At 45.6% G+C, this 144,179-nt stretch overlaps 2 protein-coding genes across 2 annotated transcripts; one reads left to right on the top strand and one right to left on the bottom strand.

The window, feature by feature from the left end:
- Positions 1-68,992: 68,992 nt before the first annotated feature.
- Positions 68,993-115,710, bottom strand: FBXO15 (F-box protein 15; the record flags this gene model as incomplete). The annotated part of the gene is made up of 10 exons (XM_080821371.1): positions 68,993-69,384; positions 74,955-75,079; positions 94,649-94,791; positions 95,791-95,873; positions 97,369-97,495; positions 100,865-101,074; positions 101,638-101,880; positions 105,131-105,235; positions 108,009-108,116; positions 115,583-115,710. The coding sequence occupies 10 exons, from the start codon at positions 115,708-115,710 to the stop codon at positions 69,118-69,120; spliced, it is 1,539 nt and encodes a 512-aa protein (XP_080677497.1). The 3' UTR covers positions 68,993-69,117.
- A 139-nt stretch (positions 115,711-115,849) lies between these two features.
- On the top strand, positions 115,850-122,429 carry TIMM21 (translocase of inner mitochondrial membrane 21). The gene is made up of 6 exons (XM_080821439.1): positions 115,850-116,956; positions 119,525-119,587; positions 119,687-119,784; positions 121,613-121,686; positions 121,771-121,876; positions 121,958-122,429. The coding sequence occupies exons 1-6, from the start codon at positions 116,659-116,661 to the stop codon at positions 122,048-122,050; spliced, it is 732 nt and encodes a 243-aa protein (XP_080677565.1). The 5' UTR covers positions 115,850-116,658; the 3' UTR covers positions 122,051-122,429.
- Positions 122,430-144,179: the final 21,750 nt, after the last annotated feature.

Genomic DNA, 144,179 nt, shown 5'->3' with positions numbered 1-144,179 from the left:
TGCTTCCTCCTCTCTCTCTCGCTGCCTGCCTCTCTGCCTACTTGTGATCTCTGTCTGTCAAATAAATAAATAAATCTTTAAAAAAAAAAAAAAATTAAGTATATTATAAAAATCATTCAAAGGATTCACAAAACCAAAGCATGACAACATACACCTAAAATGTGGGGGCGGGGAGGGGAGTAAAAATTTAGTGCTTTAAGAATGGATTCAAACTTAAGCAACGATCAGTTTAATAGACTGCTATATGCACATGATGTTATATATAAAACTAATCAAAAACCAGTAATAGATATGCAAAAAATTAAAGAAAAAGGAATCCAAGTATATCACTAAAGATAGCCAGCAAACCATGAGAAAAGACACCAAGACAAGAAAGGAACAGAGAACTACAAAATCAATGATAAAACAAGTAAAAAAATGGCAAAACATAGGGTGACAGAATGGATAAAAAACAAGACCCACCTATATGCTGCCTATCAGAGACAATTTTCAGACCTAAACACATATGCAGATTGAAAGTGAAGGGATAGAAAAGCATTAATCATGAAAAATAGAAATAAGAAGAAAGCTGTTAAAATATCAGACAAAATGTACTTTAAAACAAAGACTGTAACAAAAGACAAAGAGGGACATTATGTAATAATAAAGGGAACAATCCAACAAGAAGATATAACATTTGTAAATATTTATGCACCCAACATGGGAGCACCCAAATATATAAAGCAGCTAATAAAAAACATAAAGGAAGTAATCAATAGTAATATAATAATAGTAGGGGATTTTAATATCCCACTTAAATCAATGGATAGATCATCCAAACAGAAAATTAAATAGGAAAGAGTGACTTTTAATAACACATTGGACTAGATGGATCTCACAGATATATTCAGAACATTCCTTCTTAAAACAGCAGAATACACATTCTTCTCAAGTGCATATGGAACATTCTCCAGAATAGATCACATATTAAGCTACAAAGTCTCAACATAAAAAATGCTGAAGTCATACCGTGCATCTTTTCCACCCACAATGCTACAAAACTAGAAACCAACCACAGGAAAAAAATCTGGAAAAAACATAAATACATATAGGTTAAATAAAATGCTACTAAACAATGAATGAGTCAACCAAGAAATGAAAGAGGAAATGAAAAAATCATGGAGACAAATAAAAATAAAGACACAATAGTCCAAAATCTTTGGGATGCAACAAAAGCTGTGCTAAGAGGGAATTTCATAGCAACACTTCCCTACCTCCAAGAAGCAAGAAAAATCTCAAATAACCTAATATGACACCTAAAGGAGATAAAAAAAAAAAAAAACAACAAACAAAACTTAAAACCAGCAGAAAGAAGGAAATAATATAGATTAGAACAGAAATAACTGATATCAAAACTGAAAAACAGGGGCACCTGGGTGGCTCAGTGGGTTAAAAGCTTCTGCCTTCGGCTCAGGTCATGATCTCAGGGTCCTGGGATGGAGCCCCACATTGGACTCTCTGCTCAGCAGGGAACCTGCTTCCTCCTCTCTCTCTCTCTGCCTGCCTCTGCCTACTTGTGATCTCTATCTGTCAAATAAATAAATAAAATCTTTTTTTAAAAAACCTAAAAAACAATAGAACAGATCAATGAAACCAGGAGCTGGTTCTTTGAAAAGATCAACAAAATCAATAAGCTTTTAACTAGATTCATTAAAAGAGAGAGAGGATCCAAATAGACAAAATCAGATGATAGAGGAGAACTAACAAACAACAACACAGAAATACAAAAGATTATAAGGGAACATTATGAAAAATCATATGCCAACAAACTGCACAACCTAGAAGAAATGGATAAACTTCTAGAAACATAACATCCAAAAACTGAATCAGGAAGATATAGAAAGTTTGAGCAGTCTGATTACCAGCAATAAATGTAAGTCAGTAATCAAAAAAATCCCCACCAAACCAAAGCCCAAGATCAGGCATCTTCACAGGTGAATTTTACCAAATATTTAAAGGAAAGAGCCCAGATGTTCATCAACAGATGAATAAATAAAGAAGAGTGGTATATATATAGATATATAGATATATAGATATATCATATATATACACATAAATATGTATGTATATATATAAAATATATATTGTATATACACATATGTATGTATGTATATATAGAATATATAACGAAGTATTACTCAGCCATCAAAAAGAATGAAATCTTGCCATTTGTAATTATATGGATGGAACTAGAGAATATTATGCTAAGTGAAATAAGTCAGAGAAAGAAAATTCCATATGATTTCAATCATAGGTGGAATTTAAGAAACACACGAGACAGATGAACATAGGGGAAGGGATGGAAAAATAAAATAAGATAAAAGCAGAGAGAGAGGCAAACCATGAAGCAAACCATGAGAGACTTTTAACTATAGCAAACAAACAGGGTTGCTGAAGGGGAGGTGGATGGGAGGATGGGGCAATTGGGTGATGGACATTAAGGAGGGCACTTGATGTAATGAGCACTGGGTGTTATATGCTACTGATGAATCACTATATTCTACCCCAGAAACTAATAATATACTATATGTTAACTAAATTGAATTTACATTAAAACTTTAAGAAATAAAACTGATACCTATTCTCAAACTATTCAAAAAAAAAAAAAAATAGAAGAGGAAGGAAAGCTTCCAAATTCATCATATGAAGCCAGCATTACCCTGATACTAAAGCCAGATAAAGGCACTAAAAAAAAAGTTAACTACATGCCAATGTCTCTGATGAGCATAGATGCAAAAATTCTCAACAAAATATTAGAAAACCAAATCCAACAATACATTAAAAAGATCATTCACCATAATCAAGTGGGCTTTGTTCCTAGGATGCAAGAGTGGTCCAATATTCACAAATCAATTGACATGATACACCATAGCAACAGGAGAAAGTATAAAAACTATATGATCACTTTAATAGATGCAGAAAAAGTATTTGACAAAGTACAGCATCCATTCATGATAAAAACCCTCAACAAAGTAGGTCTACAGGGAATGTACCTCAACATAAGGCCTTGTATGAAAAATACACAACTAACATCAAACTCCATGGTGAAAAACTAAGAGCTTTTTCCCAAAGATCAGGAACAACGTAAGGACACCTACACTCACTACTTTCATTCAACATAGTACTGGAAGTCCTAGCCACAGAAATCAGACAAGAAAAAGAAATAAAAGGCATCCAAATTGGTAAGGGAGAAGTAAAACTTTCACTGTTTGCAGATGACATGATACTATAACTCTAAAGGCCACCAAAAAGACTACTGAAACTGGTAAAAGAAATCAGTAAGGTCACAAGATACAAAATCAACATATGGAAATTTGCTGCATTCCTATACCCTAATAATGAAGCAGCAGAAAGATAAAGTAAGAAAACAGCTCCATTTACAATAAAGTAACTAAGAATAAACTTAACCAAGGAGGTAAAAGACTTGTTCTCTGAAAACTAGAAAACACTGATGAGAAAAATTGAAGATGACATAAACAATTGAAAAGATATTCTATGTTCATGGATTGGGAGAACAAATATCTACAGATTTAATGCAATTCCTATTACCAAAGCATTTTTTACAGAACTGGAACAAACAATCCTGAAATTAGTAAAGAACCACAAAAGACTCCAAATAGCCAAAGAAATCTTGAAAAAGAAAAGCAAAGCTGGAAACATCACAATTATGTATTTCAAGATATACTACAAAACTGTATTAATCAAAACAGTATGGTACTGGCACCAAAAAAAAGACACATAGATCAAAAGAACAGAATAGAAAGCTCAGACATAAACCCACAATTATATGGTCAATGGATCTTCAACAAAGGAGGCAAGAATATGCAAAGGAAAAAAGATGGTATCTTCAACAAATGATGTTGGGAAAACTGGACAGCTACATGCGAAAGAATGAGACTGGACCATTTTCTTACACCACACACAAACATAAATCCCAAATGGATGAGAGACCTAAATGTGAGATCTGAAACCATAAAAATTCTAGAAAAGAGCAAAGGCAGTAATTTCTCTGACATCATAGTAGCAACATCTTTGTAGATATGTCTCCTAAGGCAAGGGAAACAAAAGCAAAAAATAAACTATTGGGACTGCATCAAAATAAAAAGCTTATGCACAGCAAAGGAAACAAACTAAAAGACAACCTACTGAATGGGGTAAAATATTTGCAAATGACATTTCCACAAAAGGGCTTGTATTTAAACTATATAACGAATTTATAAAACTCCACATAAAAAAAAACCCAAGTGAAAAAATAATCCAATTTAAAAATGGACAGAAGACATGAGCAGACATTTCTTCAAAGGAGACCTACAGATGGCCACCAGACAATGAAAAGATGCTCAACATCACTCATCATCAGGGAAATGCAAATCAAAACCACAATGAGATATCACCTCATACCTATCAGAACAGTAAAACCAAAAACACAAGAAACAATGTTGGCAAGGATACGGACAAAAAGGAACACTCATGGTCTGCTGGTGAGAATGCAAACTGGTTCTGCCACTTTGGAAAAGAGTATGGAAAAAAATTAAAAGGAGAATTACCATATGATCTAGTAATTCCACTACTGGGTATTTACCCAAAGAATATAAAAACACTAATTTGAAAAGATATATGCACCCTTATGTTTACTGCAGCATAATTTAAAACAGCCAAAGTATGTAAGCAACCCAACTGTCCATCAACTGATCAACTGATGAATGGATAAGAAGATGTGGTGTGTATGTGTGTGTGAGATATATATATATCTCATACACACACTCTATGTGATATATATCACACACACACACACGCACACACACAAACTAAAATTTTATTCAGCTATAAAAAAAGAATGAAATCCTGTCATTTGCAACAACATGGGTGGATCTAGAGGGTATAATGCTAAGTAAGTCAGTCAAAGAAAGACAAATACTTATATGTGGAATTTAAGAAACAAAACAAATTAACAAAGGGGAAAAAAGAAACAAACCAGAAAAACAGATTCTTAATTATAGAGAACAAACTGTTGGTTACCAGAGCGAGGTGGGTGGATGGGAGAGCGGGTGAAACAGGTGAGGAGGATTAAGAGTTCACTTAGGATGAGCCCAGAGTAATGTGGAAGATTACTGAATCACTCTATTGTATACCTGAAACCAATGTATCACTGTACTCTAACTATACTGGAACTAAAATATTTTTTAAAACTTAACGAGTTAAATGACTAGCAAATGGCAGTATCTCACCCTGAACCTGGGTTTGGACTTCCATTCTCTTGAGAGTGCAGTGGAGTTTCTCGGGCTGATGCACTCTACAATGACTACCATTTCAAAGGCTGCCATTTACTCCTGCTGGCAAGGGTTTGGGGCAGCCCGACTCCCATGCACTACTGGTGGGAGTGGTCAGTGGTTCCACCACTTTGGAAAACTATTTGGCAGTTTCTTATAAAGTTAAACACAGGGGCGGCTGAGCGGCTCAGTCAGTTAAGTCTGACGCTTGGTTTCTGCTCAGGTCATGATCTCAGGGTGTGGGACTGAGCCCCAAGTCAGGCTCCACACTCAGCATGGAGTCTGCTTGAGATTCTCTCCTTCTTCCTCTACCCCTCTCCCCGCTCATGCTCTCTCTCTCGAATGAATGAATGAATAAATGAATGAATAAGATCTTTAAAAATAAGTGAATAAAGTTAAACATACACTTACTATACAGTCTCAGCAGTTTCATTTCTTGGCATCCACTTAAAAAAAAGAAAAAAACATATGTCCAAAAAAAGACTCACACATGAATGTTCATAGTGGTTTTACTCATCATAGCCCCAAACATAACAAACCAAATGTCCATCAACATGTGAATGGATTAAAAAAAGTGCATTTCCATACAATGGCATCCCATTCACTGATTTTTTTTTTTAAAGAGTATGTTGTTGAGACAGACAAGAGAGATGAATCTGACAGACAGTGTTAGGCAAAGCCATATGCAAAAGAGTACATCCTCTCTGTTCCATTTATGTGACGGTTTACAGTTACACAAACTGAGCTATTGTGATAAAAATGTAAGTGGTTGCTTCAGGTAGGGAACTGGCTGGAAAGAAACATGAGGGAATTTTCTGGGGTTTTGAAAATATTTTATATTTTGATACGGTAGTTTCAAAATTCCTCAAACGTATACTTTAAAATCTGTATATTTTATTATGTTCAAATTATACTTCTAATAAAAATTGCAGTAACATTTTTATATTTTGAAGGTTTGGTTAATGACCTTTAACTTGCCCACACTTTGATTTAAAATTTAAAAATCTCACACAGAAAACATTTATAAGCTCCAAACAAGTGACCTTATTGGTATTAATAGGCTTTGTTCTCATTCTCCTAACTGCACTTTTTCATTCTGGCCGCTAGACATATAAGTAGGAGAATTTATTAATGTCAAATTTATGGAGAGGCTGAGTCTATATTAATATGGTACATCAATTATTTATAGATCACATACTACATACAATATGGCTATATAAATTCTCTCTCCTTATGAAATGATGCTATTAATCCACTGCCAGACAGTAAAACATGTCATTTCAGCAACAGGACACATTATTTCCTTTAATTTGTATAAAGTTGTGAGTAGACAATCCTGATGCACGCATGGCAAGTAAGAGTGTAATCAACAAAGCGTGAAAAAAAGGTGTTAATGCACATTGACTCTTCTTTCTGCCTTGGGGTAATTAGGCAAAAATGATAATTCGCTTTAATGTCTAGTTATATTTTTTCTTACACTTTCAGTTTCTCAGAACGTGGTCTATATCAATATAATCGATCTTTCCTGACAGCCCATACCTCTCAATCACTACATACGAAGACAGAGATGAATTTGTCTCCCACACATGCTGGATGACTTTGAATCCTGCTCTCACACATGGGCAGTGTTCCTTGACTTGTTAAATGTCAACAAGTATCAGTAGGTGTTAAATTGAATTATCTTTCAAGTATTAGTATTAATGTGATACATTAGCTCTATGTACTTGTGATAACATATTCCTTTCTTTTTTTTTTTAAGATTTTATTTATATATTTGAGAGTGAGAGAGCGGGGGCAGGGGGAGGGGGAGGGGCAGAGGGAGAAACAGACTCCCTGAGTCTGCTGAGCAGGGAGCCTGACACAGGACTTGATCCCAGGACTCTGGGATCACGACTTGAGCCAAAGGCAGACGCTTAACTGACCGAGCCACCCAGGTATCCCAGCATATTCCCCTTTTGATGAGGATTCTATATGCTAAAATTCTATTGAGAATTGTTGTATCTGTTTGGATGTATATTTGGCCTAGAATTTTCCTTTGGTGAAAGTACTTTTATGACCTTGTTTTAGCATCTGAATTATAAGACATCTGAATTTCACCAAACCTCCTCAGGTTATGAGCATAATAATGTTACATTTTCATTAACATCCAGAATTATCAAGCTCTTGGCCCCGATCAATATAATTCCCTCCTTCAAAGTCTTTCACTTATTTCTGGGAATTGTCAGGAAATACCCTGGCATTCTAAAGAGCAAGTCTCTGAGGTCCTCACTCGTGTGTTTAAGAAAATCCACATGAGGATGACCCACACCAGAAGCACTGCTTCCAGAATCTTCTGTGAGAATGCTGCCTGCCCGACACTTGTCCTCCAGCACTCCCCAAACTCCACAGTTGTCCCGGTGCCCCTGACAGAACTGGGGAGAATGTCCTTTCCCGATAAGCTGGTGGCCAGGCCATCCACCTCACAAAGCCCCATGTGATGGCAGTAGTTTATCTTCTATGGGCAACCCCTCTTTCCATTGGGGTCAGATTTTGAGGCAAGGAGGCTCCATAGGACAAACCAAACATGTTTCTGGACCTTTCACACCGTGATCTAGAATTACTAAAGAAGAGAGAGATCTATTCTTTATAGAGGCTCCAGCACACAAGACAGAGAGGTGTTTCAAGGTGGGAGTTCCCCCCGCCCCCCAGCTACCATGGTCTATGGAATTCCATGCAAGAATGTAAGGCCACGGTCTTTCGGTTACCATGATCTTTTGGTCAATATTGAGGGCAGGATCCAGTTCAAGATCTCTTCACGCAAGGATCAAAGTCTATACAGTTAGGACCTTAGCAACAAGGCCCAGTTCGGGAGTCTGCTGGGTAGGCTGGGTCTCTCAGGCTACTTGGCCTGGCTGCCAATGCCCTTCCTGTAGGAGACAAAGTACCCAGGAGCCTGGCGTCATGGGCACCATGCCAGCTCCCGACCTGCGGGCTTCCGGGTAGGGTCTGTCACTAAATGTGCAACATCGTCAACTTGTACAAAGTTTAACATGCCCCTGAAGAGGAAACCCAGCACATGAACCATACATATATGTAGCAAGAAGCTCTGGGTGCTCAGCAGGCAAGCACCTGTCCTCCAGAGGTGCCAGTCTGGGAGCTGCTGGCCAACAGCTCCCTTCTCCCCCTCGCCCTGTTGGCTGTGCGCCGTGGCGGCAGAGACCTGCATGTGCTCCTTGGGGCTCCTGGCTCTGCGGAGCTCAGCCATGGGTCCTGTGGCTCCATTTCCTCCTCTGTCCTCCCAGCCTTGGGATGGTAGCGGAGTCCTGCTGTTGCTAATTTCTGGGATGCCTTACCACCTCCTGGTTCGCTCATAGCCTCTCCATTCCTTAAGTAACAGATTAATCCCACTAATTCCCATCTGTTGTAAATGCTTGAAATGGGGTCTTGTTTGGAAAATGAATTTCTTAAGGTGGCTTCCTGGTTATGACCTCCCCAACTCCTGTTTGCTTAAGTAAAAAATGACATGAACAATTACCAACGTTTTAAAAATGTTTTGAATGATTGCTTTAGTTAGTCATAATTAAATATTTGACTTCAAAAAGCTTTGAATTTAGTGAATTTATCACTAAATTTATCACTGAATTCATTTAGTGAATTTAGTGAATTTATCAAGTCTGTATTCTTATATGTTATGTTTGTATTTTTAAACTTATTTTACACTTTTATTTTACTTGTGTTGCTAATTCATGAATACCTGCATTTTCTATCCTATTAATTTTAAAACATTTTATTTCTTATAATGTCATCTATTTATCAAATTAATTAGCCCATTGATGAGAATAACACTCTCCCTTTTTATTAACTATTATGATCCTTTTTTGTTCCTAATTTTATTTATTCGCCATTTTATAATCTAGTCTCATAAAGTGTTATCAATTTCATTAATATTTCTTAAAATAAATGTATTTGGCTCATCAGTTCTGTTTATTTCTTGTTATGCAAATTCTGCTATTATTTTTTTAACCTGACATTTCTCTTTGTGTTTATTTTTAACAGATGCAAGTATTTGAGGTCACACAGTTTCCTATGTATTGTTTGGTAGCATTCTTTTAGTATCGACATGTGATATTTATATTTGTAGGCTATGTAATGCTCTATTACTATATTTTTGATCTCTTACATGATGGGGCATTGTCTGAAGTTGTTTTTTGTTCCATAGACTTCTGTAGCCTGAAATTTCATCATTATGCATTTCTAATCCTGCTTGACATAATGAACTTTGCCTTTTGTTAATTCATCTTCCTTCTCAAATGTCTAATCTGTTGGGGTCTCTGTGGGATCTTGGGCTGCAGGGCTTGTCTGCAAATGTTCGAGGTCTCCAGGGCTTGGAAACAGCCTCTCTCAACAGGTACAGGGAGGGTCCCTCTGGTCAGGCACTGGTCTCCCCAGTCCTACTTCACCCACCATCGTTTTAGGAACAAGATCAAAAGTCACTCTCATTTGACTTATTTTCTTAAAGTTACTTTCATTTTAATACATCAGTCTTGCCTTTTTCTGGTTCTTATACACACATGCCTTTATGCTTTTTCTTTTCGTTTACTCGGTAATTACGTTCTCCAGGTGGCTGAGGACTGCTCAGACGTGACCCTCCTTGAAACTCCCTTGTTCTCAGGTTGTTTCCAACCAGTGTCCATTGTTACCTTCCTGATTATGTTTTCATTCATTTTCTCATTGAAGTTTTTGTTAACAATGATTCCATTCGGGGTGGTGGTGTGGGCATGGGGTGGGGGTTCTAGCTGTCAACAACGCACACTCCCTTCGTCCTAGAGCGGGCAGGTCAGTGGGGGAAGGCAGAGGACAAACACTCAGCACGTCCGCAAGGGTGAAGGGCCGCAGAGGTGACCCAGGCTGGGAGAGGCACCCACTGCAGGGACGTCGCCGGAGCCGGGGACTGGGCGGCACGTGGTAAAGGCCTGAAGGAAGGAAGGGTTTCTAAGTCAGCCGGACTGTCCGTGGGAATGACGCCGTCTGGCAGCTGAATCCCTTCCAGCCCCGCCCTTTCATTTCTCTTCCGTGGACCATTTGTGCCACGAAGCTAGGATCCGTGTTGGGTCACAGTGCGCCTTCCATGCGGCTGACCCCTCTCTCTGGGCAGCCCCTCTGGCCTCACAGCTTCCAGGCATGAGCATCTCCGGGACGGACAAGCCCCACCGGGGTCCCAGAGCAGCGCGTGTGCACATTTGCAGTTAGTGGCTCTTCGCCGTCCCTATGGACTTCCTTTCCCACGGGAGTCGCAGGCAGCCCGCAGAGGGTACCATGTTCAAGGCAGGGTTGCAAATGTGCCTCTGAGCTCCTGTACGACAGCTCTTCCCTTCTCAGCTGCAAAAATTGGCTACCCTGCGATAGTTAAATTCCACTTCTTGATTTTCCCCTTCTCTTCCTCAACAATGCCGCCAGGAAGCCATTAGATGAGGCCAAGGGAGGCTCACAGCCCCAGGCGGGGGAGGGGCGGGGAGGAGGGAAACTCTAGAGGCTCAGAGTGGTGTGTGGGAGCCTGAGAGGGATGGAGGGCGGGAATGGGGCGCAGCACGGGGTGTTCGGGCCCCATGGGCGGGCAGGGTGCCCGCAGAGGAGGGAGGCCAGCTGGCAGGGTGGGAGCCTGGGCAGGGAGGCAGTGACAGAGAATGGTTACACACAGGGACACTGCCCAGAGAAGTGAGGATATTTAGGAGGATGAAGACAAGCTGCTCATCATCAGAGAAGAGATTCACACGTATGAAAATAAAGGAAACCAGTGTTAGATGCGGACTGGAGGGGTCAGTGCAACTGGAAAGTAGGTAGATAAACAGAAGAGATAGAGAAGCAGTTACACAACAATTTATAATACAAATCCATGTGTGTGTGTGTGTGTGTGTGTTCACATGCACACATCCCTACCTCTGCCCATGAAGAGGGCTTGGGAAGGGTTCTGCCCCGAAAGCAACAAACACACCTTATGGCTCTTGGATCCTAAACACACCATCCTCCCCTAAGGAGAACAAGCACTAGATACAGAAACAGTGGCTGCCTCGGCCGGAGCAGGAAAAGTACAAGATCTGCTGGAACATCCTGCTGTGCCAGAAAGAAAGGACGCGATCAAAGAAGGATGATGGAAGAATATCGGGGCCGACGAGGGCGATGAAAGGGCTCCCTCTGGCCAGATCTGGGACAATGCGGGAATCAAAACAGGTGTCAGTTACAAACTAGAACTTGCTGCATAAATGGGAAATCGTGATTCCATACTGGCCAGTAAAACACACGAATAGGTTGAAGTTTGATGAGAAGGGATTATTTAAATAATGTAACGTATCAAAGGGGAGAAGAGTCGTTCTTCCAGGGAGAAGCTTGGCAGATCATCCCTTCACCAAGTGAGCCGAGTGAACACCATCAGAAACGGGGCACTGCAAATCGTATGCTGCCTCAGAGGACGTGCTGAGAACAGAGCAGCCTTTCAGGGCCGTCCCAGTCGAGGACAGAGAACCTGAATCCCATCATGACAAAATGGCAGGCAATCCCAAATTGAGAAGTACTCGCCCAAATAACTGCCCTGTGACCTTCAAAGGTGTCAAGGGCATAAAAAGCAAAGAGAGTCCGAAGGACCGTTCCAGTCTGAGGAAGCCTAAAGACACAAGACAGACAGGCAACACGTGATTCTGGATGGGACCATTTTCCCACAAAGAGCATTGCTGGGATGACTGGTGACAAGTGAATGGAGCAGTGATAACATAGCGATAATATCGGTATCATTTCCTGATGGTGATGATCGTGTATGTAGGAAATACACCTGAAATATCCAGGAGTCACAGGGCATCGGGCTGGCAACTGCTTCTCCAGCAGGTCAGGAAAATAGAAGGTCTTTGTGCTATATTTCCAACTTCTTTATAAATTCAAGATCATTCCAATTTTAAATTAAAACAAAAAATAAAACAAGAAGACAGTATATTGCTTTTTGAAATGTGCTGGTTATTTCTGAAACACATTTTTTTCTGGCTTTTATTATCTACCCCTTTTTCTCGGCCATCTTCCCAGGATTGTTTGTGTCCCCAATCCTACTGACTGTAAGTACTTCCAAGTGATTCAGTCCTCTTGGAAATTGAGATAAAATTTCTTTTCAATCTAAATCTCTCAGCCCAAGATCTCCTCAAGATTATTTTTTCTCGGAGACAAAAATGAAGAAGATTCCTGACTACCAAAAAGAGTTCCTTATGCTCAGCATAAAACATCCTGCAGATAATCTGTGTCAAGGTTACTGAAAAGTTATTTGAAAAAGAAATTAGAAATTGTCTTTTTCTTATTATACACTTCATGCTAACCCTCTCCTTCATCTGGATAGCAGACACGCTGGGTACAATATTCCACCTGTCACCATGGTTTAATAGAAATCCAGAAAGACACCACAAAAAGCAATGTATCTTATTGGTCATACTGAAGACATTTATGACAGTACAGCTCCGTGTCAAGGTTTACTCCATTAATGCTAAAATAAATGAGTTTGCCTTATTTCTATACATCTGAAAATCCTCTGAAATAAAGGCTTATGTACTTGAGCTGCATCAATAATCTAAAATAATAAAAATAAGGCAGGAAAGACCAGCAGCCCTGAAATTTTTCACTTCATGTAGAGGTTACCTTCTTCTGTGTGTGCTACGGTTGCCCCATACCAGTTGACTATTGTAGGGATGCACATGGACACATTTCACGCTCTCAGCATTCCAACTGGCTGTATTATATACGCACAGTTCACTGCCATATAAAATATGGGATTATTAGAAAAGCAGTCTCAATTAGTATATCATTAACATAGCAAGATTCAGGCTGATGAGTTAATGGTTCATAAATATTTGCCTCTTATTTTAATTCTTCCGTCTCTTCTGGTTACCTGACCCTTGCATGGTCATAGCCAACCATTTTCATGGTGACAGAGTCACTGTTTTTTTCCTGCATGCATCTAAGATACACATTTGTGAAAAGAGGAATTGAAATAAAATAGTTCCTCAGTATTGAACACACACACACACACACACACACACACACACGCCCAAAAGTAAGTAGTGCCCTTCTGAATGTTAAGGACATGAACTGAATAAGTGTTGACAACTTTTGAAGAAAAAATTGACTTATTCCATCTTACATTTTGCATGTCATAAAATAAAATATTCTGAATGCTGAGAAGTGGTTATCAACCTCAGATTACCAATTATCCAAAATTACAATTTAATGCACCAAATGTTTTGAACATAATTAATATGGTCTTTATGTGTACAATAAGATGTGTTGAATACCTACTGGTCCCTGCCAGGAACCATGCTAGGCAGTGGAGAAACAAAGATAAATAAAGTAGGATTCCATCCTAATGACTTCACAGTCTAATAGTAACAGCAAATGAGCCCAGAGATCACAGCAAACGTGCAGAAACTCCCACAGGTCCAGTGAGAGTGCGGAGGAAGGAACATCAGCCCTGCAAATGGGAAGCAACACTGGGACCGTGTCTTGCAGGAGTTTATTTGGCCAAGTGAGAAGGACAGGAAAGGAAAGGGCGACACACAGGCCCAGAGAGGTGCAGGGACAGCAGCCAGTGTCCCCAGGGAACACCTTAACGGTCAAAGAGTGGCTGACAGCGGGGTGTGGGGCAAGGACCGGGCCCTGAGGTTGTCAGAAAAAGCAACCTCCTTCAACCCCTCACTTGCCATGTCAAAGAGCACCAACTTAGGTAGGAAATGCAGTCACTTTAAAAAAAAAAAAAAAGATTTTATTTATTTATTTGAGAGAGAGAGAGAGAGTAGGGAGGAGGGGAGGAGAGGCAGAGGGAGAGAGAGAAAGAAGGAAGCAGACTTCCTGCTGCGCAGGGAGCCAAGGGGCTTGATCCCAGGACCTGGAGGTCATGACTGGAGTAACTGACGGAGCCACTCAGGCACCCCAGTGTGGTCACTTTTAAGATACAAAACTATCCACAGAGTCTCCTGGGTGGGTAAAAACCGCAGCACACGGTCTTAAATTAGCCACAAGGTAAACATTTGCTCAAGGGTGTTTATGAATCCCGCTAACCTGCCGGGCGAGCGCTGGCAAGACACTCCTCTTCCGCCTTCCGCCTTGTTCTCCCCTCTGGCGCACAGGTGGCACTACCCTAGGGGACAACGCTGTGACCTCCCCGTGCCCCTCGATCTAGAAAAGCTGGGGATTAAGGCCCGCATAGGGGCAGGGAATAGGGCCAGGTGTATAGTGGTCTGGATAATCATCCCCTCGGCCAGCCCCGTTGCCCCTGCCGGTAAGTTGCCCTGGACACAACGGTGTAAATGCTACGCGATGGCTTGGCTCTGTTTTTCTGTGTTAACGTGTCTTCTCAGCCCAGAGGACACATTATGGGCCCTCCTCCACCCTCTAACACTTGACACGAAAGACACGTTATAAATCCCACAGCAGTCTGATCTGCCTTGCTCCAAAGCAGTTTATTGTTATTCTCTGAGTAACCAGCCGGCTCGACGAAACACAGAAAACCAGTCAGCAGTTGGGCTTCACGGGTTTAGCTCTTTTTGGCTCCTGCTGTCAAAGACAGCCAGCAGATAACCTAAAAAGAAACTTCACATCACAAAATTTCACCAATTTATTGAATCGGGGGGGAGCATTTAGTAGTAATAGGAATTCCTGGTGTGCCTGGATGGCTCAGTCGTTATATGTCTGCCTTCGGCTCAGGTCATGATCCCAGGGTCCTGGGACCAAGCCCTGCATGGGGCTCCCTGCTCCGCGGGAAGCCTGCTTCTCCCTCTCCCACTCCCCCTGCTTGTGTTCCCTCTCCTGCCGTGTCTCTCTCTGTCAAATAAATAAATAAAATCTTTAAAAAAAAAAAAAGATAGGAATTCTTAAAAGCCCAGAATTTTTACTTTTTTAAGGTCTCAGGAATATCCATTGACGAAACCACACCAGCAATGGGTAACCCAGTGGACACACTAAAAAATTATGAAATAAACCTGTATCTAAACGTTCTATAATTGGCACGTGGTCCCATCTCTTTGCTCTTTCCTGCCAAACTCCTCCAAGGATAACCCTTGTGTGTGGCCCTAGTTCCTGTCCTCCCACGTGACGCTCGAGTCTACCCTCACTTTCACTGTTCTGAGAGTACCGCAAGTTCACCTGTACCTGTCTACTGCGGTCACATCCTGTTTAACCTCTGCTGGAGGGACAGCTTGTACCTTCAAAGGAACCACAAAAATGTGTCCCATTTCCTGTTCTCTTCTTAAGGTATGACCTTGTGACCTTGTCCCAGCCACGTCAAGAGATGGGGTCTATGTCCCCTCCCCGTGAACTGGGAAGACTTTAGTCACTGTCTCCACTACTAGAGCACAGCGAAGTGGCACACCATGCCTTCCAAGGCAAGGTCACAAAGGGCAAAACAGCTCCTGTGATCGCTCTCACTCCCTCCCCCAGGGCTCCTGCCCTCCGAACCAAGCCGCCATGCTGCGAGGAAGTCCAGACTACAGGAGGAGGATGTGATGGGACACTGCCAGCTGACATCCCCGTTGACAGCATTAACCACCAGACATCCTTCCTCAAGGAGCATGTGCTCTCATTTAGGAAGACAAGGAAAAGACATGCACTGGCATGACTGAGCGATGAGCACTGTGGTAGGGGAAGCACCGAGTGCTAAGGGGACACAAGAGAGACTCCGAGCCCAACAAGGCAGGGATGTGTCTGAGGTAGTCAGAGGGGCTTCCAAAAGGAAGTGAGAGAAGTTTCCCAGAGAAAACTGTGTCACTCCAGGGACAGGAATGTCTACACTGAGATCTGAAAGGTAAGTAGTGGTGGGTAAAGGGAGCAGTGGAGGAGAGTGGGGAAGAGGGTAGAAGTGTACCACCTTCACCATCGAACCCACCCATCTTTTCCAGCCTCACTTTCCACTTATTCTCTCCGTGCCTCGTACGGGGCTACAATTACACACAACCAAGTGTGTAGTCATCATATTTGTTCGACAAGCAAACACTGAGTGTCTAAGGGCCTGGGATTACGTGGACAGATATGGTCACTACCGACCGAGTTCATTGTGTGGTGAGGGAGTGTGCTTATTTCACCTAATAATTCACCTTCATTGTTCACCTTTATTGATGAAAGGAAGCAAAGATGACTTTCCAGTACATGGGACCATGATCCAAGGATACAAGAACAGATCTGAAGAACTAAAGTTCAAGTTTGGGAGAAGTTGACTTTGAGATAATCATTTAATTGAAGACATCCAGCTGGCAATTGAAAGTAAAGGTTCAAGGAGAGCAGTCCGTCCTGAAGACGGTGGTACAGCATGGTGATGAGCATCACGGTGGCAGGACAGCAGCGTGGCCGTAGAAGACACTCGTCCACAGTATGGTAGCCGGATGGCCTGGTGGCTAAGCACACAAGTGCCGGCACCAGACGGAACTAAGTTCAAATCCCAGCTCCACCACTGCTCAGCTCTGTGATCTTGCCGGCCTATGCTCTCCCAGCCTCAGCTATGAGATGGGAATGAGCATGAAATCTACCTTACAGAGCTTGTGTGAGAATAAAATAATGATGGGCACTGTTATTAGGGGGACATGTTTTACCATTATGATGGGAAAACTCAAAACCAACTTACTTTTAGCAACATTTGGAAATAATTTGTATCCCTTAAATTTGGGCATTCTTGCTAACAGCTGAAGAGAGTTATATAACCCAACCTGTTCCTTTTGATGTTGGCTGCTGGGAGATTGAGTTAAGTATAACAGTCACGGTAAGCCGCAATGTGGAACATTGGCACAGGTAGTATTTACCTTCCTCTACTTTCCACATCAGTTTCATTTTATATTTTAATGGCTTTCCTCTAATATCTCTTTATACCAAATTGCCTCAAATCCTTTTGTGGAACCAAATGTAATATAAATATAAATAAATAAAATTCACTGAAGGAAAATAACTTTGTGATACAAAAAATGCAAAATGTTTCCACAATGCCTGTTTGAAATAATGTAAACCAAACCGAATCCCTGATTTTAGAAGTGGTGATCCGGCTACCCAGCACAAACGTACTTCTCTAGGCTCGCACGACTGCACACTCACCTGCGAACCCACCTGCCGGCACCTCCTTCTTGGCCCCACTGAGACCCTCCTCATCCCTCTTCTCCATCTACACGCTCTTCTCGGTGATGTCCTGGTCTGTGGCTTTAAGCACCATTTACCCAGCTAGGACTCGCATACTGGAATTGCCAGTCTTCTTCCCTGAGATCCAGATCCTTAACATTTCCCCTTGAGAAGGTAAGAATTGTTTTAAATTCAGTGCAGCTAAAACTCAACTACTGATTGTCACCTTAGGCCACCTCCAACCCCGGCCAGGTCTGCTTCTCCCACAAGCTGACGTCTTTCCCTCTGCACTATTTCCACCTGCTCCAAGCTGCCTCATTGTTCACCAGGACAGCGGCAACGGCATGGTGGCATGGTCAACGCACGAGCCACTACGTGGTTCACAGCATCCTTTGGTTACCGTTTCCCTCACAAACAGAATAACATCTCAACCTGCGACGGTTTCCACCACAAGAAAAGAGTAAAAGCTAAACCTCTTGCTGGGATCTGCAAGGTCCTGTACAAGGAGACATTGCAAGCCCTGACCTCACCCCTCCCACCCTCCTCTTCCTTCTTAGACTCCCACCAGCTCTCCCCTGCTTCCCTCTGTCTCTTTCTCTGCTGGCTCCTTTCTGTCTCTGGACATTCTGGCTGGAATGTTGCCTCCTGGACCAACTTGTTCCCTCCTCTCATCACAGGGATCTCAGCTCAAATGTTACACACTCAGAGAGGCTCCCCCAGCAACCTCCCCCCATTACTGCCTGAGCCATTACCAGACATCTCCAAGTACCCCTTCCTACTGTGGAGAGATCACAAGGTGCCTGTCTATTGCAAAGCGGAAGGTGGGGAAAGGGAGAGGTTCCCTCTCCCGTCCGCCAGGAGCTGGAGCATTCACCCATGACCTCAGTCCACCAGGGAACCTGACCTATGAGGGGCTGCCCACAGCTGAAGGGCCAGAGGTTGAGGGGGGATTTGGGAATCGAGCAGCAGCGTGCTTCTGGCCTCGCAGTGCGGTGCAGACGGGCCAGAGGGGAGGCCCGTGTTCCTGTATCAGGGCCTTGGCGGTGCCTTGCCTCTCCTTACTCCTTACCAAGCCTTCTAGTGGATTCCAGAAGCAGCCTGACACACTTTCAAAATGCCTCTTTTGTTTCAGCTGACCAATTTGTGCTGTCTGCTACTAAGAACTCTGACTGGTTCCTACTTCCCATTATCTAAAATTATGTTATATTATTTTATTATTGTTGTTATTACCTTACTTTTGTATTTTTTACATATTTTCTATCCATCTTCCCCTCTAAAAGTAGAGTCAGGGCAGAAAATTTGTCTTCTTCACCAGTGTGACCCCAATACATTGTAGGTCCTTAATAAATATTTAGGGCCCTTATGAACAGAAGTACTTTGTACTTTATATGTTCCCTTATAACCCCAAATATACTCCTATAGATTTAAATTCTAGAGAAATTTAGATTTAAAAAAAAACTTTTAAATGGATTTTTGAGATCGCAAAGAAACTGATGCCAAGACCAAACGCCGCATAACTCTGATTCATCCGTCTGAATTCAGGCCAGAAGGATCTAAAAGGAACGACAGCTCTGGTAGCTGCAAAGTTATCTAATATCTTACAAGTACCAACCATTCAGGAGCCACATGCACATGTGGCACATGATCAGCCGGGCCTCCAGGACAAGGCTCTGCCTACAGCGCCCTTTCCTGAGACAAAGACCCAAGCCCACCATCACAAGGCTCCTGTGTGCTTTGGTTCCCAGTCACCGCGACGCACTGGGTAGCGTTTGCGGAAGATCAGGACGGGGACTGACGGTGAGCCAACCACATGCCCAGTGAGTGAAGGTGCCAGGGGTTGCACGGCCCCTTCCTCCTGGCTTTTCTAGTCCTTTCCATCTGGGTGCGTATCCAGAAGACCAGGAGGTGTACGACGGTACCTGTTCCTAAAGGTGTTTCAGTGAGAGGAAATAAAGTGTTCCGCCTCCAGTAGACGAACTGGACGTGGGAGTAATAGAGAGAAACTCAATAATGGCGAGAAACTCGAGGCGACCCAACACTTTTACCGGAACTACCGAGAACCAGCTAAGCAGCACAGAGCCAGACACGCAGTCACTATTAATAAAAAGCTACTTGAAGAAATGAATAAAAACACCAGAGCTCATCTACTTCTCCCTACTTTTGGGATCCTTAAGTTACTTTAGGTCACGGTTTCCTCTGAGAGACCCTAAGGAATACTACAGACCCTAGACCTGGCAGGAGCTTGTCTGATGACCCACGTATTTCGCACAATATCAATGCCTCCGTGGTACATGAAGCAAATTCCTGGAGACCCGAGAAGTGCTCAGACCCAGTTCCAGAACCCATAGCCCAGATTTAACTAACATTAAAAGTCTCTGATGGAGGGCACAGCGCAGGAAGGTGGTAGGGAATGATGAGTCTACGATTTAGAAAATGAAGGAGAGAGAATCAGAGCAGCCCTGGGGTCAGGAAATACTGTCTCCTCTCCTGCCTCTGCCCAGCCACCCCACTTCCCCGCACGCCTCTTCTTCCAGAGCTGGTACGAATGATTCCAAGAGCCCTTCCAAACCCCAACCCAATGACGCTTACCGTGCTCACTGAAACTTTCCTCTCTGTCAACCTGTCACCAAGTCGACAAAGTTCTCTAGGAACAAAAAAAATAAATAAATAAAATAAAGTCTCTAACGTTTCTTACCCTTTTAGGAAAAAAAAAATAACATTTCCAAAATAAGGTGTTCCCTTAAATAGATATGTGCCTGTCTCAGCAGATCGCTAGAATTGTCACTTGAGAACAAATGTAAAAGAATCAATCAAGGAGCTGCATAAATATTCCCGGCTCTTGCCTCCCACCCCCTCCAGGAAGCTCCAAAGAGCACTCGTTGTGACAGTGAACCCCAGCGTGCGGCTGCCTGCTCACGTGGGGGCGATAACTGCAGAGCCATCACTGGGCTGCTGGGAGGTCAGCAGTGTCAGCAAGGTCAACAACAAATTCTGGACTCAGAGCATGCTAACCTAGAAACACGGTCTGGGTTCCAACACAGAGCTCGCAGGCGCGTGGGATAAAGCAAAGCCGTGGTTCGGCTGCCCGTGCCGACCAGGTCTCACGAACTCTGTGCCGGGGCCATGAGCGTTAACTTCCACGAGTGCGTTGTCTCACTGCCCCAAGGAGCGACGCCCCAAATGCTACTTTTCACGGATACTAAAATCCTGGACGGAGCACCTCGCTGGCGCAGTTGGTGGCACGTGCGACTCTTGATCCCGAGGTTGGGAGTTCAAGCCCCACATCGCATGTAGACATTAAAAATAAAATCTTTGTAAAAAATTAAAAAATAATAGAAAAACAAAATCACGGAGATTTCCTTACCCATGGAAAATCTGCACCAACAGTTGTAGGCGGCAGGACGTTTCAAACATGGTAAGTGCGAATATACTTTTTAAGAGTCTCTCTTCTCATCTGGACACTTTTAAGGAAACAGAAAGCTGAAACCATTGTTTTAATAGTAAAAAAAAGATTCACTGCAAATTTCCTCATGTCATGGTTTTCTTCTCTATTGGTGGGCATTACTTTCAGACCAAGGGTGTAAGGATTTCATCTCCAGAAGGTTTCCCGCTCAAGCTTGTGGCTCTTCCCCTCCACAGCTCCCGTCTCACTGCAGGGCCAACGAGCAACACAGCTCCCTCTTTCAAGCACTCGGTTTCATTTCTTAGGGACAGGTCCCATGCTGATGGTTACTCACAAAACGACCCTTCATTTCAGGGCTATTAAGGAGTTTCCATTAAAAGAAACAGGCCAAGGCGGGCATCATTTCTCCAGGATGAAGACAGGAATGGTCAGTTGAGGCAGCCACGGAGGAGTCGGTGGGAAGGTAGAGGAGTGACCGTCCTCTGGGGGCTGCCTTTGCAGGGGAAATCACTGTCACACTCAAGGCCAAGGTCAAGGCACCCTGGCCGGGAATGCCCTGCCTCCCAGTCCTATCTCATCCGGGCAAATCAAGCAGGTCCCTCCCTTACCCTGGGAGGCTCTGCGGCTCAGTTAATGGAATGATGAATCCTTTGGACAATGTGGATTTTGTGCCCATGGGGTCAGCCCTGTGCTGGGCACTGGAGACCCAGAAAACAACTAGACACACAGTTCCCGCTGGGTTCCAGTGGACAGAGGTAGATGATAAAGATGGAAGAAAATAAAACACGTGAGCACACCAGCTCACAACCAGCTCAGCAAGGCGAGGGGTCCTTAGAGTGTCACAGGGTTGGGGGTGCACTCCTCTAGACTAGGTGCCCAGGGCCCATCTCCCTGGGTGCTGGTCATAAACCGAGGGGTCTTCAAGCTGAGTAGTAGTCCAATGTACATGCACACAACATTCTCTCTATCCACTCATCTGCTGTGATATTTAGGTTGTTCCCATATCCTAGCTTGTGACTAGTGCTACAGTGAACACAGGAGTGCTAACATCTCCTCAGTGTCCTGATTTCAGTTCCTTGGGAGGAATACCCCGGTGTGGACCTACTGGATCTATGGCAGCTCCGGTCTTAATTTTTTGATGAAACATGACTCCACTCACATGAGGCATCTAAAGCAGAGTTGGAGAGTAGATTGGGAATGGCCAGGGGCTGGGGGCAGTGGGGACTGGGGAGTCCCCGTCAACAGGCCTGAAGTTTCAGTTAAAACTGATGGAAGAGCCTAGAAACCCGCTAACCATCCCAGTGCCTATAGTCAACAATATTGTATTAAAAATCTGTTCAGAAGGCAGATCCCATCTTGTGTTCTTACCAGAATAATGGTATTTCCATTTCCAGAAATGGAAAATTTTAAAAAAGAAAGAAAGAAAGGATTTGACAACTCATTCACATAAAGGTAATGCAAAGCTGTTTACCACTTAGATGCATTTGTATTAATACTAAGAAAGGATTCTCAGTGTGATAGAACCACAGGATTTCAGGCATGGGCTTGTAGCTTCCTGGCCTTCCTCAAAACACCCTATAAAAACATTTCCCTTCTGCCAGCAGAGGCTGTCCCAGCACCGAAACTCACTCGATGAATCATTATCCTTGTTTACATAAAGCCCCCGTTACACCACCTCTAAAAGTTTATTTAACCAAAGCCACCAACAGATTGACTTTTCCTTAAGTAAGTCAGCTAGTCAGCTGGTCAGGAACATGTAATGACCACCTCCTCTGTGACGCCCCAGGCTTGACAAGTACAAATGTGGAACCCACCCAAGTTCATGGGGAAGCAGCACCGTGAGATCAACGCCTGCCGTACCTGCGTTCGGTGAACGAAACACACCTTCCACGCAATGTAAGACATCCAACTACTGTGTTTGTCCTTCTTCTATCAGCAATTGTAAGGAAGCAAAACAAGCGAGAAGGCAGAGGGCTAGGGTCTAGAGGTAATTTATTCAGACTTCCTACTCTCCGAGGATAATAAAAGGTAGTAAATCCTGAACTAAACGCAGTCAGTGGCAGGGAGCCGCTCAGAATTTAATCTACTCCAGATTAGTGACAAATCATACCGGTCTAATTTAAAATACACTGCTTTTCAGTTCTGCATATGTTGAATACATTCAGTTTTCTCCTTTGGCTTCAAACAAAGAATACAATTCCTTCATTTTTTCAATAATACTTCTTAAATTTTCTTCTCCTCCATAGCTGAGAAGGAGCTTTCTTGCCTGAAATACAACTTCTGCACCCATAAAGCAAGTGCATTTATTCGTTAACTACATTGCATGAGAATGTGCATGATTTAAAAACTAGCGACTTTCCATGAATTTAACAAGGGCACTGGAACTTTCCATGAATTTAACAAGAATTTAAAGAGCCATCTGCGTAGATAAAGCTGAGAGATAATTAAATGTAAAGCAAACTAGGGAAGTGGGGGTACACCCTTCCTCCTGGGCTCTCCCTTTATTCCCTCCCAGTTTCTTCAAACTCCCTGACATCTGCGTGGGCCGACGCCATCCTCTGTGACCAAGGGCAGAGGACGCTGAGCAGGGGTACTGGTGCTGCCTCTGTGGGCTCTCCACTCGGATCCCCGGCATCTTGACCGAGCTCTACCCCATGAGATTGAGTTCTCCTCCTGTGGCTACCAGCACAGTTTCAAGTGTAGGTTCTCAGTCCTAATTAATGGAATCGAGTTCACTTCCATTGGATACATATGAGATAAAAGGCCTAGAATCTTCCAGAGGACTTTGTGCCGACAATTAAAACAACTTGTAACTGCTAAGCGCACTTCATGTAGGTGTGTCCATAAGAGACACATGACACACACTTCCATGTGATGCCACATATGGGCCTTGGGAACATTCAGCTCTGACACGTGGGCCTTGGAAGCTCCGTGGCTTTTCCTCCTTTCCCAGGGCCCCCACACCATGCCCTCCAGAGCTGCACATTCGGTGACCCTCCCCCACTCCACAGTATTGACTTCAGCCCCAGTTTATGGCAGTGAGGACAGGGATACCCCATCTACGTCAGAACACCGTGAGGATCTCTAGAGTGCTTGCTTCATATATTAAGTTAATACATAGTAAAATTAGATGGCTCCTCCTTTAGGATATGAGCTTAATCATTCTCAGCAAACCTTTGTTGCCTTTTTTATAAGGTCCCAAAGTAAAGAGCCCTCAGCTTGGTACTGCTGACAGGCAGAGGCTGCACCCAGTAGGGCCCTTCCCACCTGTGAAAGCAGAGGTGCTCAGCCCCAGAGCAAGTGGCAAGATTACTCTCCCCGGATTACTGCTCATTTGTCACAGCTGTAAGGAATGGCCCTGACGACAGACCCCTGAGGGCAAGGATTTGGTAGGAAGGTGTGAACCACGAGCTCACCCTGGGATCATCTTAAACATCTCCTGCATTCAAAAGCACACACTCAGGAAACAACGTGAGGTGATAAATGAATACCTATGAGGAGATTTCTCATGGAAACTGGACAACTATATTTCTGAGATGCTCTGACTCTAATCCTTCTTAAAGACAGGAAGGTGATGAGATGATTTATTCAAATAACTTCCCGTGGTGATACATATAAACCATTTCAAAGATGAGCTTTCTACTTGTTCAGTGCCCTACAGAAAAGATTCCGTCTGCTTTTCTGACGAGCTTCCTAACATTTAACAACCCACCCTGGTTCTACTTTTAGTAGTGAGAGCAGCACTGTGATGGTCGTGGTGGTCGTCGTGCTGGTGGTAGCAGTAAAAGTAATAGTAGTAGAAGTTCCGCTTTCAATTTGCAGGAGTTTCTGAACTTTTTGAAGGTCATAGACCTTGCTAAGGGTCTTTTGAAAGCCATGGATGTCCTCCTTAGCATGGTGGATAGGTGTACACACATATTTTGATTAAATAAGTACAAATAAAAATTCATAACCTGATTATAAAATATACAGAATAATTATTATGGGTTGAAATAAGAGGTCAAAATTCAGCAGTTGAAACCCTAACCCCCATTCCCTAAGAATGTGACCTTTTTTGGACACAGGGTCTTCACAGAGATAAGCAAGTTAAAATGAGGTTGTTAGAATGAACCCTAATCCAATATGACTAATATCTTTATGGAAAAGGCAAATTTGGACACAGGGACATATGTAGAGGAAAGACGATGGGAAGAGTCAGAGGGAGAAGATGGCTGTCCACAAGTTAAGGAGAGGGGTTTGGAAGAGAACCTTCCTTCACCACCTCAGAAGGAACCACCCACCAGAACCTTGATTTTGGACATCCAGCCTCCAGAACTGTGAGACAATAAAATTCTGTAGTGTAAGCTGCCCGGCCAACAGTACTTTGATAGGGTCGGCTTAGCAAACCAATACTATAATTTTGTGAGATTCCTTCCTGTTGAGATGTGTACCTCTAGTTCATTTCACTGCTGTCTGAACATACCAGAATTTATTTGTCCAATTGGTTGCCGGTGAGGTGTTTCCAGGGTTCTACAGTGTTGAGTGATGCTGCTGTAGACATACCGATACACGCCTCTCTGTGCAAGCAGGAGGATTCTCTGGGATGCCCAGAACTAGAATTGCTGCATCAACAGATGCATGTTTCTTCCACACAGGTTGTTTGGAAACTGTACACACCAACTTACACACCTATCACTAGTGTGGAAAGGGATTCTTCTGCTCCTCCAACGTACCAAAACTGGATATCATCATTCATTTTTACCTGTCTGCTGGGCATGAAATTGTATCCCACTGCAAAGGCAGGTAGATGGGGTCACTGACTGGTTTCCATTTACTATTACCAGCATCATTATTTATATCTTGGATTAACTGATTTTTTCAACTTGTAAAAAACCATAAACTATGATTTGACATTAATATCTTATGCCTCAAGTTTATGACATGAGAAATGTTCCCAAGTAGAGAACTTGTTAGCAGCCTTTCCAACATTGTTCACTCCCAGTGACCCCCCCAAAATCTTTGTGTCCATGTAGAAGTCTAAGTTCAGAGTGATCTCAGTGACAAGATGCACACAAGAGCCAGAGACCCTGTGGAAACTAGCGCTGTGCTGGTCTTTCTAGGTCCATGTAGCGAGCATTGATTCACCTTTATGGATGTAATTTTTGGTTCTTGTCCAGGGGAGTCCTCATTAATGGTAAAATATCATCTTCTGGCCATTAGAAATCTCATCATATTTTTGGGAAACTGTCATTCTTTGGGTATATTCATCTCATAACAACCTCTTGAGGTAAGAAGGAAGATTGCTCTCAGATCCATAAGGGAAGAAAGCACACAGACAGGATTTAATTTCCCAAGCATCAACCTACAGGTCAGTGGTAATATTTAAAATAAAGACTGATTGTCCGACGCCCCATCGCTGCCCCATCCATTAAATGATGCCAGTTCCCTTGACAAGCATTAGCCTTCAGCTCTTGATCAGAAGAAGCGGAGCGGTATACACTTCATCTAGTCTTCTTGACATGAGCTTAAACTGGTAGAATCAATATTTTAAAGCTGAAAGAAGCTTTAGAAATCACCTTCATCCAATCTCTCCCATCTTAAATATTTCAAAGACAAAACAGAAAATGGCATTCTTAAAACCACACACCTATTTAGCTATAAGACAAAAGAAAGAATCCTGGGGGCATCTGGGTGGCTCAGTCGGTTAGGCATCTGCCTTTGGCTCAGGTCATGATCCTGGAGTCCTAGGATCTGAGCCCGGCATCCGCCTCGCTGCTCAGTGGAGAGTCTGCTTCTCCCTTCCCTCTGCCTCTCCCCCAACTCATGTTCTCTCACTCTCTCTCACTCTCCCTCAAATAAATAAATAAATAAAATTTTAAAAAAAGAAGAAGAAGAAGAAGAAGAATCCTGGATCTTCAGCGTCCCAGAACTGGGCTCCCTCCGCAGGACACCCATACAATTCCCACTGTGTGCTGGGTTGCCCAACATTTCACAGTTAGCACCTGTAAAAGAATACGTTGTTTCTCTGGACTGGTCTGCAGACCTGAATAAATTGCAATTAATGATGGAAACTGGACATTCCAGGATTCCTCTCCAGTCAAGAAATACTACGTGACCAAAGAATTTTTCTTCCGTTTGAGCAAAGAAATCTGAGTTTGTATTACCGATATGAATAAAACAATGTGAAAATCACAAAGCTCCGAAAAAAATATGAATATGGTGATGCCATGCCAGTTGCATATCAAAACTAAGATTCACATAGAGAAGAAAAGGAAATATCATTTACTGGACACTTTCTAGGTGGGCGCCTACTGGTCACTTCGTTTTACTTCTCATAAGGTCTCTTCTTTTTCCTATCAAATTTTTATTTAAATTCTAGCTAGTTAACACACAGTACAATGTTGGTTTCAGGAGTAGAATTCAGGGACTCGTCACTTCCATACAACACCCATGCTCCTCACAAGCACCCTCCATAATGCCCTTCACCTGTTTATCCCATCCCCCGCCCACCTCCCCCCCATCAACCCTCAGTTTGTTCTCATGAGTCTCTTGTGGTTTGTTTCCCTCTCTCTCCCCTCCGCCCTTCCCATAAGTTCATCTGTTTTATTCTTAAGTTCCATATATGAGTGAGATCATATGACAACTGTCTTTTTCTGACTGGCTTATTTCGCTTAGCATAATACTGTCTAGTTCCGTTCATGTCATTGCAAATGGTAAGATTTCATTTTTTGATGGCCGCGTAAAATACACACACACGCACACACACGCACGCACACACACACACACACACACACCCCAGATCTTCTTTATCCATTCATCCTCAATGAACATTTAGGCTCTTCCCAGAGTTTGGCTATTGTTGATAATGTTGCTATAACCATTGGGATACAGGCATCCCTTCAAATCTGTATTTTTGTATCCTTTGGACAAATATCATAAGGTCATATTAATATCCCCAGCTAGCATGTTAAGTAATGGTGGCTAAGTACATAACGAGGTTGTGATTCAAACCCTATTATAATGCCTTATACATGCAACTATAATTCAGTGTAGTAAGCATTTTTGTTTTTTGTTTTTGATGATGAAGTAAAAATTCAGTGTAAGTACGAAAGAGACAAAAAGTATACAGATATATATAGATGTATAATAATCTATATTATTATATAGTATATTGTATTTATAATAATCTATATTATATGTTATCTATATTATTATAGATTATCATATAATAATCTACATTATACATCCATAAATGTATAATAATCACACCACCTCCAGAAAACTGCTTTTAAAATTCAAGTGGAATTGATCGGCTACACTGGAGGGAAACTGAGACCCCAGGCCTGGAAGCGAAGACTTCTCGGACCTCCCAGCCAAGCCCAACCTCCAGAGAAACAGAGCACTGTGAGGGGAACCCAGGAGCAGAGGAATCCCAACCCAGCCACCAGCGAAGCCTCATCAAGCTACAGAGTTGTGAGAAATAACAGATTCTTGCTGTTTTACAACAAAAAATAACTAGGATTTCATCCTGAGAGATCATCTCTGCATGTAGGAAGCTATGTTTATATGCATATCCCAAACCTATTTCGTACTCTGCCTTTGTCACTCAGACACGCTTTCCATCTTCACGAGCAGTAACACTCTTCTGGGATGTGGGTCTCACTGGCTACCCAGCATCTCCTTGCGTGGCTCTGCGGTTTGTGTGATGATTCCCGTACTGCTGAGCAAGCGGCCGGCCTCTCCGTTGTCACGAGCGGACACGACATCCGGAGTGCGCGGGCCTGTACACAAATCTGCGCCCAAATCGTCCACGGTCACTGGATGAATTCTGGATGTGGAATTAGGGCCTCCAAGGATTCCGTGTGTTCCCATGGTTCTGGTCAAACTGTCTTGAACGAAACTCATCCCAATTCCACAGGTCCCGGCTGTGAAAGACGACAGTCACGTCTGTGCCCACAGCCTCACACCGCCAGGCACTCTGTGTATGACTCACTTCCAATGCGGTAGGTGAAACGCGGCCGGTCTCTCGTTGCGTTAATTCGTCTTTCATTAATAGAGGGTCAGACCTTTCTTCGCGAGTGTGAGATGCCCAGCCCAGCACGCTCAGCTGCCCCAGCCGCGTGATAATGTCAAACACAATGGCTGACATGCAAGGGTAAACGGACAAGGCTACCAGGAAAAGTGCATGATGGAAAGAATATTTTTAATACATGAATGACAGGAATAATTGTGTAGTAGGGCCTAACGAGTCATAATCAATTTTTCTGACAGAAGAATTTCACAATCCATTGATTTAAAATCACATGGATGGATGAGGACATTTTTAGAGCATTTGTACCTGTCACTTATACTTGTTACCTATCTTTATATAGAAAACTGTAAATCACTTCTTGGGCAAGCCATTAATTGAGAAAATACATTTCAACCTGATAAAGCTTCTAAAACCATTATTTTCTACTATAAACTTTCAGCAGTAGGAATTAATTCTCAAACTCCTCTTCTACACAAGTTGATTTTTTTTTAAAGATTTTTTTAATTTATTAGACAGAGATGGCAAGTAGGCAGAGAGGCAGGCAGAGAGAGAGAGAGGGAAGCAGACTCCCTGCTGAGCAGAGAGTCCGATGCGGGGCTTGATCCCAGGACCCTGGGATCATGACCGAGCCAAAGGCAGAGGCTTTAACCCACTGAGCCACCCAGGAGGCCCCACAAGCTGATTTTTAATTAAATAAAATACTACCAGCCTTCAGCAGTCATAGGTGAAAAGTTCGATGTGAAACATTACTCTTGGCACTAAAGATAAGCAAATATAATCAAATAAAAAGCAGATCTGAACAAACATCCTTTATAACATAACACACTACACAAACAGAACTTTTCAAAATTACATCATTGAAAATTTTCTTTAGCGTCACTTGTTTGAAATATAATAAATAGAGAATAAAAAATGAAAAAAATCTAAATACTTAAATTTGACTTAAAGTTGAGAATGCCACAAATAAAACTTCAGAGTTACGCTGCATTTTCACATTATTATTAAAAAGAAAAGCCACTGAGGTTTTGCCAGCCTCACTCCTATCTTTCTTTTCCTTCCCAGACACCCTCCCCCGTCCACTAGATATTGCCACGGGTCCCCTTTCTCCCCTCCGTTCATTGCATGCATACTGTGTGCTCATAACTGGGCTGAGCTCCCAGTGGACGTCAGCTTTTACAGGTGTCTACTGGTCACAAGAACCGGAGCCGAGCAGTAGCAGCGTCAGCTGACAAACGGGAAATTCAAACTTAAACAGGTTAAGACGCTTGCCGTAGTCCCAGAAATGTCCTCTCCCTGGGAATATTCTCTTAGTGTCCTCAGCGCGTTCCAAGCCCACACTGATGCCAGAGAGCTCCCACATCTGGATCTCTAGCCCCAAATTTCCTGCGTGCCGGAACTATCCAGCAGCCTCTCCACCCACATCGCCGCCCCATGTCCCCCGGGCAGCACTGGCCGCACGACACATGGGACCCGCAGCCGTGGTCTTTCTTCCTGAGCCGCTGCTCACTCTACGTGCCCTGGTGCTGGGAGCAGTACCGGCCCTCAGCCGCCCCTCTGGAGCCCCCCAGTCCCCTGACCACCCAGCTCGCCTCCTACACACTCGAGCCTACCGTCACTGCTGCACATGGGCCTCCCGCCAGGCCCCCAGCAAGACCTTGAAGATCAAACACCAGAAAAGACTCTGCCACTCACTCCCGTTCCAGTGGGAAGACGGGAGAGTCCAGTGACATTTAAACAGAAGTCATTATCATCCTACAAAACGGCAGAATGTGACAGGGCAGAATATGCACAGAGATCGGCTTGGGCGTGCCGGGGCTAGGTGGCCACGGAGGCAGGCACGGAGAGGTGGGGAACGCCGGACCACATGGAACAGCAGGCGCAGGGGGGAAGGGCAGAGAGGAAGACGATGCACACTACAGGACGAGGGGTCTAAAGAAACAAGGAAGCAGAAGCCGGATTTTAAAACTCTATCTACTCCACTTCCAACTGTCTCCCAAATCCACTGTCCCTCGCAGTCTGGAGTATGGCCACAGCCTGCCAGCTTGGTTCTCCCCTTCCATTCTCCCCTTCAGTCACCTCAACACGGAGGAAGGAGTGAAACCCGCACATCCGATCCCGCCCGTCCCTGCTCGGAGCCTGTGGAAACCACCCCCCCCCCTCGCCCCCAGCTCAGGGGTGAGCTCCGGCCTGGCCGCCGGGCCAGCCACGCACCGCACACCAGCCCGTCCCTCCCTGGGGGGCCCTCCTCGCCCTTGCGGTTTTCCCTGGGATCCCCGCACCGTTGTCCTGTCCTTCCCTCCTCGTCCTCCCCGGCAGGAGCGCTTCTCCCTAGTTACCTGGGACTGGGCGGGCATCATTCCAGAAAAGAATACGCCTAGAAGCCCAGCCGGTCAACCGTGCTTGATGCCAAGAAGCCAGAGATCCTCCTTGGACCCGTCAGGGGGCTGAAGAGGAGCCCGCGGCGGGCTTCGGCCCGCCCCAGCCACGCTCTTGCCGGTGCAGCGAGGAGGGCCCCAGCCCCGGCCCCGGCCCCAGCCCCAGCCCCGCCTCGCCCCCCAGCCACGGAAACCACAGACGTTAAGTCCTTCTCCATCACAAAACAGCGGAGTGTAACGCAGGAGCTTTTAAATGGACAAGGACTTAAAACCTGCTGTCATTGCCTGCCTAGGAAACCGTGTGTCGTAAGCGAATTTGAGGCCCCGGCGTCCACTTTGGAAGCCCAGCGACCCCGCAGGCGAGCCAGTCCACCAGGTCATCCTGTCCCTGGACAACCGTCGTGGACACACGCCACTTCCAGGCCCTCCTCCGCCTTACTCAGGAGGGAGAAAGAGCGGAAGGGGGTCCTCACCCAGCCCACCGCATTTCAGGAATTCCAAGAACAGAAGTCCCGTGGCTCTCCCATGAGTCCTAAGAGCCGAAAGAATGAGCATAGGTTGGGGGTGGAGGAGACGCAGCAGGTGCTCCAGCGGAGCCGCTGCAGACCTGCTCCCGAGGAAGAGGGCAGGAGGGGTCCTCGGCCCTCCACGCGGCTCCCTGGCCACCACGCAGACCCACAGACCCCCTCCGGGTGCTGCTGGCCACAAGGCACTCGGTCTCCCATGGTGCCCGGAGTTTGCAGCATCTCCTTCCCTCCTTCTCCCATCCCCGGGGGCAGTACAGGAAGGCGGGGCTTTACCATCTCCCGCTCATGGAGAACAAGCCACCACCAGCGGCTTCCACCAGCATCATCTGGAATCTCGAGGACAGGAGTCCTTGCGGGCTGACCTTGGTCTCCTCTTTGAGGCTGGGGGTCACCAGGTATGAGAACAGGTCCTCCTGCCCCTGGTCACAGGACGGATGCCCCAAACAGCACTGGAAAAGGCAGGTTTTGTTGGGAGGATAAGGGCAATTTCAACAGAAAAGTCCAGCATAGAGGGGATGCTGGTTCTCATACACGAAGGCCACTGAATGGAGGCTTCTTTGGAACACGCGCGCTCACACATGCGCAGCTGACTCGCCTGCCCACAGGTGTTTGCACAAATGCTTAAAGCCCCCCACTACCTGTGTCCCAGGGAGACATCCCACCCTGGGACTCTTCCCAAGTCCCGTGATATTGAGTGCTCAGGCCCCAGCCCCAGAGGCTGCTGTTCCGGGCCTGTCTCTGCCACCTGCTAGGTGAGCCGGAAGGGGATAGAAGGTGGTCTCCAGTCCCACAGGCAACTCTAGTGCAGCTGCTTCTGCACGGGAGCCCCTATTCTGTGTTCTCACCAGCGAACCGTTTCCGAAGACCCTTCCCTGGCTAACCCCCAGCGTCAGCACGAGGAGGGAGAGCACTGCCTAACTGGTGTGGCGTGGGTTCTAGCCCAGCCTCACAGCCCCCCTGCTGTGCCAGGTCCTGCAAGGTCCCCAAACGGCTCTCCTGGCCACTGATGTCTAGAGGCTGCTTCATTACAGGAGAGGATCGAGGCTCAGGTCAGGTCTTTCTATGGAGGAGAGGGTCTGGGATTGGGGGAGCAGAATGCCCACGTCGCTGGTCCTGTCTGTCAGACACTGTACTTTGTATACAGGCGTGAGAGCACATACTGACCTAAGCGAGACTGCAATTGCTTAGTGACTAATTATAACTGTAGGGGGCAGAGGGAGAGGAAGGTTCCAGGAGGCCGATGCTGGCCTTTGGTGTCAGATCACCTGAGGGTCACACACACTCTGTCATTATCAGCCCTGCAACCTTCACTGTCTCATTTGTAAAAGTTGGGAGAGCGGTACCTCCCTTCCAGGGGTGCTGTGAGGACGGACCTCGCGATGGGAGCGCATCTATCTACCCAGCACCTGGCGCAGTCCCCGGGGCCTTCTGTTCTTTCCTGCTACGCCTTACGATTGGGTCAATAAGAAAGAGAATTCTAAAAGTCACTTGGTCATTCCAAAAAACAAGTTGTTATAAAAAAAAAAAAATCCTCAAAAAGAACGGAGGGGCAGTTTTAACTCCCATATAATTTAAAGCGGACTGGAAAGGAACAAAAGGCGTAGGCACATTTTTTCAAAAGCATCAAATATGCCAGCAATGGGAAAAAACACTGAAGCATCTCTAGATCGTACACTCTCAGAAAGCTCTCAATTGTTCCAATAACTCACTTCTACAGAGAGATCGAGTTACCGTTGAAGGAGATGATATCCTGTTAATGTCTTATTAATAACAATTACATCCTTCAGGACCTGATACAGAAGACAATTCAACTGGCTCAAAAGATACAACTTGAACTGTATCATTTGATTGGAAGGCTTCTGGTCATAAAATGTCCATAATTACTGTTATTCTCTTCATTATTGGGACCCAGAATTACAGTGCTGACATCCCTTTAGTGACGAAAGCACTTTTCACAGCCAAACATTTGAGCTGTGGCTGGTGAGTCTCTTTTGATGGGAGCTCTGCTGGATGCAGCTGCAGTGTTTCTGAGTCAAGCTATGTTCCTATGTTCTCATTCCGGCTGGAACATTTCAGCCTCTGCTGTTTTGATTGCAATATTGTCCAGCAGGCTGGGCTTATGATCGATTCACGTTATTAAGATGACTAACACTCTTTCAGACGGCAGTTGAAGTCCACAGCAGGAGCAGCTGAGACAGTGACTTGACTGCAGATCCAGGCGGAGAGGCGGTTACATACTTTGTCCGATAGTTCAGCACTATCTAAATGGGATGCACTTAACATCATATTGGCCACTGTGGTTTCTTGAGGACCCTGTAAGTGGCCAGAAAGAAGAGTCCTAAGAGTGGTGTTCCCAGGGGGAGCATGATGAATACCAAGACACACACAATCAGTCACTGCTGCGATAAGCATCCTGGGGTCCCGGGAGGAAGTCAGAGGTAGGACTTTTGTAAAAACACATCAGAGATGCCTGGATAGCCCATCCCTTCTTTAAGACACCACCTGCATTCTGTGTTAGGGGGTGGCACCAAGAGATACCCAGCATTGTGCCAGAGTGGGCACCTGGCCCAGGGTGAGCCAGCAGGATTTTATTTTTACCTGGAGAGTTGGAATTGAAAGTTAAAAAGCATCCGTCTGGAGTGGGTCCTGCCAGGCATTGACCACATAAGCTCACATAAAGGTGGGGGCACGTCTTGCACTCAAAAGCCACTTGCTTATTGATGTTATGTGCAGACAAAAGCTAAAAGCCCACAGGGAAACCAGTCTACAAAAACAGCATAAAGCAGATGTACATGAGAAATGAACTTCTGGGGGAGAGAGGGCACAGAACACTTACCAGTACCACCCAGGCCTCTTGCCTACAACTGGGAGCTATAAGACTCTATCACCACCATAGGTCTTCACCTACCTCCAAACCAGGAGACCTGAGAAGCCTAAGTACCAAATCCAAGGGCCACCATTGCCCATCCCACAAGCAGCACAGGGATGGGGCTGACGGGCACTGGGGGCAGGGAAGGGACCTCTCCTACCATGACTCTAAAAGGACCTTCACAAATCCCTCTGGCATTTGTAAATCCCTTCATGAACTAAGACCTGAATCACAAATCATTTTTTTAAGTTGGATCTTCTTGCTCTATCTTAAAATATAATTCTTTCTCCAACTTGCTTATTCTACATAATGTAAAAATATGAAACTGGAATCAGAACATGTGGGCTCAACTCCAGGCTTTATTACTTCCTGTCTGTGTATGGTGGGAAATTCTTTAATCTCCCTGAATCTATCTTTCCTCCTTTAACAAATAAAGATGATAGTGGTATCTGTCAACTATTTCTATTTTGCCTCCTTTACAAAGCTTCTCTAATTGCCCAAGAAGGAATTCGTTGGGATGGAACCTGGTTTATATCTCTTCAACAACAATGGACATTGTGACAGCTAACTTTATGTGTCACCTAGACTGAGCCATGAGGCACAAAGACACTTGGTCAAACATGATTCTGGGTGTGTCTGTGGGGCTATTTCTGGAAAAGATGCACATTAAAATCAGATTGTCTTCCATGTGGGTGGGCCTCGTCCAATCAGTTGAAGTTCTGAAAGAACAAAAAGATGGACTCTCTCTGGAGGAAGAGAGAACGCCTCCTGCCTGCATGCCTTCAAACTGAGACACTGGCTTTTTTCCTGCCTTCAGACTCAAACTGAAACATCAGCTATTTCTGAGTCTTAAGCCTGTCGAACTCCGACTAGAACTACATCATCAGCTCTTGTGGGTCTCCAGTTTGCTGACAGCAGATCTTGGGATATCTCAGCCTTTGTAATCATGTGAGTCAATTTCCTTCTATATATATGTGCATCTTATTGGTTCTGTTTCTCTGGAGAACCCTAACTAACATAGACATATTATATAACGATTCTCTGCGTATATTGATTTTCTCCACCATACTTTGAGACCTTCCGTTGCACAACACATAGTACAACACAGGCAGAGAATAAGTGCTCAATAAATGAGTGAAAAGAATGTCTGCCTTTCAGACCAGCTTTCGTGACTGTTGAGAGGCATAAATAAAATGTGTGAGTACTCAAAAATGGCACAACTCCATACAGAAATTAGATATTTCTCCATAGTCATCCCCAAACGCAATCTTACTAGAGAAAATCAAGTCAAACTAGGACTCAAGTGTTTCTAACCTCTCTGTTTTCCATGAACCGTGATTAACTCTAAATGGACTCAAGGATTGCCTATTGTGTGTGTGGTACATTCTTGGTCCTGAGGACAAATGATGTAGACAGATCCCTGGGCTTCTATTCTAGTGGAGGTGGGGGCAAACTTTAAACAAGTAAATGCATAAACAAGCAAGATGACCCCACTAATGATGAAAACGGAGAGGAAAACCAAGCAGGGTCATCCCGGGCCAGGGACTACATTAAATGGCACCACCTTCCCCACTAGGAGATCTCCCCACTTCTGTGTTTTTCCAGCACCTTCTTCGCTCACTTTCAGTCTCTCCCACCTCAGGAAGGAGCTGTAAACAAACTCTGGATTTATTCAGTTAATTCTCTTAACACAGAATTTTGATCACATCATTTTCTTGTTTAAAAAGCTGTCTTTTCCCACTTCCTACAAAGTAATATCCAAATGACTCACTGGTGCCCAAGGCCTCTGTTCTCAACCCCTCCCCAATTTCCCATCTTGTTAATCCATGGATGTGCCTGCTACTTCCCAGGTCACGGGCATGCTGTGCTCCACCTCCACCCCTGCCTTCATTCACTCCACCCCCATGAGAAGTCCCCTCTTCAAGTCCTCTGACCTTCACGTGTGCACAGAATCCACCCATCACACGGAGAAAGGGTCAGGGCACATGATACCTGCTTAATAAATATTAGTTCCTTCTCTTCTAGCTGGAAGAAAATGCTTGCTCCTCCAAGTCTTACAGCACTTGGTCCAAAACTCCCGTCTGGTGCTGATCTGGCTCTGCCTCATGTTATCATTCTTTAGGAACATGTCACATCTTCCATCTGGGTTATTATTTCCTTAGGAGAACAAAGTGTCTCAGTCAACTACATTTTTCCTATAGTCCAGTACAAAACAGTATTCAATAACTGTTTGCCAAGGAGGGGAGTTTGGTGAATAAACAAATGGCCCACCAAGTAAAAAAGGAAGAATCCCAAATTTGCCATAGTTTCTACTTGAACCACTAGTGTTACATTCACAATAAGTCTCATATGGATACATTCATCATTCCATATGGCCTTGGGTGATACGTAGTCATCGCAGAAGTTCAGAAAGTGAGAGTAATTTCTTTTTACCAAGGGTGACCATTTTGGTGACAATTCAGAAAATCATGTGCTAGGCATAATTATGAACCATTTCCAACAATTAAAAAAATAAAATAAGTAGTTTTTAAATTTTCTTTTACACAAAATTCTAAGGTTTTCAGTCTAGTGACTCTGCTACATAATCATGGTGACTCTTCCTGGCAGCAGGACACCCACAGACGGGCCCTTGCAGTAGTATCAGGGCCTGGAAATACTGTTGGGACATGTAGCACAGTGGATGGTGGCACGATCAGGAGGCTGTCTTACACCATCCAGCCCCAGGTGAGCCACAGATGACTGCAGCCACATGCAGAGCCCTTGGTGAGACCAGAAAATGGCTCAGTCCTCTGACTGCCGTCCCACAGAATCATGAGCAAGTAAAACAGCTGCTGTAAGGCACAAACTTCCAGGTGTTCTGTTACATAGCATAACTGATGTGCTGTCTGTCACTAGAGGAATAAATAAGAAACACCTGGGAAAACACATACTGTGGATCATGACAGTCCAGTTAAAAGCAACAAACTGGGCATATATTCAGCAGTAGGAAGAGATGACCAAAATAAGTAGAGAGAATAAAGGTAAGAAAGCGAGTGAGATTTATAGAATTAATAGCACTAAACTATCATCATATACCTGACAAGGATATACGTATACCTAAGGCTAATCAACACGCATGAGTGTGTGCGGCAGAGGCAACAGGAGTGACCACTGGTATCAAAGGTTAATGCTGCACAGTTCACCACAGGGTAACGTGTGCTCGTTACCACAGGGTAATGTGTGCACGACTGCTCAGTAGACTTGAAGCAGAGGGCCCTGCCGAGACCACAACGAGTCAGCCACAATCTGAGGTATTTGGTGAATCTAAGTCTCTGCAACTAACTAAAAGCAGCATTTTTCTTAGAGATTCCCAATGCAGACTCCTTTGCAAGTGTCTTTAGGCTTTCAATTTACATTAAGCAAGTTAAATACTAGTGGTGAAATATGTTTATAGTTTGTACAAGAAAGATGACACAGAAATGTACCTGATACTCAAAGAACAGACTGACCAGATATCAAAAGACTGGCAAGGGGCGACTGGGTGGCGAAGTCTAAGCTTCTGACTCTTGGTTTTGGCTCAGACTGTGATCTCAGGGTCGTGGGATCAAGCCCGGGGTCAGACTCCACAATGAGTGCAGAGTCTGTTTAAGACTCTCTCTCTCCTTCTTCCTCTGCCCCTCCCCTCTGCACTCCCTCTGTCTCTCTAAAATAAATAAATCTTAAAAAAAAAAAAAGTCTTTAAAAAGACTGGCAAATGAAAGTACATACTTATGCTTTAAATTAAAATATTTAGAAGATGCATGCCAACATTTCCTTATGATTCCCCCATTGAACCGATTTTATTCAATTAAGGATCCAAATATTGGGTTACTTCAGATTGCGGGCTGCTTCTGTGGGTGACAATATACTGCTCAGACTTGTTTCTGTCACGGGAGCAGCCTACAACGTGGAGAAATGGGTATCCCAACTCTCGGTCATCCTGAGGTGGGAAAAGGAGGTTGACCCTAGAAGGGTACCAGGCAGGACCCGACCCTTCTCTCTGGAGGCTAAAGACTCTGGGATCAGGGACAGAGCCTTCAGAGCTACTCCCCAGGGAAGGCACTGGGGCGATCACCGCAGGGAGCCGGGGAGGCAAGGCGGAGACTGGAGCCCCTCCAGAGCAGCCCCCCCTGGAAGGGAGGATCAGGACACAGGGATGCTGGGTCTAAGAAGGCTCTTCATTCACTTCCAGGTTTCTTTTCAGACTCTAGAGGCCCTTCCTTTTGCTCACAGCGTCAGTGGAGCTGGCCGGCCGCGCAGGAACCAGGCCAGGAGCTCCGAGAAGCGAGCTGGCCCAGGAAATCCAGAGCTGGAGCGGGGGCCTTGTGTGGCCCAGGACCCACTGAGGGCAGAAACTGGGTCCTGGGTCCAGATGTTGGAATCCCAACCCCCAAAGGCGATGGCGGTGAGGAGGTAGGGCCTTTGGGAGGGGACTGGTCCTGTGGATGGGGCCCTCCTGATAGGGTTAGTAGTAGCCTTATAGAAGGGATGCCATGCAGCTCCCTAGCGCCTTCCCCTGGTGAGGACAGGAGAAGTGGGACCAGCTGGGGACCCTCACTGGACCAGGCTGGCCCCTGCTCTTGGACTTCCAGTCCCCAGAACTGAAACAGTCACCTTCCACAGCCCTGATGGACTGAGACGCTGGGCCATGTGCCTGGTGAATGTGAGCCCATCGGGGGCGGGGCAAGCTTCGGAGGCAAACAGAGTGAGCACCCAGGGACCCCTGCCTGCTGGAAAAGAAAGGGAAGAAGAGCACAGAGAGCAGAAAAAGGACCCGGGGTGTGTGTGGCTGTTCCTGGGCTTCAGGTTACACGGGCGACTGAGGGGCAACACAGACAGCTTAATGACACTAGAAGAAGTTTTAGGACTCTAAGCTCCCAGATGGAGCACCCATACCCCACAGGGGTGCTTGGGAAGCACCAGGGTCAGTGAGGAGGCAGGAGTGAAGGACGAAGCACAGACCAGACTGTTTACCGTGCTTTGCCCAGGAAGGACCGGGCCAGGGAGGGTAGGCGAGTTTAGGATTGGGTAGTTTGAATAATGCTAGCCCAGGCTCTGGGCTAGCAGGGTGGTCTCCAGTCGTCTGGATCCTGGTCCTGGGGGTGGTGGGTGTAGAGGAAATACTGGCTGGGGTGTGCAAGGTCAGAGAGGGCTGCTGTAGGAACCAGGAGCCCCGGGAGGGGTGGTTTCTCCACAGCTGGCGAGGGCCCCACCACGGTCAAGGCACCGTCAACTCCAGAAAACAAAAACATGACTACGACGGCGTGGAAGTCTACCAAATGTGTTCTCAGAGTTTACTCTCATGCTTGTCTGGGTGTGTGTGGGTTTTCCTTTCACTAGCTGATATGACATGATATGCAAACATATTTCTTAATACTTAAAAAAATGTTCATTCTCAAAAATAAAAGCAAAAAAAAAAAAAAAAAACAAACCCGTTTCCTGCTTTGTGTATGTCATGTCTTCAGGGATGTCCCCCGTTGTAAGTCTCTAAATGTCACCCTGTCACTACCCTATTTAAATCTCTCCTGTGGCACCCCGGAAGTGGATTTTTTTTTTCAGAAGACACACCCCCGCCTTCTAGCACCAGCCCCAGAGCAGATACCCAGCTCCCGCCTTGAGACTAAGAAGGCCAAACCATTCATGCTTTATCTACACATGACAGTGTTAAAAAACCTTCACATTATCACTTAGTGTGTGCCCGTAAGCATTCGCATGCACGATTCTATTTCATCCTTCCAACAATATCCTCATTTTACCCACTAGCAAGTTGAACTTTATAGCTTAAGTGACTTGGCCCACGTCACGCATTTAGGAAGCAGTGGAGGAGGAAGTGAGGAGAACCTGTGGCTTTCAGGTTCCTCTGCACCTTTGCACCTTACGGTTCCTCTCATGGGTGTCCTTCCCCACCTGCCACGGACAGTCCCCTCCGCCCAGTGAAATTCTGACAGGTCTCCTCCCGACTCTACCCCGTGACCTCCCTTTCCTTAGAGCATTTTCTTTAGAGAACTTGTCATTGTAAATTCTTCGTCTGCCCCTCGGAGACGTAAATCTTCTCCCAGCCACAGTCCAGGAACGCCTTTCTCAAAGACCTGGGAGCCAGCTCTTTGACATGTGACCTCCAGGGAGACAGGCCCTGGTCTCAGTCTCCAGGGGAGGCCTGGAGCCTACCTTCTAGTAAATGCCGGTTAGCAAGAGAGGATGGCCCGACTGCCTTGATCACTTTCCCCCACAACCTTCCACCACTTAAAAGCCCGCAGTCTCTCTGCTCCGCAGCAAGTCTCCACGCCTAGAGCCCCCGCCAGTAGAGGCAGGAGCCCTCCTTGTCATGGTCTCTCCGCTCGAGCTCTTCTCCCGCCACACACAGACCACGTGCTTCTGTGAGCACATCCCCGTCCATCCGGGCCCCCCCAGAGGCCAGGGTTTTGTCTTGCTCATCTTGGTATTTCTATCCTCTCTTTTCCAGGCCTCTGAGGTTGAGCACAGAGCACGGAAAGTGCTAAGTATTGGTGGAAATACCAAATGAATGAAGCAAACAAGTCTTTAAATGATGACTGATTTTCAATCAGGAGGCATGCAAAATAAGAGAAAAGCATGCATTTTATGTGTATTACACCAGCAGTTTCCAAATTCCGGGATGAGGTTCCTTTCAGCTTCCTAAGGCTCTGTTATCCAGATTTTCCCAATTCTGCTCACCATCTGCATTCCAGCCCGTGTCACTGCGGTGCACAGCCAAGCCATGATCCACAGACACAACTCATTGTGATATGTGTAACACAGACAAGTAACAACTGTATTAGTCGGACATTTATGACCGACCAGGTGCTTCCCATCTCATTTAAGGAAGAATCTACTGTCATTCTACAGAAAACATTTTACAACGGACAAAAGTGAGACTCAGAGAATTAAATCACATGCACAAAGTTACTACAAAGTTACTCAGGGAAGGGGAGGCCGAGCGGAGACACCAAAATCTACGCTTTGACTTTCCGCCAGCTTGCCTGCCTCCACGCCGAAGGTCACTCACAAGGAAAACCAAACCTGACCAAACCTGGAGAACTTCTGGTGATCTCTCCTGAATGTGACCAAGAGCCCTCAACTTTAAACTTATCTGATCTCTGTCACAATTTCTTCTCCATTCTGTCCGATTTTTTTTCTGTGTGATTTTTTTTATTATTTTTATTAAGATATAATGTATTATTAGCCCCAGGGGCACAGGTCTGTGAATCATCAGGCTTACACATTTCACAGCACTCACCACAGCACATACCCTCCCCAATGTCCATAACCCAACCACCCTATCCCTACATTCTGTCCTATTTAGATCACTGTACCGAGACCTCAAATAAACAGGTATCTTGAAAAAAATTAATTAAAAAAAAAAAAAACCTTTTCTAAAAACTTAGGGAGAAAATGTTTGGTGAGAAAACCACAGAAGCTTTTCAGTTTTATCACATTGCCTTTCTCTTACTTCTATACCCCCTTCTCTTCTCCAAAGGCATCAATGTGTTCTCTATCGCACACGTGCATGCACGGACACATGCTCACGCACTTGCACACAGAGCTCTCCCTCCTCCTTGTCATCACTGTCTGTCTTTTCTTTCTTTAGCTCAGTAGATGTCTCCATATTTTCACTTTCTTGTCTCCCAGGAAGAAATGAGAAGCTCTGCTCCAAACAATGATAGGTGGACCCCTCTCAACACCCCCACACAAACAGCAGTCCTAATAATGTCTCCTACAATTCGCAGGTGCTCCTTACAGAGCGTGGAGGCACCAGGCAGGTGTGTGATGTGGTCGCACAAATGCAGCACCACCCCCACCGTGCCTGGAGCCTGGGGGACCCCCAGGAGTCCCCACTTCCTCCTGCACCCGACCAGGCCCAGGCAGACCCGCTGCGGCATCCACATCACACAGCAGAGACAGCACCTACACGTCCAGCACAGACAGTAGGAACACAGCGCCTTCGGCTTCCGTTTTACTATAACTGAGAAAGCGAAGCAGAAGTTTAAAAGTGCACCCCTCCACTCGTCCATCACAGAAACGCACACAGCTCATCTGAACAGGAAGCCGACGGCCCAACACTGGGTAGGTAGTCAGTAGGTCACAAAAGCCTTAGTTCCCCCTTTGCCTCGCCTTTAGGCCTCACACCCATTCAGATCTCCTAGGGTCCCTGCGGAAGAGCAAAGGAGCCGCTGGAGAGCAGGACCTCCCACAGGCACTTTCCCCACGTGAGGGCGGGACAGGGATTCACACCCGCACAGCAGGGTTGTCTCCACTCGGTAGGCGATGGACCCGGGATGCAGGAAGCGAAGGGTGGGGTCCCGATCGCATCCAGGGACCTGACAAGGTTATGATTTGACCCTGGATTTGTTGAACTCCACAGTGTTCCTGCTTTCTACTTTGTCCTCCGCATTTTGCGTGTTTATTAAGCGCAATTTCTCAACGACATGCAGATTTTTAAAGTGACTTATTTCAACATAGGCAACAGACAGAGGTAAAATGCAAAGGCCGGGGGGTCGGGTGAAGATGGTTTCCTTTGAGGTCCAGAGTTCCTCAGTTTGGACCCTCAGTTGTAATCTTTCCCTTCGCAGGCCCTCTTCTGTCCCTGCTTCCAGCTGACCACCCCCTCCACACCTGGCCCCAGCAGAAGCCCATGATCTTCCTCACGCCTGCCATCTTGCAGAGCTTGGCAGCCAAAAGCAAATGATGGTGATTCTCCATTTTGCATGGCTACTAATAAAATATATGACCAAAATTATAAAGCCAAATCCTCTCACTTACAAAATGTCTTTTATCTTCTCCAGAGCACCTGCCCATTAGAGACATCATTGCATTTGTTCTTTCCAGGTTCTTTGGGGCCTTGTGATGGACACCAAGCAAAACCATGGTCAGAACCAAAAGGACAAGTCAAAGAATAAAATGGGGACATGGGATACGAGGCTATAAATGCAAAGTCCCAGAGTGCCCTTCACTATCCATGACATCTATTTGCTTTTCAAATATTAAATAGCAATTATCTCCTCGACCTACATAAAGTAAAAGAGTGCAAAGTACTTGCCAAGCTTGGTCAAACAGGCCACAGTGTGTTCAGAAATAAAAACCACTAACACGCTACTCATTGAACCAAGTCAGACTACGGTGGTAGACTCATAACGGATTTGCATTCATTTATTCATTAAGTAAATTACATTTTTATTGGGTATTGATTGCGTGCCAGGCGCTGAGGTTTATCAGTGCTCTAGGAGGAAACATCCTCTGTGCTTCCACTCGTCCGCATCACCCTCCATCCAAGAGGACTGAACCTCCCAGCTGTACCCAGAAATAGATGTGGTGAATACCTCTCCCTGGGGGCACTGAACACCCCGCTTCCAGGATCAGCTTGTGCTGATGGGATTTTCTGTGCAGTGGGATTTTCTGGTGACTAAGAAAAGAATCTTCTGGAGCTTTAGAAAGCCAGTAGCGGATATTATTCTAGGTGTGTTCTGATCTTTTTGCCTAAATTTCCATCTTTCTGCTGCAAGGTGGCACAGTCCTATTCTCAGGTCTCTTTTGTGAGAGTCCAGAGCTGATGCTAATGACCTTGAAGTATATTCTGACAAGAGAGCAGCAGGGAGTGAGCCATGGTGCAGGGTTCACAACAGGCCCACTTGATTTGCCCATCACCTAAAACAACTTTGCAAATTGGTACATAATCACGATCAGCCCCAGGGTGACTCAAGGGCCATAATTGTCTTAATGAGGTTTTGTAGTTCCTCCCAGTCAAATCTGGATGTGACAGCACACAGCTCTAAGGGTGAGAACTAAGGACTTGGCTGTGCAGTACTGGTCCCTGCTCACAGCAGAGGCTGCTTCTTGCTTTGCATCGGTTCTGAAGCTACAGACAGTAGCTCTCTTCCAAGCAAGGAAAAAGTGATTAATAACTAGCGTAGTGCGCACTAATTCAATGTATGAAGAAGAGATGACAAAGCAACCAATGGGAATGTTTGCAATCACATTGTTCTCTTCTTGGTCTGATAAATGTGTATCTTAAAACTCGAATCACAGACACTTTCTCCATTCAGGTTTTACAGTTATACCTCATTTTACCGCCCTTCACTTCCTTACGCTTTACAGATACTGCACTTTTCTTTAGAAACTGAAGGTTTGTGGCCGCCCCGCATCGAGCAAGTCAGTCAGTGCCATGTTCCTAACAGCATTTGCTCACGTCACGTCTCCGGGTCACAGTTTGGTAATTCTAACAATATTCCAAATGCGTTTGTTAGTATTATCTTGGTAAGGGCGCTCTGTGATCACTGACCTCTCATGTTGCTATTGGAATTGTCTGGGGGCACCATGAACCACACCCACGCAAGATGGACGACATAATGAATCTTGGGTGCGTTCTAACTGCTCTGTCAACCCCGCGTTCCCCCGTCCGTCTCCCTCTGCTCAGGTCTCCCTATCCCCTAAGACACAATAATATTGAAATTAGGACAATCAATAGCTCTCAAACGGCCGCTGAGTGTTCAGGTGAAAGGAAGAGTCACACATCTCTCACTTCAAACCAAAGCTAGAAATGAGTAAGCTTAGTGAGGAAAGCATGTCAGACGCTGAGACAGGCTGAAAACAAGGCCTCTTGCGCCAAAAGTAGTCAAGGTGTGAATGCGAAAGCAAAGTTCTTGAAGGAAATTAAAAGTGCTCCTCCAGTAAACAAAGGAATGAGAAAGCAAAACAGCCTTATTGCTGAGAGGGAGAAAGTTGATAGAAGATCAAACCAGCCACGACAGTCCCTTAAGCCAAAGCCTAACCCAGAGAGAGGCTCTCACTCTCTTCAATTCTGTGAAGGCTGAGAGTGAGGAAGCCACTAGAGAAGAGTTGGAAGCTAGCAGAGGTTCGTTCCTGAGGCTTAAAAAACTGTCTCCGTAACATAAAAAAGTACAAGGTAAAGCAGCAAGTTCTCCAGAAGCTCCAGCTGGGATCATTACAGAAGTGGCCGCAGTAAACCACAGATTTTCAATGTCGATGAAACCCCTTCTGTTAGAAGAAGCCACCTCGGACTTTCCTAGCCGAAGAGGAGAAGTCAACGCTGCGCTTCAAACGTCAAAGGACAGGCTGACTTGTTAGGGATTAATGCAGCTGTGACTTTAACCTGAAGCCAAAGTTCATTTACCAGTCCAAAAAATCCTAGGGCCCTTAATTAGGCTAGATCAACTCTGCCTATGCTCTTTGAAAGGGAAAACAAAGCGGGGATGATGGCACATTTGCTTAAAATATGTTTTACTGCATATTTTTAAGCCCACTGTTGAGCACTGCTCAGAAAAAAAAAAGATTCCTTTCAAAAATTTTACTGCTCACTGACAATGCACCTGGTTACCTAAGGGCTCTGATGGAGATAGAACAAGATTGATACTGTTTCCATGCCTGCTAACACAACATCCATTTGGGAGCCCATTGATCAAAACAGTGATTCCTCTGATGGATCTGGGCGAAGTAAACGGAAAAAATTTCTGGAAAGGATTCACCAGTCTCGATGCCATTAAGAACATTTGCGATTGGGGCATCTGGGTGGCTCAGTTGGTTAAGCATCTGACTCTTGGATTTGGCTCAGGTCACGATCTTAGGATCATGAGATCAAGCCTCATGTCAGGCTCCTCGCTGAGCATGGAGCCTGCTTAAGAGTCTCTCTCTCCCTCTGCCCCTTCCCCCCACCCCTCCACCCCCGCCAACTCTCATGCTTTTTATCTCTCTCTTTAAAAAAAAAAAAAATTGTGATTCATGGGAAGAGGTCAAAAATCAACATCAATAGGAGTTTGGAAGAAGTTAATTTCAACCCTTCTGGATGACCTTGAGGGGTTCAAGACTTGAGTGGAGGAAGTAACTGCAGATGTGGTAGAAGGAGCAAGAGAACTAGAATTAGAAGCAGAGCCTGAGGATGAGACTGAATTGCTACAAACTCATGATAAAACTTGAGCGGGTGAGGAATTAATTCATTTGGATGAGCAAAAACATGATTTCTTGAGATGGAATCTACTTCCGGTGAAGATGCTGTGAAGACTGCGGAAATGAAAACAAGGGATTTAGAATACCCCTTAAACGTCACTGTAAGGCCGGGGCAGGGTTTGCGAGGACTGACTCCAGTTCTGGAAGAAGGACCACGAATGCCATCGAAGAGTATCACATGCTACAGAGAAATTGTTCGTGAAAGGAAGCGCTGATTAAAGCAGCAAACTTATTTGTTATTTTAAGAAATTGCCACCGTCACACAACCTTCGTTAACCCCCACCCTGGTCAGTCAGCAGCCGTCAACACTGAGGCAAGACCCTCCACCAGAAAAAACATTACATCACAACCTGCTGAAAACTCCGATGATGGCTGGTAATTTTTAGCAATAAAGTATTTTTTTTTAATTAAGGTGGGTACATTGTTTTTTTTTTTCAAGACATAATGTTATTGCACACTTACTATAGTGTAAACATAACTTTTATATGCACTCGAAAGCCAAAAAATTCATTTGACTCATTTTATCATGATGCTCAACTTATTAAGGTGGTCTGGAACTGAGCCGCAACATCTTCGAGATGTGCCTGTGTATTTGAGGGTTCATTTCGGCTCACAATCCTTTGTTCAGATCTTCAGGCATGAAGGATTGGCATGAAAGGGCTGGGTTAGGAAGAGACTGTATGCAAGTCAGAGACAGCAACCTCCACCCACTTTTTGTTCTTTCTCGGTGTTTTTGAGAAGTGCTAACTGATGCAGTAAATGAGATTATAGGTGTATTTAATGACAAAAATTTCTAAAAATTTAAATAAAACCAAACTTCATATACATAAACTTATAATCAGCAAATCACTTTTTAATACTAGCCTATGAATATACAATGTCCTTACTATGGAACACTAAAGATCTTAAAATGTAACATAGATAGATAATAGATAGATAGATAGATAGATAGGGACAGACAGATATGGATGGGTAGGTGGATGGTGGGTGGATGGGTAGATGGGTAGATGTATGTATAGATAGAGATACGAAGCATACTGATGATGGCTTTAACTTCCATACAAAATACTTCAAATATATCCTTACATATCTCTTTGTCTCTTAATATTTTGCCAATAGTGGCTTCACAACAGTTTTTTTAAGTATTCTTAGTCCCTTCACCTTCTTTACCTCCCTCTCAACCGTTCACCTGAATTGAAGTTTACCATTCCCATGAATATTTTTCACGTCTTAAATATATTTTCTATAAATGCGCATTTCCATAAAATATGTGGGAGTTGGTTTGGAAAGTGTTAAACCTTATACAAATTGTATCCTACTATAATTTTATGTTTTTGAGATTTACCCACATTCATGCATGTACTTCTGGCTCATTCACTTTAATGTTTTCTAAATATTTCACAACTTTAAAATTCATTTTCTTGTTGATGAACATAACAGGATTTTTCCAATTTCATGCTATCACAAAAAAATAAGGTTAAAACACAGTATATCTCTCCTTGTACACATGTGCACAAATCTCCCACTGATATACACTTAGAAATAAAATTGCCAGATTGTTGAGTACACCAATTTTCACCTTATTGGAGAATACAAATTTTTTCCCTAAGTGACTGTACCAATTTTTATCCCCACCAGCAGGACAAATGAGTTTCTAGGATCCACATTCTGACCAAAACTTGGAATTGTCAGATCTTTACATTTTTTTTACAGTTGAAGAGTGGGAAATGGTATCTCAGGTTTTAATTTTAACTTCTCTGGTGACTAGTGAGGTGGACTGTTGTTCATAAGTTTAGTGCCCGTCCGTCCTTCCTGCCCTGAGACTTGTCTGTTCATATCCTGTGTCATTTCCTAGTGAGTTTTGAGTCTTCAGCTTATTGCTTTCAAGAAGTTTTCATACATTCTGGATATTAATCATGAACCAGTTATATGTTTTACAAGCATCTCTCAGTCCATGGTTTGTCTTTTCACTTGTTTTTGAACGGAAGTTTTCTTTACATGTAGTCAATCTGATGTACATTTTCTTATGTGGTTTGTGTTGTTTTTGGTCTTTTTTTAAAATCCCACCCTATGCTGAAGTTAGATATTCTCGGATATTTTCATTTCAAATTTGAAATTTTATGTCTTTAGTCTACCTAGAATGTATTTTTGTGTATGGTGTGAAGTATGGAGTCTAATTTTATTTTATTTTAATTTGTTACTTAAATTTGATATAATTAACATAAATACTGTATTATTAGTTTCAGAGGTAGAATTTAGTGATTCATCAGTTACATATAGTACCCAGTGCTCATTACATCCAGTGCCCTACTTAATGCCCATCACCGAATTACCCCATGCCCCCCCACCCACCCTCCTCCAGCAACCCTGTTTGTTTCCTATAGTTGAGTCTCTTATGGTTTGCCTCCCTCTCATTTTTATCCTATTTTATTTTTCCTTCCCTTTCCCCATGTTCATCTGTTTTGATTCTTAAATTCCACACATGACTGAAATCATGGTATCTGTCCTTCTCCGACTTGTTTGGCTTAACCTAATACCCTCTAGTTCCATCCACATTACTGCAAATGGCAATATTTCACTCTTTAAAAAAAAAAAGATTTTATTTGTTTATTTAACAGAGAGAGATTACAAGTAGGCAGAGAGGCAGGCAGAGAGAGAGACAGGAAAGCAGGCTCCCTGCTGAGCAGAGAGCCCGATGCGGGGACTCGATCCCAGGACCCTGAGGTCACGACCTGAGCCGAAGGCAGAGGCAAACCCAATGAGCCACCCCGGCGCCCAATATTTCACTCTTTTTGATTGCTGAATAATATTCCTTTGTATATATGGAATTTATCTACTCATCAGTTGTTGGGCATCTGGGCTCTTTCCATAGTTTGGCTATTGTGGACATTGCTGCTGTAAACACTGGAGTGCATCTGTCCCTTCAAATCACTATTTTTGTGTCCTTTAGATAAATACTTAGTAGTACAATTGCTGGGTCATGGGGTAGTTCTAGTTTTAACTTTTTGAGGAACTTCCATATTGTTTTCCAGAGTGGCTGTATCATTTTGCATTCCCACCAACAGTGTAAGAGGGTTCCCCTTTCTCTGCATTCTCACCGACATCTGTTGTTTCCTGAATTGTTCATTTCAGCCTTCTGAATGGTGTCAGGTGGTATCTCATTGTAGTTTCAGGTGTATTTTATTGTAGTTTTGATTTGTATTTCACTGATGCCAAGTGAGGTTGAGTCTTTTTTCATGTGTCTGTTGGCCATCTGTATGTCTTCTTTGGACATACATCTGTTCATGTCTTCTGCCCATTTCTTGACTGGATTTTTTGGTTGTTGGGTGTTGACTTTGATAAGTTCTTTATAGATTTTTGATGCTAGTCCTTTATCTGATAAGACATTTTCAAATATCTTCCCCCATCCTGTCATTTGGTTTTGTCAACTATTTCCTTTGCTGTGCAAAAACTTCTTTTCCTGATAGTAAGTCCCAATAGTTTATTTTTACTTTTGCTTCCTTTGTCTCAGGAGACATGTCTAGTGAAAAGTTGCTGCAGCCAAGGTCAAAAGGGGTTGCTGCCTATGTTCTCCTTTAGGATTTTGATAGATTCCTGTCTCACATTAAGGTCTTTCATACATTTTGAATTTATTTTTGTGTATGGTGTAAGAAAATGGTCCAGTTTCAAGCTCCACATTGCGGTCTTTGCTTGGTGGGGAGCCTGTTTTTCCTTCCCTCTCTGCCTGTCATTCCCCCTGCTTGTGCTCTGTCAAATGATTAAATATTAAAAAAAAAAAGAAAGAAAGAAAATGACCCAGTTTCACTTTTCTGCATGTAACTGTCCAATTTTCCCAGCACCATTTGTTGAAAAGACTGTCTTTTTTTCCATTAGATATTCTTTCCTGCTTTGTCAAAAATTAGTTGGCCAAGGGGTTGAGGGTCCATTTCTGGGTTGTCTATACTGTTCCACTGATCTATGTCTGTTTTTGTGCCAGTACCATATTCTCTGGATGATTACAGCTTTGTAATACAGCTTGAAGTCCAGAAATATGATGCCTCCAGCTTTGGTTTTCTTTTTCAGCATTACTTTGACCATTTGGGTCTTTTCTGTTTCCACAAAAGTCTTAGAATTGTTTGTTCCAGATCTATGAAAAATGCCAGTGTTATTTTGATAGGGATTGCATTGAATGTGTAGATTGCTTTGAGTAGTACAGACATTTTAACAATATTTGTTCTTGCAACCCATGAGCATGGAATGTTTTTCCATTTCTTTGTGTCTTCCTCAATTTCTTTCATAAGTGTTCTATAGTTTTCAGAGCACAGAACTTTTACCTCTTTGGTTAGGTTTATACCTAGGTATCCTATGGTTTTTGCTGCATTTGTGAATGGGATCAATCCCCTGATTTCTCTTTCTGCTGCCTCATTGTTAGTGTATGGAAATGCAACCAACTTCAGTGCATTGATTTTATATACTGCAACTTTGCTGAATTCCTGTACCAGTTCTAGCAACCTTTTGGTAGAGTCTTTCAGTTTTTCTACATACAATATCGTGTCGTCTGCAAAGAATGAAAGTTTGACTTCTTCTTTGCTAATTTGGATGCCTTTTATTTCTTTGTGTCATCTCATTACTGAAGCTAGGACTTCCAGGACTATGTTGAACAACAGTGTTAAGAATGGACAGTTCCCTGTCGTTTTCCTGACCACAGAGGGGAAAAACTCAATTTTTCCCCATTGAGGATGACATTTGCTGTAGGTTTTTTGTATACAGCTTTTATGATATTGAGGTAGGTTCCCTCTATACCTACACTGTGAAGAGTTTTACTTAAGGAAGGATGCTGTACTTTATCAAATGCTTTTTCTGCATCTATTGAGATCAAATGGTTCTTGTCCTTTATGAAGTGTATCACATTGATTTACAGATGTTGAACCACACTTGCAGCCCAGGAATAATTCCCATTTGGTCATGGTGAATAATCCTTTTAATGTACTGTTGGATCATATTAGTTAGTATCTTGGTGAGGATTTTTGCATTCATGTTCATCAGGGATATTGGTCTGTAATTCTCCTTCTGAGTGGGGTTTTTTGGTTTTGGGATCAAAGTAATGCTGGCCTCATAGAATGAGTTTGGAAGTTTTCCTTCCAGTTCTATTTTTTGGAATAGTTTCAGAAGAATAGGCACTAACTCTTTAAATGTTTGGTAGAATTCCCCTGGGAAGCTATTTGGACCTGGACTCCTGTTTGTTGGGAGATTTTTGACTTTTGATTCAATTTCTTTGCTAGTTTTGGGTCTGTTCAGGTTTTCTGTTTCTTCCTGTTTCAGTTTTGGAGGTTTACATGTTTCTAGGAATTCACCTTTTTCTTCCAGATTGCCTAATTTGTTGGCATATAATTATATTCTCATAATTGTTTGTATTTCTTTGGTGTTGGTTGTGATTTTTCCTCTTTCATTTTATTTATTTGGGTCCATTCTCCCAAATAGGGAGTCTAATTCTAATCTTTTTTTTTTTTTTAAGATTTTTATTTATTTGACAGAGATCACAAGTAGGCAGAGAGAGCGGAAGGGAAGCAGGCTCCCTGCTGAGCAGAGAGCCCGATGCGGGGCTTGATCCCAGGACCCTGAGATCATGACCTGAGCTGAAGGCAGAGGCTTTAACCCACTGAGCCACCCAGGGGCCCCTAATTCTAATCTTTTGCATATGGCCCAATGATCCTGGCACCATTTATTGAAAAGTCCATCATTTCACATTTGAATCACAATTCTACCTTGCCATAAATTGTTTCCATTGTGCATGATTTTATTTCTGGGTTCCCAACTTTGTGTGTTTGTAAATCAATATTCTACCCTTGAGCTAATTTAATACTGTTTTAATTACAAAATAAGTCTTCAAATTATGTCTGTTAGCTTCTTCATCAAAATTGTCTTCTTAATTCTTAGTCCTATAGTTTTTTCATATGGCTTTTTAATTATCTTATTAAGTGTAAAACATTTTAGCAATGAGGTTGCAATTAGATTGCATTTGTAACTTATTGGGAACTGACATTTTTAGAGTAAGTCTTTCCATTTACAAAAATGGTAACTCTACTTATTTATATTTTCTTTAATTTCTTTTGAGAATGTTTTATGTTTTCTCCAAAGATGGCCTTATATTTTCTTTGTTGAGTTTGTTCCCAAGGGCCATAGAGTTGTTTGTTTTGGTTTTGGTGGATTTTTGTTTGTTTGTTTGTTGGCAATTATAAATAATACATTATTTAGTTAAACTTTCTAATTATTGGTTTTTAAAAGAAATTGATTTTTACACATTGGTATTATATCAGAAGCTTTGATGAAGTCTCCAATTTTAATACTCTTCCAATGGGTTAGTTTGGAGTTTTGATGTAGAAAATCATATCATCTGCAAATAACAGTTTGAGTATTCCTTTCTAATCATTTTTCCCCTTTTTCCAGCCTTCCTGCACAACCTCAGACTTTTATCCAAAACAGCTATACAAAGTTCATTAATGGAGAAAATTAAGGCATTTAGGAATGCATACTTAAATTGTTAAAATATGGAAATAAAATAAGGATGTGATAACCTACAAGTCAGGAGAGTGGTTGCCCTTAAAAGATAAAAGAGAGAGAGTTTTCATTGGAAAGGCACCTGGGGACCTGTGGGGCGAGGCCAGTACTGGGGGGGAGGGTATTGCAAGGTTTTGAATCATAGTAGTTCATCAACCTGTACACTTTTTCTTCATGCAGTTTTTCTATATGCGTTATAATTTAAAATTTTTTAAAGATTTTTAAATTATTTTAAAAATGAATTGGAGAACACTCTTTTCACATGCTCCAGAACAGTTGGTAAAATGTTGGTATTATCTGGTCCTTAGTCAACATAAAGTGAAAAATCAGTTTTAAATTCTTTAAACTTAGTGAGGGTTTTTTTAAATATGGGTATTTGATTATTGAATTTCTTTAATGATTTTATTTTATTCACATGTTCCATTTCTTATTAAATCAATTTTTGTTGTGCTTCTCCTAAGAAATCATTAGTTTTCTTTGTTTCCCATTGAATAAATTAGTTCATAATCTTCTCATATTTTCAATCTCTGTCACATCAGTCCTCTCATCCTTTTTTTTCATTGTTAATATCATTTATATCTACATCCTTTGAAGGTGATTTTTATTTTCCCCTTTGTACTTCATTTTGTACTTCATAAGCTTCTTACAAAAAGCATGCACTGCTTTTGTACTCCATGACAATCTAAGAAGTCTATTTCAATTTTGGGAGGGAAAAATAAGGCCTCTGGGCATTCTTTTCTAAGGTGAAGTCGCACTGGATGGGGCAGCAGCCTCACCCTCGTGTCCTAATTACCTGTCCAGCATGTCACAAGTCAGGCTTGCTAACATGTACATCAGGACAGGAAAATGGATATCACACAGCACTTTTTTAAAATAAAAACAATGCTTGTATAGGGAGGATTATCAGAGCAAATAGATTTGCCTTTGTATGGGCACCTTGCCCTAAGGAAGCCCCAATCCTGTGTTGCCCCCAGTTTGGGAAAGCAAGTGCATTTATGCCAAATCCTTGCTCTCGTGGTCGCCTGAAAACAGGTGTTTCATTGTTTCCATGACCACTGGCTACTGGAATGAAATTTTTGCCAACATCCACAGAAAGGTCACTTCTCTCTTCAGGAAGAAAGTAGACCAGGCTATTTTCACCAAGCCCTAAAGTTCTGAGAGATTGTAGGAATGCAACATATTAGGGAAATTATCTCATTAGCTTTTCAAGCAGGAGTCATTTATCAATTACTTGACTTCATATTTGTCATGCCCCTAGGCTGCTTCTTAGCTTTTGTTTTAAATGGTAGTACCGCATGATCTCAATTTATCTTTATCTTGTATCTTAAGCTATAGAGCATAGTAAGTGAAAAGATCATCATCTTAGGTCAGCGTTTAACTATCCATTTCTTTTTTACTTCTCAGAGACAGACAGGCCCTCCCAACTCCTAGTCTCATCCTCCGTACACCACTCGGTCTGCAGAGCTGGTTGGCTAAGAAGTAGTTCTGCAAATGACAGGAGCACTGAATTATCATTTGTAAGGTTCACAGATTGCTAAAAGAGGGCTTATCCCAACATTTCTTAGGTGACTTCCATCCCAATCACATGTATCTCTCAGAGGCTCTGGTTCTCAGCTCTAGTTGAGGAATTTCAGCAAATCTACATCCCCCAAACTGAAGCTATTAACTTCTCCAGACACACAGCCATAAAATGTGCTGTGAGCAGAAACCTGGGCACAATTTCCAGTATTCATTTGTCTCTAAAAATAACTTGCTTAATCTCATAAACAAAGCACCGCTTCTCTAATGGATATTAGCAGCTCAATTATTTGAGTCAAGTCAGGAAGACACAAAATTGCACTCACTTCGATGAACTCACTCACTGGGGTTGGACATGTGTTGACTGTCTACCATGAGAAGGATGACATCAGTCGGTTCCTATAATCTCTTCGGCAAATGTCAATGAAGAAGGAAGCTCCATCAATTCAACATGTCCTGTCTGTGGGCTCTATTTAGCATGCTGTCTCGGTCAGCGAGCTTCCCTTCTAAATGACCTCCTAGAGGTCACCGTGAAAGTGAACCATGAAGCGAGAACAAGGACGCATCCACTCCTTCAATGCCCAGATGGTTACAGTAAACACTCTAACCTCGGCGCAAGCTCAGTGCTCCAAGCTTTCTAAAATTGAACGCTTCAGCTGCATCCTGCCTTCCTCATCCACACATTAATGTCTTCCTTTAGATGCGCTCACAGTTGAGATGCTGAGGAGGAGGGAGAGAACCACGCCACAGCGTTCAGTGCCATCTGCAGCTGGTTGCTATATATACCGGATTTACAATCCCAGGACGGGCACAACTGACTTCCTCTCACACGGAAAAATTCTCCAAGATTCCAGGACAGCAAGTGGAAAACAGTTATGAACACATTTTTCATTCACAGGGAGTTTCAATTTCCGTACTGACAGGTGTCCAGAAACTTTCATTTGAGCTCTGAAATTTTAGGCATTTCTTCAAGTTAAACAGACATTGAAGGTTGAAAACAGGGCAATTACTGTTGAATCACAGACAACTTTTATTACAGACTGTGGTAGAGTAAATGTTGTACAGACAGGTAATAATTTGTACCTGCTATGTACTCAGTAAATATTTGTCGTGCTGGATTTAATAACCCGAGAAGGGGCCTGAAGAAAAGCAGCTCTCTTCACTCTGTCATAGCTGTGGCTTTGCCTGTGTTTCTCAGAATTGGACACTGTCCTCTACTGGACTTTCTAAGGGCATCCATGAGCTCCACAAGGAGTTTCTTCTCTCATTTCCATGTGATTTGTCATACTCCACACTGCACCAGTGGGACAGTGAGAATGCAGCTATCTACCTGAGGCTGAATTCCTGGTGGCCTTGATTTATGATGCAGAACTCTTAGGGAATATTTTCCCAGAAAATGAATACTGTTAATGTTTCTGATGGAAAGACTGGGGAGAGGGAGTGTGCAGGGAGAGCTGCATTGTGTGTTTGTCATTGCAAGTCACTGAATCCCCACCTACCCCTACCTCCCGTCAAATCTACACAGGGATGGTGTCCGTCACATTGCATTGTGCCTGGACTACACAAGATGCTTTGACTTCCATCACTCAGTCATTCCTTTGGAGCATGCAGATTCTCAACTGCCCACTCAAAGAGCCCTGTATATTCTTGACGTCAAGCACCTGGAATATTTGCTTGCAGCCTCCTCACCCAACGAGACAGCACATTCCCTACCAGGGATGGCCCGTTAGAGCAGCCAGTGCTGCTCCACCAGACTGTGAAAGGCTCAGGAGACTCCTTGGCTCAGCCAGGGCATAGACTCCCTCCTTTGAGACTAGAGATCTCAAGAGATCCCGTGGCCGGGCTGTGCATGTTTTGAAGACAAGGCGAAATAGCACAATCCCCTGCATATGCAGAACGGTGTATCCCATGTGCTAGGAGCCTACTGAGTGAGTGTTCTGTGAATGAATGAATTTGTACATTTCCTCCCAAGAAACTGCTGCTAGCAGAAGGAACCTCAGAGGAAATGTACAAATGTCACCTGATGGATTCAGGGCAGACAGGAGAAGGAGAAGCCTTCCAGCCCTAACCAAATATCACATAGGAGTCTGACATCTGGTCATGACTTTCAAGAAGGACCTTTTATGTCTATTCGATGTGCACTTACAGAGTCTGATGAGCTAGAATAAGGAACAAAAAGATGCCCTGGCTTTGTCCCAGAATGCAAGTCACCTATTCCAACCTCTACTTCTCTTTTCTTAGGCCTTCTTAGGACTGCCTTCGCCAGGCTAGGTCTCCCCACTTGCTCTCTCAGCCCCAATCTTCCTGCCCTTCACCCTCTCCACCGCCCTCATGCTATCCTTGAATGAAGAAAGAGTCTCCTGTCCTCTGCTTTGGTTCCTGATCCTCTAGTGGCATGGTCAGCTATGTGGGGCTGCCAGGAGACTAGCCAGAGGTTCTCCAAGTGGGGTCTTGGGAGAAGCAGCCTTGGTCTCATCTGGGAGCGCATTAGAAATGCAGATTCAGGGGTTCCTGGGTGGCTCAGTGGGTTAAAGCCTCTGCCTTCGGCTCAGGTCATGATCCCAGGGTCCTGGGATCGAGCCCCGCATCGGACTCTGCTCAGCAGGGAGCCTTCTTCCTCCTCTCTCTCTGCCTGCCTCTCTGCCTACTTGCGATCTCTGTCTGTCAAATAAATAAATAAAATCTTTAAAAAAAAAAAAAAGAAAGAAATGCAGATTCATACCCCCTACTCCAGGTGTTGTGAATCAGAAACTCTGGGGGTGAGGCCCAGAGTTTTAACGAGTCTCCCCTGATTGAGACGTGAGCTACACTGTGTGAACCCTCGCTTTCATCTAACCCCCCAAAGCCCTCCGGAGGCCCTCCTGGGTGGGCAATGTGATTCTGAACAAGAAGGGCATCTCCAGAGCCCAGGACAGGCCCTTGGGAGGCTGCACTTCTGAGTGGGGGGGCTGCGGTGGGGTTGACAAGCACAGGAAACACAAAGTAGGCATCGAGCAGCAAGAGGAAGGATGACAGAGAAAGGAGAAGACCCACCCAGCAGGTGGGAGGGACAGTGTGCCAGTCAAGGTCCCCAGAGAAACAGAACCAACAGGTCATAGGCCTGTCTGTGATTAACTTTAAGAAATGGCTCCCACCTTCGTGAGGGCTGGCCCGCAGACGGGCAAGTTGGACAGGGTCCGTGGATGTGCAGTGTTGAGGCCAAATTCCTTCTCCTCTGGGAACCCTCAGTTTTTACTCTTCGGTGACAGAGGAGGCCCACAGAGATAATGGAGGGCAATCTCCTTTACTCGGAGTCAAATGACTGTAGGTGTGAACCATCTCTACAAAATCCCTTCACGGCAGCACCTAAGTTAGTGTTCCAGCTGGCAGGTAACACAACCGACCACAGACCCCAGAGACACACCTCCCTTGTATGGCGATTTTCCAAGGACCACTGTCAGATGAGACGGTGCCATCTAAGACTGCAATTCCCAGGGGACCAAAGTCCCAGAAGAGGTGGGAAACCTGCCATTTTAGCGTAAGTTCTCAGCCCAGAGATCACACAGCTAGAGGGTAATGTCAGATAAGATCGATTTTGCTCCCCACACTTGTAATTGAGGTCAACAAATAGGTATGGAGCAGCTACTAAAGACACAAAATTAGGCATCTTTTCCACTAGCAGCCAGACCTCATCTCCCATCCTTTCCTAGCTCGGAGCCAGGCCTGGGTGAGCTGTGCGATCTGCTTTACCAGGTGGTGAGCGTATCATGTCATCTTGGTAACCACAGCACCCAGATTCAGGCCCCACGCTGAACAGGTGCACAATACCTGTTCAAAGCACTGGTCATCGTTGAGGGGAAACAAGTTTCCTATCTGTGGTTTAGAATGAGTGCCGTGAAGCATGAGCCAGAACTTGTCACTTAAATGTGATGTATTTGCTGGAGATCAAGGAAAATTGACACCCCAGGGCTCACACTGAGTCTAAACACAGAGTTTACATTCATCGGCTACAGGATGATCTCAACGCTTTCAGAGTCCAACACAGTTTGAAGAACTAAAGGCAATTCTCAGTATTCCACCTGAATTTCAAGCCCATACAGAATACGAAGAGAACAATTTCCTCACAGAGCCTGGCATTATAAATGGGCGGGGAGGACACCATACACAGAATTAATGTTCTCTGTTGCTATTAGGTTTTTAGCATAAATCATAATGATTAAAATGCATGGCTATACTTCCTAATTTAATAATACCCTTGAAGAATAAAAGTGAATGGTAACATAAATCCATGAGGTTACATTATGCTCTCTGCCTCTGGAATGAAACTCTTAACCTTTTCCTCGTACCATGTGGAAGGTTTTCCATTTTGTTCCCCTGCCCCCTCCCACTGAAACAAAGTTTTGCCATCTGGGGCCTTTTTCCTATGGAGAGCTTTGAGGATCTCTGTAAAAAATAGTTATAAATGTGCCATAATTATCTCCTTGTGAAAGAGAGAAGAGCCTACAATTTATGGCCGGGCATCACGCGGGCCTATTTTCGCTGCACACAGAGCGCGTAGTAAATAGACACATCACTTAGCCATTTCAGAGGGCCGCTTCCGAAACAGCTCTCTCTTGCATGACCACTCATTCCACTTAAGCAGAACAAGTAATAGGGCAAATCAGCAATTTCGTTGTGGAACAGTGGCCAACAGAATCTTATTACAGAAAGAAAGTATCGTGTTCTGGGAAAATGGGCGGTCAGGGTTTGCAAATCTGTAAGAGACACCACTTAGTATCTCATTCCATGACAACTGCTATTTCTTATGCCCTAATCAAAGGCGAGAAATCAGTATGTATTGAAAAAGCATGAGAACCAGGGGCAACGGAGGACTACTGAGGTGTCGGCCAGATGTGAATAAAAGATCAAATAACTTCTATTGCAGGCTCCAGAGTCTAGTTGCATCAGAATCTAACCGAGTTCACGCAGCCGCAAACTAGATTTCAGATTTTTTTTTTTTTTTTTTTTTAAAGATTTTATTTATTTATTTGTCAGAGAGAGAAAGAGCGAGAGAGCACAGGGAGACAGAGTGGCAGGCAGAGTCAGAGGGAGAAGCAGGCTCCCTGCCGAGCAAGGAGCCCGATGCGGGACTCGATCCCAGGACGCTGGGATCATGACCTGAGCCGAAGGCAGCTGCTTAACCAACTGAGCCACCCAGGCGTCCCTAGATTTCAGATTTTTAAATATTTTATTATATTACAGCAACATTTATAGAATTACACATAAAATGTACTCATATTCCATGACTTCAACAAATCAAATTGCATATATTTGTCCATTTTCCCATCTAGTCCCTGTTATAAAAAATATATATATAATTTTTGGTGAGCTTAAAGCACACCGTGGCTAAGAAGTACTTGACATTTTAAATCAATACAGAATGTTTTTAGCCCCACCATTTTGACCCGGAGGATGTTTAGTCCCTATTTATCAATAAAAACATTTTCCTCAGAATTACAGCAACAATAAAGGCCATTAAACCTACACAGCGCTTTGCTGGGCTCTCTAGACCGCGTGAGGGGACTGTGCGCACTGTTTCCTCTTGATAGCGCCAAACCCTCTCCATGTACTGTTCACAACACTAATCTGACTCACTGGTTTGTTGTTTTCGTTTTTGGGGTTTTCTTTGGTCCCTATCAAATTTTACAAATTAACATTTTTGCCACTAAGCATTTTCTTAAGTGCTCATTACTTCTTCCAGATCTGTTTTCATGTGAGGTTTCGGCGACCATCAGTCTTCTTTTGGGCTTACCATTTGCACCAAGGCTAACTTTTCCTGAGAATCTCTGCAACCAAAACATCACGCGGCTGAAATGGCGGAGTCCACACCTCCTGCCCCACCCGGACACACACCGCACGATTCGACTTCTGCTCCTCACAGGGACGGCCGCCGCGACTGACTAAAATCCCCTGAGCAGATGTAACAGGGCACGCTCCCCTTCAGCTGATGTTTTAGGACTTGCCTCAGTTTCCCTTTAAAAATAGCAGAGGTGGAGCTAGGTGGGATCAGATGTACACTACACACCACCAGTCACCCAGGAGCCGTATATTTCTTGACAGTTACTTAGTCACAGGTGTTGGCACCTCATGGAGAGGAATACTCAGCAAGAGTTTATTAAAATGCGGGGGGGGGGGGGGGGTGACCCTCGGGTGGCCCAGTCGGCTAAGTGTTAGATTCTTGGTTTCGGCTCAGGGGTCAGCAGAGAGTCTGCTTGAGACTCTCTCTCCTCTCCCTCTGCCCCTCCTGCTTGTGCTCTCTCAAATGAAGAAATCTTAAAAAAAAAAAAAAAAAAAAAGCTATCAAGAGAGGGCATGTTTCTCCTAGTAAGAGAAGATCCTGTTTCTGAAAGAACACAAGAATGGTGTGTGGGGCACCCGGGTGGCTCAGTGGGTTAAGCGGCCAACTCTAGATTTCGGCTCAGGTCAGGATCAGGATTGCAGGGTCCTGGGGTCACGCCCCACATCAGGCTCCATGCTTATTGGGGAGTCTGCTTAAGGATTCTCTCTGTCTCTCTCCCTCCAACCCTCCCCCTACTCACACACAGTCTCTCTAAAATAAACAAAAATAAATCTTAAAAAAAAAAAAAAGAACGGTGCCTGAATTGAGTGCCCATCAGAGACACTGCCACATGGAAATACAACCCATGTTGACTTTTTTAAAATTGTGGTGAGAACCCTTAACATGAGACCTATCGTCCCAACAAACATTGAAGCGTACAGTACTGTAAAGTGCAGACACCGTGTTGTACGGATCTCTCGGGTTTATTCATCTCACATAACTAGAATTTTACGCCACCGAACACCTCCCCCACGCTCCTCTCGCCCAGTCCCTGGCGGCTGCTCCTCTCCCTTCTCTTCCGAGCTTGACTATTTCAGACACTTCATGTAAGCGGACGCATCAGTATTTGTCCTCTTAGGACCGTCTTCCTTCACTTAACCCAACGTCTCCAGCATTCATCCACGTAGAGCAGGATTTCTTTCTGTTTTCAGTCTTAAAAACCCTCCACGTTATGTACACACCACATTTTCTCTATCCATTCACCTGTCTACGGATGGATTGCATCCCTATCTTCGCCACTGTAACGAACACGGGGGTGCAGAAACCTCTTCAAGATCTTGATTTCAGTGCTTTTGCATATTCACCCAGAAACAGGATCATGACAGCTCTGGACCGCAGGGTCGCTCCATGTTCAATTTTTTTGAGGACCCTCCAGCCTGTTTTCCCCAGTGACTGCACCATTTTATATCCCCACCAACAGGGCACGAGGTTCCCGATTCTCCGCAGCTTCACCAACACTCGCTATCTTTTGGTTTTTTATTTCAGCTGTCCTTCCAGGGGTGACAAGGTCCCTCACTGGGGTTTTGACGCGCATTTCCCTAGTGACTGGTGATACTGATCACTTTTTCATATACCGGTTGGCCATACGCCTATCAAGTCTTTGGCCCATTTTAAAAATCAGGTTATTTTTGCTATTGAGTTGTAGGACACCTTACTGTCTCCCAGAAGCCTTATTTTGCTTTTCCCAAAGTAAGTGCCCCAGAATATGCATCAGTATGCAGCAATAGTTAGGTGAATCCTAGTTCTGTTACCAGATGTGCACCTCTAGGCATTTAATCCCCCTGAACCACAGCTCCTCATCGTACAATGTTGTTAGCACACCACCTACCCCACAGGGGTTCTAAAGATTTTTTTTAATTTTTATTTTCTAAACATACAAGGTATTATTAGCCCCAGGGGTACAGGTCTATGAATCGCCAGGTTTACACAATTCACAGCACTCAGCATATCACATACCCTCCCCAATGTCCATAACCCCACCACCCTCTCCTTATCCCCCTCCCCCCGGTCACCCTCAGTTTGTTTTGTGAGATTAAGAGTCTCTTATGGTTTGTCTCCCTCCGGATCCCATCTTTTTTCATTTATTCCTTTCCTACCCCCAAACCCCCCACATTGCATCTCCACGTCCTCATATCAGGGAGATCATATGATAGTTGTCTTTCTTTGATTGATTTATTTCGCTAAGAATAATACCCTCTAGTTCCATCCACGTCGTCACAAATGGCAAGATTTCATTTCTTTTGATGGCTGCATAGTATTCCATTGTATATATATACCACATCTTCTTTATCCATTCATCTGTTGATGGACATCTAGGTTCTTTCCATAGTTTGGCTATTGTGGACATTGCTGATATAAACATTCGGGTGCACGTGCCCCTTCAGATCACTACATTTGTATCGTTAGGGTAAATACCCAGTAGTGTGATTGCTGGGTCGTAAGGTAGCTCTATTTTCAACTTTTTGAGGAACCTCCATGCTGTTTTCCAGAGTAGTTGCACCAGCCTGCATTCCCACGAACAGCGTAGGAGGGTTCCCCTTTCTCCGCATCCTTGCCAGCATCTGTCATTTCCTGACTTGTTCATTTTAGCCATTTAAGATATTTTTTTAAGTAGCCTCTATGCCCAGCGTGGGGCCCAATGTAGGGCTTGAACTCATGATCCTGAAATCAAGACCTGAGCTGAGATTAAGAGTCAGATGCTTAACCGATGAGCCACCAAGCGTCCCAGGTATTTAAGGATTTTAAAGATAGAGGTAAAGCTTGTTACACAGTGCCTGGAACACTATAAGCTCTCAGTTTTTAAAAATGAAAGTTAATATTTCGTGGTGAATTTCTCACTTCCTCCCCAGCAAACAGCAAGTCAGTAAGAGAGCATAGGTGTTCCATCTCAAGTATATGGGTACTTTTCTGAATTAGACACATAAAAACGAATGTACTTTTTATACCCATTTTACTGTGACTTAATCATATGATTATATGTCAACCAGTTAACAAACATCTGTCTTCGGGGCAATTCCCAGAGTTCAGTGTATAACCCCCAAGAGGCCAAAAGGTGAATGGGAGGGTTAATTAAAGGCCAGCTGTCCAGGCTGGGGTTGAACAGTTTGGTAAGACTCTCACATCTGACACTCCGCAGGTCAATCCAACTGCTCCACTTTTCTCAGACCCCATGCTCATCCCCGTGCATTTCAGGAACAAAACATAATTTAATGTACACCTGAAATGATGGGTGTGTGAGCCTGAGTTCGTGCCTGATTCCCCTTGTTTCTCCCGTTCTGCTGAAGGCAGGGCCCATTGCTGTTTACAGCTGAGCCCAGACCAGCCCTCTCCTCCCCACCCTCGCCTGCAGCCTGGCCGACCTCACAGCCTCGAACACGGGAGAGGCGCCTTCTGTTGCTCCTTTCTCCCGGCCTCCCACTGTCCACCTTTCTTTCCCTGTGCTTAAGCCTACTGATCAGCGCTCAGTGCAGGTGGCTTTCAGCCTCAGGGGCTTCTGTGGCCCATGTCCTGTCCAGTGGAAGCTCAAGGGAAATCCAGATGCTATTCCGAGATGCTGCAGGAGACGACAAAGACAACCTACGCTGACGCGGATGTGATATTCCACATACGAAATGTACCCTGGTGTGTAGGACCCACACCTTCACTTCCAGTTCTCTAAAGGTGCATTCTTCACGCTACGGGCATTAGGAAACCTTTTGCAGAATGACTTTCTCATGGATGCATTTTCTTTCTACAAGTTACCGTCAGACTTATCAGAGGTTAATGACAATGAGGCAAGAGTCAGGTCACATATAAAAATCACCTTCAAGAAGGCTGGTCAGATCTTTGGTCTGATTTTGAACAGGCAAGATTTTGCATCTGGAGTACAGTTGAAATAAAAATATGTCCCTTTTATTCTACACTAGTCGTAGGTATGCTTTTCTGGGTATAGCTCACAATTGTTTCCTTTGCCAACGGCATAATTAAGAGTTTGCACCTGTTACTTTCGTTGCATTAACTCCGAGAGACTCCGTCCTCATTGTATTTAAGACATCCAGCATAACTCCTCCTGCTTTACAGTCAAAAGACTTCCTCTCAGACAAAGGAGGATTACAAGTAAAGGCTTTTATCTTACGTGTTGACAACTTAATATCACTACATGCAACACAAAGATGGCTAGCCCCCTTAAATTTTTATTATTTAGCTTGGGCATAATGTGTGAGCATTTATGACATACACCAATATATCGTAACCCTTGAAAAACATCTGCCCTCCCCCAACTGTTGATTCCAACAGCCGTGAAGTTGGGTCCAACGAGGCAGGCACCTGCAGTGGGTGGGTAGGGGGTCCACACACTCTGGACAGGGTGGGGAGGGCTCCTCACTTGAAGCAGCCCGGTGAGGGAGGGCGGTGAGGACATCCATGCAGAGACGTGGCTGTCAAATGGTTGGTTTTGGCTGGGGTTGGGGCTTTTCTTAACGCTGTCCCAAGCCAGTCCTGAGGCTAGAGGCAGGTGAGTCCCCTTCCTGGGAAGCTAAGTCCACAGACCACCAACCTCCCTAGCAGAGGGGCTCTCACACTCTGGCACCTCTCTGCACCTGCCCTAACGGCCCCAGGTGCAGGCAGTAGATAACCAGGACAACCCCCGTCCAGAGGATTCTCCAAATCTGCAAACCCACCAGGAGCTTTCAAACATGAGCTATCCCTGCTGGGCCTTCCATTCATAAGACGCCCCCTCCAGTGCCAGCGTGCCATCACCCTGTCCCCAGGCACGATGCCCCCCATGGCCCAGCTTCACAGGGAGCTGCCTTTCATCTCTCCGAGCCTCGCTATGCTGCGTCCCAGCAGCAAAAGACTCTTGGAATCTCATAACACGACGGCACCATGAGGTTTCCATGCCCACATGGGGTGAGGAGGCCGCACGTGCAGGAGGTGGGGAGGGGGGCACCGGGGCATGAGGTGTGGGTGAGGATAGGCAGGATGAAAAGGGTGAAGGGTCTCCTTGTGGCAGAGCATGCAATCACGGTGTGCCAAGGTGTGGAGGAGGCACCTGGCCAGAGGGGAGCAGCGGGAGGATGCACCGTCTCCCCAGATCCCTCCACTGTGAACACACTATTCTGTCCCCTGTAGCAGCAAGTACCTTCTGGCAACACACTCGGAGACCATGTCCCCATGTTGTTCCTCATCATATTTTCACCCACAAATTTTTGCATCCATTGATGATTCTTGCCTATAAGAAACTACTTTGAGTGGGGGCACCTGGTGGCTCAGTTAGTTAAGCGGCTGCCTTCGGCTCAGGTCATGATCCCAGGGTCCTGGGATGGAGTCCCACATCAGGCTCTCTGCTCAGCAGGGAGCCTGCTTCTCCTTCTCCCTCTGCCTGCTGCTCTGCCTACTTGTGCTCTCTCTCTCTCTGTGAAATGAATAAATAAAATCTTTAAAAAAATTAAAATAATCTACTTTGGTTTTGCCAAATGGTGAAGATGAAGTTTTTTAAAAACTAAAAATAAACTTAGAGGATGACAGTTGATCAATAAAAGCTACAGAAAAAGAGAAAAGACTTGTTTTCTTAAGCTCTTATTTGAGAGAAAGAATGAGAGAGCGAGAGAGCATGACAGGGGAGAGGTCAGAGGAAGAAGCAGACTCCCCACCAAGCAGGGAGCCCGATGTGAGACTTGATCCTGGGACTTCAGGATCATGGCCTGAGCCAAAGGCAGTCACTTAACTGAGCCACCCAAGCACCCAAAAATACTTTTTAAAAAATCCAGAATTGAAGTACAAAAATTCTTTAAATGACCCATAATGAATGAAAAAGATTTACTCCAAGACATGTTATCTTGAAATTTTGAAATACCAAGCAGGAAAAGTAAATTCTGGAAGCTTCCAGACAGAGAAGAGAAAGAGAACAGGTGGTCACATACAAAGGAACAAAAAGTCAAAAAGGCAGGATCTCCATCCACAGCGAGGCTAGGATATGCGCACATGTTAAAACTATCTTCACGTTCTAAGAGAAAACCTTTGCCATCCTACAGTGTGTACCCAATTAAACTATCCATCAGACGTTTTCAGGAATTCACGGATCCAAAACGTGTCTCCCACATCACTTTTCTTAGAATGTGTGCCAAAAAAAAAAAAAAAAAAGACATAAATCAAGAAAGAGAAAGACAAGACTCCATAAAATAAGATTCCCACAGGAACCTCCCAGGATGAGAGCTGTCCAGCAGGGCTAAAAAAAAGTTTAAAACAAACGGAGGCAGAACTCTGGAAATGAAATAGCCTGGGGAAAAAGTAGAATTTGTACATTATTTGATATGATTGATTTAGGAAAAAATACTGAAAAAATTGACCAACATATGAAAGATTGAACTTCTTGGAAAATCTAAGGCTCACTAAAGCCGTGTAAGAAAAAAGGGAGACAATTATTCATCCAAGAAAAATAAAAAGTTGTAAAAGAAAGAAGGGCCCTATTACTCTCTGTGACTTGGCAGGGAACGGTACCAGAGCTGTAATTAACAAACCATAACAAATTATATAAAATTGCCCTATTTGATATGCTGCAAGAGAGGAGGTGGCTGGAATAGGAAAGCTTTCTTTTATCTACCTTCAGTCAATAGATGTCTAAAACTGACAAATCCAGAAACAGCCACAGAAGAATAATATAGAAATAGAGGGGCAAATTTGAGAAGAAACAGCTTTAAATGGCTGAGTGTTATCTCAGACCCACGGAAGGGCAGGTGAGGGCAGGACCGGGGCTTCTGGCACCATTTGGTGATGTGGGGTGCACACACGGTGCTCGGATAAGACACAAATGTCATGACTCCATGAATGTCCTTCTTTGGCCGCACTCCCACTTTCCCCAACACTGCCCAGAGGTCACCCAGACACGTAGGGCTCCCAGACTCGTCCAGTCAGAATTTATGCCTCCTTCATGCTCCCATAGCTGTGGGTATAGTCCTTATAATTTCTGGGGATTCAACCAATTGCGAGTATTATGAGACTGGCATCCGGTTAGATGCTGGAGAGACAGAAGTAAATACAGCAGCAGAGTCCTGCTCACGGGCCTGGCAGTCTGGTCAGCGGACCTTACACACATACTCAATTCCCTATAGACAAGAGTTCTAACAAGACGCCACGGTCCGAGTCTCTCCACCGTCCCGGAAGTACCTGGCTGCCCATTCCATCCAGATGGCGTTCCCCTGGGGGCAAAGAGAACTGTACTCTGTCCTTGGCTCTGCCTTGCTTCCTACATTTCCGGGATGCCTACACCCTCCACAGTTTAACTCAATGTGTGCCAGGCATCACCACCCACTGCTCCGTGGTCATTTTCGAATTCTGACCTGCAGGCAACGCGTGGTTTTCACCACTACCTCCCCTGATGTCTGGTCCTCTCCATGACTCCAGACACTGCCTCTCCATCCCCCAACGCTCACTCAGGTGGGGCAGGTGCTCTGCACCCCTCTGGTGGTACCACGAGATAATACGGCCCCTGTTCTCTGCTCTGAGACAGATATCAGGTTCTTTGCTGAAGCAATGGGACAGTACAAAGGACTCCTGCCCTGATGCCATCCCTGCTGTCCTGACCTCTGGGGCCTGGACTGGAGCCCTGGGAAGGGCTCTGTCTTCAAGCAGCTCGTACACACACACCCCTCAAGGGAGGAGAGGAGGGGACACACACCGACAAGACCCCCACCCCGCCCTGGAGCAACACTGCATTTCAGAAATCACTTAGGAGGGTAACCTTAAGTAGGAGATAAAAAGGTAATCAAAAAATAATCTGTACAATTTAAAACAAATTTAGAATCAAATCCCTAAAACAAAAGCACGCATGCTCAGATGCGTGGTCCCCATATTTGAAAGTCAAGTACCTGTCAGTTGTCCTAAAACACCTGCACAGAGGATGTGCTCCCCTCTAACTCAGCTTTCCCGGGTCTCCACTAATACGCGGCTGGGGGTGTTCACTGAAGTTGTATCACACTTTGTTCTTTTAAGTAATAACCGTTTCTTCTGATGATTTCAGATACATCTTACTCGGGAGACAGGCACTTGTCCACTTCATTTTAGTTTCACTCAATACTAATGTGGCTGCTGAATGCTGTGAACACAGCACTTTCTCATTTTAATGGATACCATGAAATTCATATTTAAGTGCACTTTTTCATTTTGGGGTTCTAGCCAATAAAGAAAAAAATCCTCCAGCTCTACAACATGTACACACACACACACAAACACATATACACAGACATATGACACACATACGCATGTGCATAGTAATCATGCACACATGCACAGACACATGTGCACACATACACACATGTACAGGGTCATCACATGCACACACACACAGTGATCACATGATCACTTGCTTAAGCAGAATTCCTTGTCTTTTAAATTGTAAGGGCAGAAGAGAATATCTTTTCCCTTACTTTATACGAATACATGCTATTTTCTTGTTTTAAAAATTTAACTTAATTCTCTAAATATTACTTTTAAAATGACCCAGGAATCATAATTTCTAATGTGAAAGAAGAAGGCATCAAACAGACGACTGCTTTATTTCAACTTCCAACACCAAGAACACAAGCGGTGAGCACTCCAAAACAAACAGACAGCAACAGGAATTCGCCACCTCCTGCCAACACTTAGTACGCTGTCCCAAACCACTGGTTTATTTTTGCTGTCCTCAGGTAAAGGACCAGGCTGACGATGAAGTGTTCTTCCGTCTCCTTGATCCACACCAGCTCCACGTGCACTTTTCCTTCCGAGTCCACGTAGTCAACATAGTAAGTCTGTCCCAAGAAGTCGGGCCCATCAGAGGGCCCAGAAGATCTCATGCAAACGGGGGAACTGAAACACCAAAAGGGTTTCCCATATTCATCCAAAAGGGTTACGTCCATTATAAAACAACTCTACAAAATAAACACAAATACTCGTGAGTGTAAGGACAAAATAGCCAACTGGACCTGACTTCCAGGTCTAACGAACACACGCACAAATGTGTAAATGAAGCCTTGTCACGAAGGGTGAAGCAAAAGGGTAGGGAGGACAGAAAAGAGAACAGAATTACAGAAGCAGGCGGGGCCACCCCAGGACCATGGGCGATCAGGAAGAGCTGGAGGGACTAGAACCAGGGGCGCTAGGGGACGGCGGGGTCATGAGGGCGGCAGGGAGGCTGCCCGTCACTTCCACACCACAAGCAGCCACTGGCGCCAATAAATGCGTCCCCAGTCAACAAAAGAGCAATGAGACAGGGACGGAGGCCGCTCAGAACGGCACAGGTGACCATGACGTGCCTACAAAGAGATGGTAAGCCAAGCCCTCAGCTGCCAGAGGCAGTATTCATAAGCCACACTGAGCAGAATCTGGTATCCGGAGGTGAGGGCAAGGTAGAAGGGGCGCTAACCTCCCAGTCTCTGTCTCCCATCGCTGCAGAAGAGCAGGGTCTGGGGAGAAGAAACATGTCCCTTACAGACCTGCCGCATCTACCATGCCACGCGAAGAGTCACTGCTACACGGGGACTTGAGTCGGGGGGAGATGCTGATAATGATTATTACTAACGAGCTACAGTTTTACATTTATTTTTTAATTGTGGTAAAACACATGCAACAAATCTTCACCTTTGTAACTATTTTTAAGCATACAGCTTCCTGGCATGAAGTGACACTGCTATGCAGCTCAGCACCGTCTGCCTCCAGAGGTCCTTCCACCTTGCAAACCCGACACTCTGGACCCACGAAATGGTAACGTCCCAGCCCTCCCTCCCCACAGCCCCCGGGAACCACCATTCTACTCAATGTTTCTATGAACTGGGCACTCTCAGTACGTCATGTAAGTGGAATCCTACAGTATCGGACCTTTTGCGTCTAGTTTATTTCATGTAACATAGTGCCCTCAAAGCTCGTCCACGTTGTAGCATGCGCCAGGATTTCCTTCCTTTGGAAGGCGGGACAGCAGTCCACAGCACGTGTACACCACATGTGTTTCTCTGTTCAGCTGCAGGCGGACACCGGGTTCCTACCACCTTTTGGCTCTTGTGACTAATGCTGCTATGAAATGAACATGAGTATGTAATGTTAGCTCTATTTTTTAACATGTTCTATTTACTAGCCACTAATCCAGGCAGTTTACATATACTATTTTATTATATCCTCAAAAATTAATTATTTTTCTCAAGAAACTACGAAGCGGTATCAAGGCTAAAATCCTCCAACACTTCCCATTTCAGAAATGGCTCATGATTTGCCATGACTTGCGCCCTGTGTTAGTGTTTTATTAATTGGCATTTAAATGCTTACTCTTAGATATCCGTATAAAATGAACATTGATATCAACCTAACTATAGACACACAGATATTACAGATGACTACATAGAAAGATACATAAAGATATTAGAGATGTCAGCATAAACACTGCTTTCAGAGATCTACACATGGTTCAACGTGGCCAACAGCGTTGACCATATGGACCTGAGTATGATCAGGCCAAAGAGTCCCAACTCAAAAAAAGTGTTTCTCAGAGGGAAACTAAAGGAACACAAACACTCCAAAAGTTTAAAAAAAAAAAAAAAAAAAAAGAGCGCGAGAGCGAGAGCTGGTCTATTAAGTGAGTGATGAGAAATGGTTCCCGCCTCTGGAGGAGACCTGAGTGAAGAACCAGCCCACAGGAACCATCCCCAGTCCCCGACGGCAGAGAGGGCGGCCCAGAGCCAAAAGCCCCCGTGCACGGGAGGCGGGGGCCGCCCGGCGAGACAGCCGGGGGAGCCCAACGTCAGACGTTGCTCCTGATGCCCTTCCGGTCCCGGAACAGCGCGCGTCCACCCACCACCCCGTCTGCTTCTGGCACAACAGGGACCGCCGTTCACAGACCACGGAGAAGGGCTCGCTGGAGCTGAGGACGGGGGAGCCACAGCCAACCCTGAGAGCTAGAGTGTGTCTCTGTCTGTGCTGAGGTCGCTGAGCCCTTCTAGAATAAACAGCCATCATCACGGCCGTTTGACGAAGGAGGCTCTGCGGCCACGTCAGCGCCCAAGATAAATCCCGGGTCGGGTGGTCATGCTGACCCACTGCCCTTCGTCATCTGAGCCGCGGGCTTAGCAGCCTCTCAGGTCTGTTCCTCAGAACCTCGTCGAAATCCAGCGGCTAGAACCATGAGCAAGGAGGGGACCATGGAGGAGAAGGGGACACCCCGCGCTGCCCCAACATTTCAGAGGAAGGTGAAGGAGGACATCACGGAGGAACAGTCAACAGGTGTAAGAACTCTTCGAGAAGGACGCTGCTCACGAGCCCTGCGCCCTCCTCTGTCTGCTCCCGGCCCCCAGCCGCCCCCGGGGTGAGCTCCCGACGCCCACCCGGTTCTAAAGGCCTCGCATTCTCCAACCCCTTCGGACCCCACGGAACACCCGGCACACGGCGGCCCCAAACCCTTCAACTGCCTCCCAGGACACAAACTCAACTCCAAATTCTTTACCCTGGGATGTGAGGCCCTTCGAGAGCCCCCCAGCCTGCCTCTCCACCTGCCTCCCGCTACCCCTCCCTCCTCCGGGGCACTCCTCAGCGAGCGGGGAGCCGGGTCACACTGGGGTCACACTGGGGAAGCTCAAGATGGACCGGCGGCCACCGCTGGGCTCTTCCGCCCCCCCCCCAGTCCCCGCGGACGCCCAAGCCCTGCTTCACAGAGCGCAGAGGCCACCTCCTCATGCACGTGGGGTGTCGGGTTCCTCCCAAGGTGCAGACTCCTTCAGCCACCCAGCACTGCCAGCCAACCGGTCAGGGCACCTTTCCTGGGGGTTGGGGTGGGGACACAGCCGCCATCACACCCTGAACCCGTGACACGCCCATCGGCGGGCTTCACTATTCTTGCACAAAGCACAACCACAGTTATACTAAAATATCCAGCTTGAATCACAACGGATGTCAAGCACCACACAGATCTAAAAGTAACATTAAAATAACACAAAAAATGCCAAGGCATGAAAGCATGAAGTACAAGGGATGGGCATGAGCAAAGCCTTCCCAGAGGCAACGCCATCCCTCAGCGCTTCTGCTGGAACGGGGAGAAGGCATGAGAGTGTTTGGTTCGGACCACATGGCCTCCTCCCCAAGTCCGCAGCAGGCCGCCCGCCCCGGCCGTCCCAACCGCGACTGTAAACCCCACGGCGACCAGAGGGCGGCAGGTCTGTGTGGACTCGGACTAACAGGGGCCACGCAGGCCGCTCTACTATGCCTCTGAGGTCACAATCTAACTTTAAAAAAGAAAAAGAAAACTCATCAGCAACGATGTGATGTTTTTAAATGTTGACAGCTGAGTCATCACCCCCATAAAATAATGAGTTGCTGACATTGGACTGTAGTCACTCAGGCGACAGATACGTTGGGTCTGAACGACCTCCGGGCAGCGAGGGTGGGCTGGCGGCCCTCACGCCCCCGTGCTCCTCCGACGGAGAAGACTCCTCTGGGCACGGTAAACCAGGAGGCCCTCCGAGAGCCCACGCGTGACCGCCCGCCAGTTCAACAACGCAGTGTCACAGGCAGCTCCGCCCTCTGTCATTACCACAGTCATTAATATCCGTCCCGGACGCCAAGTCACTGGCTTGGGGGACACTTCCTCACTGACCTGCGCCCCGACGGTGTGCTGAGCGACAGGCCAGGAGGCTGTTTCCACAATTTGCACCACAAGCATGCCACTTTGTTTTCTGGTGTTTAATAGTTACATGTATCCAAGAAACTTTTTTATAGTTTACCCTTGTTCGTAAAATGTTTTTGACCTCTTGAGAGCAATTTCTTAAAACACGTTTTATAGTTTCACTAGTTACACTGCTCAGATGCCTGAGGGAAATTCCCGATCTGCGTGGCAAACACGAGGGACCGGAAGGACATCACTTACTTCAACTTTTCTCCTTTAGGAACCCTGAGGACACCTCAGTCCTAATACCGAAGCCCAATTTAGGAACAGGAAAGTACAAATGGTCCTCACCCAGCCGGAACCGGCCCACGGGAGAGGGCCCAGCCGTGGAGCCCCGCTCCACCGCCCCCTGGAGCCCAGCTGGGAGAAGGAACTGCGGCGGGGACAGTGTGCGGGGACATGCAGTCCATGCCTGACCTCGAGGACTCGAAACCTCATTTTCAGATACAGCCATTTTGCTGGAAACATGCACTCCTCAGTCATGTCAGTCTAGCGACCTACAGAATCCCAGCCTAGAGCTCATTTTGAAGCTACACCTTTGGCCTCTGGTTGCTGTAAAAATTCTGTCACCGCATTTGCAGCTAAAATGCTATTTAGGATGGTCTGTTCCGCAGCTTAGTCTGCCCTACATAAAGTCGCACCAGAGACTCTGTGTGTGACAACGAGAGCTGGGATAGAGCTTTGTTTCTCTGCAGAATTACTCCACCTCCCTCCCTCTGCTCTCATCCTGCTCCAAATATCAGAAAACACAGAACAAATTACATCAGTTTTATAATCACACAGACATGTTGTCTTCTGTATCTGCATTCTGCCTTTCTTGGATCTCAAGGTCTACTCCAACTTTAATATTTTATTTTAGTACATATTTTTGTAAGACCCATTAAAAAAGCCAGGTCTGTGTTCTTAAAGACATGAAACAATATTCTTTTGTATATGATAAAAATACTCTGTACCAAAGTTTTAAATATTTCTTTACAAGTAAAGAGAATAAAGCAGTTTGTTGTATCAAATAGCAAGTGGCCCAAGAGATATTAATGATAATTAGCTGTTTTTAACACACAATGATAACATGCTCTCGTGACCATCAGTAATTGTTCTAACAAAGCGTCCACACTCGTACAGAGGCATGTTACAGAGGCATGTTACTGAAGGTGAGCCACTGGCTCACCGGGGATACACAGGTCCTATTCCCCCCGTAAAACGAAGATGGAGAACAATGAGAAGCAGGGGCAGCCATGGGCACGAGATCACAGAAGAAATAAACTCCGTCTCAAGTGCTCTCACCCTCCTCCGCCCCCTTTTCTTACCTCCTTCCCTGCCGACTCCCAACCACTAAATAAACTCTCCCATCCTTGTGGCTAATTTTTGATGAGGCACAAACTGATATAACTGTTCAAGGAAGGGTATTCAAGGACGTCTCTGTATTCTGACTTATAACTCGGTGTAAGAGCAGTCGAGATGGTGAGTAAATACTACTTGCATGGTCCGACCTAGAGCTCCACTTTCTCTCCACAAGACAGACAGACAGAGGGGCTTCAAGGGATGGCAGGGATACCAAAATGTCACGGCATACTACCCACCACTCCTGTTCCGCCACGCTTCACAAAAGACAGGCGGCACTCAAAAAGCATTGGTTGAACAGATAACTGGCTGTCAAAAGCGAAGAGAATGTGCACATATCTTCAGACATTACAAGGGTAAAACCGGGACTTAAAAAGCAGTACCATAGATATACATCGACAGACATTTTATTATTATACAGAAGCCAGGTTACATTAAGAAAATAAAACAAATTACCTTTATACAGCCATCGAAAACATCAGTTCTCCAAGAGAGGCCAACTTTTCCAATAAGAGGTAGGTGTTCTGTGTTATTTTTAAACCTTATAACAACAAGCTTCACATATCCATCTTCAATGGATCCTGAAAAGATGTAAGATTTTGTAAGTTACAACATACCCATGCAGGACGAGTCAAGACTCCTCAGGCTTGCTGCTTCATAAAGAATGCCTCATCTAGCCACGTCCTGGACGCAGGCATCTGGCTTGAAGCCGGCGGCATGCCCGCACTCCAGAGACAGAGACACGAGTGTGGACCCTGGAAACGTGCGGCCCGCCTCAAAGTGCGGTGGGGAGAGCCGCCTGGGGTGAACCTGGATCTCACCTGTCACTGATGAGCGATTGCTAAGGAGGCCGAGGTTCTCCTGATTTGATTAAGCGAACAGCAGGACAACAGTACACAGCAACTAGAGCTTCTCGGAAAGCCGATGCCAGAGCGGCCCGGACATGAAATGTAGGGGAGCAAGGAGGGCGATGTCCACAGGACCGAGGACCTTGGGAGCAGGGCAGTAGGGAAAAGACGAGAAGCCCCATGCACACGAGGGGAGCTGACATCTTTCACGTGCTTATTGGTAAGGAAACATCCTCGCACTTGCGGCCAACAGCTTGAGGACAGAGGCCCTGCCCCTCCGCTAATGAGTTAAATGTGGACTAAGAGCCACCTGGCCACCAGGAAGGGCCCGTCACGACCCAGGCACGCAGGCTCCGCTTTCCAAGGCCTGATGCTCGGAGAGCCTCCAGGACGAGGCACCCCGCACACTCTCCTAGCGAGCCCTGAAACGTGACCAGCACGCGGGACGAGGTAACAGCTCCTTCACTCCTACTCGGCAAGTGAGTCACGGGGCAAAGCAGATGGAAGGATGGGGAAGAACGAATGTCCTTTGACCTGAGGTGACTTATTCCAGGGGACAAAATAAAGGCAAAGCCAGGTTGCCTTGGGAGCCAAGGCCCTACCCGGGAATTCGGCACAGTGTCGTCCCTGAAGCCGAGCCTCAGTGCCGCTCTGCCAGCAGCCTCTCCCATGACACGGTAACGGCTCTGAGCAGGAGAGCCCGTCGGAGCAGGAGGGCACCGGGAGCCTGTCTGTCCCCAGGACAGAGGCGGCTCACCACGGCGTCCCCTCCCTGCTGAGTAATGAGCAAGAACCGCGCAGCTTCTCTCCTCCTCTCCCCCGGCGCCGGAGCACACGCCAAATGACACTGACCCTTCCCGGCAACGGCTCCCCGTCCCCTCGGCAGGGCTGGACCGAAGCAGGGAGGAGATCTGTGAAAAGCCAAGCCTCAGAGGAGACATGGTAATGACCTTCCGAGTGGACCGGATGTGGCTCTGCTCCGTCTTACCGCACAGCCACGTGCAAAACCGAGAGAGACCTCCGAGCGCGGGCACGCGCGCCGGAAGCCCGGCAGGAAACCGCGAGCTGGTCTTCCATGTGGCTTGTCCTCAGGACACTGCAGAAAATGGACCCCAAAGTACAACAGCCAATAACATCTCACTGGCAATTGTCTCAGCTAATGAACATGAAATCTCTGTGGAAGCAAGGACTGTTGTTATTTTATTACCAAATATTCTCCCACTTCAGAACAACTTTAACATTTGCAGGATCGTGAAAGGTCAGAGCTCTCTCTGCACACTCTGTAAGTGCTTGTATCTATCAGAGAAAAAGGTTAAGCTCACCCTGCATTTAAACAATCTGCGCATTGAACGTATGTGTGAAAATGTGTATATATAATATAGGCAATATTTCTGAGTACTGTATGCCAACCACTGGGTCATGCACTTTATATCTAGTACCTTAAAAGAACTACTTCAAAATATCTTAAAGTCCTACTATTAATTAGGTATTGTAGTCTTCTGAATTCACAGGTGAGACAAGGACACACAGAGAGATGAACAGTACATCATCCAAGGTCATACCACTAAGTGGCAGAGACATGATTCAAACATTATGTGTCTATTATAAGACGGATCTTATAGCAGATTAAAACATATACAAAAGGGGAAACATAATCTCCTATTTGCTTAAATACTGAGAATTTATAATATAGATTTAAATTCTCACACAGTTTTGTTTTCATATTACTGCTAGTAGAGAAAGATCTATAAACTAGCAGACAATACACGCTGGGGAATCACTTCCAGTTCCCCAAATCTGTGGCACCTCCTGCATCTGTGAGTCCCAGGCTTACTCATCTGCCCTCCCCAGCCTTCCTATAACTAGGTCGAAGGGGCATGGGTTCCTTCACGTGAGCTAACACTCACCACTTGAAACCATAAAACTCCTAGAAAAAAACATAAGCTCCTTGCTATAGGTCTTGGCAACACATTTTTGGATCTGACTCCAAAAAAAAGTCAACAAAAGCAAAAGTAAATAAATGGAACTGCAGCAACCTAAAACGCTTCGACACCACAAAGGAAACCATCGATAAAGTGAAGAGATAACCTACTGAACGGGAGAAAATATTTGCAAATAATATGGCCAATAGAGGTTGCTATGCCAAATATATAAAGAACTCATAAAACTCAGTATCAGAAGAAAATCCAATTAAAAAAGGGACAGAGAATCTGAATAGATCTTTTCGCAAAGAAGGCATGCAGATGACCAACAGACACATGAAAAGATGCTTGACATCACTCTTCATCAGAGCATGCACACCAAAACCACCCAGAGACGTCTCCTCCCACCTGTCAGAATGGCTGTTATGAAAAACAAACAAAACAACAATGACAACAAGAACAGAGATGAGAAATAACAAGCATTGGTGAGGATGTGGAGAAAAGGGAACCCAAGTGCACTGCTGGTGCACTAATTTACACTAATTTACACTTCCCACTATGGAAAACAGTATAGATATTCCTCAAAAATGTTTTTAAAAAACTACTATATGATCCAGCAACTCCACTTCTGGGTATCTGTCCAAAGGAAATATAGTAACTAGGTCAAAAAAAACCTTTGCCTCACCATGTTCACTGAAGCATTATTTACAACAGCCAAGGCATGGAAACAACCTAAGTGCCCATCAATGATGAATGGGAAAAAATACGTAATATACATATAAAAAAATCATATAAAAATATGTAACACACACACACACACACACACACACACACACAGGAATATTATTGGCCACCAAAAAGAAAGAAATCCTTCATTTGCAAAAACATGGGTGGACCTAAAGGACATTATGCTAAATGAACTAAGCCAGACACAGAAAGACAAAACCCTATGATTTCATTTATATATGGAATCTGAAAAAAAAAAAACAAATGAAAAAATAAAACTCATAAATACAGAGAACACAACGGTGGTTGCTAGAGGCAGGGAGTGAATAAAATGGATGAAGCATGTCAAGAGGTACAAACTTACAGTTACATAATACGTTAAGTCACAGGGATGTAATGTACAGCATGAAGACTACAGTCAAATATTTGTAGAGCATACTTGAAAGTTGCCAAAAATTTCTGTATGGTGACAGATGGTAACTAGACTTATTGCAATGATCATTTCATGATGTATAAATATCCAATCATTATACCATAAACCAGAAAGTAATGTAATATGCCAATTACGTCTCAATAAAAAAATGCTTTTAGAGATACCATTAAGAAAACGAATAAGCCAGCCACAGACTGGAAAAAGATATTTGTAGAACATTTATCGGCCAAAGGATTGGTATTCAGAATACATAAAGAACTCCTATAATTCAAGAATAGACAAGTCGTTACCTTTAGAAAGGTGAAAGGATTAGTAGACACTTCAAAAAGAAGATAGGAAAATGGTCAAGCAGTACATAGAAAAGTGCTCACCACTACTGGCCATTAGAGAGGCACAAATGAAAGCCATGATGATCGATCTCTCTCCGACACACTGGAACAACTAAGATTTAAAAGACTAATAACATCAAATGTTGGCTGGGATATGGAGCAACCAGAACACTCATACAACACTGCCGGCAATAAAAAATGGTACAAACACTCTAAAAAAATATTTTGGCAATTTCTTATACATAAAATGTTCTTGTACATAATAAAATGTCTGACAACTTTTAATACATTAACCTCCCCCAAAACCCAATGATTCCAGTACTAGGTACTTGGTCCAGAGAAATAAAAAACTTATCTCCACAAAAAAGACTTCCACAAAAATTCTGTAACAGCTTTATTCAGGATAGCCCCAAGTAGGAAACAACCCATATTCCCCGTCCGTCCACAGGAAGACAGGTAAGCAAACTGTGGCATATTCATTCAATGGAGTATTACTCCTCAATAAATAGGAATGACATCAGGACTTGCAACAGTATAAATGAAACTCAAGGCATTTTGCTGAAAGAAAGAATCTGGACACAGAAGAGTACATCCTGTAGGATCGCACTGATATAAAGTCCTAGAAAAAGCAAAACTATCTATGGTGGGGAAAAAAATCAGAAAAATGTATGTGGGAGTTCTTGTACTATTCTTGTAATTTTTTCTAGGTTGGAAATTACATCAAAATAAAAAGTTACCAAAAAAGTAGCACTCAATAAAGGTGAGTTGTTAGCAGCTCTATCGACCTTCCCATGAAGGCCCCCTTCTGCTTTTGACAACTAGGTGCTCTTTGCCTATCCAACCCGTAACTCTGGGAATGCCCAAATCTGTGTCCTCACATCTTCTTCCTCTTCCCTTAGGGAGTTTAGTCCCTCAAAACCTCAACATTCACCTCCACGGCTCATAGCACCCTTCATCCTACACTAATCTCTTCCTTTTCTAAGCCCTGCTGCACATCCACCTGAACATTTAATTATACCGGATTGTTTCTGCATGTTAGATGTTTCCTAAAATAACCTACTGTCTTTGGGAATAAAGGTCATGTCTTCTATGGCATGATTAATGGCACCACTAATAACATTTCTCATTTCTCAGCCACGATTAGAATTCATTTTTTGCCCCATAAATAGAACACAGAAAAGGCAGGAAGTAAAGAATGTTGGGAGGAGAGATGGACTGATTGGTTTGACGGAATGATTTTCCTACGGCAAACAAGGAGAAAAGGGAAGGGGGCTAGAGAAGAACAGTTACTGGCTGAGGCAGGAAAGGCAACACAGGCTCACTGAACACAAGCCTGGGCACTGAGGAAGGCGGTGCCCTAGCGTGCCACCTGACAGACCAACGGCAATTCATGGACTGGACATCAGGAAGCAACTCCCAGGCGGGTGTGTAAATCTTGGGTAAAGAGGAAGGAAGACCTTACAAACTCAAAAATATTTGTCATCAAGTATTAACAATTGACTTGAAGGCTGCAGAGACACCAACATTACAAAGGAATCGTTAATAACAAGACAGAAAAGTCATCAGACTCAAATGATCGATAGAACAGGCACCTGCTCTTCAGGTGAGAAAATCTTGAGTATTTCCCCCTTTCCTTGGTAGGTATCTATCATAAATCTCCTCAAGGCAAACATGCAGCTTCTCTCTTTTTCTCAGCTAATTTTTTTCAGATACCTCTCTTGTTTTCCAAACCCCTGATACACATGAAATTTAAGTCGTTCAATACAGACACAGATCGTGGACTATGAAAAGAGAGGAGGTCTCCGAGCATGATGAGGATCAGAACTTTCTCCCCTAGTTTCACTTGTTGTGTGGACAGCAAGAGTGAAATGAATTGGAGCTGCGATGGAAAGAGACTAGAAGAGGAGAACTCTCAAATCCGTAGGACAATTTCCCTCCCTCGTCCAGAGCTGATGAGTTGACAACATCAGTAAAATCTCCTAAGTCTCTGAGTCTCTACTTCTCTCATACTAGCGAGAACCCTAACAGGCTACACTTGCTGCTGGCCTCGCTCCCGGTGCTGGTGACAATACTCGATTTTCAACAGGATGAAGTGTGTACTTAGACTATTTAAAAACTCACTGCTCCTTAATTGAGTAATGTTTCAAAATAACTTTTCCCATTGATGTAAAAATTCAGGCTTTTTCAGTTTTTTTTTTTTTTTTTTTTTTTTTTTCACAAGACCCAATCCTATCTTCCATGCCCGTGGGCCAGTTTTGCATCAATCCAGTTGATTTGAGTACACGTTACTTTTTCTAGGCTAGTCTTTCCAAAGATGTTTAGGGACAAGGTGTATGGATATTTGTTTTGGGCTCTCCAACATCTGTTCTGCCTTTCTCACCAAGCCTGTGCTTATATTCCTCAGAGACACACCCCCAGGTCAGTCCCCATATTTCAGATGGAAGCTGCCGGGCTCAGATATGGAGCTTCCCATTCAGCTGGCACATGTCTGAGTCAGGGACGAGCTCCTAAGCCAACTAGAGCCAAGGAGGTGCAATGAAACTCTTGGGGAGGGGGTGCTGGAAACGGGAACGTCACACTAGGACATGAGCTCTAGAGCCAGCCAGAGCTGGTGTGAAAGGAGGAAGCGTAACTCAGAACACAGTGAAGCAGGAAGAATCCGAATGGGAGGGACGAGGAGGGACAGACAGGCTGTCTAGACATATCCAGTCCCACTGACAGGCAATAAGCCCTCGCATCAAACTGTTTGAAATAAAACCTCCTCCTGGATTTTTCAACAACATGAAACATTCTTGCTAAGCCAGTTTTAGGTTAGGTTTTCTGCAGTTCTCAACCAATTGTTTTCATCTGTACAGAAGTGGGGTTTTCCTTTTAAAAATAATTTTTCAATCAGAAAAATGAATATAAGTGAAAAAGTAAGAAGATGATGATGGGAATACATATTTGAGATGATGCTGAAACACAAACGGCTCCATACAGGCCCTAGAGGAGGTCGGGGCAGATATATTTAGGAACAGAAACTGGGATATACTTTCTGGAAAGAAGTGGGACATCTTTTTCTCTGAAACAGAAAAGAACCCAAGAACACAAAGAGACTGTAATATAGTGACAATGTGACAGCAGATGAGAGAGGAAGATCAGGAAGCACAGAGGTGACAATGTTTCTTAGCACAGCAGGTAGTAAGCCCAAGAACAAGGAACAGAGCAGGAAGAGGACTCTGATCATATCTAAACAGCCCTTACATGACACATAAAGGGGACTCGACGCGAGTTGATTAAGACTTCTGGGTCGCAACAAGGGGTAAGTCGGAGTCCGATAGCACCAACGGTCACGCATTGGTGATTTCCCCCAAGGGGCCAGGGTGCATTCAAGTGAGGAAAGCAGAGTCAAGGGGAGCAGCGTTTTAGTTATCCAATGCAGGGAAGCCACAAGGCAATAAGGAAAGGGCTCTCAGGTGACTGACACCCATCTGTGTGCCCTGGAAATCGTGGCAGAAAGGGAAAGAAGAAAGAAGGAAGAATAGGAAAGAAGAAAGAAGAAACAACCCAAAAAGGTCTGTTGAAGACACAGAATTCATGGACAGTAACATCTTTGTGACCTAATAATTGGCTTTACTAAGTTCAACATCCTGACGGTCTACAGTCCTAATAACACTGAATTCACACAAGGGAAAATTTAGAAAACCCATTTCGTACGTTTCTTATTAGAGGTAACTCCCTCAAACTGCTTGTTTTAAGAGATTCCATTTTTCACTATTGCCTTAATAAATATCCATGAAAAATCACAATGTTTACTATTTAAACAATATCCTTGAAAGTGAAAACAAACAAAATAAAGACCTCGTATCCTTCCTTTTAAATTATTTTTAAAATTCAAATCACCAGAGAGAAAGAAAAAACTCAAAATGTGAGGGTGAATGTCACAGAGAAGTCAGAGTGCAGAACAGCAGGGGAAGATGAGAGGGATCCACACAGAGCCTCTCCTCACTGGGCCTGACTTGGACACGGCCTGGGCTCTTCTGCCGCCATTTGGAAACCCTTCCATTTCTTTTTTTTTTTTTTTTTTAAGATTTTATTTATTTGACAGAGATCACAAGTAGGCAGAGAGGCAGGCAGAGAGAGAGGAAGGGAAGCAGAGAGCCCGATGCGGGGCTCGATCCCAGGACCCTGAGATCATGACCCGAGCCGAAGGCAGAGGCCTAACCCACTGAGCCACCCAGGCGCCCCAACCCTTCCATTTCTAACAAGGAGCCCTGCAGCTTCATTTTGTACTGGGTCCCACAAATCATGTGGCCTGTCTCACCTCCAGATAGAGTACTTCAGCTCCTGATGAGCTCTGGCATAAAAGGTATGGTGATGTGTGTTCTCCTGGTGTGTGAACAGTAATCTGTAATGCTGATTCTTCATAATGGTTCACCAGATGGACAAAATAGGGAAAATGTACTAACCACCACCAATGAAGATGCTGTAAAGAATTATCTGTTCTAATTTTCATAGGTAATCACCACCCAGACAAGAGTGTACTATTTCTAATGTCTTCCTGTTATGATAAATGCTTAGAGAGAATAATCTGACCTGGAAACATAGAAGGTAATTAGTATCCACAGAGGGAACAAAACAAGTCATTTATTTTTGGAATCACAGTAGTAAAAATGAGGTAACACACCACATATGAAAAACATCCGAAACAAACTATTAAAACTTTATAAGCAGAATTTCTTTAAAGACAGGTTATCTGGGCTTATCAGGTTCTGCAGCTGAACAACTGGAACCCCACTTTTCTGGAGGAAAAGGAAGTTTCTGAAACCGATACCTTCTTTTTCTCCCAACATATTCTAGTGTGTCTTACAGACTTACGTATTGAACATGCATTATTTAATCAGTATTTTAATGAAGAGCATGTTGCCGAAACTCTGTAGGACATAGCCTGAATCTAAGAGATCACGGAAACATGAGCTGCAAAAAGTCACCCATGACGGCAACACGAAAATGAAGCGTCAGTGCGTGGAGGGTCCACACAGAGAACGCTTCTCCGGAGGTAGTGACAGAGACTTAAATAAAGGCGAGAGAGAGTCTGAAACCCTAAAAGGAAAGAGATCACTGCCTGCCTTCCAAATTGACATACACATTTAATGCAAATCTGGTCAAAATCCAAATGAGATATTGTAAAGTCTGGCTGAGTGGTTATTAAACACATCCAAAAGAATATCTGGATGAGAACAGAGAAAACGTAGATGGTTCGTCAGTAAGAAGTTTCATACTGGAGGAGGGTCACATAATTTCATAACAAAAACATGAGAGGGTACAGCTGGGCTCAGTCGGATGAGTGCGACTCTTCATCTCGGGGTTGTGAGTTCAAGCCCCACACTGAGCGTACGGATGACTTATAAATAAGTAAATAAACTGAAAAAAAAAAAAAAAGTAAAGCTCAAAATATCTTCTTGCCTGGTAGGGACACAAGAAGGAGGGATGCTTATTTTCAACAGAAAAAGTCCTAAGAGGGAAGGACTTGGGAATCCATAGGCTTTGTACATTTTATGTCAATCAAAAGGAAGTGTGGGTTTACACACACAAGATCCAAAAATGATATACACTAAATTAAAAGACAAAAGACAGAGGAGAAGTGAGTTGGGGGAAATCGGAGGGGGAGACAAACCATGAGAGACTGTGGACTCTGAGAAACAAACTGAGGGTTTTGGAGGGGAGGAGGGTGGGAGGTTTGGTGAGCCCGGTGGTGGGTATTATGGAGGGCACGTACTGCATGGAGCACTGGGTGTGGTGCATAAACAATGAATTTTGGAACACTGAAAAAAATTAAATTTTTTTCAAAAGACAAAATAGAGAAAATATTTTCAATAAACACAACTCCTATAAATCGTAGAAACAACAGAACCAATCAAATAAGCACATGGAGATTCAATTAGAAGAGAAATGTAAAAACAGACCTCAGGGCAGCAGCCCAGGCCAAGCATCCTGGCGGTGCCCCTAGTACCTGCCTGACCCTGAGAGTCCTTGGAAGGCAGGCTTAGATGTGGCCACACTTTGCAAGCAAGGACACTGACAGCTGGCCACGGCCACGTGCCGGTGAGCGGCAGCAGCGAGGGGGCTCCTGTGACGATGCCTGCCCCCAGCCTACCCGGTGGCCGCTACAACCATCCACCTCTACTGTAGTCAACAGCTTCTGTACATAGTCAGACTAACATTCAAAGACACGTGCAGATGTAAAACAACCAGATGTCACTTTCACCTCTCAAATCAGCCAATATTTTTCAAAATAACGATCATCACAATAGCACTACAATCATGAAAAGCTGAGACCGAAAGGCCCATTAGGAAAATGGGCTAATACATCATGATAAAACCAAACAATGGGAGGTCATACAACTTTTCAAGATCAAATTTGCTAAAACAATTTAGTGACATGGGAAAATGCCCACAGCGGTAAGGGGGGAGAAGACAGAGTGTGTCATTGTTCACGGAATGTGGTCCACAGATAGAAATATAGCTGGGTGTTTGAAAATGGGCCAAAATATAAACAATAGTTGTCCTGGGTGATTTTTATTTGCTTCTTTATAAACTTCTATATATTCAGAATTTTTAAATCCTATAATAAAACAGCATTCGTTTTTAAATGCGTTTTTCTAACAACTGGGAAAGTCAAATGACAGAAGCAGCATACTTTAAAAATCCTTTCCCTTTGCTGCTTTTCTATCGTGCTCCCTCCCAATCCTGATAAAAAGGCTACAACATGCTGTCCTGGGCAAAACCCTTTTCCTTCAGGTTCTGAAAATTGGTAATAATTAGCTTGATACAAAGATCAAAAAATACACTTTCCTTCATACTTTGCATTGCTGATCATGCCTTTTTTCAAGCTCTATTTACACTTCAAAACACAGCTGCAGTATTTCCTGCCTGCTCCTTCCAGAGCCTGGGCCACACTCCCACGGAAGTGCTCCCGGACAGTCGTGCGAGCAGAGTCAACACAGCAGCCCGGGGACTGTCTGCTGGCAGGGCTGGCCTGTGCCTGTCCCAACACTTGGATTCCACCCGTGTCCCCACCTCATCCTTCCTAACCCACAGCAGCGGCTCCTCGCATTGTCGTCGGAATAGCCACATGGTTTATGCCTCGCATCCCCCTCTCTGGGGGCCTGCAACAGTGCCGGGCAGAGGGCGCCTCCGGGACCGGTCCCCCGTGAGAACCCCGGGCTCCGAGTCTTTTTTAAACAAGCTTCTCAGGCAGACAACCTTTCACGCATGTTTTCACACTCATTCCGGGAGAAAATATGCACCTCCCAGGCGACTGCCCCACACAGGGCTTCCCTCTGCAGGCGCCACACGTGCCCTCTCCCTACCGATTTTGCTCTGTACCCTTTCACCATAATAAACCTTAGCCATCAATACTACTACATCCTAAGTCCTGTGAGTTCTCCGAGTGAATCACTGAACCCGGGGTTGGCCCTGGGGTACCAATGCCAGCAGTCCACCCACATTCTGAAAGAACAAAAGCAGCAAGCAAAGAAACTTTACACTTCTACAAGCTTAACTCACGGTTTCATTCACAAACCCCTTTCATTATTTCCTTCGCTGTTTATCTCTCCTACCCGTTGCCTCTTATAAATCCACTTTAGGTGACAAAACAGTTCTTCTCCTAAACATCCTTTTAGCTTTATTTTAGGGACCATACACAAAGAAGCAGGTAGCAAGTATGGGCAGGTAGAGGGATCATAAATTCTTCTTTTAAGAGAGATAATATGGATCCTTTTAAGAAACCTCTGAATCCATCCATGACTTGTCAAGGTGACAGAACACACAAAAATACAAAGAGAAAACTTCCCAGTTTCCTTGGGAGAGGAATACGACAAAATTCCAAGGGGAGGGAGTGAAAACTTTCGGGAAAGAAGGAAGGACACAGATCCTTTCATTCACAAGGAGGTAGTGCTAAGAGGGAGGAATTCCTGCCGTCAGTATAGTGTCTGACTGAGGGAAAATAATGTCTGGAAGCTTGAGCAATATCTGATAAAATGAGGTCCTAGGCTACTCCTGAGCACTCCGGAATAGAGCCCGCTCTGATCGGAAAGGGCGAAGGCAGCTGAAGAACCCTGCAGGGCTGGGCGGTCACCGGCCTGGGAACTCAGCGCACCAGGCCAGCGCGGGGATCCAATGCCGAGGGGCATTAGCCATGGCTCAGGCGGATGTGGACAGGCCTGCCGCACGCAGGGGCATTGCTGGGGAGCCGCGGAGGTCCTGCTCATCCTGGGAATCTCCCACTGAACCAACTCGGACCTGACCTCTTCTCTGTGTCAGCAGTCCCACTCCAGGCACCAAGAACTAACCAGGGTCTGGGAATGCAAGCTGGTGCAACCACTCTGGAAAACAGTGTGGAGGTTCCTCAAAAAACTGAAAACAGAGCTACCCTACGACCCAGCAATTGCACTCCTGGGTATATATCCTAAAGATACAAACATGGTGCTCCGAAGGGGCACGTGCACCCGAATGTTTATAGCAGCAATGTCCACAATAGCCAAACTGTGGAAAGAGCCTAGATGTCCATCAGCAGATGAATGGATAAAGAAGATATGGTATATATACACAATGGAATACTATGCAGCCATCAAAAGAAATGAAATCTTGCCATTTGCGACGACGTGGATGGAACTACAGGGTATCATGCTTAGCGAAATAAGTCAATCGGAGAAAGACAACTATCATATGATCTCTTTGATATGAGGAAGTGGAGATGCAATGTGGGGGGGTTGGGGGGAGGTAGGAAAAGAAAAAATGAAAAGATGGGATTGGGAGGGAGACAAACCATAAAAGACTCAATCTCAAGAAACAGACTGAGGGTTGCGGGGGGAGGGGGGACGGGAGAGGGTGGTGGGGAAATGGACATTGGGGAGGGTATGGGCTATGATGAGTGCTGTGAAATGTGTAAACCTGACGATTCACAGACCTGTACCCCTGGGGATAAAAATACATTATATGTTTATTAAAATAAAAAAAATTAAAAAAAAAAAAAAGAACTAACCAGGGTCTTCTGCTTTGTTTGTAACAGTAACATGTATGGTAAAAAGGAAAAAAAAAATCTAAAGGACCTTGTAGCAAAGTCCACGAGACAGAGTTAAGAAAAGAGAACAAAGGGCTATCTTGTTCAGAGAAAATACTGTGACAGAGAAGCCGAGCATCTCAACTGGCCAGAACTCACTCTGATATTTCACTTCAATATAAACATGGCATGAGCCTATGGATTATGTGTACTCCCCGCAGAGACAATTCTGAAGAGCCTCTCAGCCCATTTTAGCCAAATGAATCCATACAATGCACTCTACCCTACGGCACTAGAGGAATACATGCGCGTCCTCTAACAGAGGGAGACGTGCTCACACACAGGTATATCGTGGTACAACTCATTAAAACAGCTAGTAATTGCTGTGCGGTGTGCCCCACATTTGGGAGAATAATCTGATAAAAGACTCTGGAGGCACAAAAGATGTGTACAGCTCTGTGTCAGTGCACAATACAAAGAAGTTTAATTTTAAGAAAGAGAAAAGCAAGGGAACAATTAATACACTGAACGGTGGTTAACACAATATACAGAACCAGCCGGAAGGGACACCCAGGTGGCTTCCAAGTTACTGGTAATGGTTCATTTCCTAAACTGTGTGGTGGTTACATGGGTTTTATTGTTTATTTGTTTGTTTGTTTTTCCGTGGTCTGTACACACATCATATGTAGGAAAGAATATATTATCTCACAATTAAAATTTTAAAACAAAAATTTCGTCAGCCATTCTAAATGCACATGAGTATGTCTAAATGGATGTAGACTCAACTTTGGAAGCTGCATCATAAGTTCCCACGGGGATTTTTTAATAAAACTGCAGTGAATTTGTAGACTAAATTGGTATGTCCTCAGAATTCTTATTTAAAGATGGAATGCTGGAAATGACCCTACACGATCACCAAATTCAGGCTCCGTTTAGAAGTTACATCATATTTAATTAAAGCTGTGCCCCTTTCATGCCCCGGGTCTCCTACTAAGTAGTCTGGACCCCCACCGTTACCCTATCTGAACACTGTGCTGGTCACCTGGTCTGCCCTTCCAGAGGACCCCCCAGGAATCCCGCGTGCCCCGCACGTGCCTGTCACCCGGCTCAGCAGGCTCCGTGTCGGACACATCTATGCCCTGTGGCCGGCACACGTGCGTTCACGAACTGCTTGTTGACGAATGAATCAGATAAACAAATCCTATCTTGTCCCCTTTGCTTCCTCTGCTCCCTACAGATGGCCTCGTTAGAATCAGGCCGGGTTTCTCATGTCTCACTGATGACAGACAGTGGACAGAGCCACCTCAACGCTAGGAACGCGATAAAACCTTTTATCCTTGATAGGGAGAGAAACTGTTCTTAAAATGCAGGGCAAAGTGCTGTCATCCCCAACTGCAATGACGGGGCCAGAATTACTAAATATACCACATGGTACCACCAGAGAGTTTCTCAGAACCTGCAGAGGACATTCCAGCTTGTACTTTCCGCACATGTGAGAAGACGCCGATGGCAGCAGCGCCCTCTGCTGATGCCGGATCGCAGAAGCACATGCAGAGGAAACAAAGGCCCCTCGCTCGGGCAGGCTTCTCAAGGTGGAAATCTGTTTTCTAGTTGTGAAAAGGGATGAAGAGTGAGTTAGCCCCATCTCAGCTTCCCGTCCTCCTCCAACTTCCTCAGTCTCTGGGTCCAATCAGCCGGCCTACCCAGCGGGCCACCAGCATCAACAAAACAGTGGCTCCGGGCTGCCCCCACGAGCCGCAGAGAAGGGCCCGTCCTGACTGCCCTTAGGACACCAACACTTTGAAAAGACAGACCAAGTCACACACACAAGAAGACGTATTCGAGAAGCACGTCACTGAAAGTACCAATATATGGAAGACGGCGCAGCCCAGTGTTTAAGACCCACGCTCTGGAGACCGGCCTGTGCGGGTGCAGACAGTGCTCTAATATTAGAGAACTGACCTACACTGCCAGCTGCAGCCTCTCACCAATAACACGGGAGAGAAAATAGTACCCAACTCACCGGCTTGCTATGAAGATTAAGTTGAATAATTAATATAAAACATTCGGCAAGAACCTATAATGAGTGCCCACAAGTCTTCCCTGTACTATGGTCTTCCTCATTAAGGGCATAGCTCAGGTATAAGGAACGCACACAAGGCTTAATCGAGGTAATGCTGTATTCGTTTAGAACTCTCCAGAAGTTCTACACACTCAGCCCTAAGACAGGTCTGACCTAAGAGGACAGGAAGACACAGCACAGGCTCTCAAGGAGAGCATAGATGGTGCTAGATAAGAAAGTCTGCAAGTGAGAGGGCACTTGAGGACGTCCTCCGAGAGAGAACAAGTTCTCCACTAATAGGACCCAGAGGGCAAACGCATCCGTACCCTGCGGACAGACCACTGCAAGTTAATAGCCCCCTCAACAGTATATACCAGAAAGAGGGAGGAGATTTTCTTCTCTATTTCAATAACAGAATAAAGTTAAAAGGGTTGAAGTACTGAGAAGAAAGGCAGAATTTTCACACCTTTGTAAAACTGGGAGGGCTGTTCCCAGGGCAAGGCCCTGAGGAGAGGCTGCAGAGCACACTCAGGTCCAAGAGGGGTCATTCTCTAGATCACCTTCAGTTCCTTCCTGAACCAGAGACTCCAAGATCCTGCGCACAGCAGAAAGAGAACTAAAGAAAAACAAGAAACCCTGATAATTAAACAATAAAGCAGCCAACTCAAAAAGCTAGAAAGAGAGCAAAATAAACCTAAAGAAAACAGATGACATTCTAGGAAATCATATAAATACTAAAAACTGATTTAATGAAAAGTAAAAAACCTGATTATAACCAGATCAGAAGCAGATTTTAAAAAATGAAACTATAAATAATCTGAGTATAAATGGAAAAACACTAAATACCAACAGTAGCTTAAAAATAAGCAGACACATGACATGAGAAGCTTCTGTCAGAAGCTCCAGGATGTTTCCCACTAGAAGACAGACTGAGGAAACTGGCTACATTAATTGCATCACAGAGACAGAATCATATGAGCATCAGTACTGCCCAAAGACGTATTTGACATTTACCAACCATTCCCAATATTTTTTTTTAAATCCAAGTACTTTAGGAATAGAAAGTTCCTTAACTGCCTTGTATGAACACATAATACAAACCTGGAACAAACATCCCCAGTAATAAAACATTTTATTGACTTCATATCCTTATTAAGTTAGAAATACCCCCACATAAAAGGGAATTTGACAGTCTCTTTCAAAATTATACGTGCATTTGCCCCTTGACCTAGCAATCCTCAGAAAGTATTCCAAAGACAAACTGGCGAAATATAAAAGGACGTATGGAAAAGGTCACTTATTTACTATACCGCTCTCTGTAATCATGGAAACCACAGACAGAAACCATTAACTGCCTACCTAAAGCTGATTTCAAAAGAGAGAATGAGAAAATTTCCATGTCATTCTAAAGAGTAATCTCCAGAGTCTATTACCAACTGGAAAAGAGCAAGGAACTTTTAAAAAGGAGTACAGCGTGCCCCTTTAGAAAAGCTGGGAGAAACAGAAACACGTGGACACGTAGCATTGTATATTCAGAAAAGAGCATCTACAGAATAAGCCCAAGGCCACCAGGGTCACCTCTGGAGGAAGGGAGAGAGCAGGGACGAAGGATGAGGGCAGAAGTAAACCTCCCCGAGCTTCCTTGTTTTGAGTTTCAACGATAAACCATGCAAATGTGGAATGAAAATGTTTTAATGTAAACATAGAAGGAAAGCAATCCCGAAAAATACAAAAATCAACTGAAATAAATCACTCTGGTTGTATGGTAAGTGGCAGCATAACCACACAGAGGATTACTTTGGGTGATTTCACTCTCTGGCGTGGTGCATCTTAAGCCCATGAAGAGCAGCAGGAAAATCTTAATTAAAAGAACATTCAGTGGGGGCGCCTAGGTGGCTCAGTGGGTTAAAGCCTCTGCCTTTGGCTCAGGTCTGATCCCAGGGTCCTGGGACCGAGCCCCGCATCGGGCTCTCTGCTCGGCAGGAAGCCTGCTTTCCCCTCTCTCTCTCTGCCTGCCTCTCTGCCTACTTGTGATCTCTGTCTGTCAGATAAATAAATAAAATCTAAAAAAAAAAAAACATTCAGTGGGTTCATTATTAGTAACAATATCAATATTGCCATTTTAAAATTATTACATATTTTGATGTTGTTTGGGACAAAGACTTGCAGCATGAGAAAGAGATACAAGTATAGAGTCAAAGAAGTTAATTAAAAACCTTAGAATCTTTCATTTACATGAATGCATGATTTATTTCTTCCCACTACAAAAATTACAAACTTCTTAGCACCGCCTACTAAAAATGCTAAAGGGAATGAAAACCCAAGAGAACGTGCATCTCCAGGATCCAAGTTATAGTTTCTAAATGCCATCATGTAGTGGAACTAAAGGAAACCAGAGCTCTTCGGGAAAACGGATAATTCCAAATGCGCACAAGAAACAGTCAAGATGAGCCTGAGGTATCTGGTCATGTTAGAGTACAAGCAAGCTTCCAAAGATGACCCATGTCATGTCAAAAGACCACAAAAGAAGATGACAATTTGAGCATCACAATAACTATAAAAGGAATAATGACTGAAAATACATAAACTACATTTTTTAATCTATGAGTTCAAAATAATAACCCCCCAAAGAAAACCCTCTAAGTCATCTTTGAAGACTGTTAGAGCATTCATCACTATTCTGTAAATAAAAAGAAGGACTCAAGCACGTGCCCTGCCCTTCCCATACTAATCATATTTCAGGAAACCAAATAGTTGATAAGAGAAAACTCTCCTTTACAGAAGGATCCTAGATAATGGGCACAGAGGGAATGATTGAACTAGGGAAACATCATTTTTGCAGTCTCTAGTAAAATAATGGATATAGGTGCCCATCATTTGGTGAACATTCACAGAGAAATTTGTACTAGAAGGAGCAAGCCAAAAAAACCCTTAACCCACTGACCTTAACATAATTAATATCTAGACAAATGTCTTTAAAAACACAAAATAGCAAGGCTCATGCAAGAAGAAAGAGGTAACTTAAGCAGCCCTCTATCTAGAAAAGAAATTGAAGCTGTAGTTAAAAACCTTCCCACAAAGAAAGCTCCAGGCCCTGATGGCTTCCCAGGTGACCAACCATTTAAGGAGACCTACTACCAATTCCATGTAAAAGCCTCCAAAAAATCCCAGAAGTAAGCAGGAATACTTCCTAACTTGCTCTATGAAATGGCCTGAGACCAAAGCCACGAAAAATATTACAAATGGAAGGTACAATTTAAAAGAAGTAACAAAGATAAAATACTAAAGATCTTAACAAGAAATGTGTAAGAGTAGGATGAAGAAAATTCTGAAACACCCTAAAAGACATGTAAGTATTCTTGAACACAATAAAAAATAAACCACATTCTTAGGGAGTAAAATTCAACAACAAAGATGTCAATTCACCTTAGGTCAATATACACATTTGACATAATTCTAATAAAAATGCCAAGAGGCACAGAAAAAAACTAGAAATCCTGAGTTAAAAAACAAAGACTTAAAGACTAATGGGGGTGTATGAAAAGGGCACAGGAGCTGGCTTGAAGTAGACCCACTGACCAAACTAAGGACAATTTTAGCTTCAAAAAGAATGATGTCTGTAGTTGTCTATACATTATTGACTAAATAAAAAAAAACAAGAGCCCAAAATGACACTAAACAGCAAAGAAGAGAGACAGAGCACTCAAAATAATTCCCACCACATGGAGTGATGATAACATCAATTCCTTAATCTGAGCATTGGTGGTCAAAGAGAAAGGTCATTAACCCTGCCACTACAGGAGCTCACCAGTTGATGTGGGGAATTTCTTTAGAAAATCTCAGCCAATAAATGCAGAAGTATTAGAAAATCACCATTAATAAAAAAAATCACCCAAAACTAGAAAATCGCCATTTTCTAAACTCTAAAAGAAATTGATTCAGGCAAGGATTAGTAATGGAGATCAAATCTATTAAATGAAAGAATTCTGGGAAACAGGACATTTAGAAATGAAGTATAAAATTTCCCCTATAAAATACTGTTACCAAAAATGTTTAACTTGAGGGGCACCTGGGTGGCTCAGTCAGTTAACCATCTGCCTTCAGCACAGGTCATATTCCAGGGTCTTGGGATTGAGCTTGGTTTCAAGTTCCCTGCTTAGTGGGGAACCTGCTTCTCCTTCTCCTTCTGCTGCTCCGCGCTTGTGCTCTCTCTCCCTCTCTCTCTCAAGTAAAATAAATAAAATCTTTAAGGAAAAAAAAAAAGGAGGAAACAACAAGACAAAGCAGAACAGGGGGCAGTCTACATTCCTCTTCCGTTTCACTCAACTGAGGTCTCCTCCCTCTCAGCCTTCTCCAGTCTTTGTCTCGGCTTTGGTGAGCATGACAAACATGGATGCAGTATATATAGAAGGGTGGTTTCTCTTTGTTCTTATCCTGGACAGATGCTACACTTTCTCGAATTCCTTCGAGAAAGAAGGGAAGAAGTTTGGGGTGGGCGGGGGAGGCACAGCAGGGCTAAACAGTAAGGAAAGTATCAGCAGAAAAGATGAGTAGAGAATATTCCAGAAGGCAGAGACATGGTAATGAAGGAGACGGAGCTCAAGACTAAAGACACTAGATCTAGCCACGGGATTTCATAAGTCCTAGGATGAGGTATGGGTATGGGAAGACAGAGTGCCAACAGATGATCAGTGAAGAGACAATTCTTAACTCAGATATAAAAACTGGTCCCCTGTTGTCTCCAACCTTTTAATTTCATACTGGTACAAAAAATCAATTATTTTCACCTTTCTTGGTAAAGAGATTGCGAAACGTGCCACACAGGTAGAAAATTCCACCGCTGTGCATATCAACATGGAGCTGGTAGCCATGCAGTCCATACTCTGGGTGGTCATCCAAAAGAGGGGTATGAGGAGGTAGCTCGTAGGGGCTAAAAAGCAAAACAAAACATACACACAAGTTTGTCAACACCAGAAATAAAATGTTTAAGCTGAAAATACTCTTTAAAAAAAAAATTAGCATCCATCCAAACACCAGCTCCTATCAATCGTCTACAGGGTTCCCAATAATCTTCCACACCAGGGACTTGAAAGGACCGCCTTGTGTTCCCTTCACCAACTTCTATAAAAACGGGCAAAGGAATGAGTTCCATAAGTATTCCCCAGATGACCGCGGATGAGCGTGTTTCTGGGATGTGCCTAGGCCAGCAGCTCTGCAAAGACGGCTCTGCTCGTCAGAAGTCTCAGGGGCCAGAGGATGCAGCCGCTTGGCAGAAGCCGCTCGGCAGGAGAATGCACCGAACAACAGACCTACAGAGCAGGAACCCAGGCTGAAGAGCCACAGCTGTGATGAACAGTTCTATTCGGTAAGAAAAACCTTCCTGTGTAAGGCAGCAAACTCAAAAGCATCCAGGAGCTTTTCAGATATTTTTTTTTTAAATTGAGTATGAGAGCAGTCATGAAATGAAAAGCATATTCCCCAACTGAAGACCTTCAAATTCATCGAAAGACACACACTGTGTGGACCAAGCAAAACGCACCTGCAGACCCAACTTGGTCAGATGTCTGCGTGCCTTGCAAGATATAAAAACACACATTAGTGCAAAGAATGGGAAGCATCTTGAGGCACCGGCATCTTGTGGTAATGACACACTATCCGGCATAACAAGCTAATGACACGCTATCCTGCCCCCCCATAGTACTGTTCTACTGGGGACATAATCCTGAACCCAGAACAAATAAAGCAAATGTGTGCTCATGAATAATCCAATTATTTTAGCAACAGCTAAGTAATTACACCTGTTGGCTTGTGTCTACTGATTGAAAACAGAAGATCTTGTAGCTATTCTCAGGATATTAAGATGGTATCAACTTCTAATCCTTTACATTGACTACACAAAAATTTAATACACCCACATATAAATACATACACAGTGGCTGAGCCTAACGTGCTCTTCTCCACAAGGTGATGGAAATGAAGATTTGCCATTACAAAAGCCAGTTCTTCCTCCCTCTGAAAAGTTAATTAGAAAGAATACATTTTCAACTGAAATATTTTCATCTTTCACAAGGTCGCAGCACATTCATCTTATGGATAGATGCAGTTTCTTACCACTGCAAGATCACCACAGTCCTAAAGCATTATTCCTGCTAATACACTATTCCTGCTAATACCATCCAGTAAGACTTACATGGCATACTGACAGCAGGACCACGATTCACCCAAATACACAGAGCGTGCGGTACCAAAAGGATTAACATCCTGTGATGTCAATCACATCACCAGCACTTGTGAAATATCAAAATACTCTATTATATGTGCATCGTGAAAATACACACGGTTCATTTCAGGTTCTTTCAAACTCTTTCCCAAGACAAGGACAATACTGGTAAGACCTTCACATATACAAGATTAATTCCACAAATACTTAACATCGGTGGCACAGGTTCCTCTCTTGAGTACCTGCTTGACTTGGCAAAGTCAGTGGGAATGAACAGATTCAGCCACCAGGTTGAGTAGTAGAAAATGTGACTGTAGAGGAACAGACATCCATTCCTGCCCAAATTCACAGCTGACACTGACTGGTGGAGATAACCCAGAATGGTCGAGCTGAGGCACCGCTCTCCGGTAGCCAGCCAGAGGATGATCGGCCCAACCAGGGTCCTCATAACTACGTGGGCCAACACAGACAGATGAATTCAAGTCAAGGAGGTGCCCAACAAGCCAACAGCTGTGTGGGCCACAAGTCACCCTCACACAGAGAGCGAAGGAGGGATAGGAAAACTGATGGCCCCAGCAGGTTGAGAAAGACAAAGTATGACAAGAGGTCGATGCTGTAGATCTTGGTTCTGCCGAGCCTCGCTCAGACTTGTGGACTGCTATTCTCGTTTGTGAACTTCCATCTTAAAGCCCCCACAAACCGAGGCCACAGATCTCCATCCACATGTGGTGCACAGGAAACATCACACTGTTATGCTCGTCGCCGAAGTGACTGCCCAGAAAGTAACCCCAAAGGAGGGAGCCAGTCAACAGTCTCACCCTGGGAAAAAAGAAACCTCATCTAGTGGGAGAGGAGAACTCTTTAGACACTGTCTCCTGAAAGGCAGATTACATGTAAGGCCACACATACTGGATCAGAAACACATGTGGAGACTGAGTAAACACACAGTAAGAGACCCTCTGGCAGACACAGGATGTGAAAGGAGGAGGAAGGAGCAGGGACTGCTGGGAAGCAGGAAGGGGGAGACTCCCATGACACAGGAGGGAGAACGTGAACAAGACCATGCAGACAGGAACCCGTAGCCTATCATTGGTGACAGCAGAACAGCAGAGGGGCCTCCATTGAACAGGGGGTGGTTTAGCGAAGAAAATGAAGTTGCTGGAGCGTAAAACAGACCGTGGTTATTGGAAAGTTGGAGGGACCTCACAGTTGGTGTCATGCATAATGGTGAGTCAACATGGAGCGGGGAGGGAGATGGCACAGTGCAGGCAGGGACTCGAACCTTACCTTCCACAGCCCCACCAGGAGGCCTGGCTGTAGACAGAAGATCCGAATCAGGCTGTCGCAGCCAATCATGGAGGATTCAGTTAAGTTACTTAGATTGTACTTTGCAATTAAAGAATGCCACCGAGGTCTTTGCACATCCATGCCAAAGAAAGGAAAGAGAGAAATGAGTTTTCACATCTGGAGTATTATCAATTCTGTCTAGTGTACCTAAGAAGACTTTAGAAGAGCATGCTAATAATGTGCACCTTGTTAATGAACAGTGTGGGGACGGTCAGGGGACATAAACAACTCCTACAAATAAAAGGAAAATGGACACACCCAAGTTTCTCACCCCACTGGTTTCCTTCCCCTCCTCCTCGCTCTTACTATCAACTCAATAGCTCAGAAGTAGAAGAGTCATGAGGGTGAGAAAGAACCATCTTCTCTCCTCTTCCCCTCAGAGCCCAGCACAATGCAATCACCAAAAGTAGATTCCCATATGTACTCCTAATCAAGGGACATAATGCATAAGCAAAGATGAAATATTTTAAATGACAAAAAAGGGGGGGGTCTCAGGGTGCTGTCTGAAAGCAGATATATCTACCTTTTAAAATTTTATCAAGGATAACTCAGAGAGGGTGAAAATTCTAATATTAGAAAATGAATTTAAACCAAAGTCTCCTGAGTGCTGTCACGAAGGAGATCCACTGTGAATTGCGTGTTGAATTAATGTCTAAGAGGAAGTAACACCTCAGATGTGTAAGGAAACACAACTCTGCTATTCATCATAAGAGGTAAAAACAACAGAATGAAACCTTCTAAAGTGCTACAATGGTAAATATAGATATATCTATATAAGATATATAGAGAAATTATATAGGTATAGAAATTATAAGGCAGGTGAGCTCTCAGTGGCCAATTAACATAGCTTACCATTAGAGGCAAGTCCCTACGGAGCTGGGGCCACGTGGCCTTCCAGCATTCTCCTCCAGCACCCAAGACACCAGGTGGCAGGAGAAAGGTATTCAAATGTTCACTTAGTAAAAGAATCAGAAAACTAAGGAGTTCCTCAGTGGCACTGTTTCCAAGTGGGAGCGTGAGAGGGGGAGGCTTTAAGCATCAGAACCAGATCGGCAGCTTCCAGACTACCCTGGTCTCTCCCTCAACCTTCAAAGGACTTTTTGGGCTGAAAACCACAGAGGTTAGGGAGTGGTGGTCGGCGAGCGTGCATGTGATGTGTGACCTAAAAATATACCCCAGTTGGTTAGAATACACAGGGAGAGAGCCAAACATAGGGTTAGGAACCCAAGTCTGGTGCCAAGGAAACCTTAGATCCAACCCCAAGGTGCTCAGAAATGGCAGTCACTGCCTCTATGGTTATCAGTGTGGACAGATGAGGCCGAGCAGGGCATGAAAACCCCCCTCTCACACTCTTCAGTGGGCCCAAAAGGAGACTAGTCATACCACAGCTGCACAGCAGTTTAAACAAACTCCAGAGAGAACGGGCTAAGTCCCTATGTGCCTTGGCTTCACGGGCCACACAGAGAGGAGAAACGAAGGCTACTATCTTGGAGACATATAGCATAAATCACAGCACGGGGAATTCTTGCAGAGGAGAAAATTTAGTAAGTCTGACTAGAAAGGTACCAAATACAGGAAAATTCAAATTGCAAATTACATAAATAAGGCTTTCACTATTCTTGAAAATCTTCTCATGGATGAAACAAAAAAGACTCAAATAACAATCACAAGGTTTCTCCTTTGCTGTCACACAGATGCATGTGAGAATTTCTGCACGATAAAAGCATTCACTCTCCCACTTGCAACAAAGAGCCCCTCAAAACAGATTCCTAAAAAACACTTTCAATGTCTGTTCCCCACAGCTTATCAAACACTTTCTGAAGTCCACTGAGTTTTAATGGAAATAAATTACACTAAATCAATTTTCCCGACGAATTCTAGCACTTCTCCCACTGCACAGTATCTAGGATTCCTGACTCATATGGCAGTTTTCAGGAGCAAAATAGCTTTAACTCAGCTTTACAGTTCAAGCCTATCCACTTCATCTTCCATGACCATCTTAATTGATGTTAATAATGTTGTCCTAATACTATAAATAATATTTTGTGATATGCCAAGTAACATATTGTTTGTATTAGTACAGAGACAGTGGACTGATTCTCCAAACACCATTTCCTAGTGCATGAAACTAAACACTATCTTAGAAAAATCTGGAGTCTATCATGATACCATACGAAATTTCAGAGATTTATCCAAATACAGGTACCAATTATAAAAGTGAACATGCTTCCGAAATATCTTCAGTAATATAATCAGGGAAAATCATTCATGTGCTATTCTTAGTAGCATTAAGTTTATTTTCAGAATAAAATGAGCCCAGCTTTATCACCACTGAGAAGCCCAGCGCTCACATTCCCAGCACAAGGAGAAACCTAACCCTGAAACATCCTCAAAGAATCAGCACCAGAGATCTGAAGCTAAAACAAGGTCACAGGTTACAGAGTTGTAAAAATGTGTCTGTGTCCAGGGAAGCCATGAAAGAACGCTGTCGCACCACGATAATACCTTCCATCCCAAGGGCACATGTGACATGTGAGAGAAACCTGGGGTGGAAACCCAGCACGCAGGCTGGTAGGAACAATGCCTGGTAAATGCCATGGCAACGTCAAAGGATGTCGGGCAGCCAAGGAGGCAGTCGAGGGCAGGAAACCAACCCTGGAGAAGGCAGCTATGACCTCTGTACCTCTACGTGCGCAGGGCCTTCTATGTAGCTGCGCTCGCGCTCGGAGGTCAGGATGGTAGAGAAGGCAGCATCTGGCTTTTAGGAGAAAGGGACTAATGACCAGCAGAGTGAGCAGGAGAGACTTGGAATGCATGTGGATGCAGCACAGAGCCCTAAGTGAGGACTCGGTGCACATCAGCAAGGTGACACCCACGGATCTGACTAATGCACTTGACAGTGAAACCTTCTGACCCTCTTCACAACAGCCACACACGCTCAGCACTCCTCGCCATCATCACCAACCCCTTCCACACATGGGAAAGCTGAGGCACAGAGAGGCTAAGCCACTGGCCCAAGGTCACACACCCAGTCAGTCCAACAGAAAGGCACATAAAAGTAAGAATCATTACCTTAGGACCTAATGTTTAAACTATGATTACTGTACAACTTACTAAAAACAGATATAATAGCTTTGTATATCTTTGTGTTAAAATGGTCAAAACTAAGGACTCAAAAGGTTAGCCATCCGTCACCTAGGAATTTTGCTAACTAGAATACTATTCTCTGTTACAGACAACTAACATATGAGGACACCAAATTTAGATCTAATCATAAATGTTAAAAATCCATTCTTTTTCTATTCTACAGTGATCTGGAATGCATGAGAAGTCTTTAAGATGAAATCAAATTAAAATACGCTGATGGTATTTTTAACTTACAAGTATTTACACCTAAGATGTTCTCACCCAAAGGTTCTGTTGAATTAGTACTTACCCATTTTTGGAGGGGGTTTTAGACCGGTCCATAAAAACTGGCGTCACACCACACAAATCTAAGGCTGACAGCATGGCTAGCTGTGGCCAGTTTCTGCCATACCACATAATCGTCACTGATGAATCATGTACAGAAAGGTCAGTGTGTTCCATGATGTACTCTTGTCCATTTTTTGCTTTCAATATAATTACCCAACATAAACCAGATATTCTGGAGAAAGAAAAGCTAAAAATGATTGCCTTGTTGCAGGAGGAAAAAAACAAAACAACCACCAAAAAAACCCCGCTAAAGTCGACTACACATATCATCTCTAAAGTATCTAATTCCTGAAAAGCCGAAGCTGAAGTTCTTCAAAAGCACCCAATGTAAATGTTCAGTTCATCAATGATTCTCTCTACAGAGCTTTTCTCCTCACCCATCAAACAGTCACCGAACGCCTCCCATGTTCTCAGAACTGGCGATACACGAGTTCTGCCCAGAAGGAAAGGCGCTCTGGGTACTCCTGCTTGACTACAGCAGATTCCTAGGTTATTTCTGCTTCGCATAAAAACTTCGGGCCATGTATACGGAATTGGGAAATTACTAAACGGCTAACAGGTGCACAGGAACATACGAATCTATCAAAAGACGGTCCCTTACAGGCTAAGCTGCACCTGTGTCCTCACACACAGGGTCCCCTGGGCTTATGTCATCCTTTCCACAGTGACGGGCACATAAATGTTAAACGGGGCCCTCAAGTAACTGCCGCGCATGGCTCAAGAGGGCGCTTGTACCTGAGGGCCTCTTTGGTTTTGACGGGAAGGCCTGTGTACGGGTTGACAGGCTGGAGAACCTGAGCGAGCGCGGCTTTTACAGATGCTCTTTGCTTTGTAATATATTCTTTCTTCCAATATCCAGCTTCTTTATCCTCAACCGACAGTGAGTTCATAGATACAGCGGTCTTCTCTGCTGAGTTAACTTTCCAGTTACATCTTTTAGGTGAAAATGCAGTTGTATAGATTCTGAACCAAATAAAACTGGGGGAGAAGAGGAGCCACATTAATGAAGAGACACTGTCATGCCCCTGCAGTAGCAACAGATTACCTCAGAGATGCACGATCGTTTTTAAACAGTCCGAGTCCACGAATAAATCAAACCGAACATTTACAGTTGCTCATGTGTTATGGTGAACTGCAGTTTGAGGTAAGTGTTTCAGATTCACCAACCCCAGAAACACACACTAAAAGGAAAAGCTTGTTTCCCAGGGTCAAGTTAAAATGAGTGATCTCATGGTCTTTGGCATCCTCCAAACCACTGCCTTTCTACAGCAATAAAATGGAATAACAGATTGCAGAGAGATAACAAGAAATACACCTGGTGATTCCCATTGTGTACTTTTAAGTATGTACCTTTTTAAAAGATCAGAAAAGAACCATCTACACATACACACACAGAGAAATGTCAGCACCAATGGAATTGTATGTTATTTTTGATTTCTATGTTTAATTTTTCCACAAGGAACACATTATGCTTGCACAAAGAGAAGAAAGTGAAAAAACTCACTGCATAATGAGCGGGAAAAAAAATCACAGTATTTTTTGATCACTGTGTTAAGCATTAATTTGAGGACTTTGTAAAGGTTAACTAGTTGAATCATCAACGAACCCAGACAGTAGCTACTATTACTGTCCCCACCGAACAGACACTGTAACGGAGCCCCCGTGCGAAGCTGCGGCCCAGGCGCATGGGTGTATGTTGAGGAGACGGAAGACCCGGGGTCGCCCCCGCAGCCTCTGCCAGAGCTCACACACCTGCCTGCGGGGCTCTTGGCCTCTTCAGTAACAGCGAATGAACTTGAGGGAACCAAGTAATTTACCCGAACGCAAAGAGCCAATCAGCCACAAGGTTGAATCCAAACTCAGCTCAGAGCCCCCCCCCCCCCCCCCCGGGCCCCTCCCGCCTGTCCACCCAGAGGCCAGGAGCTCGGAGCGGTGGCAGCCAGCAGGGGCCGAAGCGAGCCCAAGGCAGCCCTCTCCCAGCCACTGGTCGCCTTCAGGGAAAGACAGAAACTTCTCTTGGGGGACACTGAGGCGGGGCTAAACTCGGTTTCTACAACGCAGAGTGCGCTTTACCTGAATAAATGCAACGACACGCTGACCCCCGTCTCCGCTCTTCGGGTCCTTGCACGTGGGATGACGCGGCCGCGGCCCAGAGGCAGCGAGGAGAAGGCGGCCCCGCGCCGGGGACCCCCGCGCCCCCGAGGCAAGCCTGTGCCCCGCGGGCCGGCGCACCCGGTGCTGCCGCCGCCGCGAGGCGCCCCGCGGACACAGCCCGAACCGGACCCCACGGCGACTCTGTCTAGGCCGCACTGGCCAGTCCTTTCTCTCCCCACGGAAGCCTCCGCGCCAAGTCTTCTGCCCTCGGGTGTTTACGGTCTCAGCTCAGAAACATCCGGCCTTTGCCACCTGAGCTAAGGGCTGCAAAACGACGACGACTGAGCTCCGTCTAGGTAAATCGGACGCGGTTTCGCCAAAAGCCCTCGAGCAGGCAGTTTGACAAACTCCCTTGACAGAGAAGCTTGTGCCCGTTTCTGCGGACTGACGTCCCCGTCATTCGCACCTCGACCGCGGGCACCGCTCGCACCGCAGCGGACTCGGCTCCCGTGCACGCGCCGGCTCCTGACCCGCGAGCGCGCGCCGGGCCCCACACCGCGTCGGGCACCGCCACACCCGCCAACTGGGCCACCTGCGGGAGAACCGCTTCCGCGCACGTCAGCCGACCGCGCTTACCGCAGTGAAGCCGGAAAAGAACTCTTTATAGAATTAAAATCCGGTGTGGATGGTTCCACGTGATTATTGATAAAATACAAATGTCAAGTGTAAGACGCTTCAACAAGTACTTAAAGCCCAGACACATTCCTTTCTTGATCCCCATCCTGCTAGAGGACTAAGGTGGATTTGAGGACAAGAGCGTATTTAGCTATTCTGACTACCAGTCAGGCACAGACAAACTTCAATCAAACAAGATGTTGACAAAATGGGGCCAATTTATTGTTCTAATGAACAGCGTTAACGCGCCCTTTTTGAAGTCTGACTATAAGATCAGACAACGACTCTTAAAAATAAAATTCAACATGGGGGGGTGCCTAGGTGGCTCACTCAGTTGAGCACCTGATTCTTTTTTTTTTTTTTTTAAAGATTTTATTTACTTACTTGAAAGAGAGAGAGCACAAGCAGGAGGAGTGGCAGGAGCACCTGACTCGCTATTTTGGCTCCAGTCATGGTCTTGGAGCGGTGGGATTGAGCCCCTTGTTAGGCTCCACGTTCAGGGTACAGTCGGCTTGAGAGTCTCTCCTTCTCCCCCACTCCCCTGCTCATGTTTGTGCACACGTTAGCTCTTTAAAGTAAACAAATAAAATCTTTAAAAAATAAAAAAATAAAATTCAATGTATGCAATTTAGATATTTCTTATAATAAGAAAACAAACACACAGGTAATTGCATCAGAAGCTCAGATTTTTAAAGGACAACTCCCAAGAAAGTGGGATGGGCATATAATTAATAAAAAAAGTATGCAAGGAACATCACTAGAGGTGTGTCCCCAAATCCCCTGGAAGGCCCAGTGCCTACACCATCTGGGCCCGTGAAGGTCAGTGGGGAGAGGTGATGTTGAGAGAAACAAAGCTATTTATAATTTATCGGCTTATTGAGCAATCGGGACTCTATCCTTTAACAATGTAAGAACCCCCCGAAAAAGCTAGTTTGGGATATTTAATTGACCCCCTTCATGAAAATGCCTTACTGCACTTTGCTTTAGTGAATGTCTTCACCTCTTATTAGGAGTCATTAAGAAAGAGACACAAAAATTGCTTGACATCCATTCTAGAGTTATTGTCAAGAATAGGCTTATTTCCCTTGAACCTACACTGAACCCATTTGTGTGCATACCGACACATACTGACATACTGACACATACTGACATACTGACACATACTGACACTGAAGATATAGTCTTCCATACAGGAGACAAGAGCACACCAATAACAAGTTTGATCTTTTTCAGTTCATGCAAAGATACTCCTTTTTTTTTAAGTGTATAAATGCAAATCACTGGGAATATCCATTTGACCACTTAAAGCATTAGACATACTACATCTGTGTCTAGAAACACTTTCAAAATTAATTCTTTTAAATTAAAAAAAAAAATGGTTAGAACAGTCTTACTAGTTTCCATGACTTCTACCAAAGCACCGTCAAAAGAGGACAGAGAGATTTGGTTTCCTCCTTACTTGTCATTGGCCAGATGATAAAAGCGCCTGTTCACACATCCAGCACACAGCAGGGTCACAGCGTCCAAGTAGGAAAAGATCTTCAGCAACATTTCTGAGGGCATCCTGGGAGAGGAGAAGAAATCAGAGAGGCAGGCGAGCATTTGAGCTAAAAGATACCCAGAAAACAACTGGCTGTTCACCACCAGAGAGCGACCAGCACCCCTCCTGTATGCGAGGCAACCTGCACCCTTATCTTCCACCGGTTTCTCAAGTGAAATGTCCTGCTACCGCAATCCCCGTGACCTACACGAATCCACAGACCTAGGTCATGGCGAGCTAACTCCCTTGGCACGTTACCCATATTCACACACTGTGAACCCACAGGCAGGATTTCCCTATCTCCCTCATGAAAGTACCCATCGTTCTTCAGTGAGATAAAATGAAGTAAGAGAAAAAGAATGCATTCTTAGCTATTCATTAAAAAATAACACAGAATCTTCCTCCTCAGAAAAGAAGAAGGAGAAGCAGCAGCAGAAGAAACTGGAATAGGAAATATCCACTTCTCTTCCACCGAACCCATACCACCCCTCGTGCACCCCCTTTCAACACATCCTCACACTTGAAACCTTCCTCCGGCACTTTAAGGAAACTCCAAGCCCCTTAAGATTGTCTGAACTTTCTTTTCCTTTCTCATTTATTGCCTAAATAAATGTCATTGAGCTGAATTCTCAAGACCCCATGTATTTCTATGATCTTACACTTTTACAAAACAAGTATCAGAACCTGAGCGTGCCCAGAAAGCCTTACCAACGTTAGGAAGTCAGGAACAGGCACCTCTGGACCTGAGGCTGGAAGAAAGCAAGCCACGAAAGACTGTGGGGCAAGGGGCAGGGGCTGGGGACAGAGAACTGGGCCAGTAAAACTCTTCGGCCAATGTAAAATGGCTTGCCCCTGTCTCCACTTTCGATTTCAACGACTTTACCTTTTTAAATTATAATGAAAGTCAGGTTATCAAATGTTTCATAGGGAAATAATCAGTCCTAAGATTCCGACAACAGTGAGAAAGAATTAAATGGATCCTCGGAGAAAGATGATGAATGCAAGACTTGCCTGCTCTGCGTCACCAGGCTGAGCTACCCCCACTCAAAAGCTTTGGGGATATTCAACCAGAGACTCCCTGATTTGTTAAACAAGCGGTTTTGCTTAGGGATTAATTAAATCCCTCCTGCCAAATGAAATTCCTTACATTCAGAGTCAATAAATTAGACTCTTTAAGCGGCAAAATGTTGCTAATGCAGAGATGGCAAAGTTGCAAGAAAATACATTTTGTGACCATTTGGATTACTTATTGCACACAGTTTTCATATTTTGATTCAACTGTTTCACAAAAACTCATAGTTATTATTTTATAAGCAAATGCAATCTTTAAAAAAAATGTAGAGCTGGGCTTAAAGGAAACATTTCAGAGAAGTATCTGGCAAATCTTATCCAGGAAGAATTATTTAATTAGACTAAAATCCTATTCAAAGGCCATTAGAGAGGTTCACCTTCCTACCCAGCAGACTAAGATAATGAAGGGAGAAGGGCTCTCCCTGTACTTCTAGCAAAAGCAGAAAACCCCCACTTTATAGTTAGAACAGTAGAGATCAAAGACATTCTTAATTATTGTTCATGAGGTATCCTCAAAGCTGGAAAAATCACTATCCATACCATACTGGGTCACTCTGTGTGGGATTCTAACTGTTTCATACTGCAGAGGATGGAGGTGGGGGAGGATGGGGAAGGAGACAGGAAAGTGAGAGGCAGGACAATCCTAGAAACTCACAAAGTGTCAGAGCACAGTATCTAGTACAGAGAAGGTCCTCGGATATTTGACAAACAGAGAAACCAAATGAATATTCGTTCTATTTCTTGTATCAGATTTTTGTATGACAGACAGTGCTCTCAGAGTACAGTGTTTAAAGCTTAAATTGCTGTCCTTAATTAACTCTTTTTTAGTTCTCATTTCTTTTTTTAAAGACTTTTTTATTTATTTATTTGACAGACACAGATCACAAGTAGGCAGAGAGGCAGGCAGAGAGAGAGGGGGAAGCAGGCTTCCCGCTGAGCAGAGAGCCCGATGTGGGGCTCGATCCCAGGACCCTGGGATCATGACCTGAGCCGAAGGCAGAGACTTTAACCCACTGAGCCACCCAGGTGCCCCTAGTTCTCCTTTCTTTTTAAAAACACCTGAAAGTATGTACTCTGGTAGCTGAGTTATAGTATCAAAGCCCAAAACTTGAGATCAGGCAACTTACGTTTGAATCTGGATTTTGCAATACGCAGACTATGTGAGCCCTACTCCCCCCACTGGAAATGTCTGCAGTGATCACACGTGTTCAGGGTGCCACACAATGCTTAGCAGAGAGTTGGTGCTCCGGAAGCCTCAGTACAGCACAAATCCACAAGCATCTCAGCATCAAATTCAAATAATTAGTTAAAAAAAACAAAAACAAAAACAAAAAAAACCATCCTGCAGAACCTTGCCAGGGCAAAATGGGTTTGCAAAGCTCAGAAAGCTAACAGACCCAGAGGCCCCTGGAGCTTTTAGAAGAACACACGTTAAACTCCTTTCCACGGTTTCAAGCATTTTGATCAACTAGAACGTGAATAATTTTGAAGAACATTTTTTAAAAAGGAAAATTTACTTGTCACTTTTAGAAGTTCACTTCATAAACCTAGTCTAATAATGACAGTGGTGACAGGCTGATGACTCACAGCAAACTCTCCATGTTGTACTTTCTTCCTACGCAATTCTATTCTCAGCTCAGAGCAGCTTGGTATGTACAGCACTGGAACTTTCTCTAAGAACTCCACCCCAGAGCCCCCCAGAAGAGCGCCATCTACGAGGACTCACCTCTCCAGAGACACCGGCCGGTCTTTGGGGGGCTGCTCACAGCGCTTTTCCCGCCGGGCACACTGCTTCAGGGTGGCCCTTCCTGCACTCCTGGCGCCTGGCCCCTTTCTGAAGGTAAGACGGAAAAATCAAATTAGAATGACAGATGACCTGTCCAGTCCCCTCCACAGAACCGTACAGGGTTCATAAACTCCAAGAATGACTCACTGTAAAAGTTCATCTCGGGAAAGGGAAAGGGAAAGGAGGAAGGAAGGAGAGAAAGAAAGAAGGAAGGAAAGAAATAAGGAAGTGGGGAGTGGGGTGGGACAGGAGAGGGACTAGAAAACATTCCATGTGTCCTGAGTAAGCAAGCCTGAAACCTGGACTCACTCTGATGTGTTTTAAACAAAAAATTAATCGCTTCTGGCCTTTTGGCCAAGATCAAGTGTAGTAAACAAGAAGATTAAATATTTGCTTTTATAGGCTGTCAACATATCAAAGAGGTGCTGTAAAACTCACTTAATGGAACAAAAGGAAAAAATAAAATGTTATCAACGGGTCAGCTTCAACGGTGCAATAGCAGGAACCTAACGAAGAACAGCCTCAGTCAAGTAAGAAAAACCTCAGATTTGTGAACCAGAACTGCCCACATAATCTGCAGCTTTTCGGGTCTTTGAGCGATGGTAATGCTCCAACCCTAGCTCTGGCGATCATAGCCGCGGAAACACCAAGTACTCTGCTCCAATTTTTTTCACATTTTAAGTATCTCACGTTCAATGGATTATACTTTAACTGGCCATCTATTTTTTTAGTGGTACAAAAAAATAGTAAATCTTACAATCAATGGCTTTTAAGATTCAATGAAATAAGGTATACTATTTTATGCAGTTAGTTCTTTTCAGAAGTTCCTGAAATACGTTTTTATTAAAAACAGCCCTCCAGGGGCGCCTGGGTGGCTCAGTGGGTTAAAGCCTCTGCCTTCGGCTCAGGTCATGATCCCAGGGTCCTGGGATCGAGCCCCACATCGGGCTCTCTGCTCCGTGGAGAGCCTGCTTCCTCCTCTCTCTCCCTGCCTGCCTCTCTTGCCTACTTGTGATCTGTCAAATAAATAAATAAAATCTTAAAAAAAAAAAAAAAAAAAAACAGCCCTCCAAACCAGCTCTGCTCCACCGCAGCTCCGCAGGGATCTGAAACGCGGCCAGAAACCCAGGAAGGCACGGGGTCCGCGGCCTTCGGTTTCCAGGCAGCAGCCCCCAGACAGAGCGACTGGTAGGGACGCTAGTTATCTTGGAAAGCTTTGGAAGCCGCTTCTTGACCACACGCACAAACACACATACATCAATTACTGACCCGCCTCCCACCCAGTGTGTGACTAAAACCTGGGGGATAGATTCCACATGCCCAGTTCACCAACGTGCCTGTGCTCGGAGTACGTACTTCGTTCACCAAGAGTTTAGCACCCGCCCCCATTGTTCCTACCAAGCCGATTCCCTGGATATATTTGGACTAACAATCAGAAAGGATATGGGCAATAATTGGAGGCAAAATGAGGGCCATGAGATGTTGGAAGGAAGGGCAGTAATCTCTCTGGAAGTGGAAGAGCCAAAGCCCCAGGGACGGATCCGAACAGAGGCTGGTCCGAGATCCCAAGCGTGGCCCACCCCTCAGAGGCACAGGGACCGTACAGCCCACAACCCAGCACAGCCTGAAACCCACCGTGGAAACGGGCACGCCACCACGGGCACACCCGCAAGCACTCAAACTGCCTGATGATTCCCCACGGGCTTCCGAGCAGCCAGAGAACGAGTCTGTCCTCCCTTTATAGGTTTGTCTGTATCACGTCAGCCATCGTGCGGGTCGTGATCAGCCCTGGATAAACACGAGCTAGCATCTGCACATGGCACCTCCACCTGGGACAGGAGGGGCATGGTGAATCTCTCCAGATCCTGGAAGGTTAATAAATTCACCAAGGTAAAAAACACTGGCTCCCCAGGCCGCTCCATGCCAGCTTCTACGAAAGACACTCAACGTGCCAGGGAGTTCTTGGGAACGCAAAGAAGTTAGGCAGAACCAGTGGTACCCAATCTGTGCCCAGCAGAACAGGAAGGGAAGGAGAGCAGGCGGAAGAGGCCCTCCTTTGGAAAGTTCTGCCATGCCCTCCCCCTTTATTCAGAGATTTCCACCTGTGCACTTGATCTTTGTATTCCTGTTGAAAGTACTACTTAAGCAAAACTTTCCACAAAAGAAAAGCTTCAACTCCACTGACCTGGCTCTAACACAATAATAAGAAGTAAAATACAATTTCCTAATTGTGTTAGTGTCCTAGGGCGGCCTTAACAAACTGACTCAAACTAGCTGGCTTAAAACAACGGAAATTTATCGTCTCAGTCCTAGAGGCCAAAAGTCCAAAGTCAAGGTGTTGGGAGGGCCATGCTCCCTCCACAAAGTCTCTAGGGAAGAATCCTCCCTTGCCTCTTCCAGCTTCTGGTGGTTGGTGACAATCCTTGGTGTTCCTCACCTCATGGCCACTAGGATGGCCAGCTCTAACCTCCATCTTCCCCGGGTGTCTCCGGCTCTTCTTATCAGGACGCCAGTCACATCCTAACCCAGTGTGACCTCATCTTAGCTAATTACGTCTGCAAAGACCCCATTTCCAAATAAAATCACATCCTAGGGTCCTGGGTGAGCATGAATTTGGGGGACACCATTCAACACAATACACAATTTTTAAACATATGCATTTTTAAGTGATTTAAAAGCACTCCTTATTTTAAGTGGTCAACTTCTTGTAAATTCTGTGCCAATCTGTATTACATATTCCAAAATCAAATACCTTTAGTTGACAGAGGATTCTAACACATAAGCTTTAAGTAAAAGGCATTTCTATTACTTCTCCATCAAATAAATACTATCTGTCGGGACTTCCCAGCCAGTGACCCTTAGAGCCCTGGCAGTATGAACGGTCATTTCAAGAAGACTGGAGGTCTGTATCTATATGCTGTACGCAAAGACTGAGAAAAGCTTCCTTAACTTAAATGAATACTGCTGGAGTCCTCAAATGTAAATCTGTTTAAAAGCATTAGTAAATAGGGATGTCTGGGTGGCTCAGTTTGTTAAGCATCTGCCTTCGGCTTAAGTCATGATCTCAGGGTCCTGGAATGAGTCCTGTCTCAGCCTCCCTGCTCAGCAGGGAGTCTGCTTCTCCCTCTGTCTGCTATTCCCTCTGCTTGTGTTCTCTCTCTCTGACAAATAAATAAAATCTTAAAAAACAAAAGCACTAGTAAATTGATAACAGTTTTTTGCCATACATATTTCTTTTTTCTAATTAATTATTTTTTATTTATTTTCAGCGTAACAGAATTCATTGTTTATGCACCACACCCAGTGCTCCCTGCAAGACGTGCCCTCCATAATACCCACCACCTGGCTCCCCCAACCTCCCACCCCCCACCATACATATTTCTGCAATCAAAAAGTGTCAAAAAAAATAAAATCTATTATACCCTAAGTCTTTTCCAAGGGAGTCGAAGAAAAGTAAATTAATATGCTGTATCGATCCATTTCAATCTAGCAAACTGGCAAAGACCAAATAAAGAACACGCCTTCACTGCTGGGAGTGTAAACTGGTATAAACAATATGGAAGCCAAATCTGGTAGTATTTGTCAAGAGCCTTAAAAGGCACATGTATTCTTTTAAGCCAGGAATTTCACTTGTACAAAATATATCCCAAAGCAAGAAAATAAGCCCAAATATGTGACTCGAGAAAGTCCATCTCAGATCTGTCTACACTGAAGAACTTCCAGAGACAGGACGGGGACTGATGAGGCAGCCTGGCTCCATAAAGTGAGCAACACTCAGCCAAAAAATGGACATTTCAACACAGCGGAAGTGTCTGCACTAGACACAAGCTCATGACGTCTTCCAGATGGCTGCATGGCGGGTCCCTCACCTCCTTCAGGTATGCGTGCAAATGCCACCATCTCACTGACAACTCCTTTGGCTGTTCCCTCTCAAACTCCAACCCATACTACACACAGACACACACACACACGAGCACACGCCACATACATACATACATACATACGCACACACTTTAGGCCCCCTCCTTCTTTTTTTGCTTAGCACATATCACCATCCGTCACTACACATCCTATCTACTTCGTTCACATCACTGGAATTGTACGCTCCACATCCACAGGTCCTTTGCGTAAGTTTTGTTCACTCCTCATTCTTCACCCACAACATGCCTGGCGTACAGAGACAGTCAATTAATACCTGCTACATTAATAACATATCAGTTGAAAAAAGCAGGTTATATCAGGATACACTACATAATCATATTTTTGAATTTGTCTCTTAAGAGAAAAAATAAACACGCACAAAGGAAAAAGGTCTGGAAAGAAAGACAAGGTATTGACCAGTGATACGCCTGATTCACAGGATTACAAGGTTACAAGGTTTGGGGTGGTGGTTGTTTTTAAATGGGGGCTGAAGAACTGAAGTGACAGAATTCCACATATTTTCTAATATTTCTTAATATGTTAAATATGCAATAAACTATGGGACTTGAGTGGTTTTAATTTCAAAACTGAGAATCCCATACACAAGAAAGTTTGGACTCACAGTGTGATAGCACAATCCTTTAGGCAGGAGCAGTGGTTCCAAAGGCATTCGCACCATTCTGGATTACCAGCGGCCCTGAAATCTGGGGACACGGCTACAGAAAGCTCAAAAGTCCTTTGAAATCTCCTACTTGAGGTGCACCTGGGTGGCTCAGTGGGTTAAGCTTCTGCCTTCAGCTCAGGTCACGATCCCAGGGTCCTGGGATCGAGCCCTGCATCGGGCTCTCTGTTCAGCGGGGAGCCTGCCTCTCTGCCTATTTGTGATCTCTGTCTGTCAAATAAATAAATAAATAAAATCTTAAAAAAAAAAATCTCCTACTTGATCTTAAAAATTAATGCAAATGTTGCATTGTACTGGATGACTTACCTGTGGTTGTCTTGTTATACAAATGTATTATATTACTTAAAAGTTAAATTACTTAACATGTTTCCCCACAGCCACTGCATTCATTTAACATGTCAGGAGGATGCCCTGTGCATTTCCTGCCCACTGGCACCTACATGTTTGAGAAGTACAGCCTATCTGTTAAACTTTTCCATAATTAAAAGAGATCTCACGAATCCCTTTTTCACAAATCAGTTAGAATTACAGTTCTAACAAGGCACTTACAGCGACTCATTTAAGGTCTCAAGCTAGAGGCCAACAGCCCCAGAGACTCTCATCTCCTGACTGTCCCTCCAGAGCTCTTCCGACCGTATTATATTATTATACTCTATATTTTATCACTATTGCTTTTGGTATTATTGAAAGTACATCTCCATTTCTCCATAAAATACACCAATTGCACATTTTCAAGGGCCACACAATTAACAAATCAGTAGATTCCATGCATGTCTTCACATGGATTTATGCGTCTATAAAATTAAGTGCATACTTAGCTGACATAATTAGTAAAATGACATTTGGCTTAAAACTACTGTTTTTAAGTAATAAATTTTGTCTGATAGCTTTGAATAAAATCGATATTTAAAAATTTGCCTTCTTAAAAAAAAGAAAAAAATTATCTTCTGACAGATTTTTGATATTTGATAAACCAAAGAAACTAGACCAAGCAGAAATTAAGCCAACCTGATATTCTTTCTGCTATTTTCCTGACAGTTGATGACATTCACACATGTTCACATTTTTTCATTAAAAAGGGAGCTAGTGATTCCTTATTAAAGTCTAATTTTTTTTGCAGTGAGACAATAAAATCACCACCTACTTAGACCATCTGCAATCATTCTTGGCAGCTGATTGTTCTCCCCCATAAAGAATGGAGACCTCACCGAATCACAGGCTGACATGCGGGCTCCCGTGCCAGGCACTCTGTGTCATCACCAGGTAGTTCGCTCAACTTACAGAGTAACAGAAGATTCATCACATAAAAATCATCCTGCTCCCCACTGATAGAGCTCTCTATATAAAGACTCATTTTAGTAATCGTCGCCAATTGATTTAAAGTTCAAGGTTCCAAATTAAATGCCACTGTTTCTCTCCTACAGAACTTCTGAAGGCACCGACCCCATTTTAGTTGTCACGAGGCTTGTGGTATGCCTAGCACTATTCTCCAGAACCAACTATCACCATAATACTAAGGGGCAGAGCACCACTTCTGAAACCAGGGTGAGTGGGTAATGGATTCTAGACGAACATGGGACTATATCCTGAAGATTCAGGAAAACAAGAAGTAATTTAAGTTACTGAACTGTTAAATAACAGAACCATTTTTATAGGTAATCATAGACATTGGGTTTATTAGAAGGCAGAATACGCATGTGTTTTTTATATCTTTCAAATCATAAGGACTTGCAGGCAAAAGGAATTCTCGAGAATGCAGACTGTTCTTTGTATTGACCCTCTACCTGGCAAATACTGGGATGAGGTGTATAAAGCTATAAAATGAGAAGAATGTAATAAGGTAGCGCGATAGCGCACGGACACCTCTACCGGACTAGATCTTTCACTGAGAAATGAACCATTACCCTTGGAGTAAAGCTAAACATCCTTCTGGAGCGCACCTGCAGCCTCCTGCTCCCCCCTTCCGCATCTCCTCAACGTGACCTTCTCTCCCTGTAGAAGCGGACCCCCCTCAGAACCAGGGTGCCCACGAGAAAGGTAGCAGACGGGCTCTAGACGTCAGGACAAGAACAGCAGCCCAGCGCTCGGTCACAGAGACGGGCAGAAGGGGACAGGGGACTGAACACCAACGAGGGGCTGTCGGCAGGCCTCCCTGCAGGGTTTGCTGACTCGGTTTCAGCCGGAGCCACGCTCTCAGGCTGCGAGCTTGAGCTCCGCGGCGGGACTCCGCCCGGGGCGGGTGCAGCCTGCCGAAGACTCTCGGTCTCTCCTCTCCCTCTGCCCTCCCCAACTCTCTCTCTCCAGAAGAGGGAAGGAAGGAAAACGCAGGGCAGGCCTCCTGGAGGCTGGACGCGCAGAGACTGCCCCGGGAACGCGCGGTCCTCGACCACCCCCCACCACCACCACCACATTCCGTGCTGCGGGGCTGTGGCCTCCATCCAGGAGTCACGGGCGGGAGCGAAAAGTGGTACCTTCTGCGGAGAGTCCGCTTCCCTAACTTACAAACTCAGGAGGAGGAGAAAAGTGATTTCCGGCTCCAGAAGGAGCAAGCGGCTCGGAGGACGCGCTCTGCCCGGGCGCCCTCCCCGCCCCTCCGGGGACCGCACCGGCCCACAGGTGCAGCGCATCCGCGCGGCGGGGCGCGAGGCGCTGCGCCGAGGTTCCCAGGTCCCCACAGGGCCGAGAACTAAACGAAGGGGAGGAGGGAGGCTGTTCCCGGGGAAGCTGGTCTGCTAGTACCAGGACTGGCGGAAACCGCTCGTCTCCAGGCTGAGGAAATTCCCGCCCGCGGCTTCAGACCTCTCCCGCGCCACGAAGAGCCGCGAGCAACACGCCGCGCGGGGCCGGCGAAGGAAAGTAGGGGGGAAGGGTGACGGCGCAGTGACCCGACCCGCGGCCCCCGGACAGTCACCTGAACCCGGCGGGCCCCGCGGCCTCCCCGTCGGGCCCCGGGGCCGCGCCGACGCCGCCAGGCGGCAAACGCAGCGCCTGGAGGCCGCGCCAGTGCAGCTGCAGGAGCCGGCCGCGTCCCGTCGCCATGGAGACCCGGCGGCGCGCCCGAGGCGGAGCGGCGGCCGGAGGGAGGAGCGCGCCGCCCGGCGCCACGCCCACTCGGCGCCACGCCCACTCGGCGCCGGCGCGGGTATGTAGGGGCGGGGCGAAGGGAAACGCCTCCTCTCCTTCGGCCCCAGGAGGTGTTCTAGAAACTTCGGGAGCCGTGCTTCTTCGCACGTCCCACGGCCTGATGCTGAGGACGCCGCGCGGCAAGCGGGCCTCTTTGTTTGGGCCACTGGCGTTGGGCACTGCGACGGCCTCGCCCCTCCCCACGTGCTGGCTCTGGGGAAGTTTGTGTTCCTTCCTGACCAGGTTCCTGGGGGCGAAACTGAAACGCAAAGGCTACATCATTGGCCCATGAGGAACAGCAAAGCCGCAATCAGACCGAGGATTTCCCAGTTTAAAGCCGTCCCAGAGGGTCACAAGAACACCCAGCTTGTAATCGTTAATTCGATTTTCGTCAGTTGCGGGATCACTCCGCCCCCACCCCGGGCGCCAAATACGTGCGGCGCAAGCGTAGGGAACCTGGAAGGTGGCGGAGGGGCCAAGCGCGTTCTGGCCGCCTTGCACTGTGGGAGTTGTAGTCCTGATGCCTTTCCCTCGGCGGTAGCTCTGTGGAGAGTGAAGGCCTGAAACTACTATTCCCAGGACTCCTCACGGCTTCCCAGGTTACTTTGCAGAGGCATGGCGGGTAGTGTGTGAATGTCAGCGCGGAAGGTAATTAAAGCACTTTAATTCGAGTAAAAAGAGCTCGGAAGGGAAGAGGAGGTGGACGAGCCTCTTTCGTGAGTTAACGTTTTTGCCGAACACGCCGTGCAGAATCACCGGTGTGAATGTGTGGCTCTGAGTACACCCCAGCTGCGTGTGTATAGGGTAGTGAAGTTTTGCTGGACGTAGTTGGCACCTTCCCAAAGCGCAGCACTTCCTGTGATCATGATTTGTACTTTCTTACGAGCTGCACAATGTGCGGAGAGGATGCGCAGGTCGTCGGGGAAACGGCTGTTCCCGCCACACGTAGTGCTTAACAAAGCTTGCTTGAAGACTGCGCCCAGCTTGAGCTGGGCTCTGCGAGAGCGGAAGAGAACGGTGCAACCGAAGTGTCTCCTTGGAGTCGCCCAGAAGACCCTCTGGACGCAGGGGCAGAGTGCCCAGAGGGTAGGGGACGACGGCAGCAAACAGGTGTCTGTGCACAGTCAGAGAGGCGAAACCGTCGTCTCCACGTCACAGAAAGGTAATGGAGTGATCAGTCTTTCGGCCAACGTGGCGGGAGCTGCCAGTGTCCTTTGACACAGGTTCGGTGCTAAGAATAGAAAAACAAGTCACACAAATGGGAAGGTAGGACCGTGCAACACGGTTCAGAATTTGAGAATATAGACCTGCGGTTTTCTTCACAGACTTAGATTTCAAAGTTGGTTTTTACATAACTTTGTTGAATTATGTCTAGAAACATTTTCTCAACTTCGGCTAGTTTTAGTGTGGAGCTGTGTAAAACTTAACCATTATTTAGAAGTTTATAATAAGTTAGTAGATTTCATAGATGTCATCTCATCTCCGTTGAGTTTCCTATTCACTCCATCAGAGGGACATTAAAACTCTATATATGAGGCACACTTTCCCAGTTTCATACAACTGAAAGTTAAAACCACATTTTCCTAATCTTAATTTCATAATAGCCATGTCAGTACTCTTTAGAACAACCAACCACTCACGAGTATTTCTTGAGTTTCCATTTTCTCTATGCTTGACGCTTGGACAGATGCTAATGGGTGTGCCAGGGAATTCCTGTACACAAATGGATGAGCACTTAATGATGAAAAAAGTAGATACAGAGTGCGAAACAGTGAAAACACAGTAACTGTGCTACAAGAGAGTACCAGGGAGCATAAGATAGATATGGAGTAATTGGGTGGAATGAATATGGATTATGAGGCATAATCCATAGGGATCAGCTCAGGCTGGTCAACTCAGCACTGCCCTTGAATGACTTCTGAGCCCAGATGTTGAGATAGACTCTTCATGCTACAGAATTAAAGATGTTCAAAACAACATTTACCCTGGGTGACATGGGCAGCAATAGAAAGAACATAGATAATAGAAAAGACAAAATGTAATTCTGTCAGGAAAAGTCAGAGTTTTCACAGATGAGCTAATGAATTTAATGTTTATTATTTCATTTCACAAATAATCTGTAAAAAAAATAAAATAAAAAGGAAGCAAACGGTTGAGACATCCGTGATTGTACCATGCAAAGATGACTTTGTGAATATTTTGCTCTATGTCATTTCGATACATATAGTTTTTCACAACATTAACCAAAACAAAACAAAACTGTATCCTGTCAATGGTTTTGTAATCGGCTGAACATGGAGAATACATAATCATTCGTCCATGGTAGCCTGAACAGGGTTGGGAGGGATGATTGAAAGTTCAGCACGAATGAACTGCCTGTATGCAGAGGGCAAAGGCACAAACTGTCAAACAGCATGTGTCAAGTCATCAGGTTCCAGCGACAGTCCTGCTTACACTGCAGATGGGTCCTGCTGCAGAGTCCTGTCCTCATCTGTACCCCCATTCAAAGGCGACAGCCTTCCTGATGACGCAGTGAACGAGCGGGAGCAGTGTTCCCAAATGTGGGATATGTTGCCCACAGAGTCCAGAGGGACCTACCACACATCGTGGTATGGGATACAGTAGTTTCTTTCATTTGGGGTGGGGTGTCTTAGCATGCCCCATGCAGTGTACCCCTGAGAGTTGTATTTATGTGGTTGGTGAGTCCTGGATCTGTGTTCTGGGCTCATCCTCCCCCCCCACCCCCCGCCCCACACACACACTTAGAGTGCATGTGTCCATCAAGCTTCCTGACACACATGCTCCTTGTTACTCTGGGCTCTGACTAATATGGCATGAATAGAAAGGACAGATGTGCTGTTTTGCAGAATGTCCACAGCAGCATTGTCCAAATAAAACTTAGCGCGGGGATGGAAATGTTCTGCCTGTATGTGGTCTCTGTATGGTAGCCACTAGCCACGTGCGGCTGTTCGGCACTTGAAGTGTTGCTGGTGTGATTGAGGAGCTGAGTGTTTATTTAATTTTAAGTTAACTTAATTGTAAAATTAAACTCAAATAGCCATGCGTGGTGTATGGTTACTGTATGGGACAGCCCAAATCCAGAAGGTCCGGGTCCCTTAAAACAAGGTGATAACAAGTAGGAGAGCTCACGAACTCTTAAGCGAGACCGTACACGTACGCTGTGGTCTGTGCCCCGTTCCTACACACACCATTGCTGCTTTTCCTTCTCAGTAGAGACGCCGTGTCTCTGCCGGCTCTTCGTGTTCTAAGTTCGTTCTGTTAGTGCTGTGTGTGCAGCCAGTGGGGGCGCGGCGGCGTGGGAACTGTCAGAGTCGAGGCCTGTTTCCAGCCCTTGGACCGCAGCTCACAAAGCAAACTACTTGATCTGGGAGCAGCAGAACGTGTCTGGCGCTGCCCAGTCTGTAGCGCGTTTTCCCACCCGGGGCCTGGGTCGCGTGTTCAGGTGTTTCTTCATCTTAGAAAGTAAAGAGTATTAAAATGATAATACCAAATAAAGTACGATTCCCTGGCCCAGAACTCTGCTGAGGTTCTTTTGAAAACTTTCTTCAGGTGGTTCTGAGTCACGGGGAGGCTTGGGAGCAGCCACCCTAGAGCACATGCAGACCCCGCCATGGGTCCCCGATGCACGTGCCCCCGCTAGGAACGCTGAAGCCGCGTGCGCTGCCCCCGTCGGGCCCACGTCTGACTCCGCCATGCTCTCTCTCCACAGTGAAAGAAGCCGGAAGAGACTTCACCTACTTGATGGTGGTGCTCTTTGGGATCAGTATCACAGGTTGATCACAGCAAGTACAATAACTACCCCTAAACCCTTTGTGACTTCACATTTGTCTCGTTCTTGCTTTGCTTGATCTTCTTTTTCTGTGATTTGCAGGTGGCTTGTTTTATGCAGTTTTCAAAGAACTTTTTTCTCCATGGAGTCCTAATAAGGTCTACGGGAAAGCCTTAGAAAAGTGCAGATCACACCCTGAGGTTAGTCTTCCAGGTGGAGTCGCACACACTCTGAAGTTCAGGAAAAATCCCGGGGCCAGGGTGGGGGCGGGGAGCAGAACACACATACTGGTTCTGAGACTAGTGGTGTTTGTATGGTAATAAAGTCATACGAGTCACACGGTTGGATTGTGATTATGGTATCAGCTCTCTGTTCTGTACTGGAAGTGCTTTAGGACCACCCAGAAGTCTGTGTAGCAGTGTTTTCATCCTGATATTACAGTCACTTGTCATAGATATTAAACCCTTAGACCTTGCCAGAGTATTAAACTCCTGTGGTAAGTTCCTGGGCCTGTAAAAAACCTGATTCATAACCTGTGATCACAGCAGTAATTACTGACACTCACTGAAGGCGCATCATGCACGAGGCCCCACACTCAGTGCCTTGTCGTTCTTGGCTCTCACGGAAGCCGCTGGTGTTAAATACTACGACTGTCCCATTGGCAGAAGGGGAGGCTGACGCCTCAGAGATGAACCAACTCGACCACGATTGCTGCGCTGTAAGCGGGACAGCCAGGACCCGAGCCCGAGTCTGTGTGACTCCAAAGCTTACGCTCTTCAGCGCAGGGGCCCAGAGCGTTCCCCGGGGGCAGGCTGGCAGCCGGAAAAGTTGCGCACGCGCTCTTAGGGGTTCTGCCAGGAGGAGGACTTTCCGTGCCGCTTTCCCTCACAGACAGAAAGCCAGCGCAGCCATGGTTGGCCAGAGTTCCCGCTCTCTGGCTGGAAAGTTCCGCAGGGACAAATGTGACTCATTGAAATCTTAGTCTGTATACCTCGGAGGAGAACCGCAGATAGCACCAAAAACTCTTGGCACCTTCGTACAGACCGAGGTGTGTGAGAAACAACTCGCATCACCCTGGGACGGGAGACGTATGAAGCCGCAGGTGCCTGACTGGTTTCCCCGGGGCCCTGCCCCCGCTCGCTCCACCCGTTCTCTAGTCCTGTCTGGGAGGAGCCCCCGGGCCGTAGGGCCCGGCCTCTTGCTCTTTCAGTCTGTTGATTTCTTATCGTCAGACTCTGGGCCGTCGGGGAACCAGGGAGGAGGAGGCAGGGAGACGCACCTCTGAGAAAGGGGGAACTGAGCAGGGAACACGGAAGGTTCCAGTTACGTTTTTGGAAAGGTCCCAAAGTATTTGCCCTTTAAATTCAAGAAGAGCTCCGTTTCCACGTCATTGTCAATTTTCCCGTTAGGAATCATGGTTTCATGCTTCTAGATCTGGCTTGTTGTCTGGTTTTGGAGGCTCCCCCGGCGTCTGAAGGTGGTGCGCTCCCGGGGAAGCGCTCCTGAGCCGGGGGCGTGAGGTGAGGGCGCAGCCACCAGTTCTGGAAAGCAAGAAGCCTTTGGGTTTTGTTCAGTTAGCAAAAACAGGCACTCGTGTGGGTTTTTCTTTGAAGTGAAGCGGTAAAGCAAACTTGGAGAGCTGGGGAAGCCTGCACTCGTTTTCTTTGACCGTCTTTAGTGACTCAGAGAATTGTCTTGTTCTTGCAGCTTTGAGCATTAGACCCCATGAGAATCATTTCACGAAAAATGTTCCGATGTGTGTTTAAACACTTGCCCACTTTGTCGTGCCTGGTTTCTGTGGGAAGTGAGAACACCTGTCGCGAAGCCGTGGGTCCCACCACAGTCTCACCGACTTCAGTGACATACTTGTCGGGGCAGTTTCTCCGTCGTTGGACTTGTCGTCTTGAGAGGGTCCCAGGCTTAATGATTTGTTTTCTTAAAAAATCACTTGGTTTCTCGGAAAGTATTTCCCTGGGAAGCCTGAAAGGCGGAGGCCTAACCGCGTCCCGCGCTGCGTCTGTCCCACAGGTCATCAGTGTCTTCGGCGAGCCCGTGAAGGGCTACGGGGAGGTGACACGCCGCGGGCGGAGGCAGCACGTCAGGTACTGCGCTTCGCGAGCGTTCTGGAAGCTTGGGGTCATTCCTAAAAGACGGGAATTGAAGCTGTGCTCTTTGGTTCTTGACAGTTTTATTGAATATGTAAAGGACGGGCTGAAACACATGCGGGTGAAGTTCTACATCCAGGGCTCTGAGCCTGGGAAGCAAGGAACCGTGCATCTGGAAGTGAAGGAGGTGTGCGGCCGAGGGCTCGGCGGGGGCGGGACGTAAGCCCTGGTGACAAAAGTCACAGCTGGAAATATGTTTGTTTTTCAGAACCCAGAAAGTGGCGAGTATGAATTTCGGTACATATTTGTTGAACTTGAGCCCTTCCCCAGAACTATCATCATCGAAGATAATCGATCCTGAGGCGGTTGCAGGGCCCCGGCAAGCACGGCTTGCGGGCGGATGGGGCGTGGGGCGGTCGCCCGGCTCTGCTCTCCCCCACGCCCCCCGCGTCTGCGGGATAAGACACGGCAGAGCGTGTAGCACAGAGAAGCGCACGGAAGTGGGTCGTCGTCGCATTTAGACACGCTGCCTGGAGATTCTCGTAGACGGCAAAATTCCGAAATAGAACGTAGTCTGTGCTGTCTCTGACTCGGTCATGGACAGTATTTCTGCTCTAGTTAATATCCTCTTTCAAGATAAGAAACCTTTGTTATTAAAAACTTTACACCGTGTAAATAAAAGAGTTGAGAGTACTCTATGCTTTTATGTGGTATAACTATAAAATCTGTGAAATAGAGTCAAAACTAACAAAAAGATGTCAGGAGCAGCTTGCGTCCATAGACTTCAGAATCTGACTTGAACACGTGAGAACATTGGAGGACTGTAGGAGGGTCATACGGCAAGGGCATCTGATAAGCAAACTCCACAACGCCTGTGGCAAGGCTGTGGTAACGATGGGTACCTCGTCCTTCCTCCTCAGTGAGTGGGGACTTTGCATGCAGTGGGAGGAGCCCACGCCTGCTGGTCAGGGGGTAAGGGGGGTCTGGGCCCTCAGGTGTGCATAAGACCTCGCTGTCCCGGCTAGTTAGGACGACAGGGAGAGGACAGATGCAAGCATCCGACCACAGGTGGCATCATGGTGTATCCCCACACCCTTTAGCATGGGCACCCCTCCCAACGGCCGGAGGAGCATGGAGACCACTGAGCCTGGTGCGAGTGATGTTAGAATGCCTTTCTGGGAGACGACAGCTCTACTTTACTGCAAGCATTTACGGGCGAGCTGGAGAAAAGTGACCCTAACAAGAGTGTAGTCACGTGACTGTGGAAAGCGCCTGTGCACCGGGAGAGATCTGGAAATGCCCTTCTCTGCGGGGCACGGGGCGCAGGGGGCTGGCACGTCACGTGACGGCAGGGTTGAGGCTTTTCTCCGGTAGCGATGGAGAACATCACAAACGCGGAGGAGTGGAAGCCCCCGGGTCTCTAGAAAGAATTGGTAGCTGCGGGAAGAACGAGAGCCGGGGAGGAGGCCAGCACAGAGGGTATTAGGACAGTTAGACGATGAAGCTGGAGAAGGTGCTACCTTGGAGACATGGTTGGGGCTAGGAGGACAGGATTCTGCAGCCAAGTGGGTGTAGAATAGCTCTCAGGTCAGACAGGAGTGACCACAGTAAGAATTCGGGAAGAGAGCAAAAATGGTAAGTTGTGCATCTGCATAAGGAGCAGCTGAGTCGGCCGGGTGGCTGGTCTAGAAGCAACAGGAGGGTCGGGTCTGGAGTTCAGAGCGCGTCTGGCCTAGAGAAGGAGCTCTGAGAGCCGCAGGGAGGACGCGGCTGGAGCTGACGGGGTGCGTGCGGAGGCTGGGTGGGGAGGGCACACCACCTGGCAATCCCCCATCCCCTATCATGGTTAACAGAAACGGAGGAAAGGATTCATGTGTTTCCACTTTGAATTTTGAACTTGTTTTGTCTTTTCTTTTTCTTGGGTAGTTAAAGATGAAAGAAATTTGGGGACATGCACAAAAATAGGGGACAAAGGAGGAGACACTGAAATGCAGGGAAGAAACGGGACAAGGCTAGAGCAGAGTCCCAGGGGACTGGATTCAGCCAGCTGGAGGGAAGTGGGGGTCTGTGCAGGTGATGAGTTTGGAGGCCTCCCCGGCTGTTAGCCTGAGAACGTCATCGGCTGAGAAAAGCTGAGTGGGCTTGGGACTTGGAGAGGGGGATGAGGTTTGGGATAGCCTCCGAAGGACAAGAGAGGAGATTGACCAGGGAGTAGTGGCCAGGGTGAGACCAGCCCCAGAATGTGTGTCAAATGGCAATCGGCACAGACATGCGACCCACAGTCACAGGGACAGAGGGACAGAGGGGACGAGTCAGCCGCTCCGGATGGCGTGAGGCTGTGGGACAGCAGGCTTGTTTCTCCTGCAGATTTTGGTGGGGGGGGGGGGGAGTCTTGCCTGCCCTGACAGGACAGTGCTCCTGGAGAAGGGGCAGTGAGCAGGGCACTGAGGCCTTCGTGCAGCCACAGCTCTGGACGCCGACACCACGTGGAAGCCGGTGACACGCCAGAAAGGATGGGCTTCTGCGGGGACATCCAGTACCCGGGTGGGAAGCCAGGATGCCTGTCACATCACAAGCCTCCCTTACACGCAGATTCATACCCTACAATTTACATTATCTGTGACATTCCTTGGAAGGACTTTGTAAGACGAGATTAGAAACCGTGAATGAAAAGATTGATCTGAAGATTCAGAACTTAACGAGAGGAGCACCGGCGTGGCTCAGTCGGTCGAGCATCCGACTCCTGATTTTGGCTCAGGTCCTGATCTCAGGGTCCCCAGATCAAGCCCCACATCATGTTCTGCACTTAGCAGAGTCTGCTTGTCCCTCTCCCTCTGTGCCTTCCCCAACTCGCACTGTATCTCTAAAATAAATAAATAAAATCTTAAAAAAATAAGAGCCTAATCAGGGGGAAAAAAAATGTAAGCCACTAATGAGAACACTCAACAGCGCATAAAGCGAAGAAAGTATTGCTTACAAAGAAGCCCCAGACGACCGGCGAACAAGCAGCAGCAACCCCGGTGCGAGAGTGGGCGCCGTCCCAGGATGGTTAGCAGTGCAGAGGGGACGTGGGAAGCTGATGAACTTCGGAGACTACCTTCAGCCTCCTTCAAATCAAGAACATCCCACGAGAGTCACGGGTGTCCAGCTACCAGATCAGTAAACATTCGGAAATCAGTGAAGAAGTAGAGGGAGTGGAGCCAGCCGTGCCTCATGAGCACAGGTCAGGACACCGTGCAAGGCGGGGACCCCCCTGTATTCAGACAGTGAGAAGGAAAAGGAGCCAGTGCAGCTGCATACACCAGCACACAGGACTCTCACGTTTTGAGCAAAACAAGGCAAGTTGGGAAATGATAACGTGCGTGTTGACATCATTTATATGAAGTCCAGAAACACTCAAAAGTCAAGAGACTACTGCTTGGAGACGCATCTCTGTGTGGAGAACCCCAGAAAGACACGCAAGGGAAGATCAGCCCACGTCTGGCAGACGGTGCCTCGGGCCAGGAGAGCCTGGCAGGGTTGCTCATGGACAGGAGCTCAGGCTGGGCACTGGGGGACGGGGCTCTTCATGCTTCTGTCGTGGGCAGTTCACCTGCCACCCCACATGGGCGAATTCACGCTGATGGCAACGAAGCTTAATTAAGTGCAGGGTCCCACACTGTCACAGACCCCAGAGCCCAGCCCTATGCTGGGTATTCCCTTTCTTACAGGAGACTCTGAAAACGGCCTAAGACATGGGGGCCTTGAAGCTTGGGCCCACCCACGCGTGCAGGTGATGAGTTTGATACATGCCAGTCAAACATTTCAGGCTGGAAACATGAGCCCCTTCCCCTGCCAGGCTCGGGGTCCAGGCCTGAGTAGTTCCTTCAGCCTCGACTTACCGGTTACTCTGCATCCTGGAGTCTCTCCAAATTCCGGGCACTAGCAGATACACGGAAGCCCGCTTTTCGGTTCTTCCCCGCTCTGAAACTTTTCTAGTTGTTTCTTTCACTGTTGTCCTCTCTGGATCCTTAATTGTATCTGATGTTACAAGTTTGGCTACATATCTGTTCTTCCTCCTTACTTTTATTTATTAGAGAGAGAGAGAGAGAGAGAGCGCGTGAGCACAGGGAAGCACAGTGGGAAAGGGGAGAAGCTCAAGCAGGTTCCACGGTGAGCAGGGAGCCTGAAACGGGGCTCAGTCCCGGGACCCAGACATCACGACCCGAGCCGAAATCAAGATTCAGATACTCAACTGACGGAGCTGCCCAGGCACCCCTTCCTCCTTAGTCTCTAATCCATTTCCTACCCCCATCCCCGCGGCCCCCCTGCCGTGGTAGGTGCTCCTAGCGGCTGTCGGCTGGGATGTCAGATCACCTCCTAAACCAGGGCCCACGCCCCTCGTTCCCGCCGTCCTCTAAACCCAGCTCTGCCAGCGCCCCCCCGACGCCCCCCGACGCCCCCCGACGCCCCGCGCGGCTCCTTTCCCCGGTGGCCGTGGTCTCTGTGCTCCGTCTGTTGGACCCGTCCGGCGCCAGCGCCCCCTCCACGGGCCCCTTTCTTCAGGCCCTGACTTTCAAGCTCCCCTGACTGGTGGTTTTAAGACGTGTGTTTGCCAGTAAATACTCCGGGCTACCCGCAGTCTTCACGGTGGGTGGTGGGCTCGCTCCGTTCTTGCCGCAGCAGTCGGGGAAGCCCCGCCTCTACCGGGGGAGCCGTCCCCTCCCCCGGGGCCGTTTCAGAGGCGGCTGCAGAATTCCCTGCAATTCCACACCAAAACTGCGGCCACAAGGCGTATTTTAGGGCAACGCCTTTACAGAGCAGAAAGGGCTCCCCCCGCCCCCAGCCTCAGGCCATAAGCTTGTGGAGGGGAAAGCGCCTCCGGCCGGCCTGCCCTGCCGCGGGCCTCACAGCCCCAGGGGCCGACGGGGGCCGCCCCGGACCTGCGGGGAGTCCCGGGAGCCAGAAGCGGGGGTCCCCGCTCGGGCATCGCTCTTCCCACACCTCCCGGGCCCACGTGTGCGGCGCCAGGCGGCGCGGCCGCGACCCTCGCGGGGCTTGGAACCCCCGGGAACTCCCGTCTGGGTTCACCTCCCAGGCCTCACCCCGTCCCCACGCGAGAGACGATAACGCCCGAAAACGGAGCCGAGGACAGGTTGAGGGAGACCTGCTGAGGTCTCCGTGTGCTCCGTGTGCTCCCCTTAGACCAGGCGGCACGGGGCCCCCCGTGTGCTAAACATCACGACGAAGCCCCAGAGCAGAGCGTGAGGCCCGGGGCCGGCGGGGCTCCCTCCCGGGGGGACCTCGGCGCCGCCTGTTCAGGGCTGACCCCAAGAACCCACGGCCTCAAGACCCCTAACGGAATCACGACGTTGTCCTAGAGGACGCTCCCAGGTTCCGGGGATTCGAACGTGGACGGATCTTTGGGACCCACCATTCGGGAGGCAAACAAAAGCGTCGGCCAGAGCCCTCTGCTTGGGTGACCTTGACACCGGGGATTCGAACCCCGCGCGTTCAAGCGTGACCCGTGCTTCCTTAGCGCTGCGGTTCGGCTTCCGCATCTCTCCGACGCAGACAGCGACACGACTGCTGCCGGTTTCCGTGCAGGGTCTCTTTTTTTTTTTTTTAGCATCTTAATTTTATTTTATTTTTTCAGTGTTCCAAGATGCATTGTTTAGGCACCACGCCCAGTGCCCCATGCGACCCGTGCCCTCCTTGGAAGGTGTTTCAGCCATTTCGCAGCTACCGACGTGTCTCTCGTCTTCCCTTCCGACCGCAGTCAGACAAGGCATCGCTGCCGTTTTCGGACCTCCGGTTCTTGGGCTATTTGGAAATAGGAGGTTCTCAAAAACTGTTTGTTAAATCCATCTGTGGAAGTATCTATATTTCGGGGGCACCTGGGTGGCTCAGTGGGTTAAGCATCGGCTTTCAGCTCAGGTTATGATCTGGGAGTCCCAGGATCAAGGCCTGGATCAGGCCCTGCTCAGTGGGGAGCCTGCTTCTCCCTCTGCCCCACCCCTGCTCATGCGCGCTCGCTCTCTCTCTCTCTCTGATAAAAGTCTCGGAAGGAAGGAACGAACAAAGGAACGAAGGAAGGTACGTGTTCTAAAGCAACACGTTATTCAGAAGGCGACTGAAAAGTTGCAAAATTCCTGGTAAGCCAATTCTAAGCAAGAGAAAACCGAAAAATCTGTGGGTGCAGCCCCCCAACACTCCTGCATCAATAAAACACAGTAACAACCACGATAACATCAACCTGATGCCTCTCGAAGGTCGATATACCTCCAGGAGCAGGGTTGGCAGAAAGAAAACACATCGCTCTTCAGGGTGTGTATCTACATAGGGCAGCAAAAAACGGTTGCGGAACAACCAGCTTGCGAGACATCTTCCTTCACAACACGACAGAACAAAATGCAGAAAAAAGAAAGAAAGAAAGAGAGAAAGAAAGAAATTTTTTGATCAAATAGTTACTAGAATCACAGCAAGTGGCTGCATTCATATCTACTGATTTGACCCGAGAGAGTTGCATTCTTTTAGGAAAGAATATTTTCATGGTAAAACATTTCTTGGTCTGCAGTGCAAATGCTGTGATTGTTTACTTGAAAAATCCTGCAGAAGCAGCTCAGAAAAATCATTTGTATTTGTCAGATGTGGTGAATATTCTACAAGTATCCATCGACTGTCCAGAGCGGCATCCTGACCCCACCTGCAGATCCCACCTGGGGACCCCACTTTTCACGGTGTAGCACTGATGCTGTGAGCCATCATTTATGTGTAGCTTGTAGGGAAGGTTCTCCCCACATTTCCCGGATACCCCGATGCCATTCTGAAGCACCGTGTCTCCTCTTCCACCAACATCCCATTTCCAGATCCCCCACCCAACCTAGAAAAATAGTAGTCAGCGCTTCTCTGGCTTATAATCATAGCATTAAGAGCTCTGAAAGATTATAAAGTGCCTCTCCTTCTCCTCCTCTTCCTGTCCTCTCTCTTTATTCCCAATCTGTGAGGAGCTTTTATCAAAAACAGTTAACAGAAATGCAAATAAATGAAACAATGTTTAACATGTATCAATTCCATTGATTACTTTGAGATCTGAGGGATTAAAAAGTAAAAGAAGTTGGAGCACCTGGGTGGCGCAGTTGGTTCAGCGTCCGACTCTTGGTTTCGGCTCAGGTCGTCGTCTCAGGGCTTGGGATCGAGCCCCTATCGGGCTCCACGCTCAGCTGGGAGTCTGCTTGAGAGTCTCTCCCTCTACCCTCCCTCCCACTTACGCACTCTCTCTTGCTCGAATAAATAAATAAAATCCTTTTTTAAAAAAAAATTTAAAAAGTAAATCTGAAAAGGTCAGATTCATCAAATAGAGAACCCAGACTTCATTCCTTGCCCTGGATATCCAGCCTGCGCTGGCTGCACACAGACGGTGACTTGGCAGGAGCTGCGGCATCGAGTCGCGGGAGGGGTGGCAGGATGAGGGAAGAGAAGGATCATAATGAGTTTTGTCAATAATGACGCTCTAGTCCCAAGAGGGGTCTCATTTATGAGAACTCTTCGTTCCTGTTCACTTACTGTCCCCGCCACACGAGAAGGCAGCAGCGGGAATGTTCATTTATTTAACCACAATTGTCAGTGTTGTTTTGGAGATAAGTAAACACTAGCAACAAGTAAATGCTGAGGAGGCATATGGCTTTCTGTCTGTAGAGGAGACTCGGAAGGAATATACTGATTTCTTGATGAACCAAACAGGACCCCTGGTCTTCGGCACAGATGATGAACATCAGCCGCTTTTCCTGGAAGTGGCAGGCTGCTATTCTGACGGGTCGCCAGTAAGTGCTGTTAATTTTCCTTAGCAACAGTTGAGATAAAAACGACAAATGTAATTAAGCTCAATGTCACAGTCATGGACAGGAATTTGTGTTTAGCCTACAGATGCATGAAATGGACATAAATACATAAAAATAATGTATGTCATTTCAGTAGTTTCAACTAATACACAGGTTGTGATGGGCTCATTATTTTTCATTTCAAAGCATTGTAAAAATGTTCATTTCTGTCCTTACCAAATGCAGTTGCCTCATTATTTGTGTTCTTAATACTGACTTGCTCTACTGCTAATTTATTTAATCGAGGAATGCCGGCGCATTTGCTAGGGACCTGTGCAGAAGTTTCTGGTTAACTGTGCCACCCCAAGGCTCCGGCTCTCCGGGCTCATGCTCGGGAATAGCAGTGGGGGCATCTGACCACGGGAGCGCGTGCAGAGCTTGGCTTGACCGCATCCGTCTTTGAAGTGTTCTTGATTTGGATCCTGTGGTCGCAACCCTGAGGGGGCTTCTCCGGTGCGTTGCGGGATTCCTCCTAGACAAAGCGCACCTGCAGACTTGCGTGTCACGAGAGAGTCGGGATTCCGGTGCGTTCGGAGCTCTGAAGAATCTGTAAACAGGAGCCAAACATCTCATTATCTGGGTGACTCGGGCCTCGAGGAAATAGGGGGATGCGATGGCTCTCGTTTAAAATCCATCGAGCCCCCAGGCCCTCGTTTTCTCCTCTGCCGTGTCCCCCGCTCTCCATCACTCCCCTGACTCCTCTCTCCTCTCATCTTCCACCTCCTCCCACTCCTTCACCTCCTCGCCTTCTCCCGATTCTCTCCTTAACAGACTATAATGAAGACATGTCTAGCCACAGACCCTCTTGACAAACATTTATGTTCCTTCTTGTTAATTTAAATCAGGCAAGATCAGTTTTGTGGGTCTCACTGGAACCAGAGAGGTGAGAATGTCTCTTTCCGGTTGCAGGACATACCGGATTAGAAACAAGCCAGGATCCTGAGCATCCCCTCGATCCGCTAATGCTAACACAGGACCCCATCTAATTCTCAGACCAGTTCCTTAATGTTTATTTCCTATTCACGTGAGTAGGACCAGGGACTCGGTCTACTTTTCCTAAGAGAAGCAACGCAGCTTTACCATCAAACATCTCAGGGGTGGGGCTGGGGAAGTCTTCACGTTGTTTCCATCGGCCGAGGCCTGGGGAAGAAATGAAGTGACAGGGGCTCTACGCCGTGGGTGAAGGGAAGCAGCTGCCGGAGGGGGCAGGAGCGCCTGCCTTCTGCGCGAGGAGCACTCAGCAAAGCCCAGCTCGTCTGCAGTCACTGCCTTGTCTCAGCTCTTCCAGGGGCCACTTCTCCACCCAGGCCCTCCCTCCTTCCTACCCTGTCCTGTTGCGGTCCTCGTCCTCCCGTGTTCTCTGCATATGGTGCTGGTTTTAGTCTCAGGACGTACTGTCCTTTCGTTCCTCCACTTTGTGTTGTCAAGGCTACTCTCCCAGGTACAACCCCCACCACCGCTGTCCTACGCAGCTCCCACCTACCCAGAAACCTGGTGCCCCACTTGCTTTCCCTCCAACCCCCCCACTCAGCCCAACAGCCTGGGGATGCAGCTTAGATAAAAGGTGGGAGGGCTGCTGATGGGGAAAAGTATTTGCTCCTTGGCTGAGGACACTGGATTTCCTTCTCCAAGTAAAGGGGAGCCATTGAAAGTGTTTAAGAAAGAGACTTGTGTTACGATGATTCTGGCAGCCAAGTGAAGACTGGATGAAAGAGGCAAGACATTGAAAGGGAGGAGACGCTTGCTCAGAGACTGTGTGACAGTCATGAGAGGTGATAGAAATGGGGATACTGAGGCAGAAACAGACCTGGGAGATACTAGGAAGTAGAATTTATGAGGACTGGAACATCCATAGCAGAGAGATTAGCCAAAGATGGTCTTACGGTGACATTTCTCAAAATTCACTCCATGGATTTTATTAGATTTTCTACTTTATTTTTAAAAAATAGTTGGTCAGATTTTGAAAAACGCTGAATGACATTTCAACTTTAAAACAAAGTTAAAAAGACGGGGCGCCTGGGTGGCTCAGTGGGTTAAGCCTCTGCCTTCGGCTCAGGTCATGATCTCAGGGTCCTGGGATCGAGCCCCACATCGGGCTCTCTGCTCGGCAGGGAGCCTGCTTCCCCCCTCTCTCTGCCTGCCTCTCTGCCTACTTGTGATTTCTCTCTCTCTCAAATAAATAAAATCTTTAAAAAAAAAGTTAAAAAGACTTTTAACTGAAGGACTTCTAAGGGCGTTTATGTGGCCATTTACAATGGTCAGCACCTAAGGGAAAGTTTGAATGAAGACTGACACATTTATTCAAGGATAGAACCTCCCCCAACAGATGCACACACACCAGCCCACAAGAACACACAGAATACATACATGTTTATGCCTCAAGGAAGAGTCACAAGGAACACAGTCTGGAAAGCTCTACCTTGAAATGTCTAACCTTACATTTGAGGAGGTGGATGGTGTCAAAGTGGATATAAATGTTGTAACACAAGGGATAAAAAGTTTGGGGAATAAAACTACACATTCAGCTTTGGAATCTGCTGGAATCTTTGGAATGCTGCTGATACACAGATGTCCAGCATGCAGCCACAAATTCAGACCTCAGAAGACAGGTCGGGGATGGAGACACAGCTCTGGGACTCGTCCGCATAGAGACGATTCTTTAAAGATGGAAAACTAGAGACCCAGAAGGAGAGGAGAGGCTGAGCAGGGGAAGGAATAAAAATACTTGAAGACACAGTAGCCAAAACCAATTCCGACTTTCGTGAAAAGCAACAGTCTGTAAATCCAAGCGGCTCAGTGAGAGAGGGACCAAGGGACCTACGCATGGGGGCCACCTGGGTGGCTCAGGGGGTTGAGCGGGGGCTCTTGATTTCAGCTCAGGTCATGACCTCGGGTCACGGGATGGGGCCCCGACTTGGGGTCCGTACTCAGGACAGAGTCTGCTTGAGGGTCCCCATCTCCCTCTCCCTCCCACTCTCTCTCTCTCTAAAGATAAATAAAATCTTAAAAACAAAACAAAAATGACACGCGGGTCTGTCAGGCTTAAAACGATGGAAACAAGTAATGAGAACTGTTTAAAACAGGCAGGGAAAAGAAGACACTTTACAGGAGGGGAACAAACACAATTCATCGCACTGTGAGAGATCTTAGCACTGCCGGCTTCTGTGGCTGGGAGGACCCACCGGAGGGGGGTTCAGAACATTCTGAGGTAATGATTGCACAGATATATGCAAGGATAAGACTCAAGAATTCTTACCAACGGCGCATTCTGTCTGTAAATGATACCTCAGTTTAAAGGGGTAGCAGAGGGAGAGAGGGCAGGAAAGAGCAGGTAAGCAGAGTGGCCTGAGCCGGGAGGACCCAGGACTGGGCTGTTTCCCAGGTCGGCTGCTGCGGGGGGCTGGGGTCAAAGTTCCAGCAGGAACCCGCCGCTCTACCTCAAGGACACACACACCTGTACCGGCCCGGGCAGCAGGCCACGCGGATCAGCGTCTGCGGTAAGGCCGGGGCATCCCTGATTTCAGGCGCTCTGGGGATTCCGGGGTAAAACGGGTGTCAAAACCCTCTGAGCCAGACCAATCACCCCAACACCATTTCTCAAAATCATCAGATCATCCGAATAGTTTCAGAGCTTTCCTAAATGGGATGGCTTTGAGGGGGCCTGGGTGCAGCCGTAGGGTCTCCGGCGGCTGCTGTCACAAATGACCACAACCTGGCTTGCGGCTACGGAAATGCAGCCCAGCAATGTGAGACCCAGGCCAGGCCAGGGCCACAGCACCCCCCACAGACCCCAGAGGGGAACCCCTACCTCGTCTCCTTCTGCTGCTGGCGGTGGCCCGCATCCATGATTTCCAGTTGCATTCCCTCCAGTCTCTGCCTCCCCGGTCACGTGGTGTCCTCTCTGTGTGTCTGCCCCCTTCTCCTCTCTTAGACGGACACCGGCTCGGGATTCAGAGCCATCTGCGTCATCCAGGAGAGGCCCGTCTCAAGATCCTTAATTGTACCTGCAGAAGAGTCTTCCCAAATAAAGGCACAATCACATGGTCCAGATATTAGAACACAGACATCTTTTTTGAAGGGCCACCATTTAAGCCACTACGGCGGGGCCCAAGAATCTGTCATTTTTAATGGATTCTCTCCATAATATGTTTGAATTAGAAACAACAGGCCAAGGGCGCATCCGCCCCCGGCTCTCACTGCCTTAGCAAGCTCTTTGTTCTCTGGGTTTTGAGGTTGGTTTTGTCTCTCTAATGGGCTGCCTCCTTACTGGGGACAAGGGCTTTGGCCCGGACTGCACAGACACCCCATCGCAGGCCGCACATCTCCGAGAGAGGCGGCCCCGGGTCGCAGCTCCGCAGCTCCTTCTCCAGGACCCCGCCCTGCGGGTCCTGCCCCCTCCACGGCCTCGCTGCTCGGGGGTCCGCTCCCGTCCGCTCACACCGCATCTGTGCTAATTAAATAAAACCCCGCGTGCAGGGGACTCGGTTTCGGGACGTTTCCCTGCAGCAGAGGTGAATTATTGCACTATACCTGGTGCGAGCAAAACACGTTGCCATGAACGCAGCTGCCCTGGGGCTCCCGGGGCGCCGGGAGGGAAATAGCGTGCTGGGGGCGAGGCGCCGGAACCCCTCTCCGGCCGCTGAGCCTCCCTGTGCTCCAGGCGCTGGAAAACCCCCTCGGAGCCAAGTGTCCCAAAGAGACAGTGTACACCGAACTGTGTAACTCACAGGTTACCCCAAAAAGTCGACTTGAATAGAGCGGCCTCTTTTCCGACCTGAACACCTGGTACCGCTCCGCAATCACTGCGCTGTACGAGGTTGGGGCCCTCGGAGGGAGCCTCGGTCGGAAACATCCAAAGGGATTTAACAGCAGATGACGGCCGGTGTCCCCCATCTGCTCACAGCTACAACCAGGGCGCAATTTTCAGTTCAAAAAAAAAAAAAAAAAAAACAATTGGGGCCTTTGTCCACCTTAAGGCCTTTTACAGATGTTCCCATGAAGACCTTGTGACATGATTGCGGGAGAGAAATCCCACGTGTGATTTTCCTGCTTTCCTGCCATGGACTTTAGAAACACCCCAGACTCTTTATGGAAATTGCGACATTATGAAGTTGTATTCAGAGAAACCAACAGCACGTTACAATTCAAGGGAGACCAGTCTTGGATTTGAGCATATTTGCAGAATGAGAAGGAAGATTGACTAGTTTAATGTGCATAAAGGCTTTAGCTTAATTAGATTCTGTCTTTTGGTCAAAATAATTTACATAGCAGAAAGGAAATAAGCCCTTAGCTCTGAAGCGTTTTTAATATGCCTTTCAAAGTCCTTGTTGGAGATTATAATGAGCACGATTTGGAGAAGTACTAAAGCTGTTTAGTATGTCCGCTTTAAAGCCTTGTCATAGGGTTCAAGTACATCTCAAAACTTACCGCCTGAATGGGAGGAATGATTTTTTTTCTGCTATGAAACCCGTCCTCACACATAGCACTCGGCATGTAACATTTCTTCTTGCCATCATTCTCTTCTCTCATGACTCTCACGCTTGATTGTGATTTTAAGTCCTGTTTTCCCACCCTGGGATTGCCTGCACGAGTGAGAGGACAGGAGGTCCCATCCAGGAGCACGAGGAGTAGGGGACAGGGTCCCGATCTCACACTCCCACTCAAGGTGCAGGACGAGGTCAGGACAATGAATTAAGGCCCACCCACGTGACCACCTCATTTTAACGTCATTACCTTTCCAAGGACCCTCTCTTCAAATAAGGTCACCTTCTGAGGTTCTGGGGGTGGCGACTTCAATACGTGAGTTCTGAGGGGACACAATTCAGCCCATAAAAGTAGGAGAGTGTACATAAAGAATTTGGAAATAAGGTGACATCTGGACAGCAGCTTATTCTTAGAAAGTGTTAAAAAAAAAAAAAAAAAGAAGAGTTCTCTGCAACTGCTCTTCCTTGCAACTTTTCTGTAAGTTGGAGACTCTTTCAAAATATAGTAAAGAAGAAGAGTCACGGGGGCATTGAAAGTTCTGTTAAGAGGTGGCAATGCTACGAGAATGGCTTGAGGCCGCAGCACCTTGCAGTCTCAGCTCTGCATTTAGTCAAGCTTCTTCCTATCCTTTTCCAAGACAAGTGTTTGAGGAAGCAGACCGTCCTTCGGATAACCCACTATCAAATGTTGGCATGAATTCTTAATATTCTGGAGGAAAATGATCCTGAAAAGTATAAAATATTTACAGCCTGCCGTCTGCTCTCCTCACTTGAGGAACACGCTCATTTGTACACAAATGCACTTCGGCTTCCGGCTTCCGGGAGCCGACGGTGCCGAGTGATAAAGACTGAAACTTCAGAAGGCAGAAGTGGGAGCGCGAAACCCAGCAGAGGGAGACAGTCCCCGCGGGGAGCGGGCGTCTCTATGCTCTTGAGATAAAGAACCGGAACTGGCGTTCCTGTTGAAGTCCACCAGTTACTCCTCTAAATTTTAGATAAATCTCCCGTCTGTGCCCCAAAGATGTGTTGCTGCACTGGGCACGCTGATATCATCGTTCCACAGGGCCACCGAGCAGGGATGCGTGCGGAGACGTCGTGAAGCCCTCGCTGGCAGGCAGGACAGGGAGGAAGACTAGTCCGTCTAAAATATCACCACCGGCTCCGCTCACCGCGGTCCTGCTGGGGGTTGCCGGCAGCCGTCCCACTGAAACCTGCCCCTTCCTTTCTTCAGGTCCCTGTGACCCAATCACAGTATCGCAGTCCTCACTGAAACGTGCTGTCAAGGCATCCCAGCATCCGTAGTGAGCTGTGTTTGGGACTTCTCTGATGCACTCACCGAGGCCATGCTCCAAAACAAGAAAACGCCCGTGTGTGACAAATACACACGGACCTGCAGGAAAGACCACACACATTCATGCAGACACACACAAACATTCCCCCGCTTTTCAAGACCACTAGAAACCAAGCCTACCCTGTTACATTCACAGGAGTTTCGGGTGCATTTCATGTTGACTTTTCCTTTCTGAGCATCATTATAAATTCACAAGACTTCAAATTGTATGTGACTGAAATTTAAGGCTGTCATTTTCTTTTCAATGTTCGTATTGTTGTAGTTAGGTTAGCAAAAAGCCCTTTGTGCTACTTTTGTCTTGATTCCACCGAGACCCCATACATGAGAGCATATTTCCAGGAACACTGGTTGTGGGGGAATAATATTAAATAATATTAGAGGTTATAATCTGGGCAGTGGGTGTGTACATGACATTGGGTGAGCGGAAATGATGGTCCTACTGTCTTTACTGGGCCACTTTTTATGATGAAGCTGGAGAAAATATTTCTCTCAAGTTGTAATTTTATTTGATTTATAGGGAGATAGGGGAAAAGGGAGAGAGAATCTCAAGCAGACTCCATACCAAGCACGAAGCCCAACGTGGGGCTTGATCTCATGACCCTGAGGTTATGACCCAAGCCAAAACCAAGAGTTAGACCCTTCTCTGACTGAGCCACCCCGGTGCCCCTCAGGTCATAATTTTAAATTAAATTATTTTAAATTTCATCCAATTTTAATCAATTAAAGTTGAAATTAAATTAGTTTAGTTTAATTAAACATTTTAAATTTAAAAATTTTTGGTTTCTATTTTATTTCTTCAAAGACCATCTATTCTAATTTTTAAAACTCTCTCCAGAACTATATTCAAAAAAACCTCCCTCCCTTTAATAAGCCCCATACTGCTCATGAACCCCCGTTCTGTAGTCAGTGTGTCGACAGTTCCATTCAGGAAGCCCGTTGTATTTGTGTTTGTGGAATTAAAATCTGAAACCACATACGGAACACAGACCATAGCACTTACAGCACAAGCCAGTGTGCAGGGAGCTTTTTGTAGAATTGGCCCTTTCCAATTTCCATAGTCCCTTCGCCACAGGAGGCTTAAGGATAATCCCTCTACAGCTGCCATTTTGAAAACACCTTGAACCACCCCCCCAACTCCATGAGACCGACCCATAAGGTATTATCTGTTTCACAGACATGTATAGAGCAAAACCAATGTAGCTGGTCTTACCGCTCATATGTTTTAATGAAAAGAAATGGCTTTAGTGTTTACAAGTCCTTGGTAAAAATAATGTGTTGTATTTCACAAGGAGTATTTTAGAAGATCTTTTTCAGCTTGCCTCATTACACTTTAACACATACCCGTAAATAAATGAGAACTTGATTCTTAGAAGAAGAGGAAATCGCTCTTCTCAAGGTGTGACAGCTGGCGGACTTGAAAGGGACGATTTGCTTTATGTTATTGACTTCTTTTATTGGCTGTTCTTCTCTGAAGAAATACAAGTTGCCAATTAGGGAGAGGTGATGTGCAACACGGAAGGACTCTTCTGTTTACCAAACATCTCAGCTTAGCTCCTTTTAAAAAGCAAGACCCTAGACTACACTTAGAGATTATTTCTATACCATGGGATATTATTAATAACCAGATAGAGGTGTAACACTAATTTTCAAAGGCCTAAGAGCCCAAGAAGGTGGAAAATGCAGGTCTGACCCCTCCCATTAGCTACGTCATCCCAGATGGAGCTCGTGCTTCTGCTAAGTGCCTCAGAACATTCTAGAAGGGTCTGGAGCACTGTTGCATAGGGGACGTTTCAGGCCCGTGAGAACAGGGTAACGTGGGAAAGGTAAAAATGTGTGCCTTCCTATGTGACACATTAAATGTAGGCAATTTGGAAGTTTTGAGGTGTGTGTGGAGCCCTGAGGGCCTCTTTGAAAGGTTTCAAGGCCTGTGGGCTCCCCGAGGCTTGGGGAGGGAAGCTGAAATGGAAGGCGCAGGAACAGTTTAGGGGAAACTCGAGTGACCCACGGACCGGGACAGTTTCCACAGCAGATTGATTTCTAGGTAATGGTAGCAAAACAAAACAAAACAAAACAAATCCCCTAATTTTGGCCAGGAACCCAATCAGGTCTGTTTGACTTTACAGTAATTACTGGCATCCATCTGGATGCTTGGGTGGCTCAGGTGGTTAAGCAGCTGCCTTCAGCTCAGATCGTGATCCCGGGGTCCTGGGATCGAGCCCCGCGTCGGGCTCCCTGCTGAGCTCCCTGCTTCTCCAGCTCCCTCTGCCTGCTGCTCCCCCTTCGTCTGCTGTGTTCTCTCTCTGATAAATGGATAGATTGACACATAGGTAAAATCTTTTTAAAAATAAAATAACTGGCATCTATCAAACACTTCATATATGCCAGGCGTAGGCTAACTTTCTTCTTTTAGACTATCTCATTCTCTTAGACTACATCAAAAATAAGTGATGTAGGTGCCATTATCATCCTCTATTTGCAGTCAAGAAAACCGAGGCACAGAGTGAAGAAGGACCTTGCATAAAGTCCCAGGACAGCCATTGTAGGATCTCCGAAAGCCTTGCAGCTCCGACAGCCGGCGTAGTGACAAGGCCCGTGCTGAGAGCTCAGATCTCCTGCGCACGTCTTCGCTGGATGTGTGTCTCATCGCTCCTTCCACTGTTAGACAGAGAAGTGTTAAAATCTCAGATTATATTATGGACTTGCCTACTTCTTCTGTGAACTCTGTCAATTCTCCCTTCACGGACTTTGAAGCTCTGTCGCTGAGCATCTAGATTTTTGACTCGTGTGTCTTCCTGTCAAGCTGACCCTTTTATCACTATGAGGTACCCTTATTTTTATTTCTAGGAATGCATTTTTCTTAGAAATTTACTTTTTCTTGTTTAAATGTTTTATTTATTTATTTATTTATTTGTTAGGGAGAGAGAAGGAGAGGCCATAAGCAGGGGGAGCGGCAGGCAGAGGGAGAGGGAGAAGCAGGCTCCCTGATGAGCAGGGAGCCCCACACGGGACTCGATCCCAGGACCCCGGGATCATGACCTGAGCCAAAGGATGCCGCTTCGCTGACCAAGCCACCCAGGCTTCCCTGAAATTTATTTTTTCATATTAATACATCCACTCCGACCTTTTTTGTCTTATCTGTTTTTCATTCCTATATTTCTTCTTTTCTGCCTCTGGGATTATTTTTTTTTTTTTTAAAGGATTCTCTCAAGGCTATCAGAGGTATATGACAAAACAGATACACCAGTTCTCTGCAAGAGAGAATCACAACTGACACACTTCAAGAAAGAAAATCTGATTGTACACATCAAAATCCTTAATAAGATACCTGTTCTTCAGCCTAGCTATTCTACCTCTATACATTTATGTTTGAAAATATGTATTTTGTAGATTTAGACTAGCCCCCACACTGATTTTTCTGCTCCCAGAGTTGAAAACACCTGCAGTTCTTATAGTCATACTCCTACGGAACCCTACCATGCGGTACATAATGACAACCTCCGACAGCCCTCACCGGCTCTGCTCGCCCCCTCTCGCCTCGCCCCCCCCCCCCCACTGCTTTCCCTCTGCAACTCACCTTAATGTCTCATTGGCAAAATCTTACAGCCTACCTTTAAATTAATTTTGACTCTTAGAATTTTGAAACTTAAGAAAAAATTTAGAATAAGTGACACATTCTTCACTTTGAAACGATTTCATTAGGAAACTCTTCAGGCTTTCGAGACAATGTCTTGAAGACAGGGATGTGCCCATCACCCAGGACGAGCGATAAAATGACTCCTCAGCTCCGTCGCACCTTGACCTACTCCATTCGGTTTTCTTTCCTCGTCATTCCCAGAACTGCTCTTGGGAAGGTCACCAACACCGTCCCCGGGCCCAATCCAGTCATCCCCTGTTCGCTTGCGTTATGGCTGATCAACAGCAGCCATAATGGCCAGGGACAACTTCTCTCGTCCTCCACGATGCTGCTCTCACGGGCTGGGCTTTCCTTCAACCTCTCTGCTCTCCGTCTTCATCCCTCTGCTGGTTTATTCTCTTCTCTTCAACCGTTACAGGTGGAAAATCTCGCGCCTTGGCCCCCAGCCCTCCTCGCTTCCTGCTCTGCACACTCTCTCCGTAGCTGATTGCCTCTGGTCCCATGACTTTTAATAACGTTGATAAATGAATCATGTTTATCTTCCGCACTGAGGATGCCTTTAGCAACCGATTCTATAGCACCTCCTCCTGGATCTCTAATAGGCATCTTGAATTTACGTTGTCCAAAGCAGGACACTGAATGGCTGCCACTCGAAAAATCTTCTCCAGCCTTCTCCATCTTGGTAAAAGGCTTCACCATCGTCCTTGTTCGTGCCTCCATCTATCTTTTCAGTAACTGTTACCAGCTGTTCCTTACAAATACCCCAAGTATCTTTCCTTCTGTCCATCTCTGCTGAGTCCTCTCTGATTCACTGATCCAGCTGGACCAGGCCTCCTGCCCCTCCCCTCTCTGCCACCTCTTCACCCAACATGGAGCGGGGAATTTTAAAAGTGAAAATCAGGTCGAAACTTCCCCACCCTGGCCCCTTAAAATGCTGAAATAAGACAGAGGAAACTAAAGCATTCACGGTGTATGCCCCCCCCCATGAGACTCTGGGAGGAATTGTAGATCCTTAGGCAGAGGCCCTTGGGTGATGACTCAGAGTGACAGTCAGGTGTCCTAAATGCCAGTCCAGCTACCTGCCCAAGAGCCGCCTTTTGAATTTACAGTTTGCCTCCTTCTCTTTAGGAGGAGTCCATAATAAGGTTTTTACTGGGTAAAAATTAAGTTGGTGCAGCCCTGATTCTCACTGCAGCCACTGGCAAGTCAAATTTAATGGTGGTTTCTGGAAATTCTCTGTAATATTTTATTTCCCAGTATTATACCAACTCCTGAGTTTGTGTTTGGACCTGACAAAACAAAATCTATATAAATATATAAAACAAAATGTGTATATATATATATATGTATATATATATATATAATATATCTTGCTTATTGTCCTTCTGAGTATGTAGTATGTCATTACTCTGCTCAGAAATATGCTGTGGTTCCAATTGCCTCTCAACATCAAATGTTGACATCATCTCATACTCCTAAGAGTCTCTATCTCCTCACCTCATGTCCACTTTCCACATTGTCCTGTCCCAGAGTCAGCTACACTCAAATCACTACATCCACACACGTTCCTCTCCTTCCCACCATGCTGTCTTCTCATGCACCATACCACAACTCCAACCACTCTGACCACCTTCTTTGTATTTAAAAAAATAAAAGTCATTCTCCAACCTTTTAAGTCTTTGTTTTAGAGTGCCTTCCCTGTTGGATCCCACCTGCTAGGAAAGTTCCTGCTAGGAAAGTCACCCTAGCAAGAATTTTAGCTTACACACTTCCAAGAATTTCTTTTCTCTCTCTCTCTCTCTCTCTCTCTCACACACACACACACACACACACACACACACATGCCACAAAGAGTGAATCCTAAATCATGTGAAACTGAGGGAAACAACACTTCTTCCAAGTTCACTGAATATTTAATGTGGCAACGATTACAAGTAATCATTCAGTATTATTTAACTCATCATCATGATGGGTAGGAGTGACACAAATACCAACAACTAGCATTTCCACAGTAATTTAGAGCATCTTTATCCCCACAGTGACCCATGATGCAACGTTATGGATGACCATCTTACGGAGGAGGCTCCAAGTGTCAGCTGGTAGGGAAAATTCTGGCTCCGCATATCCCGTACTCTTTCTCATACACTATGAATGGCTTTACTTTTTTTTTTTTTTTTTAAGTAAATCCACAGAGCACATAGTAAAAATGTCTCATTATGTGATTCATCTTGTACAAGTGACTTCAAAAAAAAAAACAACTATAGTTTTTATTCTAACAAAACTGTGGAAAACACCTCAGAATCAGAGAAGACTAAGAGGCAAAACACCAATATGCAAAACAGATGGTGAAAATAGCCAATAATAAGCATCATCGTCAATAAGAAAGTGAAGACTTTTCTAGTGAGGATGAAGACTAAAATCTCCTTCTTTCAATCATTCCGCACTGAGTTGTTACTTGATGCCATGTTTTGGGCAAAGCCCCGGGAATAGAGAGATGAGAAGAAATCCATGTCTGTCCAGGAGGAAAGTGCACATTCCAGGCAGGGGAGACATTCCGGAAAATGGCCATCACCCGCTGAGGACAAATGGGTAGTGGGGCCACATGGGGTGGGTGGGAAGAGGGCATTTGAGATGGGGGGTGCTGGTGCAGACCGTGCACGGGTCCTGGTTGGGGGAACTCGGTGCCCACAGCTTGGGGTGGCTGCCTGGGGGGTATGGGAGTCCCGCTATGAGCTCCACAAGCCCACCACGCCAGGGGCCACCATTCCCATTATGGACACCTTCATTATTTGAAATTTCTTACATCTCGATTATAATTTTGTTAATCCAAAATGGGCATATTTGCATTTCTAACTATTCTGTGGAAGAAGGCAGTAAAATGTGTTGCTCTAACAAAAACTAATGCGTTCTGATGGTTTTCTGATGATGGAAATAAAATTTCCATCTGATGATGGAAATAATGTTATATATATGTATATAGTTATATATATGTGTATACATTCTGCTTCGTTTTACAGAAGAGAACTACATTGATCATCGAAAGATTTTTTTTTTAAGATTTTATTTATTTATTGGACAGAGAGAGAGATCACAAGTAGGCAGAGAGACAGGCAGAGAGAGAGAGGATGCAGGCTTCCCATTGAGCAGAGAGCCCGATGCGGGACCGGATCTTAGGACACTGAGACCATGAACTGAGCCAAAGGCAGAGGCTTAACCCACTGAGCCACCCAGGCGCATCAGATTTTTTTTTTTTTTAATAAACAAGAGCTGCTTCTATTCTAGCTGATACACTGGTTAGGGAACATTTTAAGATTAAAAATCACCTCCTGTTGATATGAGATGGAGTAATAGATGTACATCATACCTCGTATAGTATTTACCAGAATGCCATCACTTAGATGCCAACTTCAGTTTTCTCTTATTTTCCGGGTGACCAACTTCAGTTTTCTCTTATTTTCCGGGTGACCCACATTACTACACAGTCACATCCCTGTCTGCTAGGACAACCCACAAGGCAAGGATTATATACAAATTAGATACATAATAATGTGATAAGTATGGTAATTGTTTATTTATTGTCATGGAAATTTCATCAAGATGATAATTAAGCATTGCTAAAATTTAGAAGCATGTTGCCTATTTTTATATTGTCACAATTCCTAAGATAAGATACTTGCCAGGTATCAGAAGACACAACTCAGGATCAGAAAATGAAAAACTGAAAACCATTAGAGAAGAAAATGAAAAAATGCTATTGAATATGCATTGGGGGATAATAAATGAAGAGTCAGGAAAAGCACGTGTTAGGTTGAATTGACTATCAACTACTTTCTTGTCCACTGTGATGTACACCTTTCATGAAATGTTGGAAAAGAAAAAAACAGACAAAAATGCATCAGGTTAATTATTCTATCCTACTGATTTTGAGTTCCTAATTATGTTGATAAATTTTTTCAACTTTTAATTAGGTTCAACAATTTGATTTCTATCACTGGCATAGAATGATTTCATGTTTTCAATTGTACTGTTGAGGAAATGTAGTATTCCAAATTAAACTTTTTTAATTGGCAGTCTTTTTTTCTCACTCTCACAGACATGCTTTGTGGCTTGGGGGTGGCCAGGGGCTAACACAAGGGCCCCCGGGGGCCACAAAATGGAGTACT

Source organism: Martes martes (assembly GCF_963455335.1).
Source record: "Martes martes genome assembly, chromosome: 13".
Lineage (NCBI taxonomy): Eukaryota > Metazoa > Chordata > Mammalia > Carnivora > Mustelidae > Martes > Martes martes.
This window is presented reverse-complemented; position numbering and strand designations above follow the sequence as displayed.

Coding starts and splice junctions, on each gene's coding strand:
- TIMM21 (XM_080821439.1), top strand. CDS start 116,659: ATGATTTGTACTTTCTTACGAGCTGCACAATGTGCGGAGAGGATGCGC. Junction 119,588..119,686: donor CTTTGGGATCAGTATCACAG/GTTGATCACAGC, acceptor TGTGATTTGCAG/GTGGCTTGTTTTATGCAGTT. Junction 121,877..121,957: donor TGCATCTGGAAGTGAAGGAG/GTGTGCGGCCGA, acceptor TTTGTTTTTCAG/AACCCAGAAAGTGGCGAGTA.